Source organism: Juglans regia, chromosome 14 (genome assembly GCF_001411555.2).
Source record: "Juglans regia cultivar Chandler chromosome 14, Walnut 2.0, whole genome shotgun sequence".
Classification (NCBI taxonomy): Eukaryota; Viridiplantae; Streptophyta; class Magnoliopsida; order Fagales; family Juglandaceae; genus Juglans; species Juglans regia.
The window spans coordinates 5,317,540-5,452,290 of NC_049914.1; the positions used below are offsets into that span (position 1 = coordinate 5,317,540).

At 36.5% G+C, this 134,751-nt stretch overlaps 14 protein-coding genes across 22 annotated transcripts; 7 read left to right on the top strand and 7 right to left on the bottom strand.

Moving 5' to 3' along the window:
• Positions 1-2,554: 2,554 nt before the first annotated feature.
• Positions 2,555-5,095, bottom strand: LOC108989166 (cytochrome b561 and DOMON domain-containing protein At3g07570). The gene is made up of 4 exons (XM_018962684.2): positions 4,766-5,095; positions 4,239-4,650; positions 3,251-3,537; positions 2,555-2,943 (listed from the first exon to the last, which is right to left on the bottom strand). Exons 1-4 carry the CDS (start codon positions 4,949-4,951, stop codon positions 2,713-2,715), a joined length of 1,116 nt encoding a protein of 371 aa, XP_018818229.2. The 5' UTR covers positions 4,952-5,095; the 3' UTR covers positions 2,555-2,712.
• Positions 5,096-5,902: 807 nt separating this feature from the next.
• LOC108989167 lies at positions 5,903-8,357 on the top strand. 2 transcript variants are annotated; one of them, XM_018962687.2, is made up of 5 exons: positions 5,903-6,283; positions 7,418-7,493; positions 7,587-7,765; positions 7,880-7,952; positions 8,062-8,357. In XM_018962687.2, exons 1-5 carry the CDS (start codon positions 6,131-6,133, stop codon positions 8,214-8,216), a joined length of 636 nt encoding a protein of 211 aa, XP_018818232.1. In that variant the 5' UTR covers positions 5,903-6,130; the 3' UTR covers positions 8,217-8,357. The 2 variants fall into 2 exon arrangements, with proteins under 2 accessions (XP_018818232.1, XP_018818231.1); XM_018962686.2 differs by having other exon boundaries at positions 5,904-6,283; positions 7,578-7,765.
• A 317-nt stretch (positions 8,358-8,674) lies between these two features.
• LOC108989168 lies at positions 8,675-14,145 on the bottom strand. The gene is made up of 6 exons (XM_018962689.2): positions 13,991-14,145; positions 13,844-13,875; positions 11,608-11,799; positions 10,479-10,529; positions 9,086-9,153; positions 8,675-9,001 (listed from the first exon to the last, which is right to left on the bottom strand). Exons 1-6 carry the CDS (start codon positions 14,062-14,064, stop codon positions 8,912-8,914), a joined length of 507 nt encoding a protein of 168 aa, XP_018818234.1. The 5' UTR covers positions 14,065-14,145; the 3' UTR covers positions 8,675-8,911.
• Positions 14,146-14,936: 791 nt separating this feature from the next.
• On the bottom strand, positions 14,937-20,224 carry LOC108999411 (TLC domain-containing protein 4-like). Of its 6 annotated transcripts, XM_035684974.1 has the most exons (10): positions 20,084-20,205; positions 19,854-20,007; positions 19,384-19,536; positions 19,156-19,244; positions 18,910-19,048; positions 17,255-17,329; positions 16,818-16,939; positions 16,660-16,735; positions 15,905-15,964; positions 14,988-15,291 (listed from the first exon to the last, which is right to left on the bottom strand). In XM_035684974.1, the coding sequence occupies exons 3-10, from the start codon at positions 19,501-19,503 to the stop codon at positions 15,154-15,156; spliced, it is 819 nt and encodes a 272-aa protein (XP_035540867.1). In that variant the 5' UTR covers positions 19,504-19,536; positions 19,854-20,007; positions 20,084-20,205; the 3' UTR covers positions 14,988-15,153. The 6 variants fall into 6 exon arrangements, with proteins under 6 accessions (XP_035540866.1, XP_035540868.1, XP_035540869.1 ...); XM_035684973.1 differs by lacking the exon at positions 19,854-20,007 and having other exon boundaries at positions 14,937-15,291; XM_035684975.1 differs by lacking the exon at positions 19,854-20,007 and having other exon boundaries at positions 14,969-15,291; positions 19,384-19,525; positions 20,084-20,224.
• A 3,458-nt stretch (positions 20,225-23,682) lies between these two features.
• On the bottom strand, positions 23,683-26,486 carry LOC108999413 (CBS domain-containing protein CBSX3, mitochondrial-like). Its single transcript, XM_018976309.2, has 6 exons — positions 26,256-26,486; positions 25,236-25,498; positions 25,029-25,110; positions 24,369-24,442; positions 24,164-24,224; positions 23,683-24,038 (listed from the first exon to the last, which is right to left on the bottom strand). The coding sequence occupies exons 2-6, from the start codon at positions 25,491-25,493 to the stop codon at positions 23,896-23,898; spliced, it is 618 nt and encodes a 205-aa protein (XP_018831854.1). The 5' UTR covers positions 25,494-25,498; positions 26,256-26,486; the 3' UTR covers positions 23,683-23,895.
• Positions 26,487-28,587: 2,101 nt separating this feature from the next.
• Positions 28,588-51,859, top strand: LOC108989185 (ATP-dependent DNA helicase RecQ-like). The gene is made up of 20 exons (XM_035685003.1): positions 28,588-28,679; positions 28,808-28,920; positions 29,014-29,089; positions 29,160-29,302; positions 33,579-33,665; positions 34,219-34,302; positions 36,072-36,279; positions 37,711-37,796; positions 37,961-38,192; positions 38,410-38,533; positions 39,882-40,018; positions 41,040-41,148; positions 47,875-47,917; positions 48,124-48,295; positions 49,081-49,151; positions 49,244-49,337; positions 50,350-50,565; positions 50,728-50,937; positions 51,114-51,512; positions 51,642-51,859. Exons 1-20 carry the CDS (start codon positions 28,662-28,664, stop codon positions 51,765-51,767), a joined length of 2,748 nt encoding a protein of 915 aa, XP_035540896.1. The 5' UTR covers positions 28,588-28,661; the 3' UTR covers positions 51,768-51,859.
• Positions 51,860-53,689: 1,830 nt separating this feature from the next.
• LOC108989174 (calcium uniporter protein 5, mitochondrial-like) lies at positions 53,690-56,956 on the bottom strand. The gene is made up of 2 exons (XM_018962698.2): positions 55,961-56,956; positions 53,690-54,498 (listed from the first exon to the last, which is right to left on the bottom strand). Exons 1-2 carry the CDS (start codon positions 56,399-56,401, stop codon positions 54,001-54,003), a joined length of 939 nt encoding a protein of 312 aa, XP_018818243.1. The 5' UTR covers positions 56,402-56,956; the 3' UTR covers positions 53,690-54,000.
• A 463-nt stretch (positions 56,957-57,419) lies between these two features.
• On the bottom strand, positions 57,420-64,586 carry LOC108989181 (bifunctional bis(5'-adenosyl)-triphosphatase/adenylylsulfatase FHIT). The gene is made up of 5 exons (XM_018962708.2): positions 64,238-64,586; positions 64,011-64,121; positions 61,902-62,048; positions 57,822-57,920; positions 57,420-57,720 (listed from the first exon to the last, which is right to left on the bottom strand). Exons 1-5 carry the CDS (start codon positions 64,346-64,348, stop codon positions 57,607-57,609), a joined length of 582 nt encoding a protein of 193 aa, XP_018818253.1. The 5' UTR covers positions 64,349-64,586; the 3' UTR covers positions 57,420-57,606.
• Positions 64,587-69,324: 4,738 nt separating this feature from the next.
• Positions 69,325-72,918, top strand: LOC108989172 (50S ribosomal protein L17, chloroplastic). The gene is made up of 2 exons (XM_018962696.2): positions 69,325-69,712; positions 72,234-72,918. The coding sequence occupies exons 1-2, from the start codon at positions 69,472-69,474 to the stop codon at positions 72,641-72,643; spliced, it is 651 nt and encodes a 216-aa protein (XP_018818241.1). The 5' UTR covers positions 69,325-69,471; the 3' UTR covers positions 72,644-72,918.
• A 1,034-nt stretch (positions 72,919-73,952) lies between these two features.
• Positions 73,953-76,170, top strand: LOC108989178. Its single transcript, XM_018962703.2, has 3 exons — positions 73,953-74,350; positions 74,869-75,101; positions 75,702-76,170. The coding sequence occupies exons 1-3, from the start codon at positions 74,057-74,059 to the stop codon at positions 75,895-75,897; spliced, it is 723 nt and encodes a 240-aa protein (XP_018818248.1). The 5' UTR covers positions 73,953-74,056; the 3' UTR covers positions 75,898-76,170.
• Positions 76,171-78,262: 2,092 nt separating this feature from the next.
• Positions 78,263-80,515, bottom strand: LOC108989179 (cytochrome P450 714C2-like). Its single transcript, XM_018962704.2, has 5 exons — positions 80,175-80,515; positions 79,818-80,044; positions 79,478-79,725; positions 79,027-79,381; positions 78,263-78,935 (listed from the first exon to the last, which is right to left on the bottom strand). Exons 1-5 carry the CDS (start codon positions 80,464-80,466, stop codon positions 78,510-78,512), a joined length of 1,548 nt encoding a protein of 515 aa, XP_018818249.1. The 5' UTR covers positions 80,467-80,515; the 3' UTR covers positions 78,263-78,509.
• A 10,172-nt stretch (positions 80,516-90,687) lies between these two features.
• Positions 90,688-102,792, top strand: LOC108989169 (sister chromatid cohesion protein SCC4). 2 transcript variants are annotated; one of them, XM_018962691.2, is made up of 13 exons: positions 90,688-91,126; positions 91,420-91,561; positions 91,679-91,795; positions 92,189-92,690; positions 93,179-93,217; positions 93,305-93,426; positions 96,237-96,383; positions 96,475-96,564; positions 96,686-96,810; positions 97,141-97,346; positions 101,847-101,971; positions 102,080-102,281; positions 102,384-102,792. In XM_018962691.2, the coding sequence occupies exons 1-12, from the start codon at positions 90,753-90,755 to the stop codon at positions 102,266-102,268; spliced, it is 2,178 nt and encodes a 725-aa protein (XP_018818236.1). In that variant the 5' UTR covers positions 90,688-90,752; the 3' UTR covers positions 102,269-102,281; positions 102,384-102,792. The 2 variants fall into 2 exon arrangements, with proteins under 2 accessions (XP_018818236.1, XP_018818237.1); XM_018962692.2 differs by having other exon boundaries at positions 90,707-91,126; positions 102,391-102,770.
• A 4,468-nt stretch (positions 102,793-107,260) lies between these two features.
• On the top strand, positions 107,261-125,924 carry LOC108989171 (ABC transporter B family member 25, mitochondrial-like). Of its 2 annotated transcripts, XM_018962693.2 has the most exons (20): positions 107,261-107,988; positions 108,096-108,326; positions 108,440-108,626; positions 108,847-108,908; positions 109,604-109,647; positions 109,874-109,976; positions 110,250-110,357; positions 110,814-110,897; positions 111,023-111,083; positions 111,645-111,790; positions 111,891-112,007; positions 112,474-112,562; positions 113,847-113,935; positions 117,677-117,732; positions 123,466-123,546; positions 123,675-123,740; positions 123,849-123,941; positions 124,423-124,487; positions 125,202-125,337; positions 125,616-125,924. In XM_018962693.2, exons 1-20 carry the CDS (start codon positions 107,671-107,673, stop codon positions 125,757-125,759), a joined length of 2,280 nt encoding a protein of 759 aa, XP_018818238.1. In that variant the 5' UTR covers positions 107,261-107,670; the 3' UTR covers positions 125,760-125,924. The 2 variants fall into 2 exon arrangements, with proteins under 2 accessions (XP_018818238.1, XP_018818240.1); XM_018962695.2 differs by lacking the exon at positions 125,616-125,924 and having other exon boundaries at positions 124,423-124,499; positions 125,202-125,314.
• A 462-nt stretch (positions 125,925-126,386) lies between these two features.
• LOC108989160 lies at positions 126,387-133,418 on the top strand. Its single transcript, XM_018962679.1, has 12 exons — positions 126,387-126,495; positions 126,831-126,905; positions 127,921-128,310; positions 128,579-128,624; positions 128,761-128,839; positions 128,993-129,038; positions 129,134-129,232; positions 129,480-129,548; positions 129,646-129,901; positions 130,550-130,656; positions 131,512-132,821; positions 133,144-133,418. The coding sequence occupies exons 2-11, from the start codon at positions 126,855-126,857 to the stop codon at positions 132,769-132,771; spliced, it is 2,403 nt and encodes an 800-aa protein (XP_018818224.1). The 5' UTR covers positions 126,387-126,495; positions 126,831-126,854; the 3' UTR covers positions 132,772-132,821; positions 133,144-133,418.
• The last annotated feature ends 1,333 nt before the right edge of the window (positions 133,419-134,751 follow it).

A 134,751-nucleotide genomic window follows, 5' to 3' on the forward strand; every position in this document is an offset into this window, starting at 1 on the left:
AAATACACTTCATATATTAATTAATAATTTAATTTTAATTTCATAATTTAATTATTATTAATGAAATAGAATAATGTAGAAAATAACAGATTATTTATCAAAATTGAAATGGATAATATAGACTTTAAAATAATTAGATAATATAATGGTTGTTGGAAATGATTAAAATATTACTTTGGTGAGTGAATAGTGTCTAACCAAAGATGACTAGGGAGTTAATTTACTGTAACTTATATGTTGAGTTTTAATGGTTCGGCTAGTCCAATGTAGAGGATTTTAGAAAACTGAAGAAGATTCAAAGTCTAGAGTTGGTTGAAAAAAAATGGTAATGAAGCGATAACAAAAAAAAGTAAGGAGTCGGTTGGATTGAGAAATACTATCAAACTATTTCATATCATCATTATAATTTTTTTAAATTTTCACACAAAATATAATAAATAATTCAATTTTTTTAAATTTTAAAACAATAATAATATTAAAAAATAATATTATAATAATATTTTATTCAAATTTTAAATTTCATCTAAAAGACTAAAACTATCTCATCTCATCTTATCTTACTGTCCAAACGGGCTCCTAAGGCAACTAGGGGTGAGCTCCGACTTTGACTCTGATCGGATGATTGGAGTTCGGACCTCAAAGTCGAAGCTCAAAACTCCAATTGGAGTAGCAATTGGGCTTTTTCAGGCTCAGTTGCCCTACTCAAGCCTAGTTGCCCTATTAAGAATATGGGCTCCGAGTCTCCGATTGGCCCAATATTAACCCCTGTTTAATAGTGTAAAAAAAATAATTAAAAAAATCTAAAATATTGTAAAAAATAAGTTAAAAACAGAAGTTTAAATACAATAACTAAATCAAACTACAAATTGCAAACCATAAACTTAAATTTAAAACTAAAAATCGTAATACATTTAAATTTACAACACCAAAATATTGAATAATGTCATAAATTTCATTCAAACGTGAAATAGCCACAATGGCCAATGCCTCGCATTTGTCTTGGTTAGTCCATGCATTTGAGTCGATGACTTGATACTTGATAGTGATTTTCAATTTTCATGTATGAAGTTTTAACTTTTATTGATCATATATACTATATTTTATTTAGGCATTTAACTATAGACTTCTAAACCATCAGCCAAAACTCTAAGTGATATTATGAATTCACCTCCACCTCTAACTCTGACGAGTTTTGCATGATGGTAAATCATTCCATGGTGCGTCGGTCTTAGACTCTCAGTCATCTACAATTAGTATGGGGTTCACAGTTAGGTTTACAAAATCGTATAAATTATAAAATAAATAATGAAAATATTAAAATTATGTAAATAATAATTTAAAATCATAAAGTTACCTTATTTAAGTCTATAACTATCGGCATCAACGGTATCTACTCCAATGAGCGTTGAATTTAACCAGTTCTGTGTATAAACGATGGTCTCGACGGTAGTTAGAGACAATGAATTCCGATAAACATCCAAGACTCGACCTCCGGTACTAAACACCGATTTAGAGACAACCATAATGATAGAAATGACTAGCACATCTCGGACTATTCGGAAAAGAATAAAAAACTTGGTAAAATTAACATTCTACAAAGTTAATAAATGAAATGTATCACTAGGCGTATTGGCATCTTCCATCAAACAATGCTAACCTCATCTTATTTCAGAGCTTTGTGAAGCTCCAAACTTCGACTCCGACTCCGACTCCAACTGTCATTCTCGAAGTGGGCAGAGGGTTTGCACAGCCCTAAAGGCAGTCAATCCCAAAATGCTAAAATAGTGCAGGCATTGTACGTTGTTTGAAAAACAAATGATAGGCATGCATTTCTCTCTTGAGATAAACGGGAAAATTTTTTAATATAGTAAAAAAAATCGAAACAATTTAAAAAACACTTAAATGATCAATTAATCCATTGTAACTTGCCGACCTTAATGACTAAGTTTCATTTGGTTGTTAGATTCAATTGAGATCAACTCAGTTTAGTTTAATTTTAAACTAAGTCTAACATCCAAATACTCAAATTATTAAATTCATCTTAACTCAAAACTTTTTTATATGTGAGATCCACAATATTTTTCAATTCAACACTTAGTTACATGCGGGACTTACAACTTTTTTCAATTTTTCATAAATACATCTAAACTCATTTTAACATCCAAACACATTTAAACTAATATTAGATGGACTCCACAAATCTCACTCACCATCTCAACTCATTATTATTTATAAAGAACTAAATTCAACTTAACTCAACTCAACATCTAAACGCAGCCTAAATAAATTTAAAAAAATCCACCGTTATAAGACATTAAAAAAGATGTTATTACAAAAAACTATTTATTAAAAAATACTAACATTTGGTTACAATGTACGTTATTGCATATATTTTATTTTTGCAAAATGTATAACAAATTCTGATCTAGGATAACAAAGCGTTTGATTTAAAAAACTTAGGCATTTTTCATTTTTTTGATCAAGATGCAAATAATATTCGTGAAAATTTTTAAATTAATTCATTTAAATAAAATTTGTCTTTATGTTACTGTAATTTAGAGAAAATAATATCAAATAATATAGCAATAATAATAATAATAATAAACAATAAGAAGATTGGGACAATCATTGTTTTTTTTTTGGGGGGATGGTGGTGGTTAATAGTGTGATTACCCTTAATCTGCTATATATATATGTACCCAACAATGGATTTTACTTCCTAATCCAAAATCTTAACTCAAGAACAACAGTAGTGATGAACAAGACACAAAGAACAACTCCATAGCCAACACTCCATCCCCTTCCTTCTCCACCTAAATGGATCCCATAGAAGATGTTTGCAATTGTGAAAATAATTAGAATTCTCCCCACGTTCTGATGATACCAATTCCAGTACTTGCGTAGTTTTGACTCCTTGTTCGGTCGAGCCAAAAATGCCATTATCTGTGTAATCACGTCAACACAATGGTAATGTCACGACACTAATGTCACCTACTCCATCTACCAAAACCATTATAAAAGTATTATTAACAGAGTCATATTTTACAAACTTTTTATATAACTATGCTTTAAATGATGAGTATTTTTATAAAATAATTTATAAAAATAATATCACTTTATATAAATATTCTCATTTTAAAACATGATTATCTAAAGAGTCGTAAAAATAGTTGTGCGTATATCATTTATTTATTAATCCCTCTAAATTTAAAAGAAAAAATAGAATTGCTGAAGTGAAGAGACAGATCACCTGGAGGCAGCCAAGAACAAGAATGAAGATCCCAATACCCGTATGGGTACTGACATGGGCATTAAGACGATTTTTCAAGATGAATCCACACACTATTCCTATAATTCCAAGCACGAATCCGAGTAATTGAATTGAGGTATGAAGATAGAACCAAGTTGGGTCTTTTTGCTTAAAGTAACGAGCAACTATTGCTCCAATTATCATCAGAATGCCCCATCCTATCATATTCAGTACTCCATGGCTCCTCCTCAGCTTTACATATGGGCCTCGCGATGAACTACTTTGACCTGTTACGTTTATGACAACGGAAACATGAATTAACTTTATGCAATCTTTTGTCCATTATAAACTCTACTTAATTATTAAGTTTTTGAAAGATAAATAAAACTCTGAATTATGAGAAACGTTAGATATAAATTTCGGGATGTGTAAATTTCGTACAAACTCTTTTAAAAAATACGGAGTCTATCATAAAAAAAAGTATACGTTTTTGAACTAGAAATACTTTTATTTTCAAATGACTTATACGAGACTTGCACATTCAGATGATCTTATTAGAATAAATAGCCCATTTGAATAAGAGTTAAAAGGTCTAAGAATTCAGTATATACAAATATAAAACTTTCAAAAACTGATAAAAATGAAAATTACTGATTATTCTCTTCAACCCCTAGAGCACCCAACGCATTAATATTCTTTCCACAATTTCAAAAATAAAATCTTTAGCATTTATTTTTAAAAAACCCCCCACGCACCTAAAGGAATTTGAGCTCTGGCTAGCGATCCTTCACCAACCCAATGAACTCCTGTTTATGGGCTTGGAGATGATAAACAATGGTGTTCAAATCTTGTTTCTGTGATGTAACTCACGACAAATTAAACTACCTACCTACCTGGTTTTTGTTCTTGGAATCGTATGCTTATCATCAAATTGTTCAACAGTTCAAGTATTCAAAAGGCTGATCAGTGATCACCATGTTCTGCTTACCTGTTACATAGTTTATGGACGTAGAGACCTTCACTTGGTGCTCGGACAAGACATAGTTTGGCGCCGAGGGAAACGCTCCTGTCGGTCCGACCGAGTACAGCAGCCGAGTCTGCGGCTGCTGATCGTCATCGGTTTCCAACTGGAAGGCCATGTACAGACGCGAGGATTGGGAGATGATAGCTGTTGAGTTGCTGACAACCTTTAAGCTGCCCTGATCAGGCACCACAAGCCTCGGCGAAGGTCCACCCAGATGATACTGCTTAACCACTCCGGCACCGTCCGACGAGACCCAACCCACGATTGCACTGGATCCAACCATGGCGCCGGTAGTCGAGAATCCCATGGCTATGTAAGAGGTTGTGTCTGGAGCCGAAAGAACGAAACTCCATAGGTTGGATGCTGTCTGCGAAAACTGTACAGTTTTGTCCGTCCATGCAGAGATGAATTGTTTTCATTAATTAGAATTATGCTAGCAGCAGCTGAAATGGGTAATATTGATGAAATTAAGATGTAGTACTAGTACTTACTCTGAGGATGAAACCTTGAGAATCCCAAACAGAGAGACAATGGAGGGAAGTAGTGTTGAAAGACACCGAACCATTGAGATTTATGTTTGAGCTGCAGGATTCTGTTTGTGAATTCACAAGGGATGATGATAAACCATAGATATCTATGGCGAGCATGAAGATGATGAAAAGCAAAGATGCCTTCATTCTCTGATCTCTCTCTCTCTCTCGATCTTGACAGACATATACAAAGAAATTTTCGTACAAACAGTTCAGAACGAGCAAAGTAGTGGTTGATCATCATCATCAAAGAAGTTGATTATCTGGTAGAAGTTGAAAATACTGCCTTAATGACGAATGATTGACGTGGGAAGTGCTAACTAACATGGCACGTTCGGCATAAACCTGCTTACAATATTGCACCAATTTTACTAGTAAAAGGAGTAGGTGAGTTCCTACCTGGCTAAACACTTTTGTAATTGGATAGCTCTGTGCATGCTGATGCCTGCAGGTGTCAGCAATCCAACATCAAACCTCAATTTAATGGATAAAAATCGCCCTGGACTTCAGTTGCCAAACATCCCCAAACCTCCTGCTATATAAAATTTAAAGAAATGATAATACGAATAAGGTAAATGTCGCGTAATTATTTTAAAAAAAATGAATAAATATAAAATATATAAAAAAATTAATTTTTTAATAATAACTCTCATATTTTTTAAACGATTATACGATACTTATATATTTTATGATTGTATATAATATTACATTCTTCACGTGTAGAAAGGTTCAAACGAAATGTACCATCTCTATCCCGAGATCTCACAACAATGGGCCTTGGGCCCTTGGAACCAGTTACATCACCAAAAGGCTGAAGCCTGAAATGTTCTTTTGTCCACAGAAAGAACCACACAAATAATTCAGTAGAAAAAAGCCATGAATTCAATAGATAAAGACAAAACCTGTGACTCACGAGTTTGATTGGTGGCATGGCATTTATATATATGGTTGAAAGTCCCCTGCAAGATACATACACAGACAAAGAAATTATTACTGTATTTCTGGACGCTATGTATTCGATATTTATTTACTCAACAAAAGAAAGAAAGAAAGAAAAAAAAAAAATCAGTGGCACATATTGCCCCAAACACCATGTGGATCACAAGCATCGATCCTTTCCTCCTATGACCCTCTTTCATTGCACTCTCTTCTATTGTATGTTCAGCATTACAACAGTTTTCTTCTCCTTTCAGATGAAGACACTTACAAAGCAAGGGAAAAGATTGATTGGTTACTAGATAGAGAAAAAAAGTAAAGGAGAAGGGAAAAAAAGAAAAGGAGTGAGGATATATAGCATCATCTCTCTGTCTCTCTCTCTCCAAGAAAATGCAAATGACAATGATGCTGGGAAGATCAGGAGGAGGAGGAGCAATTGGAGTTTCAAGCTTTCCATCTTCGTCTTCATGTTCTTCTTCTTCTTCCTCCTCCTCATGTTTCATGCAAAATGCCAAGCTTACCTCGTTATCCACCCTCCCTTTGGTATGTATCTCTCCTATAACACCCTTTTTTCAGAATTGTAATAAATCCAACTCATCACCCAATAGATTTAAAGCTAAACATCTAAAATCTCTTGGAGGAAGGTTCTGTAATTTGTGCTATACTTCCAACCGGAAACTCCAAATACTCGATACAATCTCCTCATCGATATACATAGTTTTTCACTGATGGATATCAGAACTATAGGGGTTAGAGGAAGGGGACAAAGAATGGCCTAAACGACATAAGGAGTAGAAGTAGCTACTCACCATCAATTGATCATCTTCATATATCTCAAGTGTTACTTATGTCGTTCAAGGCTGCAACTGCCTTCAAGAGTTAGCTATAGGCCTGCTGATTGTCATTCAGGGTGCAGAATACTGCACAGCCTCCATTGTAGGCACATCTCTCGTGGTTACATTTGAAGACACAACACTACAGAGCTTCACGGCAACTCTAGAATTGGTACACACGATTCTGATGGATGCTAAAATGTTATCTAGGCTCTGATTCTCTCTCAAAAAGTACAGGGGAGACTGAAAAGTTCAAACGTGGGGTCTTATAATATAATAGTTTCATTAACTTGGTCTGGTATGTAAGACTCTCAATCTGTAGGGGTTGAGTCAAGCAAAGCTTTCTGTAAAGCTCAGATGAAATCCTTGTCCAAACTTAGTCTGTTGCAAGGGAAGGATTTTCCATGCTAGCCTGAACTCTGACTGCTACCCGCTAGCCTCAACCTCAACTTGTCTAGAATTTAGGCACATTTAGCTTGCTAATCTCACTATAATGGTTGAAAGTCTAAATATTTTTACCCTAAAACAGGGATCCAGGTTCATCTTCCTTTCCAATACCTTCTTCTACTTAAAAACATGAGGAATGATACTTGCAATCATGAGTGCGTAAGCGGCGCACAATCACTTTGAAAAAAGTAAATAAATACGGAACCTATATGAAAAATAATAATTTTTTAATAATAGACTATACTCTTTTCAAAGCGATTACAAGGCGTTTGCATATTTCACGACTATATGTAGCATTACTCTAAAAACATATATATATATATATATTTGTGGTTGGCTAGATGCATGGAGGTTAGTTTAAGTTTTTAAACTCAACTTTTTTTTTTTGTTGGAGCAGAAGGTATGTAAATTTGTAACCCATCACAGATACATCATCGCCTGCTCTACTCTGCAAGAATCATCGACTTCTACAGGTAAATTGTTACAGCGTTTTGGATCAACGGTTTAAGCCTAAGTTACATATACGGGCTAATAAAACTACATATTTATTGTGCTAGTGACTGCAGAAACAAAGGAAGTGAAGACAGCCCAAAAAAAAGCTCCAGCAAAGGCCAAACCTCCAGCAAAAGCTCCGGTCAAGCCACTTCCTCAGATGATGGAGGAAGATGTCATCCCTTCACTGAAAGCCATATTCGAAGCTCAAGATGATATTTCTGAACTTGAACTATCTTTCCATGATAACAGGGTAAGATTTGTACCTTTGTACTTTGCCAAAAAAAAAAAAGACTTAATTCCCATGTTTAAACCCTAGCCAAGAGTGTCCAACTTCATGTTTGTTGGGTTTGCTTAAAACTGACAGTTGGAAGGTTCCTTTCTAAAGGAAGGCAATCCTTATTTCTTTTGGGCATTCTTCCCCAATGGAGTCCTCACAGGTACTTCTTCTCCATGAAAAACTAAAGGAATGCTGAGTGTTATCCAATTTTACATTCCAATACCCACCATCAAGTTATCAACTACCCTCTGCTTTGGGAAAATATGCAGGTCCAAAAGGGTTTTCTCTGTCCTCCTATGGCTCAGAAGCAAGCACTGTTGAGCCCTTTCTCATTGATGAGAAGAAAATCACAGCGAACCACGTTGTCTTTTGGGTTGAAAAACGTTTGGCAGCCCAAGGAATCATTCCTGTGTGGAAAGATTAATAAATTGCTTCCAATTTTCATATATTCATTGCAAAAAGATGTAAGCTAATCACCCTTTGTAATTGCACTTTAAGGTACACACAATTTGTTCATACATATCAAATCACATAATTGATACTTGTGATCTGCTTCTTTTGGGTTCCTGGTGGCTCAAAGGCTTTAGTGTTTTTAGGTTCCTGGTGGCTTTAATTAATGGCTTTTATCAGACTCACGTTGTAAGGAAGTATATCCTGAAGAAGGGGATTTTCGTGTCTGAGCGATTCGTGGTCACATTCATTCGTCGCTTAGGTAATAATCTCCGGTCCACACTTCCCAAGTCAGCTTTCATCGTACAAACATGTTCCATAAACACCCATAGGTAATCTCTAGGTTATCCGGTCTGTGTGTCTACACACACAAACACACGTGTGTGTATATATATATATATAGAGAGAGAGAGAGAGCAGGCTCTTTTTGTATGCATACAAAAACATAACTTATATGGCCTATATGAGTAGCATATGCTTAATTGTGTGATGGTGAACATGCTTTTTCCCATAATCACGTACAGGCCGACAAAGTTTCTTACATAGTTTTGATGAACACAAACAAGAGGATAAGAGGGTGGTACTGATTTTTGTTTTTTGGCCATAAAGTAATACTGAAATTGAGTTACGAAAGTAATCTACAAATGCAGATCCATGTACTCCGGAGTGCTAATTGCCAAAATTGGCATTTGCATTGCGCATAGCACGGCGAAGTTCACCCAAGAAGTCCATCTGTGAACCGGAAGGTGGAGCCATTATCTGGAGATAAGCAATGCAAAATATGAGAGAGAGAGAGAGAGAGGGGAGGGGGGGGAGATGATCAGAGCGGACTTTCATATTCACCTGATGTGGAAGTTTAAATTGACCACCCCATGGGGATGCAGCACTTCCCGAGTACATAACTGGTCTCTCTGACAGATGAAAACTTAAAAAACGTAAATAAACCCTCCAGTATATTCACAAAAAAGCAATGCAGTCATAGTTAGATTAAACCACTCTTAATTTTTTATATGTGAATTCTTTTAATGAGAATATGGCCTTATCACAACTTGTTAACCCCATTTTTTTTTATAGGTATTATAAAAGTATGTGTAACAAGGATATCGGAAGGAATGGATAACTGTACAAACAACAAACAAGTCAGTACCATGCATCTATCATTTAGCCAGTACCAATGTAGGCAACTTTTTCAAGCTTCTTTTTCAAATCCGCTAAAAGTTACAATAAAAGGCCTTTAAACCAGCTTGAAAATGAGGTGGGGAATATCAGTTCAAGTCCCCGAGAGTTTGAAATTGAAAGCATACATTTGGTGAGGAGGTTTGCATCAGTTGAGCTGAAAAAACATTCGGTGAGGGAGGCAACAAAATGCAAGCCTCCTTAATAGCTTGCAATTAGGCCTAATTTCTGCAGCTTGTGTAAGCTTCAAGCAACCAAAGATCTCTTCATCCTTGGCCATATTCAATTATTTATCTCAATTCGTTCTAGAGTTTGCCTTACAGTCCATTTTACCTAAAATTTAAAAGTTACTTATAGAATTCCATCTTGAGCAGTCCCCACTCAACCTTCATTTGTCCAATGGTTTCACAGCCCCAACACCCAAATGTCACAACATGGTAAGAGATTAAACATCATTAGGTTTTGGAACTATGCTAAATTAACTGGACTTCGCCAAAATCCATTAGTCTATATTAAAATTGAATTTAAGCTCATAGCCTTTTTTTTTTTTTTAAATGACGGGGGAACCACCCCACGGCAGAGCCCTTAGAACTCACCCATGGAACCCAAACCCCGGGGGAGACTAGCACAGCAACCCAACACCATGGCCTCCCACTTAAATCATAGTTTGATCCCAAGGGGGATCGAACCTGTTACGTGGGGCACATGCACACAAGTTCGCCCTTACCACTTGGGCTAACCACGGGTGGGTTAGCTCATAGGCCAATCATCATAGCTCGATTACACTTCTAACCCTTTTCTTGAAAGGTGGGTGGACAATAAGAAATGTAAAGCAAACCTAAGAAATTCTGTGTAGATATTGATGATATAAAACATTTTTTATATGTAAAAAACAGTGATTGAAAACTGCCAATCAGTTCTCTTAAATATATATAATTGTGTGTTACATTAAACTCTATGCAATGATGAACTAATTCTAGCAACTCAAATTTTCTCAAGTTAAATCTAGGTTCCATCAAAATGGAGTGCACAAGAAAATTGTAGAAGCTGGTCCACTCACCAGATAAATCTGTTGATGGATTATTATAGTGATGTAACGCAGCTGCCCAACCTGCATTTAAAGATACATGAATAATGGATATACAAGATATCAGACGACATCAAAACGGTCTCACACAGACCACTGAAGAAAATAGTTTAAGCTTCTCTCTCGCACCAAGTGTTAATTGGGCAAAATTTCCATGCCAATTTTTACATCTAACACCCAAGAGATTTTATCATAATGTAAATATGTATCTCTTAAAGAAGCGAAGAATACACCACAGGTTTATGCTAAGGAAGAGTGAAATGAACTCATCAAACACAAAAATTACAAAAAAAAACAAAGGCCTGATTAAGGCTAGAATAAACAAGCCAAGATTGAAAAAGCTCAGCTGGCTTAGGCTCACAATCGTGGATTCCCTATCCTTAGATGAGAGGCCAACAATAATAGTGGATTCCCTATGCTTTTGTGCCATAGGCAAGTCATTATTGCAAGACCTTTTATTCATTAAGTGGATATCGCCAAAAAATTTTGAAAAAATTGGTGGGCTTGCTAAGCTGCCTTTGAGCTCAACAAATTTATGTCAAGCAAATTCAAGTGGTTTTATAGCTCAAAAGAAACTTGATTTAAGCTCAAGCTCATATAATCCTAATAGGCGAAGCTTGAGCAAGACAATCCCAACATGCCTCTGCTTGTTTGCAACCCTACAATGCATCATATTGGTGACTGGGAGTTTATTACGGGAACACTTCGATTTCTTGCTTGGAAATTAACTCACATCTAACAGGATTTCATCTTATCCTATGACTCACCAACCAGCCCATACAAATAGGATCTGGAGCATTTTGTAAAACATTGGAATGATTTTCATTGTTTTTCCAAAGGATTAGGTTGCCATGTGAAATGACCGAAACAACCCACATTATGCACCAAAATGGATCATCTGCATTTCAAGTGAATGAAAAAAATTCTTATCCACACTTATGGGAGGTAAAATGTCGTAGGCCCAAAGGCCAACAACATCATCTTAGGGTAGACTACAGGGACTGTACAGTCATAAAGATCTTTTAGGTAGGAAATGAGAAATCACATACAAGTAATCAATTAACACAAATAATCCTTTTAAGAGACTGTTGTAATGACATACGTTCATTCAAGAGTCGAGAAGCTTCACTGCTACAGCACCCTTCTAAAGCTATTAATCCCGAACGAGGGGTTTCATTCAGAAGATTGCTGCTCACCGAATCCCCATGATCAATGGGGGAGAGATTTCTTGAAACGGCAACTTGATTCTTCTCTAAATCATTTCCATGAAGATTGCTTGGTCTTTCAAACCGATCTAAAAAGTTTTAATACAATCGAATCAAATACAAAAGTTTGTATCAGCAGATGTGCAAATTGAGCTTCCAAACAAAATGCAGAAATAGATGTCCCATCTCGTAAGCCACCCTCTAACATACAAATATATTAACAATGCATACAGAATTTCATTGAGATCACAGCTTCATTTATAACACCCCAATGGAAGACCCAAACCACATGACCTATACTCCAAAAAAACTAGTCAACGATACAATTGGAGCCCCATTGGAACCTTATAAAGGGCAAGAACTTCTCATTCCCAAGCAATGTGAGATCTCATACACCACCTACCCTTATCTTTATCACATGGGTTATCACAATCTTCCCCCCTTAAATTCCCGACGTCCTTGTCGGGCTAGTCCGTCGTAGGTGGCATAGCTCAAGTCTCACATTTCTGGTTGTGATAAACTCCGATACCATTTGTAACGCCCCAACGGAAGACCCAAACCACATGGCTTATACTTCAAAATGAATAGTCAATGATACAATTGGAGACCCATTAGAACCTTATAAAGAGCAAGAACTTCTCTTTCCCAAGCAATATGGGATCTCATACACAACCTACCTTTATCATTATCATATGGTGTATCACGTCACTACTTCACACATAAATTTCCCAACTTCTTGGTGAAGAAAAGAGAGTTGAACGAAAAACACACTAATAGAGCATTGTACCAATTCCAAATATCTAAAGTTAGTTTCCTTATTGAATATTATACCAAAATAATTTTTCAATAACCTGAATTAACTAATCAGAATAAGATTTAACAAAAAAAATAATAAGAGATAAGGCCGTGTTTACTGTCTCATAAAGTCTCATTTTGAATGAAGATGACAATATTTGTTTATTAAAAACTTGAAATGGTGCATTTTGCCAAATCATGCAAACAGTCTGTGCTATTTGCTTCTGTGGTGGCTCTTATTAAGTATTAAAAAAAACAACAAAGAAGAAGAATAAATAGTGCCACCCTTGTTAATTGTTTCCAAGGGCTTAAGTCAGGTTGATAGGTTTGTACCTTCAGATTGGGATGAATCTATTCAATTTCCATGTGGAGACCAAGCCAGCCATTAATTAAGTTTTGGAATAATTGTCAAATTAAAATAATGTACCACTACCAGATCTATGTAGAACACTGCCAAAATTGGATGGCAAAAATGTATTCAATTTCATGGAAGGAATTGTGTGGAGAAACTCCTAATTACCCTATAAGGCTAAATCCTCGAAAAGGTTAAGAAGAATATGATACCTAAAGGGGCACCAAAGGCAACTTGTCAGATAGCATAGAAGGGGATGATATAACATGCAAAAATAACTATAACCGAAGATCCTAATAATCTTTATCATCGCCATCAAACCATACGCAGAGACTGGACATCACAACCCAATGCCAACAGATCCACAAAGAAGGAGGTGAAGATAATAATTGTTCCCTTATTCTCATGATCGATTAAATTTTGTTTGCCGATCAAAAAAATGATAATAATTGAGCTAAATATAAAGTCTGTAGAATGCCTACACTGATAATAGTAATACACTATATCCAAGCACTAGATCAGATCCGCAGGTCATTCATTGCATAAAATATTTAGAAAGAAAAGGCATTGAAATAAATGTAATTCTTCTAAAGCATGCATATTATCATTACAAAGCAGGACGCATGGAGGTTTCCCAAATACAAAATGCGAACTGTAACTCGTAGACCAAGCAGATAAATTCATAAATAAAAGGAAACTAGAGACATGCAGATAGGAAAAACAAAAGCATGATATGCACATTACTACACAAAGTAGGAATTGTTAATGATGGTTGAATTTTATTTACAAATCTAAGAAATGGGCATTCTATGATCATTAGGTTGCATAATATGCTGCTTCCTAACCCCGATGAATGAGCCATCATAAAAGTTATCACCATATGCCATAAAAATTAAAAGAAAAAAAGAAGAATAAGCGATAAGAATTTTTTGAGTAAAGAAGCGACAAAATTGGGAATACGAAAAAGAGGAAGAGAAAAGGATGACCTGCCGTCTTGCGCCTGTTCAGAGTACGATTCCTGCAATCGGAGTATTTTTCACATAAATAAATGTAGAAACAAAAACTAATCAATTTAAGAGAAAGATCTTAAATTTAAAAATCAATTTCATGCTAATAATTAAAATCGTAGGAACCTTTGATTAGGAGGAGCATAGCGCTTGATGGTTGTATCTGCTGCTTGTAGAGTTGGTGTAGGGTTTTCCAGCATCTCTCTCTCTCTCTACGATCAGTGCGAACTCGGAAAGGTCAGGCCGAAGAGACGGAGAGAGAGATACACGCGCACAGGTCATCGCGTCGGCCTTTTTTTTCTATTTCACAGACGGGTCGGGTCACGGGTGGATCGTCTACCCAAAATATATATATATATTTTTTTTTTACATGAGAAAGGTTGAATGGGCCAATATCGAGTCGGGTCGGATCAATGTTGTTTAGAGCCCATCAATGGGTCGGATCGAGATAATTACTTAATTAATTATCAATTAGAGCTGTTGATGCATTTTAATATTAAAATGGATAATTATTTTATTTAATGGAAATTTTATTGTCTTAAGATAAACTGTTCCATTAATCGAACGTACGTGAATTTCATAGATTTATCAAGCGATAGTGAAAATTTATTTTTTAATAAAAAGGTTATATGTAAATATATATAAATAAATATTTTAAGCATAAAAGAATTACAAAAAAGTAAACTCACAGAGTGACGCACCTTGATATAATACGTTAGATTATAAAATTACTTTTATCCTAAAATATATCTAACAGATTATATGAAATCACGTCACTTTATAGATTTACTTTTTGTATTAATTTCTGTATATGTATCATTTCTCATATATACATATGCATATATATATATATAATATTTCCAATACAAAGGTGAGAAACATCATTCCACATAGCATTTCAAGCAACACCATTTCAAGGGTTTGCTTAACCCAAATTAATTTAGTGGATAGGATTCAAGTGTCAATACGTCTATAGAAAACCTAGTTTGGAAAGGTAGGTTTCAACTCTTTTTTATTCAAAAATTTTCATATGCCCCAATTAAAAAAAACAAGAAAACTGAGACTCCTACAATTTTGTGCACTGAAGGATATTATAAAATGTCATAAACAAACATTCATCTTTGAATTCGCTTCCTTTCTTTCTTTTAACTAATTCAATTCACATCTAAATTTGGATATATATATATATATATATAGAGAGAGAGAGAGAGAGAGCACATCTAATTCCAATCATTGGACACAGCAAAAAAGTAGACATTCATGTAGGCACATTAAGGCAAATCGCCTGCTCATTGACTGTGTCTTGCCTTGGAAAGAGTTCTAATCAAACCCTTGGAGATCTTCCAAAACCAATACAAGTTCATCGTTGCCAACACTGGAGGCACCACAAGCAAGCTGTAGAAGCCCAAGGGAAAAACTTTCTTGACCTGGAACAAAAGAAAAGAACTTCAACTGAAACACCATACCTGATAGATAGGGAAAGGGAGTAACGAGTCAAACATCCAAAACAGAGTTCTTATTGTTCAAGCTTGGCAATCGAAAACACACTTGCAATTTTGTTCATGCCAACTATAAATTTGATACAGCTCACTCTTCTCGCTTTTGGAAGAAAAAAGGATGCTAGATCATAGGGGGAGGTCATGGAAACAAAACAACAGAAATATATGGTCATCTTTTTTGGTTGAGTGTGTAATGGGGTGGTCAACCATTTGCAATTTTATTTTTGGCGACAGCCAATCAAGAGAGCGGAATGCTTGAACGGCGGATTTTGCTTATTATGATCAAAAGATATGGAAAATCCTTGTTTAGGCATATTTTGTGTTATTCATGCCTATCCTGTGCAACATAGTTTACACTTCTTGGAATGAATAATATGCACTGACCATCTAGATCTGTGCAATCTCTGCCGTACTTGGCAGGGGAAACCAAAGAACCCAAAAAGATCCACATTATGCTTCAGTAATGTAAATGAAAGCTTGTATATGAGAGCTCTCATTACCAAGGCTCATTTATGGGGAAAACCATAAAGCATCCACTAACCTGATCAAAATGGATGAACATGTGCGAAAAAAAGAAGATGAACAAAAGAATCCTTGCAACCTGAAGGCAACAAAAGGACAAGTAATAAGTATTACACACTAAATAGAAGGAAATCGTTTTTGGGCTCAATTACTTAATAACTTGTAAAATATAAGTGGTCCAATCCCCCCTTCCCCTTCTATCTCTCAGCATACAGGTGAGTTGATGATGTGTTCATACATGCACGTATACCGGCACTAAATATGCCAAAGATCTAAAAGATCACTGCTCTTGCATTAATAAGTAGCTTGAAACGTTCTATCTGGATTACATAGGCGAGCTTATCCGCTTCATAGCACATTATATAAGATGATACAACAATTTACCATAAGATGGTACCTTTTTTTTTAAATAAGCTTATGGAAACAAGAGAACAGCTGAGGAACACAAAAAGAATTCTGTGCTCCAACAAGATCAGCCATCAACATTTATTATGTGCGCTACCACAGAAGCCTTGCAACAGTTAAAAGCTTCCCTAACAATTCAATGTAAATGACACCATAAATGAAAAAAAAGGGTTCCATGAAGTTTGTATCTGCGCGTCATTTTTTTCCAAATTATTTTGAGAAGCAACTGCCTTTGAGTTATGCAGTTTTGCCTGAATTAAATCCAACCAGAACATTCATCATAGCCAATGAACACTGCTTTAATCCATCATCACAACACTTTGGTCCACAACTGAAAAGAGCAAAGACCATGACCATCAAGAATCATACCAACCACCCCAGGAACAATGCAACGCCATTATAAATGTAAAGATTGGAGTCCTTTTGACAAGCAATATCCAAATACCTGAAAGTACGTATAAATAGAAATAAGCCAAAGTTGACAACCAACAACCTGAAAATTACGGAAACTCTAATGCTAACTTTACCATCTCAGATTTACGAAAGGAGTAGTGCTCTCGGAGAAGAGAACCATTAGTATGTAAAACTGCGCTTGACCACTTATGAGGGCAAGAATGATTGAAAACATGGATAACCCATGGTGTAAAACCTGATAGGAATAAATGAAATCAATGCATTGGTAAACTAGTACACATGAACTTTTAAACTCAGTCTCAGCTGATTTATTTCAACTTGACCTGAAACGAAAAGAGTACCAAGTTTAACAAACTGGTTGAAACAACCATACCTATATCCTGTTGATGCATAAAACAAAATTTTCACTTTTCTATGTTGAATGGACAGATTAAATTTGGAAACCAAGTAAGCTTATTCAAAGTTGAAAATCCAGTTCTTAAAAGATAAACTCACACAAGACATTATACTATTATTTAATAGTCTTGAGCAAATCTTTTTCAGCACTTACATACTCCAGACCACCCAGAGCTGGAAAGTGCCATAGAATCATTCCCAAGTCTGATAGAAAATAGCCAATGGAGAACTGTATAAAGTATAAACAAAAAGGGGCAAGAATAAGTGAACTGCATTCAAGGAAAATTCAGAAGAATATTATAATGATGTTACTCTATCACTTTGCCCAACAACAATGTCAAGTTAATTGCTCTAGACATGATCCTATCCTTATTCTTCTAAACTTTTATAGAGACATTTAACTGCTGCAAAAATAAAGCCAGCGTAAAAGGTATCCAAATCAAAAGAGTCATTATTCCCTTGCCAACAGGATACATCTGAAATCCCCAACAAAAAACATGGGAGCCACATCGTCTTTACCATTGAAGTCTCAAGTTTTCACCAATTTGCACTCCCCAAGAGGGAACCCTAGTAAGCTCCCTAAAACAAAGACTGGTCTCTTCTGCCTCAGACCTACGAACTAAAATCTAAAATGGCATGCCACTATCAATCCACCTGAATAAATGATAACTTAGAAGCAGAATCATCCCAAAGCCTATAATTGTTTATGGTATCGGAATTTTTACATTTCAACTTCCATTTAGTTTAACAAACTCCATTGTGTTAATGAATATGGATCCACTGCCATCCTTCACTTTATATCCTTGACTTGTTATGGCATCAAAACATCTCTGACATGTCTACAAGTGATTATTCATCTTCTTGTTCTTCTCCCCTTTATTGCTAGCTTAAAAGAACTGAAAGTACATCCTAGGAATGGGCACCTAAAACACACAAAATCTTAAATCCATTACTTCGAATTGTGCCTGTCCATAATTCCTTTTCAATGGTTGAAAATATAAATCTCTATTGCAACTCTTTTCATCCATTTTCTGAGTGAGAGTTGTGTTTTTGGCTTAGCATGTAGACAGGCTTTGAACATAGACCACCACTTTTATATACTTTTCCTGAACACGAACTTTAAAACTTCAAATTCCGATTTTTAAAATAATTTGGACTAAGAAAATTGATTTGGGGAGAGAGAGAAAAGTAGAGTCATACTTCTATTTTCTTTTATAAGTAAAGCCATACTTTTAATTAAACCATCTCTATTTTTTTTCTAAGGCTATTGACTAATCTTTACAAGCACGAGCAACCCAGTTTAAAGAAGTTTATGAGATGAGATGAGTTGAGAATAAAGTTAAAAGTTGAATAAAATATTGTTAGAATATTATTTTTTAATATTATTATTGCTTTGGGATTTAAAAAAATTGAATTGTTTATTATATTTGACGTGGAAATTTGGAAAAGTTGCAATGATTAGATGAGATAAGTTGAGATGAGATGAAACACTTTTTGTATCCAGAAGGGTTTTAATTTGATTGCATAACTCCACATTATTTCAGCTCACAATTCTTTTGATGTGATCTTTCAACTTTTCTTATGTTGATAAATGTTAAAAAAAAGTGGAAAAAGTACAGCTAAAATACAATGTTTTTGACATCCCATCCAATTAGAATTAGATAGAAGTATTGGTAGAAAGATGAAGCACCATCATATTGATAAGTTCCCATTTATTTTAGCTGGACATGAAATAAGTTGAATTATTACTTCAAAGGTGAAAAATCAAGCCAAGAAAACCAAACAGTGTTTCTTTCAGTGCCATCTTACCCCCAATAACGTATCTGATAAGGTAGATGTCCTAGTAACTATTAAGTCACCACGAGAGTTCTCATCGAAAGTATCTGATAACAACAGGAGGTAGAGAGAAACAAACGCCACTACAAGAGCATGGAATGTCGAGAATCCCCTGCATAACAAAAGCTGTAATATTTATGCCCACGAAGAAACCGAAAATCTGTTGTGGACAAAAATTGTGAATGCCAAAACAGGATTTAATATGTAGAATAATTTCACCGGTTATTCCATTCAACTTTTTGCGCATTGCTTAGTTTTCCATATCCCTTGAAGCATAGGAGGCTAATAATACCTGTTAATTTGTAAACCTTCAACAAGGAAAAGAGACCAATTAAATAAGCCTACAGGGCTACAGATTTTCACTGATGTCTACAGAAATACATATTCTCGTATACAAGATGCCTCGAGATATAACTTGGTGGTACTAATTTTTACATGCACACTTACAGTTATGCAGACTACGACGCCAGAAACGACGGACGCCACCCAGTGATATCCTTTGGTCTGACTAACATGGCCGGCACTGGACAGAAAATCATGGGGCAGAGTAAAAGGAAATTCGACCATATTGCTTCGTTGAAACGGCTACCTGATACGAAACTGCGCCAGACACGTGAATATGTTGAATGTAAAACGGAATAACAATGTTCAAAGATAACTAAGAGAATCCCATTGTAATGTAATATTCAGAAAGAAGATATAAATTGAAAAAAAAAAAATAAGAAGAAGAAGAAAAGGAAAGGCCAATATAAAGACAATTCTGGGAATTCAATAAGAATCAAAGGACTTCATCCATGAGGAACAAAATGAAACAAAATAATAGTAGGGTGGGGGGGAAGAACAGACGTAGAGAAGAATCAGTAATCCATTAGAAAACAGCCAAACTAATAGAAAGGTGAAAGACGCGCGAATTTAACTCCAGCCCACGTGAATGTTGCCACCCAGTTCAATAATGGACGCGCGCAGCAGGCAGAAAATACTTCCTTCTTCTGTCGGTCTTCTCTCTCCTCGACGATCAGGGGTTCTTAGGAAGCAGGCAGTCAAACGAAGAGCATGGCCACAAAAACAAAACTGTCCCAAAATTATCACTTGGGATTATCATAGCAGGAGGGTAAGGGAGCTGAAGCAATTGACTGGGGTTCTTTACCTCGATAATCAGATATGCTGCAGACTGCAGAGTCGTTGGATAGGATCGAAGGAGAATGGAAATGTAAGAAGAATAGCGATATGCGTTTGCCAGAATACTAGAAGAGACGGGAAATGGACAGAAGAAAAATATGATGCAAATAATTATTTATTGGGCTGTGAAAAGGAATAAATGGCTCTGAAAGAGAGAGAGAGAGAGAGAGATTTTAGGAATTTTTACCATTCCATATTTTATTTTACAAAAAATAAAAATAAAGATATCATAAACACCAATGCTTGGAAGTCTTTTTTTTTCTCAAAAAACTAATTACTTCTTGAAATGGAGAGAAAACCATTCATTTTATGATACAATATTAAATTTTACAAATTCATATCGCTTATTATAAATGATGTGAAATTAATTAATAAAAAATGTAATTGATTAACAACATCGTATTAATATAATGTAGAGCCACCGTTGGGGCTCTCCTAGTGTATTTTGAATGTTTTTTTATATGTATTTTTTTAATATTTTTTAATATTTTAAAAAATATTTCTTTAATCACTGAATAAAAAAATAAAATAACAACAAAATTCCAATGGAGAAGAGCAACATTTTCCTAATATAATGTAAAATAAAATAAGAATGTAATATATATATATATATATATATATATATATTACAAATTTGATCTATGCAAGAGTGGTGCGTTGATATAAATAAAAATTATATTCATCATTCCTACTATCAAACACTACATTTTTTCCCTTTTTTTTTTTTCTCTTACTAAATGTATGGTATATGGATGATGAGTAGAAAAATTCAATAAATTTAAGAAAAATAAAACTAACAACAAATATTTCAAAATTAAAAAAAAAATATGATGTGTAGAGGTGATGAGTAGTAAAACTATGATATAAATGAGAGCGGGGAATGTGTACCCATGGCAGCTGGCCCACCGCCTCCTCCATGGCACGTTGAAACCTTCTAAAGTATATAAATAGAAAAATTTATAAAGAGTAGTCTTGTGTAAGTATCGTGTATTTCTTTTTTAAAAAAAGTAAAATTTATTATTAAAAAATTAAATTTTTCTGTAAATCTTGTATTTACTCAATTTTTTTTTTAAATGGATGCATAGCACTTATGTACTTCATAAATGCATATATCATTTTCCATTATAAATAAATAAGGTTTATATCATCACAAAAATAAATTTATAAACTTACGTAGTTTTATAAGATGCGTTATATTTATTTTTTTAATTTTTTCTTAATGATTAAAAATGTTAAACAAATATTTTTAAAAAATAAATAAAAATTATAAATAGACTATAGAGTAGTAAAAGAGTGGTAGGAGGGTAGTAAGTCTATCATTATCTTAACGCTCAGTGCACTATCATTGGATAACGATAGGCTTACTACTTCCTACCACCAATTTATTACTTTTTTTTTTACTTAATAATTAAAGAAGTGATTATTGGTGAAATTGTATATTTTTTTAATTTTTTTTAGTGATTAAGGATGTTAAAAAAATACTTAAAAAAATAATAAAAAATCAAATAAACTAAGAGTAGTAAAAGAATGGTATGAGAATAGTAAGCCTATCATTATCTTAACGCTAAGAGCACTGCTATCGATCTCTATAAAATGGAAGAATCTTCAAATTTTGAATGGTATGTGGTTTAAAACGTTGTATTGGATTAGGTAAACAATCAAGACTCTAATTTTGGGCTATAGTGTATTTACTTTTATTTTCATATTTGAAGACACGTTGTTTATGGTCTATTTCTATTATTTTATTACAAAATCACTTATTCCAACTTTCATATTAATGTTGCTACTGTTTAAGAATTAATCAAGATTAATTAGGTTGAGGAAATAAATTAGTTAAAAAATAATAATAATTTAAGTATCAAATTAAATTATTAATTAATATATTATTATTGTAATTATAAAATATGAAAAAAATAAATTATAAATATTATTAATTAAAAAATAATATTATATTATCATTTTGACTAATTTAATAGTTAATAGAATGTGGGATTATGATTATGAAAGTTTTAGATTTATAAAAAATATTTTTTTTTTATCGAATTTTGGATGAATTAAATGCTCTAAGCCAATCATACTTTTGGTTATTTTGGATCTACAAATAGGAATATAAACTAGGACGACGCTCTACACATTATCAACATAATTGCCTGCATCTAATCAAAGCGCAACTGTACTTGTCCTTTGAACAGAGTACGCAACCAATCTCAAGTCTACACGTCTTCCTCTCTGTTTAAAGCATTTAGAGCAGTCACATAATCACATTCATGTCAAAATTAAGAGCACTGGCCCAATGCCTAGCCAAAATTTGAAGAAGTTCGTATACATTAATTAGAGTAGTTATAATTTCAAGATTCTACGGTACTAAATTAGATTTGGACAGTGATTTAGATGAATTGAAATAAAAATTAAAAATTAAATAAAATATTATTAAGATATTATATTTTAATATTATTATTATTTTAAATTTAAAAAAAATTAAATTATTTATTATATTTTATATAGAAATTTGTAAAAATTATAATGATAAAATAAGATAAGATAAAATAAATTGAACATGTTTTTCAATTCAAATTGAGCTTAAGTATTGGTATTGGCCTAGCCAAATACTAGTGTATAGCTAAATTTTGGTTAAGTAGCTCAAAAATAGTATGTATTGAAGTAGTCAAAACTATAATACTCCACTTTTGAACTACAGTAAATTCATCTATTTCTTTAAATTTGATCAGCTATTATTTATCTCTACAATAATATTTTATTCTAAAAATATTTTTAATGACTACTATTGAATAATTAGGTCAAAGAAAAAAATAATTAAAAAATAATAATTTTAATTAAAAATTAAATTATTAATTAATATATATAATATATTTAAAAATTATTATTAAAATATTTAATATTATATTATTATTTTAACTTTTAGATGAATAGGTCATTGTGGATTAATCTTTCCAATAGCTTTAACTTTACCCAAACCTCAATTTTTAGACTTGACAATAACTAGAACCTCGTATCCATCCGAAAAAAATACGAGTTAAAAATGTCTGTCTGTCATGCACTTGATCATGTATGAAAAAAATGTTTTATTATTTATTTTCTTTTATCTACCTTTCTCTAATTAACACTTACATATTTATAAAAACGTGAAAAAGTCATAAATATTTTAGAATACTGTAAGTTAATAAAGTACTCGTGAAAAAAAAAAAAAAACTTAAAAGTTCACAAAACAGAATTAAGGTTTTTTATTTGGGCCATTTTTTCATTTTGACAGCGAAAATACATTGTTAAAATAAGCGAGTTTTAAGTTTATTTTAAATAAAGATTTCGATACGTCATTGAAATTTGAAAATGCTCTCAGCTATCCAATCCATGCTCTTATTTTCTAGAATAGCATATAATTTCAAAGATCATATGGGGAATTGTAGAACTCCATATAAGAATTTTAATTCTTGTAATTTATAAAAACTTGTGTTCTTCAATTAAAGTGGAAATTGATATGCATGCATCAGATAAAAATACTCACCAAGTCAATAACATGTACCGGTCACTTGCGCCATGCTACCAACGTACGAAAACAGAAATTTCAGGCAACATTCCCTTGCTTATTATTAGCTTGTCGACCTTATGCAGGTATTTTGTCTTCTGAAACACCAAGAACCATAAAACAGAAATTGCACGCAGCACACCATATTTACAAGAACTTGAAGCTTATTAGTGCTCAAGGAGCAGGCAATATTTGACATTATGTTCCGAGAGCATTATCACCATTGTCGTCATCATCTAGTAACCTCCTTGTATAAAAGCATTCAAGCGGTTTAGCTCCTCTCGATGCTCACTCACCACAGCACGGACCACATCTCCTATGGACACCATACCTACCATCCCATTTCCTTCAATGACTGGAATGTGCCTGATTCGGTTATCTGCCACCCAAACAGGAGTTCCAGGCTTAAATTATCTTGGCTTATGCATGCGTGCGTGAGAGAGAAAGAGGGATACAAAGGGAGAGTACGGATAAGCATAAATAAAGAGAAGCAGCATATACTACCTGTCATCAGTTGCATAGCCCGCAGAACTTTTGTATCAGGTGTTACTGTGATAAGCTTGTTCTGTGGACAGTGGACGCCAGGTTATAGTATATGACATCACAAATTATTCAATATGACAGAGGAAAATATAAACAGCCTTTGTTAGACAATGGGGGAAAAACCCAAGAACCATGTTTGTCCTACCAATTGGGAGAAAACTTATACCTCTTCGGTCATAATATCCCCAACCTTGGTCGACTTGGATGATCTTCCCTGTACAATGATTTTCCTTAAATAATCTGCAAATGTATCATTGAATAGAAGACATGATCATGATTACGTGCACGATAGAACTTATAGTTAGTGGAATGAATAACAAACCACGCTGGAGAAAACCATCAATGAAATTTTGTGGAATATCAAGATTGCAGTTCAAAAAAGGTTTAATCCTAGTTTGGGTACAGAGAATACATGTATTCTCATAATACCTCACTACTATTCATTATTTTATTATTATTTTTCACATACTTTTTACTACTATTCACTATTTTTTACTACTATTACTACTATTTTTCACCTATTATTCACTACTATTCAATATTCTATCATTACTTTTTTACTACTATTCACAGAATACCTGAGAATACCTCACTATTCAAACGCAACCGCGAAAAAAGTTATAATACAAGCCATAATATTTCAAGCTCTTTTTACCTCATCAATTAAATTTCATGCACCAACAGAATGATATGATATATCTTGGTATGCCAATGCCAAATAAGACCGCAACTTCCAAATACAACCCCTCGTATAAGGATTTATGACAAGCTAATTGTTCTCCATAATCAACTAAATGAGCTAAAGAATCCTATAAGAATGATACACCTCTCTCTGTTATGATTCCTGCAATTGATTTCTGCTCTCCAGGTTTAACCACCACTAAGGCTCCAACGTTGTGCTGGGTCATCTGCAAAGGAAATGGTTTACTTGGTTCAAAATCAATTCTCTAGACCGAAGCCCATCCAAATCATCTAAATACTTGTCATACTCAGAAGTGAACAAGGCTTATCATAAAAGCTCAAAGATGCATACCGACTGAACAGCATCATAAACAGTGTCATCCATGGTGCACCAAAGCCAAGAGCCATCAGCACTTTTACCTTTTGCTTTCAAAACGTCTGCAATTGTAGTGCTTTCAAAACCATGCTCTTCTATGCGAGCAGATGTTACTGAGTGAGAGCGGGAAAATATGACAGGTTGGATCAGGGGATTTGCGAGCCGGAAGTGCTGAATAACTGCATTTTTTATGATGCTTCCACGTGATAGAAATGAATGAAGAGCTCCTTGCATTTTACCTAATTAACAAGGAAGGTGATGCGTAATAAATGATAAATGATGCTGCACTGAGCATGCATGAAGTTAAGGAAGTAATCGATAAGCCATTGATACACATGCCCAAAAGCCAATCAAGTGCAGAGTTCATTGCTGAGGCTGGTCGACCAGGTCACAATTCGAATCGACTCTAGATACACAAACGGAAAAATTCAACCGATGTTCTCGAGTACTATGTCGATCAATAACCTCCAAAACATAATTCATTTCGAATAAGACCAGTTATGTAAATAGTATTACATTCCTAAATCCGAAAAAACTTGGTCCGAGCTACCCATCGATTAGAACTCAAAAACCGATTATACATGTCATAACTGGCTAGATATATTGGAAAAGAAAATGGTCCGATCGGATAACCACGAGCACGTGCTATAAGATCTATGATAAGAAAAGAAATTAATGAGCATCCTGTTTTACCAAACAGAATTTATCAACTCAGAATAAATCCTACGTGATAGAATACCATGAGAATTCAAGAGAATCTTGACCCCGATATAAATATGTCGAATTAACCTTGATTTCGTTTATACAGATGGATGCGGATCTGCTAAAGAGGAAAAATAATCATACTGAATCTAAGCATGAACAAAACCAAGCACCCACAAATCTCTCAAAGAACAGAACGATGGAATCCATTTGAGAAGATTGGCGGGTCATAAAATCGAAGCGATGACGACGAAACAACTCTTAAGAAATCACGGCAATGGAAATAAAGCGTACCGGATAAGGCGATAGCAATCGGAACAACGGAGTCCCACTTTCCAAAAGTGCAGTGGCGGCGAGTTCGGTTATGGATAATGAGAGAGATTGAGCCCTAAAGGAAAGGGTATGGTCCACCTCAAGACGTCAACTTGACCTTAACCTTCGAGATAAGTTCCAACTTCACGCGTGCAACACTCTGTGAAAAGGACCTTTGGCTGAGCATTCCTTCCTCAAATCACTCAATTATTTTATTTGTCAAGACTAATGGCACTAGCAACGTCACTTGTGCGAGGGGATATGTTTTTTTAATTAGTAATGTTAGATACGGTTTACGTGTTCGTAAATTTTATTTATAAAAAATATTTTTATTATTAAAAAAATAATTATTTTATATTTAATTTTTTTAAAATAAATGTGCAGAACTTCCACACCTTAACACTATAAATATCATTACTCAATTCTAAAAACAATTCATCTTCAGACCGATGACACTTATAAGCAGCTGTTATCGAAGACAAATAGAGAGCTGCTGTGTAGGTGTTCCTCAATAAACCATGTAACACGAGTAGCAGGTGATCACGTCGCTCTCTCCTCTTCCCACTTGAGCTCCAGACCGAATCTCTCTCCTTCCCGAGTCTCTCTCTCTGTGTATTCGATCTCTCTCATTCCCTCTCCCTCACGAACACCATAACCGATTTTCAAAAAATCTCTCTCTCTCTCTCTCTCTCCCTAAACTGAAAGAGATATTAAGCACATATTGATCAACAACAGGAAGTAATGAACGTATAGTGGAGTACAAAGTATTGATCTTCTTGCGACGATCACGCTCTCTAGCATTGTGGTCAAGCTTCTTAACGGTGGTGATGGTGGATATGAGCTCGCTGCTCATCAGGGTGGATGGAGTGGAGCAATTGAGCTTGACTCCCACTTTTGTCGACCCAGATGGATGAGGGCAGTGAACCAAAGATTCAAATGCTGTAATATTAATGTCCGAGTTAATCATGTAGCTTTTACAATCATGGCTTTTGGGGTCCTGATGATCAAGAGGCTCAGCCATTATTGAAAAGGGAGTTGGCGGCGGTGATGCAAACATGATAGCTAGGTTATTACTGATCACCCAATCGACTTTGTTTGATGGCCGCATTAGCACTTTAATCTTTAATTTGTTATTCTAGGAAATTATGGAGATAATCATCAAAGGTTTATATAGAGAAACAACCATAATATTTTTGTAGTTAAATTAATACAAGTACTAATATTTGATTACTTCATCTCCCACACAAGGGAAGGAGGGAGTTGATGTTGACAAGTAAACCTAGAGAGAGAGAGAGAGAGAGCATATGGTAACCTTCAAAATCAGAGATTATGAGAGAGTGAGGTTCTGTTGAGACAGGGAGGAGGTTCCATGGAGAGAGAGAGGGTTTTCGCCTTTTGGGATTGAGAGAGAGAGAGGGAGTGTTTTACTTTTCGCTTCATAACGGGTTGGAGAGGTCTCGTTTACGCGCAGATTCCCTGTTTGCGCACTTCTATCGTTCCTTCATGTACCGCACACATGGCTCGTTGCCATTGGCTTTCGATATATGCAGGTTGTAGGATATACATGCACGAAGGTTTTCTCTTCTAAAAAAATATGACATTTTAGGTTGACATTTGATACAATATTATTTTTATTTATGAGTCGGTGTAGAGAATGTACTATTTATATGATTAATGTAATGTGATATAATTTGTAAAAAAAATTAAATTAAATATTTATTTGTAAATCAAATTTTGTTAAATAATTCAGAAAAAATTTCGCTTAATTTAAAAGAATTATAGGGATGAACATTGATTTTCCACTTCATTTAAATGAATTAAAATAGTCAAGAAAATCTTACTAAGACAAGATAATAGGAGTACGTGTACCATAGAATATTAACGATGTAGACGGTACGCTGTAATTTTTATAAAGACTTATATTTTGCCAAAGTCGTGAAGCTGGGCCTAGACTTGGACTAGACGATAGGCCGAGTGACACATATTTCACTGTCATGTCCGAAGTTTGGAACTTTTAGGTGACGTTTGGATTCGCAGGACATTTCAACTCATCTTATTACTATTCAGCAACTTTAATTCATAAATCTCACTATTATTCATAATTCATCTCATTATTATTTACAATCCATCTCAATTCATCTCAAGTCATCTTCGAATCCAAACGTCTGTTAGAATATTGAGTCGTGAACCAAACTGGGCCTAGTTATGGGCCCCGAGGTGTTCTCGTCGACAAGGGCCCTCCAAACAAAAGGCGGGAAAACTGCTCTGCTCTATAACAGAACTTTATTTTATTTTGCTTGATTCAGCAAATTTATAGTCTTTTCGTATATCTTCCTCTTCGATCATCGTCTCGGTAGAAAAGCTGACGCAAAAGGAGAAGCATCGACAATGGAGTCTGTTCTCAAGGTATAATGCATACCCTCCCCTCTCTCTCTCCCCCTCTTTTTATCGTAGTTTTTTCTTTCTAAGTCTCGATTCGTCGATTTGTACCATTGCTGAACTCAATAGCACGAATCTTTTTTTTTTTTCTTCAGAAATATTTTGGGTATTCTGAGTTCCGGGAGTATCAGAAGGAGGTCATTGAGGAAATTCTGCAGAAAAGGGACTGCTTGGCGGTGATGGCCACCGGTAGCGGAAAGTCCTTATGGCAAGCCTGCCCTCACTTCTCTTTTCTACAAGTTTCCCTTTCCAATACATTCTGTTAAACGTTATTCTCTGAGCTTCTTTTTTATAATTATAGCTATCAGGTACCGCCGTTGGTCGTTAAAAAAACTGGTATTGTGATCAGTCCTCTCATATCGTTGATGCAAGATCAGGTAATCATGTATTGGAGATTTTTTATTTTTTAACCTGCCTATTTGTTTCCTAAATATAATTATTGAACAGGTAATGGCTTTGAAACAACGGGGTATCAGAGCTGAGTATCTCGGAAGTGCACAGACGAATTCCACAGTCCAGTCCAGAGCTGAGAGTGGTCAATTTGATGTTTTGTTCATGACCCCTGAGAAGGCATGCTTGATTCCAACCAGGTACCGTTATTTTCCGTGCGAATCAATTGGATATCATTATCTTATGTAAATTACTTCCACCTTACGGCAGTAGATACTAGTTAGGCTTTTGTGCGGGGTCGAAGTATTTTTGATAACATTTCCATTGCTCAGGAAGTGGTTCACGCTCTAAATCAAAAAGTAAGAGGTGGCAAGGTGATAATTAAAATTGATATGGCTAAAGCCTATGATCGAGTGAATTGGAGGTTTTTGATGGAGGTTTTGAAGCGTTTGGGTTTTTATGAGAAGTGGCATTCTATTACTTATAATCGTATTTCATCGTATGTTATTCTTTAATGTTAAATGACTGTTTGAAAGGTTTTTTCAGATCCGCTATCTCCTTATCTTTTTATTTTGACTGAGGAGATTTTATCCCGTTTGCTTCATCGGGAATTTGGTTTGGGACGCATAAAGCCATTTGAGTCGGCTGGGGGAAGATTGGTTTCACACTTAGGTTGCGTTTGGATGTTGAACTGAGTTGAGTTGAGATGATAAAATATTGTTAGAATATTATTTTTTAATATTATTATTATTTTAGGATTTGAAAAAGTTCAATTGTTTATTATATTTTGTGTTGAGATTTGAAAAAGTTATAATGATGAGTTGAGAGAGGTTTAGTAACCAAATGAAACCTTAATGTATGCTGATGATCTACTTTTATTTTCGAATGGAGGTAAGGAGTCCATCCGATTGATCATGCGGGTATTAGATGGGTATGGGAGAATGTCTGGTCAGGAGGTAAATCTGAGCAAGTCTTCAATTTTCTTCTCGTCAAATTTTACGTTGGCTCGAAAGGATGATTTGAAAAATTTAACTGGGTTTATGGAAGGCTTATAGCCTTGTACTTATTTGGATGTTCCGTTGTATGTGGGGAGATTGAGGTTACGTATGTTTGAGCCATTGCTTTTAAAGGTTAAAAAAAACTAGCGGGATGGAAAGGAAAGCTGCTATCGTTTGGGGGCAAAATTGTGCTTTTGAAGCATGTTTTAAATAGCTTGTTGTTACACATGCTATCTGTCATGAACTTGCTGAAATGAGTTATGAAGGGTCTGAAGACAAAGTTTTCTAATTTCTTATGGGGTTTGAGTGTGGAATCTAAGAAGAGAAAATGGGTGTCATGGAAGAAAACTTGTTTGCCAATGGAGGAAGGGGGTTTGGGTGTTCAAGATCTTTCGGATGTTCAAACTTCGCTATTAATGAAGTTTGCATGGAAGCTATTGAAAGGAGACTCGATGTGGGCAGAATTTTTCTTAACCAAATATGTTGGTAACTCTCATTTGACTTCGTTGGTACCTTCTAGTAGGGGCTTGAGATTTTGGCAAGGTGTTTTAAGGGTCCTTCCGATGGTGATATTGAATTCTAAATGTCTGGCGTGAAGGGGGGAATCAAGCTTCTGGTTTGATAACTGGTTAGGTGATGGGCCAGTTGCTGAATCTGTGGTGGTGTGCGGTGATCCGAATCTGCGCATATGTGATCTCCTTGTGAATACTTGTTGGGACTTCGCTCAAGTTTGGCAACTAGTTGGGGATGAAATGGTAGAGAAAATTGTAAGTGTTGAAGTGAGGTTGAGGGATTCAAATGATTTTTATGTATGGAAGCTTGCAGAGGATGGTGAGTTCTCGACAAAATATGCTTGGGAGTTGATTTGGCATAGGGGTCCTATTTGTTTATGGAAGAAATGGTTATGGCAGAATAAGGTTCCAAAGCAAATGTCATTTGTATGTTGGAGAGCTTGGTAACAAGCTTTACCGGTGGATGAGGCCATTAAGCATCTTTGTGTACCTGTGGTTTCCAAATGCAACTGCTGTGATTTACCTAAAAGGGAGTCCTTAGATCATGTGTTATGTGATGGGGAAGGGGCGAGAAAAGTTTGAGAATTTTTTGTTGGTATATTTGGAATTAGATTGCCGGAAAACCGAATGTGGAAAGGTGTTGTGAATGTTTGGTGGCTACGGGCGTCGACGGCGTCGCAAGTGGGATGGCTTTGTGGGTTTCCTCCTATTATTATTACATGGTCTATTTGAAGGGCGAGATGCGCAACATGTATGGAGGGGATGATCTTTGATTGGAGAAGTATTGTTCGTGCGGCCAAAGGATTCTTTGTTGAGCTTTCTTCTTCTTTGAGGAAATTGACCAGATTCAATGAGAGGGAGGCGTTGGTCCTGCAGGAGTTGAGATGTCCGGAAGTGCCGAAGAGATTTAACCTAGTAAGGTTGATTGCGTGGTCTAAACCGATAGTGGGAGAGGTGAAATTAAATGTAGTTGGAGGATCATGTGGTAACCCGGGTTTGTCTAGAGGTGGGGTTGTGATTCGAGACTCTTATGGTAAAGTTATTGTGGGTTTTTCTCATTTCTATGGCCATGCCACCAACACGGTTGCGGAGTGTAGAGCCTTTCTTGATGGTTTAAAGTTGTGCCATCAACTTGGGTTGAGGGATCTTTTGCTAGAATTAGATTCATTGGTGATAGTTGGATGGTTTTGATCTAGAACGTGTAAGTTTTGATATTTATGGGATTTATGGGAAGAGGCTCTCTATTTATTTCACTTGTTAAATGTCCGAGTTTGTCATATTTATAGAGAAGCTAACATGGTGGCTGATTTTTTGGCGAAGGAAGGGGCTAAGGGTATGAGTATAGATTTTCAGGATGATGATTTTGGAGGGAGACGTATTCGTGGCCTTGTACGTACGGATAAATGGGGTCTTCCCTATATTAGGCGCTAGTATCTTTTTGTTTGTATTGATGGTTTTCCTCCGCCTTAGTGAGATTATTCAATAAAATTTGGGGCTTCTTTTGCCTCTTTTATTTATTAAAAAAAAAAAAAAAAAAAACTCCACCGTTGATTCACTTGATTTCCATTCTCCACTCTATAGCGGTTCCAATACTTTGCCTTATTCTACGGTATTCTCACAAACTAACTCGTTCGTGATTTCACTGATTTGGAACTCCAATAGCACTAATGAACTCATCATGACAGTGGTGGTTTTGTAATCTGTAATATTAGGCGTGAACAATCAAGGCTTTAAGCCTTAAGACGCACATTTAATTCTCTCTCTGTTGTGTGTGTGTGGGCACAATACACGGTTCTGGAGTTTAATCGGATTAAAGACATGTTACGATTGCACTTGATCTCTAAGGTTTTTCACCTTGAAAAAGCTCTCTTGCTCTTGCGGGAAATTCCTTGTCGAGGGGCCTGTGCACCCCCCGGACTAGTCGAGACTTTCTTTTCAAACGCCTGATGTGCCAATCAAAAAACAAAAAAAAAAAAAGCTCCCTCTCTCACTAACAAGGATTTCTCATGAAAAGTCGTGTAAGACAAGGCTTATATAGGTAAGGCTAAAGTATTTGAGAAATTGAATTTTATTTTCAATCAAAATTCCAATTATTGCAATTTGGCTCAAGGTAAGGCCATTCACACCTTACACGAATTCATGTTTGCTCGAGCAAGAGTGGATCGTGTCATGTGAACACTCCAGAATAGGTTATCTTGAGCAGAGGTCAAGCAAGGATCAAGCTAACATTGTGTGTTGCAAATATTCGAACCAACTTCAAACCCTAACTCAACTACAATCAATTACAACCCAAATAAGCCACATTTTGACACTAGGTTTGCAAACACAAATTTAAAACCGGACACATTTGACATCTTGGAATGATTAGTGAGTGACAGATGGTTGAGGTTGTATGTTATTTGATATGATGAAACCTGCCATATCATACTTGTTGCACACTTAACATTTTATACGTGGGATTTTTATAGAGCTTTTCTTGGTTTTGGTGGCCAAGATTGCCATGACTTATGTTTTTTTCTTTTTGCTTCTGAAGAGCAAGCAAATTACTGTTAAAATCTGAACCAAACAGTACATTAGTATATTGAATGATTTTCTCAAGAATGTGATTCGTCCTTGAAGTACCTGAGTAGGAGTATGTTCTTTGATCTTTTAGTTGGTATGTTCTTTGATCTTTTAGTTGGTTCTGGCCTTTCTTAGAGAGGGAAACATTATTGTATAGCTGGTTTGTTATGGCAATCGCTTGGAGTTTGGAATCTGTTTGAGTATTTTTCCTCTCACGTATTTCTTGCCCTGGTTTATTTTTTTTAAATTCTCCTTTTAACTTTTTGCTGTAAGTTTATTTATTTGGCTGGTCTTTATTCTAACCTGTCCAAGTATTTCTAGTTCTTGATAGATGGATATGGGTTTTTCTAAGTTTCTAATATATTCTATACATTCTAAGTTTCTAATTCATCTCATGTTTACAGTTTCTGGTCAAAATTGCTGAAGGTGGGAATTTCTTTGTTTGCTGTTGATGAAGCACACTGCATATCAGAGTGGGGCCATGATTTCAGGTGGTCGTTAATGTTTTGCTATTATTTTTGTTGTTTTGAACTTGGTTCTTATAATTGTACTTTCCGAAATTGGCGAGCCTATAGCCTGTAGGAATTGCTCTAATGTAACCTGCATAATTAAAGGTGAACAAGGGGTATGCAAGGTATAGAATCATGGTCATGCTTGTGCTTTAAGATAGTTTAGGACTCATTTGTCTGTTGCTCATCATACTATTTTTTTCTGTTTTCTTTTTGAATGGCACATGCATACTTCCTATGTACTTAGGCTATGGCTATCTGCCTGTTCTAATAAAATTTCTTTCTTTTATAAAAAAATGAATGGCACATTGAGGGAGGGGTACTAATGGTATAAGATAGTTTGGGGATGTATTTGACTAATATTATGGCACTAGTGTTCAGTGGTATCCATTAAAAGTGCAAGGAGCTACAACAATATAAGTTTTTGCCAAGCAATGTCTTCCTGTCTCTCATCTTTATAATTTTTATTAATTTATTTTTTCTCTATTTCTTTGTTACTACCATTTCTTCTGAATTCTCCTTTGTGGCTTATCAGGGTGGAATACAAGCAGTTAGGCAAGTTACGTGATGTTCTCTTTAATGTTCCATTTGTTGGACTGACTGCAACTGCTACTGAAAAGTAAGTGTCTTATTGTTTGTGTAAATTGTAATTTACGCTATCGGAATTATCACTTTCTTTTTTGTTGATTAGGTACTCTTAGAAGCTACTGCTCATCTGTTACTTTAGTTTGCTTGTAACATTGTGCTCAAATGATAGGTTTTACACGTTCTATAATCATATCCAATTTCTATCCACCATGCTAGGCGCTTCTATTGAATTCAAAATTTCGCTCTCTTTCCATTTCCATATATCCCATGCACGTTGTAACTGCACTCAGATTTTGTTTTTTCCCCTTCCAAAATATGTATCATAAGTTTATAATAGTGTTTTCAAAAGTGACAATGTAAAGTGTGGCACTCGCAGCATATCTTTTATCCATCAATTTGATGATGATGTTTCCACTCATTATTCTGTCAATAGTTCTTTCTATGATGTTTTGCTATTGGGGGGTTGGGAGTGTGTAACTTGAGAACTTTTAATAGAGCTCTATTGGGGAAATGACTTTGGAGATATCACTTGAAGGGGGGTTCATTGTGGAAGGAAATTATTGACGCAAGATATGGTGTCGCTTGGGGTGGTTGGTGCTCCAACGAAGTGAGAGAGGGGGATATGGTGTGGGTTTATGGAAGTTTATAAGGAAGGGGTGGCCATGCTTTGCAAATCAAATTCGTTTTGTAGTTGGGGAGGGCAATCGAATCAGTTTTTGGAGGGACGTGTGGTGTGGAGATCATGCATTGGAAAGGGCTTTTCTAGCCCTATATCGCATTGCAGTTAATAGGGAGGCTTCAGTGGTGGATATGTGGTTATTTTCTCATGGCTCGCATCAATGGAATATTCTTTTTAATATGAATTTTTATGACTGGGAATTATCTATTGTTTCAGACTTTTTCAGCTTACTATATTATAAGGGGACTCCTATAGCACAACGAGATAGATTGAAGTGGAGGTCTAATAATCACAAGATATGCACATTTAAGGCATATTATAACATCTTGACAACACAAGTTCATACTTCATTCCCTTGGAAGAAGATTTGGAGGTCTCGCGTGCCTTTCAAAGTAGTTTTTTTTGTTTGGAATGCTGCTCTTAGGAAGATCTTGACCACGGACAACTTGAGGAAGAGAGGATGTGTAGTGATGGATTGGAGTTACTTGTGTAAAAAGAATGGAGAATCTGTGGACCATCTCTTACTTCACTGTGAGGTAACAAGGGTGTTGTGGGATGAGATCTTCCAAAGGGTTGATGTTGCTTGGGTTATACCCATGAGGGTTGTGGATTTGTTGGGTTGTTGGAGAAAGATACATGGAAGTTATCAAGTGGTAGCGGTATGGAAGATGTTTTCATTGTGCATCATGTGGTGTATTTGGACGGAAAGGAATGCGTGCTACTTTGAAGATAAGGAACGCACATTGGCCGAGTTGAAGACTTTTGTGTTACACATCTTAATGTGTTGGTTTTCTGCTATTGTATTGCATGGGGTAATGTTCATGATTTATTGTCTTTAATTTATCGCTCTTAGAATGTATTTAGGTGTCTTTCTGTATACTTTCTGTGTACATGGGCTAAGCCCATTTCATTCATATATATAATATTTATCTCTTACTTATAAAAAAAAAAAAAATGTTTTGCTATATTTATTGTTTGTGAAGGAAGGCTTTTAACTTTCCTCATCATATTTAATTTTTCGCATTCTTATAGGGTTCATATTAACTTCATCAGTTACCTGAAGCTGAAAGATCCCTATGATTCGTTAGCTCATTTAGATTTAATTTTTTGCATTGTTATAGGGTTCGGATTGACATCATTAGTTCCCTGAAGCTTAAAGATCCCCATGTTGCCATTGGCTCATTTGATCGAAGAAATCTTTTCTACGGTGTCAAGTCTTTTAATCGCGGCCAATTATTTATCAATGAGCTTGTGGGAGAAATTTCTAAGTTTGTAGCTCTCTCTGGTTCAACTATCGTTTACTGCACAACAATTAAAGATGTTGAACAGGTATTTTTTTTACCCAACTCTTGTTATAATTACTGTGGTTAAAGTTGTCAAATGTGTATCTCGTAGCAGTAATTTAGTTCTCAAGGAAACTAATAACTTAATTAGTTTTCATGAATGAAATCAATTTGGTTACGATTTAAGGATCTTTGAATACTAAGTTAAAATGAATGATGCCCATACCTCTGTTGGAGGACTTGATTTGTATGAGACCCATGTTACAATTCCCCGTTCTCTAACAATAAGGTAAGCATAAAAACCCAGCAAACCACCTTGTGAATGACTTATATTTGAAACACTGTATGGATATGTGTGCGGTATGGGCTATGTGTTGACATGTACCCCACAGGGCCAAAAGGCAAGGTCAATGCAAGTAGAATATCAAGCCACTATAGAGTATAATTTTCTTCGTATGTTCTTGTTCTGCATGTTTATATAAAAGGAGTTGTGTCAATGTAGCATAAACATCGTACCATCTTGTTTCTGACTTAACATGCGGAATGGTTTTTCATCTCTCTATGCATGACTCTTCTTTCTAGTTGGGGTCTTGGTAGAAGTTTTTTATTTTTTGATAAGTAAGAGATAAATTTGATTGATATGAATGAAATAGGCAAAGCCCGTGCATACAAGAAGTATATAAGAGAACACCTAATTACATTCTAAGAGCCAGAAATTAAAACCAGAAAGTCGTGAACATTGTTTTCATTAAGCACAATAGCTGAAAACCAAAGCAATAAAGCGTGTAAAAAAAAGTTCTGAAGCTCAGCCGTTGTAGGTTCTTTATCTTCGAAGCACCGTGCATTCCTTTCCAACCAAGTACACCACATAATGCACAACAAAATCATCTTCCACACCACCACCACTTGGGGACAGCCTTGAATCCCTTTTTAACAAGCTAGTAAATCCACCACCCTCAATGGCGTTACCCAAGCTAAACCAACTCTTCTAAGTATCTCATCCCATGGCACTCTTGTCACTTCACAATGCAATAATAAATGATCCACTGATTTGCCATGCTTTTTACACAAATAGCACCGAATGCATCACAATGAGCCCTCTCTTCCTCAAATTGTCCGTGGTCAAAATATGCCCAAGAGAAGCAGTCCATATGAAAAAAACTACTTTGGAAGGCATGCGTGACCTCCAAATATTCTTCCATGGAAAAGGTAAATTACCTTGTGGTGCCAATAATTTGTAATATGACCTCACTATAAATTTCTTGCTACCATTAGGCCTCCACTGCATCCTGTCCCCCTGTGTCGTTATACCTCCCATTGAGTATATCAAGCTGAAGAATTCTGAAACAGTATTCAATTCCCAATCATGAATATCCTTCTTGGTAGAAGTTGTCAGACTCTTGTCTTGTGAATTGATATGTTTGCTAATGTATCTGGCCAAAGGCTTCTAATGTTTTCATGATGTTGTTTTCCTTAGATATTCACATCACTTAAGGAGGAAGGAATTAAGGTTGGAATTTATCATGGTCAAATGGATAAGAAAGCGCGTGAGGAATCCCACAGGTTCTCAGCTCTATTCCGTGTATATGCAAAGTAGCACTTTTAGTTGTCTCGTGTGATCAATATGGTCGTTCAGTATTGCACCCTCGCCTCTTTTCCTTGCATTATCATGGTTTGACATGATAGATTATGCCTTCATTTTATCCTTTTAATATATTTTTTTTCAGATTATTTATACAAGATGAACTGAATGTCATGGTTGCAACTATTGCTTTTGGCATGGGTATTGATAAGCCAAACATAAGACAAGTGATGCACTATGGTTGCCCCAAGAGTCTAGAATCCTATTACCAGGAAAGCGGGCGATGTGGTAGAGATGGTATAGCTTCTGTCTGCTGGCTTTATTATACAAGAAGTGACTTTGCAAAGGCTGATTTCTACTGTGCAGAATCCAAAACAGTATGTAAATTTTGTTTACTAATTTGCCAAGCCAATGTGTTTGAAGTTTTGTTTTGTAGATAACCAATCTTATTTTGCTAATATACTGGTCACTAGATATGTTTCAGGTTTTTTTTTTTTTTTTTTTTGAATTTTGTTTGCTAGGCTTGGATGTTCTTCCACACAAACCATTGTGAATTCTTTGTCTTATGCGTATTTTTGAATTGCTATTCACCAGGAAAATCAAAGAAGAGCTGTTATGGAGTCATTGATGGCTGCACAACAGTATTGCTTGGTTACAACTTGCAGAAGGAAGTTTCTGCTCAATCACTTTGGAGAAAATTCTTCAACTGATAGATGTGGTCTGACTTTTACTTGAAGATAATAGTTTCATTAACATGCTATCTAACTTAAAGCAATATGCTTCTTCTAGTAGGTTGAAGTTTTTTTTATGATTATTTTTATGTGTTACAACTTCATGTTTTTTATACAACAAGACCTACATAGTGTCAATTTAGTTTTTATTGTTAAGTTCATAGCCGAATATAAGTGCTGCTTCATGTGAAAGCTATGGACAAAAGGTCAGATACTTTTGCAACATGTAATTGTCTAGAAAATGGAATTATTCATGTGTTGGGTAGTTGTGAGTTCCCCTAGTTCAGGGCTAAGGGAGTAACAATATCTCTCCCTTGTAAATTTTCTGAGGTCTGAAGCTGCTGCTTCCCACTCCATGTAAAAGAGTGACCGGCACAAACTTCATTTGAGACAAGCCAAATAGATGTTGATTGAGGTTGTGTGGAAGTAAGTTGATGGAAAAGGGCAGAAGCCGTCATTTCCAGGATACTGTTGAACAGTCTTCCTTCTAAGGACATGAGTTAGGCTGTCTAATGTCAATTTATGGCTCATTTTTGCTTTTTTTTTTTCCTCTTTTGTTTTCAATCTATTATAAACATAATAGAAAAGCTGCTCAGGTTGCTCCACATTGTTGAAAGGACACGCCCTTTTTGCATTAATGTATATGTTTATCACCAAGTTAGTCCATATTTTTTCCCAAATGCGTGTATGAATACTTTTAAGTGAGTAGTGATACATCCATGGGCAATACACAGACTTTTGCACACGGACCCCTTTTAAAAAAAACACTGTTCATATATCACTGATTTTTTTAGCCTTGCCCATGCACAAATCCTGTGCATTTTCCCTTTCACAAATTATTACTCCTAAATTTGGGTCTGATATAGATGGCAAAGTTTCTGTCAGGTCTATTAATAAGGAAGCCCCTCAGCTACTGTTGTTTTTCTTAAAGGGGGTTTTCAGGTTTTGTCCCTCCCAAGTTAGATTCCTCTTTGGTAGCTATGGCATTAGTCACCATGTTCAGTAAGAATTGAAGTGACAGCTATCTTTACAATAATAACATAGGAAATGATGGTTAAGATGGTGCTGGTGGTGCCAAGTGTTGTTGCAGTAGTGGCAGTATTTTGTATTTGTGTAACATCTATCAAACTTGTGGATTGTTCCAACGGTATTATTGTCATCAAGATGTTTGATTTTTGTTTTCCATTTTTTTCTAAAATAATGCAATTCGGAGAGAATAATCATATATAATTGGTTTACGGCCTAGCATCTTATCTCATGAATAGATTGTCAGTAATTCTCATTACTTAAAACCTCCATAACTCATTCTTTGGTTGATTTTTATTTTGGTTGCAGGAAATTGTGATAACTGCATTGTCTTAAAGAAGGAACGCGATATGTCTAGAGAAGCATTTCTTATAATGGCTTGCATTCAATCCTGTAGGGGTAAATGGGGCCTGAATATGCCCATAGATGTTCTTCGTGGTTCTCGAGTAAGTTCTTTTGCTTCGAGAGTAATCAGTATGCTTTGGAAATTCTTCATCGCACTCTTTTTTTCTTGCTTTCTTAATCTTGATCATCGCCTTGAGGACTCTGTTCGTGAGCAAAATGTTAAATTCTGCACTTGTCACAGACACTAAAGTAAATTATTGGTTCCTTTTGTCACTTGTGTGCAAATGTCTTTTAGGTCTTTTGATTTTGGAAAACTTCCTTGAGCTTGTATTTTTGTTTCTGCCCAATCAAACAATAAAAATAGAATATAGCTCTTGGTCATTAAAGTACAATTCTTCCCCCCACCAGCCAATTTTTCTGCATAATACAAAGTGGAACTGCCCCCAAATCTCACTACTCTTATGATGGTTGAATCTCCCTTTCCTACTTACAAACACTTCTAGGGCAGTTGAGGAATCACCCAAGTTAGTCATCTTGTGTATTTATTACTTGGAAATAAATTCAAATGATCAACTCAGCTCCATAATCCAAAAAAAGGTGGCTCACCTGTCTTGCTAACATTTAAGGGGTGGGGTGTTGAGGAAGCAATGGAGATTAAAGTTGTGACCTAATGATTAGGCAGCGTATGATGATTAGAGCAGAAATTCATAAATTAATCTAAAGCATAGACTATTGAAATTCACATGTACAGTGATTCACTGAATTTGGCTGAATATTCAGAAGTTTTGAACTGTGTGTTTTGTTTGAAAGATAGATCGTGATATAGTCTTTTAAGTCTTCCGCCAGACCTGCCAAAATCATTTAATAGGATGATAAGATACTATACTTGGTCTTGCCAAAGTCCAACTTTTTTTAAAGTTAATCTACCGTTTGCATCCTTATTTTGATCAAGAAATGTTAAAACACTGCAAAAGAAGGTTTTCGCTCCTGTGGGTTTCTCTATCAAAAAGTATTATATTATCAATTCTTATTCAAGTTTTTGTTAATTGTCAGTTTGTCTCTATCTTTACATGGCTCTATTTGTATTACTGATTTTTCTTGCCTTTCCATTGTTGTTTCCAGTCAAAAAAAATTCTTGATGCTCAGTTCGACAAGCTTCCACTTCATGGACTTGGGAAAGGTTACTCATCGAATTGGTGGAAAGCACTAGCTTGCCAATTAATTTCTCATGGTATTTCAACTTTTCAAGGATAAAATTTAATTAATTACTGGGTGTATATTTGAGATTCTTGAGTTATGCCTCCTCCTGTTGTTCATGCAACCTATGTGCGCATCCCAAAACCACCTATTCATACTCTATATGAATTAATTTAGCCTTGTTCTCAATCAAATTGCTGCCAGCTTTATGGATCTTAATTAATCAATCTTGTTCAACAAATGTATCTTTTAAAACCTTTATCTTACTAATTCGTGATGGATTGAGTGGCCATGAGTTTCTTGTATCAAAAAAAGTCTTTGTTAGAGAGTTAGAGGGAGAAAATCCTCTGCATACACATTTTTCCTCAGAATTCTTTTTCAAGTGAAATTAGTTTAGGATGGTGTTCATGATTGGTTGAAGGTTTGAATGTGATTGGTTGGAAGGTGAAATGGTGCATGGGAAAACCATTGTCATTGAACTTAAATCTTTTGAGATTTCTAGGGAGGGTCGATGGCTGATCCTTACAAAGAGAGGGTGGAAGTTTGTGAAAAGCATGAAGATGGAGTTAGCCACGGCACGGTGGCTCTGTAGAGTCCTGGAGGATGGCATGAATGCAAGGAGAAAGGGTTTTTATGCTAGTCATCGTGAAGAGGACAGGGGCTTCACTGTGCAGAGGTGCTCAAATGTTCAAGGTGCATTCATGGCACTGGAAGAGTATCAAGGGGGTGGGTGTCGCAACTGTATTTTTGTCCCAGATGGTAGAGATGGGAGGGGATGGAGGAATCTTGCTGGGGTTTTAAGGGAGAGCACTTGTTTCGGTGGGCAGGCACCACCAATTTGGAAAACTCCTTAGTTGTATAAGGAGGCTCTATCAAGGACTGTGGACATATCTCATCAGTTGGACAGGAGGGTGGCTAGTGGGGATGACAACAGCACTGTTGTGGTAGGTACTTAGGGACGTGAGCAGGTTGGCAGGAGATTTGTTGGCCTTCAAAAGGAAAATATCATGCAGATTTTGTCTGGCATGCAAATGCAGATGGGGGTACTACAATGTAATATTACTTGGCTGAAACGATGCGTTGAGGATCAGGGGTGGGATTTGAGTCATGGGTTGGGTAATGGGCCTGTTTTTGGGCAGTTAAAGGGCCAGGAGCCCAAGAGTTAGCCAAAGGGTAAGGAGATCAAGACAATCCCGTATGGGCCTGAAGTTGGTTCCTTTTTTGGGACTGTTAGGGGGAAGGGCCCATCCAATGGGCCCAGGTCTTCCAAGGTAGATCTTAGACCCACGGGGCCTGTGTGGAGGAGGCGCGGAGCCTCACTTCCACCCGCAGTTGTGGCTTGCGTCGAGGGTGGCGGGGGCCCTGCTCTGGTGTCGGCAAAGGTAGTGGCACCTCCGTCGAAGCATGTTCAAAGTGGTGGCTCAGTTGAGGCAACTGGCGGAAATGTTCAAAGTGTTGGCTCACGTGACATGGAGGCACTGGGTTTGGCACAGACAAGATCGACTGAGGTTGGTGGGTCTCTGACGACTGTCCCCCCCCTAGGTTCAGTTGCCGGTGACCGTATTAGCACCGATGGTTAGAAATACTGAAGCTGGTATGAAATTTTGCACCATCGTGAGTGGTTGTGCCGAGCTGGGTCATACACAAAGAGGGTCGACTAAGGCTACTGGGCTTTCTACGGCAGTCGTGGCACCCTTTCCACCGCAGGCGACTATTATTTCTCCTCTGGAGGCGCCGTGTGAAGCAGTCTCTTTGTTTTTTCCTCAATAGAACAGGTCGAGGGAGTTAGGTGAGTCATCAAGGGCAGTAGTAGTCTCATCTCCTTCGCAGGTGGATATCTTTCTTTCGGAAGGGGTGCTGAAGGACATGATAACTCATTTTCAGCCTCAGTCGTGGGATCAAGATGCGGCTTTGGTAGTGACCAGTCTAGACAATGGGCCTTCTGTTGAGGGGATGGAGGAACCAGCTCCTCTATGCACAATTTCCCCTAACCTGGATCTATCTGCATTTGATTGGGTCTTTAAGCAGGTGGAGGAGATGTATTCTGCTTTTGGTATTTCTTGTGTAGGCTATGAGGATCAATTTAGAGCCCTTCTCATTGCTATTGAAAATAGTCGTTCGAAGTCGACCACGAAGCGAGACAGGGAACTTTAAAGGCTTTCTTGCACTATCAACTATGAAGCTAAAGAAGGGGGGTTGGTAGAGATAGACCGAAAGGGAGGGGCACTCTTTGTAACTATGAAGCCTAAGATATTAGCATGGAATGTGAGGGGGCTAAATGACTGCAATAAACGTTTGCGTATAAGATCTTTCCTGAGGTCATGGAAAGTGGATGTAGTGTGCTTTCAAGAAACTAAGTTGAGGGTAGTCGATAGAAGAATAATCCGTAGCTTTTAGGGGTGTCCATATGTAGGGTGGTCTTATTTGGTGTCGTTGGGGGTGTCTGGGGGGCTTCTTTTAATGTGGGACAAAAGAGTGGTGGAGTCGGTTGAGGAATGTGTTGGGAATTTTTTGGTTGCTAGTTGTTTTAAAAATACGATTGATGGATGGGAATGAGCCTTTGCAGGTACCTATGGTCCAAATTTGAATAATGAGAGGAGGCGACTATGGGAGGAGTTGGTGGGTCTTATTTATTTATGGGAGGTGCCGTGGTGCATGGGGGGAGATTTTAATATTGTTCGCTTTTCCAGCGAGCGTTTGGTCACCACCACTCGGTAGCTATGGAGGAGTTTTCGGAATTTGTATTTGATTTAGATCTTATGGATCTCCCACTTTTCGGGGGAGAGTTCACATGGTCTAATGGTCGGAGATGGTCGAGATTGGATAGGTTCATTGTCTCCCCGTCGTGGGAGGCGTACTTTCTTGATTTTTCTCAGAAACAGTTGCCCCCTGTGTGCTCTAACCATTTTCCTATTGTCTTGGATTGTTGAGGTATTATTGTTAGACGCAAACCATTTAAATTTGAAAATATGTGGTTAACGGCGGAGAGTTTTGTAGAGAAGGTGCGTTCTTGGTGGTCCTCTTATATGTTTACAGGCAACCCCAGTTTCATTCTAGCTTGTACGCTCAAAGCTTTGAAGCAAGATCTAAAGAAGTAGAATTTGGAGGTGTTTGGTAGCATTGACAATCAAAAGAATACTCTTATGGAGGAACTACAAGATTTGGAGAACAGGGAATTGACAGGAGACCTCTCGGAGGAGGCCATTGTTAGAAAAAGAGCGATTGTAACTGATCTGGAGAAGGTGCTATTGATGGAAGAGATTTCGTAGCGACAAAAATCTAGGGCCCTTTGGTTAAAAGAGGGATAAATGTACGAAATTCTACCATAAAGTGGCGAATTCACATCGACGCAGTAACACCATTGAGTCACTCCACTCAGGTACCCAAGTGCTTTCATCCTCTGTTGATTTGGAAAATCATATTGTGCAGCATTTTGAGAACCTCCTTTCGGAACCAGTATGCCTGAGGGCAAAACTTGATGGCTTGCCATTCGAGTCTATTGATGCACAAAGTGCTAATAGGTTTGAAAGGGCATTTGAGGAAGATGAGGTGTGTAAGGTAATTAGTAACATGGCGAAGGACAAGGTACCTGGCCCAGATGGTTTCTCAATGGGTTTCCTCTAGGCTTGTTGGGATGTAGTAAAATGTGATATTATGCAGGTCTTTGCAGAATTCCATTCTTTCCATAAATTTGAGAAAAGCCTAAATGCAACGTTCATTGCTCTTATTCCAAAGAAACATGGGGCTAAGGTAGTTGAAGATTTTTGCCCCATAAGCTTGGTGAGTGGAGTTTATAAAATTATCTCCAAGGTCTTGGCTAATAGGCTTAGCTCAGTGATGGAACATATTATTTCTAAGTCTCAAAATGCCTTCATTAGGGGGAGACAGATCCTGGATTCGGTGCTTATTGCCAATGAGTGCTTGGATCATAGGTTGTGGGAAGGCGTCCCAGGTATTCTTTGCAAGCTTGACATGGAAAAGGCTTATGACCATGTGAATTGGAATTTCCTTCTTTACTGGCTTGGTAGGTGTGGTTTTGGTGATAGGTGGATTTCTTGGATTCGTTGTTGTATATCTACCGTCCGCTTTTCAGTATTAGTTAATGGTACTTATGTTGGGTTCTTTAACAATTCACGTGGTTTGAGGCAGGGGGATTCCTTGTCTCCTCTTTTGTTCGTCATTGTTATGGAGGCACTGGGGTGGTTGGTGAGAGCTGCTGTTGGTGGAGGTTTCTTATCCAGTTTTTCGGTGGGTAATGACACAAATGGTACTACTTCACTCTCTCATCTTTTATTTGTAGATGATACACTGTTATTTTGTGATGAGGATCCTGGTCAGATTCAATCTCTGCGAGCTCTTTTGTTATGCTTTGAAGCAGTGTCGGGGCTTAAGGTTAATCTTAGTAAATCCGAGATGGTTGCGGTGGGTGTGGTGCCTAATATTAACAACTTGGCACGGTTGTTGGATTGCAAGGTGTCATCTTTGCCTATGAACTATCTGGGTCTTCCGTTGGGGACCAATTTTAAGATTCGAGCTATTTGGGATGGGGTGGTAGAGAAAGTAGAGAGGAAGCTTGCAGGGTGGAAACATATGTATCTATCGAAAGGGGGTCGACTTACTTTAATTAAGAGTTCATTAACCAATCTCCCCACTTTTTTCCTTTCACTCTTTCCTTTGCCTGCAGGAGTGGCGACTAGAATTGAAAGATTATTCCGGTCTTTTTTGTGGGGGGGAATGGGGGTGGAAACCAAATTCCATTTAGTTAACCGGAACAAGGTTTGTTCTCCTATTCCGAATGGAGGTTTGGGGATTTGCAATTTGCGAACGTTCAATAAAGCTTTATTGGGCAAATGGTTATGGAGGTACCACTTAGAGGGGAACACACTTTGGAAGGAGATTATTGATTCTAGACATGGAAAGGGGTGGGGAGGATGGTGCTCTAAGGAAGTGAGAGGGAGATATGGTGTGGGCTTATGGAAATTTATTAGGAAAGGTTGGCAGGGTTTCGAAAGTCACATACGATTCGTGGTGGGAGATGGTTCCAGAATCAGATTTTGGCATGATGTTTGGTGTGGAGAGTGCGCTTTATACAGGAGATTTCCAGCACTCTATAGTATTGCAGCTAACAGAGAAGCCTCTGTTGCAGATATGAGGGTATTCTCCCATGGATCTTACCAGTGGAATATTCTTTTTAATAGAAATATTCATGATTGGGAGCTGCAGGCTGTCTCTGATTTCTTCAAGTTGCTCTATTCTATGGGAAATATTACGGCTCAAGAGGATAGGTTGCAATGGAGGGCTAATGGTAGTAAAAAACGTACAGTCAGGAATTACTACAAGAGGTTGTCAACCCAAGGCCATGTATAATTTCCATGGAAGAGGATTTGGAGATCACGGGTGCCTAATAAGGTAGCTTTCTTCGTATGGACTGCCGCTCTTGGGAAGATCTTGACTACGGAAAATTTAAGAAAGAGGGGAATCATAGTGATTGATTGGTGCTACTTGTACAAAAAACAGGGATAATCTGTTAATCACTTACTTTTGCATTGTGAGGTCACGAGAGGGTTATGGAACGAGATCTTTCGAAGAATGGATATTACTTGGGTAATGCCTCTGCGGGTGGTGGATTTATTGGCTTGTTGGAAGGAGCTTCAAGGCTGTCCCCAAGTGGCAGCAGTGTGGAAGATGATCCCGTTGTGTATCATGTGGTGCACATGGTCCGAGAGGAATGAGAGATGTTTTGAGGATAGGGAACGCACAATGGAGGAGTTTCAGAATTTTTTTATGCGCACTTTAATGCTATGGTTTGCAGCCATTGTACTTGATGGCAACAATGTCCATGACTTTCTTTCCTTAGCTAGAATGTAATTAGGTTTTTCTTTTGTATATTTCCTGTGTACACAGGCGATGCCTATTTCATTCGTATGAATAAAATCTTTATTACTTATCAAAAAAAGAAGTTTCTTGTATCAAATGTAAATCGTAGGCAGGTGTTTCTCTGCACTTGGGCTTTGCCTATTGTTATATTAAAAATCCATGAAAAACTGTTGTTATATAATGTAACAAAAGGTTTTGTTATATAATGGTCTTAAGACAAGTGAAAGACCTCTTTCACTTTCATCTTGCCGTTTCCATTTCCATCCAACCAAATGAGGAAAATACTATTTCATTCCCAACTTCATCGAATTAAAATATAATAATGGATAATTTACTGTTGTAACTGAAAAATATCTGGAATCTCCATGTGATGATGGTTGACGATGGTCCCATAGTTCAATGTCGTGTGACTCTGCTTACAATGAGGTAAAGTGCCACCCCTAACGGTAAGAATGGTGCTGTCGATGATATTGTTTACTTGGAAATGCTGCAACCTGGCACTTTCCATATATATTGCTGGTCAGAATTTGATTTGCCATACAGATTTTATTTTTCTCAGATAAATTAGCTCCATTAGACAACTCTACTAAATGTCGAGAAGGAAATACAATGATCTTGAAGCATAGCTTAAATGGAAAAGGGTATACTAAAAAGATGATTGTAAATTGAAGGGGTTTGTATATCATATCCTGCTTACTTGATTATTACATATTGATCTCTTAGTGATACACTTTGTAAAGGGTTTTTTCCTTCTTCTTTTCCCCCCTCAGATTAGTTCCGGCATGTTATGTTTGTCCAAAAGACAAAAACTAGACTTTTTTCAGTATTCAAAGGTTATTTCTATAATTGAGCAGTCTATAACTAAAGTTGCAACTCTTTACAGGTTACTTGATGCAGACTGTACATGACTTATATGTAACTGTAAGGTAGATTGCTCTCCTATATTCAGTTACAGTGCAACTTACAAGATTAGGTCTTTACTTTTTCCATCATTACGTATCATCCGTATCATATCCTCGCTATATGCCATCAGTTTAAAGCCTTCTTTATTTTTCTACCTTACTAGTCAAGACTTATTTTTTTAAATCGAAGCTACGAGAAGAATGATAAAACCTATTCCTTCATGTATCAGTGTCAGCTCAAAAGGAGAGAAATTTCTTAGTTCTGCGAGACCTGATTATCAACCACCCCTAGTTTTGCCCTTGAGCAGTGAAATGGTTGATGATGACAAACATAAAAGCAAGTCCGGTGAAGCTGAAGAGTTCAAAAGTTTGGCTACTTTTGATTGTGAGGGATTTTCAGAGGTTGGTAACTGTTGCCCATCACCTCAGTTGCATCATTTTTTTTATCCTCTTGCAATCTTTTTAATTATGGTTGAACCAATCACCAACAAGTATAGGTGGCAAAAAATTTGGGCTCAAGTCAGCTGAATTAAGGGATACCAGTTATTTGACATGCAACCTGATTGCTTATATATCTGACTTAACACTAAAAAATATTATGTGGCCTGGATGCCTTTTATGAGTCATACTGTGTCAAGAAACAGCTTCTTTTGGAAGTGGCTTCTTGTGTGCATTTGTAGGCATTCCCTTATATGTGCCAGAGCATTTCAACTGCTCAGGACCTGAAGTAGTTAACCTCTGCTTACACCTAGCGAGAATCTTTCAGGACAGCAAATCAAAGGGCTTGTTTGGGAACACATCTCAGTTTTTCTGTGGGTTTTGTTTTCATTTGTCTTAAAATTTTGAGAATGTAAACCAAAAAAGTGGCACATTCTAAATTATGGTTTTGTATTGTAGGTCACGCACTTTTGGTCTAATCTAAACTTCTTTCAGTTGATTTAAAATACTATGCTTTTCTGACTTTTTGGATGCTTCCTATTGTAAGTTTACATGTTAGAGATAGTTGATTTAAACTGGTCTGGCCTGAAAGTATTTAAACTTGTTCTGGACATGTTAATAACCTAAAAGTTGTTTGACCATTCTGTGGTCTGAAATCCTAAGTACCTTTTTTTTTCTTTTTTTTTTTTGGCATTCATGGAAATTGACTGTTTTATCTCTACTTTATGAATGTAATTTGTTCGGTTCAGGTTGAGGCACAACTCTATCAATTGCTTTTAGAAGAGAGACTAAAGCTCGCAAGGGGCATTGGAACTGCACCGTAGGTTTTGTTGTATTGTCTAGGCTTCCATATTTCTTTGATTTATAATTTACAGAATCTTATGCCTCTGTCATGCATACTCATCTTTCCAGATATGCTATATGTGGTGATCAAACAATTAAAAATATTGCACTGACAAGGCCATCTACCAAAGCAAGGCTTGCGAACATTGATGGTGTCAACCAGGTAGCTTTTAACAATGAGGACAATAACATATGTTTCCCACATATCGGTTTATTTATTTTCAGAAAATGGTGAAGGTTGTGACAATTTCCAGTTCTCCACTTGTACCCCCCCTCCACAGGACCAACACTCGGATATAATTTTTTTGCATTTATGTGCAAGGTTTTAGATTGTCGAAATTCTAGCTTATGCCTTCATTTTTTTTTTTTTTTTTTTTGATAAGTAAGAAGTAAGTTTCATGGATGAAAAATAGGCATAGCCCATTTACACAGGGAGTATACAAAAGAAAATGCCTAAATACATTCTAAAAGCACTTCATTAGTTTATGCCTTCATTGTAGACACTTTATCTTAGTAATGGCACAAAGTCATACAAAATTTCAGGGATACATTAATGATCAAATAGTTCACACTCCCGATGCAGGCTGAGCATATCTTGATTGTAGCTCGAATGTCCTGCTACCCTAACTGGTGGCTACTGTCATGATTAGATGCCAAATCTAGTTACAGTGCTGTGCCAATGCAAAAGTTATGCAACAGTAAGGGCACAAGACAATCATGTGCCCATAGTTCTTTTTCCCTCATATTGTATAGCACATCTCTTGTTTATGTTGTTTCTGTGAGTTCTTTGGGTAGGTTTATTTGAAATTGGGAGTAACATGGGGTTTCAATGCATGGTATAAATTCATGATTGGAACAGAAGTATTCCTGGCTAGAGTTTTTGACTTTATGAGTGATTGTCTGTCTTTTCATGCACCAAATGGATTAAGAATCCATGGGGGAGTGCAACCAATAGACTATTTTATCTGCTCTACCTAGAGGTGGTTTTTGAGAATATCACGTATATGCTTTCTTCTGCGGAGTAACAAACAATTGTCAAAAGCCTGATTTCAATTCACTGGCAATCATATCTTAGTTCAGCCTGCAAGTTTGCATGTATTTGATGAGTTCAAGGGATTCTTTTATTTTCCCATTTTGACGTGGAAGACTAAGTTTGAACTTCAATAATGTTGCAGCACCTGCTAGTGACACATGGAGATCATTTTCTTCAGATTATTAGAAATCTATCACAAGGACTAAACCTTTCATTGGATGGGGAAGCAAGCTTACGGACTGCTATGACAAGAAAAGTGTATTCGTTACCCAATCAACAAATGAACAACTTAACTCCAGCAAAGTTTGAAGCTTGGAAAATGTGGCATGAAGATGGTCTCTCCATTCAGAAAATTGCTGTATGTCTTATTTGGTACTCAAAAAGTATAGCTTATCTACTTACATAAAAAAAATAGCTATCTTCCTTATACTTGTATTTTGATCTGTTTTGTTGTATGGCTTGAATTTGAGGAGAGCATGGACTACACAATTTTTATTATGACCTATTTGTTCAATCACAGAACTTCCCTGGTAGATCGGCTCCCATCAAAGAACAAACTGTTTCACAATACCTCCTAGATGCTGCCCAAGAAGATCTTCCAATTGATTGGACCAGATACTGTGATGAAGTTGGACTGACACGCGAAATATTCTCAGCCATTCTGGGTGCCATTACTAAGGTTGGTTCTACAGAGAGGTTGAAGCCCATAAAAGATGAACTACCTGAAGACGTGAGTTTGATGTCCTTGAACTTGTGCATTTTTATGATTTCTCAGCCATGTTAAGGATCAACATGAATATATGTATGAAATTTATTCGAATGGTCTAGCTTATACCATATCTGCTTGACCTATTAATAGTTACTTCATTCGGTTTTAAATTGAAGAAATTTACTTCATAATTCCAGGTAAGTTATGCACAGATCAGGACTAGTCTGGTAATGCAAAACCGTGGGATCTCTTCAGAAGTGATAACGGCCAGTTGCCAGAATACATGGAATGCTGATCAACTTCCGAATACGGTGCCAGAATGCTCGCTGATTCCCACCAGTATATGCAGCATGGAAGGACCCTGTGAAGCTGAAGCGTCACTCAAGAATTCAGTTGCTCATTGCTGCTTTGAAAAAAATGAAGAAACAGCTCCTGTTGCCATCACCGGTGGCCGAGGATTAAAGCTATCCCTAGTGCATGATGAGGATCCACTCTTAAAAAAACGCCAAAAGGTCAGCACAGTTGAGGAAGGGAGTTCCATCTCATTGAAGGCAACGGAGAGTTCCATAATAGAGTGGCTTAAGAACTATGATGGAGTGAGTAAAATAGAAGACCTAAATCTTTGCTGTGGTTGATATAAAGCTTTCTTCTTGCGCCTTTCTATTTTTCTTTTCTTTGTTACATTGCGAGTCAACAAAAATATGCTGATGCTGGATGCACTGCAGGTTACACTGTCTGATATACTGGAGCACTTCGACAGATCCGAAGAAGAATCTGTGGTGGATCTGCTGAGTTGCCTTGAAGGTAACTTTTTTATATATAAAAAGAATGACGTTTACAGGGTTATGTAACCAAACAACGGATCAGATTACTGAGGCAAACCTTGTACATTAAACATTGTTGATAATTCTGTGGTTTGAATGCAAAGAAAGCTTGGGAGAGAGGGTAGCTATTGTTTTATCTTCCAGGCCCTAACAGACTTGAGCAGTGCATCTGTGACACCAGTTCCAACTTTCAACGTACCCAAATTCACACTTGGACAATTGCAAGTTAGTCTCCCCCATCATATTCTGAGATCTTGACGTTATATTGCAATATTTGCATGTCGTGCTTCAAGTAAACGGGTTTTTCATTATGCTTTTCATCTTAGAAGAAGGATGGTACACTTCGATTCACAGATGAGCCCTGCTAACACTTTGCAAACTCATTGTTTTGGACTGGAGACAAGCATAGGAGGGGACCCTTTGCATCAAGCACTAGTAGTGAGCTAGGCATAGTTAAAATTTAGTTAAGATTTAGCTAGTTTGCTAAAAATACATCCACATCAGACTAGCTGAATCTACAGTAATTTTATCCACCATGTTAAATTTCTAGCGAAATTATTTTTTGGCCATAAAATAATCTATTCTATGTGACAACCACTAATGCTTTTAGAACCAGCACATGATCATCTCCTGCACCTTTGAATCTTCCATCCATTAAATACTCTATATTGGCAACTTTTGTTTTGGTAATCTTTGAAGCTTCTGGATCAATCATTATATATTGTATTGCCAGTTAGATGGTTTGTGAATTGTTCTAATGGTTGCTTTTGTGTATTTGAATAGCAAGTTTTATTGAAAAGTCTCAAGCTGAGTAGTGTTGGAGACCACATAAATAAATATTTTCCCTTCAAATGTTTGCATTTTGTCCTGGCTTCCTTTTCAATTTCTTTCTTCCGAAATTATATTCATGTTTTTGGGTATGCATCTTATGACTGTTAGAAAATATATCCGTTGGAAGAATATGACTATTGTAAAAAGAGATCGTTAAAAAATTATATCCGTTGGAATAATATGAACGTTAGAAAATTAATGTGTATTTTTTTAATAAAGAATAAATATTTCAATTACCATTAGAATTAAAATAAATTAAATATCAAAATTAATATTTTAATAAAATAATGATAGATTTAGAGAGTTTGTTATTTAGGTTCCGTTTACTTACTCAACCGAGCTCAGTGCAGTTCACTTTGAGTTGCATCCAAACAACTCAAAGATTGAGTTGCATCCAAACAACTTGAGTTGCATCCAAGATTGAGTCAAGTGAGTTTACATTGTAGATTAATTTAATGCTTCTACCAAATGCTAGAGTTGCCGCCCAAATTGTCAAAGTGATGGTTGCAATAAGAAAGCAAGATTTTGTCCATTTTACCCATCCGATTGGCTACAAGTGGACTCCACAAGAAAGTATTTCTGCCCTTTTGAGCAGTTGATACTGACTAACTTTTTAATATGTCAGATGACTAATAAAAATTAACGTTGAGACCTATTTATTTTATAATTTCTCATAAATATATTTAAACTCATCTTAACATTCAAACATACAAACTCATCTAAAGTGAGTCTACGAAACTTATGCAATCATTTCAACTTGTTACTATTTATAAAGAGCTTAGATCAATTTAGCTCAATATCTAAATGTAACCTTAGTACTGTTAAAAAGTGATTAACTAAATTTAAAAAAATGAATTTCTTAATAAAAAAATTAATGGTTATGCCACTACAAGTGCTCTCAATCTGCCAAAAATGGATAGGGTACTCTTCAACTTCGAAAAAACTTGCATTTTACAGTCTCTTTCAAAATCAATTGTTAAAATTGATGAAAATAGATGATGAAAACATTTGTATAATATTTGAAGGTATGTTAATTTAATTATATAAAATATTTTAATAAATTTTACAATTCTTGCACGTTGCAAACTTGCAACTACTTGATATATAGGCCAGCCAGATGATATTGGAATAGCTGGGCTAAGATTTTATTTTACTTTTTTGTCAGAGGATTGACAGTGTTAATCAGTAATTCAGCGTACAAATAGAATGCAAAATATGCAACCCCTACCACCCACCGTTTAGAAGAGAAAACTATAAAACCTTCAATAGTACACATCTGCCTTAATTCTCTTTTGTGTGTGCGTTGAAGCTGCAAAAATGAGAGTGCCCAATACTGAAAGAAGCCAGAAAATGTTAGTCTGTGTAAAGCAAGTCGTTTCCGGTGGATTAACTCCAGTTAAAAAAAGGTCAATAAATCCACCAGAAAGTGCTAGTCCCTGTGTAAAGCATCCTCTAGTTCCAGTTCCAGTTCCAGTTCCGGTGCCGTCTGATTTTTAATAAAGGCAGTGGCATCAATATGTGTTTTGCACTTTTTTTGTAACTCTTTGAATCTCTCACCATCAAAATTGTGCTTCTTAACCAGCTTCCTCTGCCTTGAGAGAAAGAGCCTCTGCATCAGGTCTTGGTAACTGGGGTCTCTTGAAGTGAGCAGGAAGTAAGTATAACCTATGACTATGCCAGTGGCGGTTGTAAAAAATGCAATTGGTTCCATTACATCCCATGAAAAGTCCCAGAATGTAAGCCGAAAGAAGAGACCAACCTGTACCACAGCAAACCCCAACCCAGACCAGAGGATGCGCCTGACCTGCTTATGTGCTAGCTTGTCAATTTCTTCCTTCTTCTCCTGCAGCATCTTTAGCTCATCCCTCGCGGGATCGTCTTCAGAAGTCAGAGCAAAGGGCACCGCTCTTCTGACCAGATCCACCACCTGAACATTTAAGATTGGAGAGGAGCAATACCAGTTCGTATTATATGGAGAGTTGAGAATCCAAGGCACCTAAATAATATGGACAGCAAAATGTATTTTGACAAAACCCTTATCACTTGCCCAAACTCTGAATTCATTTATTTTCCAAAACTCACACCCACAACGAGGACCTGCTGATAAGAAAATGGGGCAAACACTTGGAAATTAGGAATTCAAGCTGCTCCTGGCTGACACAAGTTACAGTTGATCAGCAACCCGGATATGCATACTCGATTTGGCCAACAATTTTCACCCCGTTTAATAGGAGCCTAATCATAGTTTGCAGCTCAGAAACTCAAGGCACAGAGAGCACTCAGCATGGAATTTCATTCCATGTATTCCACCAATACATCAAGACCGACTCCAGATTGATGACAATCATGAAGAAATCGTAAGGTGGCACAGGAAAATATACTGGACTAGACATAAGCCGTAGGCCTACTGTCTGCAGGGAATAAAGCTGGTGGGTGTCAAACACTGCTGAGAAGTTCAGCAATAACTAAAAAAGATCTTCCACATATGCATGTATGCATGTAAGCATTATATATGAAGCCTCTAATCCCAAGTAATATGCTACTAAGAAAGATAAAGAAAATTTGCCGCTTGATGCATAGCGATGGACTCGTGAAAACAGAGGAAGAAGCTGCAAGGTCTTGTTCACTGATTTCTACCACACTAAGCCAAATGTCCAACTGCGTTGCTTCCAATATCCAGCCCAAGGAAAAGGAACAACTACTCACCATATCTAAAGTCTAATCACCATCCAATTGAGCCCACCCTTAATGCACACATTAAGGTATCAGAACATCCACATGCAGATATTTCTGAATACCACATAATAAAATAAAACAACTTGCTGGAAGCAATTCACAAAAAGAGAAGCCTACACAGTCGTAGCATAATGCAAACTAATGAAGAAAAATGATAGATCAAACAGCACCAGCTTGGGAGGTTATAAGTCAATGTAGAATGAAGCGAAGGTTCAGTTTGAGGTCGGTTAAGAAAAACACAAGAAAGCTAAAGCAGCCAATTGGGTGAACTTAGAAATCCACTTCACCCCTGAAAACAATATGGGTTTTGAGTATTCCTTCTGTTAACATTGGGGAGTAGCAGTGATTCAACATGAAGTAATGAAATGGTGGGTGTGCTTCTAGAATGCTCCCAGTCCAATAGGATAGAGAAGGGAAATATATATCGAAGTGGAAGAAAAGATGGATCGGAATATTCAACAACTTATTCCGACCACTCTTTTCCTTAAAAAATGGATCTTGATGTTCACTGTTATGGAAAGCAGAAAGCAGAAAAAGAAAATAAAGAAACATAATTTAAGGGTTCCTTGCTATACATATTGTCATATCAGCACAGGAGCAGCCCCCACAAGAGCACAATCAGAACCATAACGGGACAAAAGAAAAGAGCTTACTTTGTGGGGATGGAGGTAGACCTTGTCGCGGAACAGAAGGACGACACCGGCCTCGTCAAGGACTCGGGCGAAAGCAGCAGCCTCCTCGAGGGATCTGGCGACACCCATGCTCTCGCAGGCTTGCAGAAGCTCCGAGTACCCGATAACTTCCTTCCCTTCCATACCCAGCTTCCTCTTTAACGCCTCCACAGTCACCAATCTCATTAGCTTCTTCGTCTCCGCGAACGATATGTCATTTCTATTACTATCGCCAGAGTTTGAGTCAGCACCCGGTGATGATGACGAGGGCCTCGAGCGTAATGATGTTGCAGGAACAATAGCCATCAATCCCAGAGTATGAGAAGGATGTGGAGGCCTCGTCTTCCTCCCATAAACTTGGCTGAAAAGAGCCGACACGCTCTGCTTCACTGCACCACCAGTACTCCGCCATCGCCTCCACATTCTTTACTTCTCTTTTTAATTTGATCCTTAGATAGATATGCTCTTTCTTATTACAAAAATCTTCTTTTTCAGGGCAATAGCTCTGGCACACAAACACCGGATATACACTCACCTAACCACAAATACACGTGAAACTGAAGAGGAGGGAACGCAATACAAACAAATCCCACCAACCTATAACTTCCAGACAATCACTAAACTTAACCCAGATTTCGTCTTCTCAAACAAAACATAACCCCCAAGCTACTTTACCAACATCAATAAATTCGAATGCTTCTCAAGCTGGGTCGGCGCCTCACAATTCGTCAATAACTAATCAGACAAGCAAAAGCGCGTTCTCTTTATTTGCCATTCCTAACCGAACTAATTGATCTAGTGCCGAAAGGGTAGGTGAGCCGCCGTCGGACAAGATAAAGAGCAGGAGAGGCAGAAAGCGAAGGAAGGACGGAGGGACCGAGGCCGCTTCCGTTTCTTCAGTTTTTAACTGTCCCTGGACAGTTAAGACTGTTTATTTTCTTTTTTTTCCGGCCTTATCCACCGTCTTATTAGTCAATTCTGAGGAATTCTTGGACTTCCCTTCTTTCCATTTTGAAAGATGGAACAATATTTATAAGTTAAAAATTGTAAAAAAATAAAAGACAATACTCTCATTAACCGTCTCTCTCTTTTCTTTTCTTTTCTTTTTTTTGAATTGTGGAATATAATATCGTATCCATCCCTTGTAAAGTTAACGCGTGTCTATCTCTCTGTCAAAGAATCAAATATATTAGCCATTAGGTGCGTTTACGAGGGAGCCCCAAAAGTCAACGAAAGAACGTATCCAAAATTGTCACGAGTCTTTTTTTTATTTTTTTTTATTGATCTTAGTAGTTGTATCTAAATCTAAATCTAAATCTAAATCTAAATCAGTAGTGTAATTAATTAGGGTTGAAATTGAAAAAGAAAATTGTAGTTATTTAGGAATCCAAGATATCATAAATTTATAAATAATCCATGCATGCACTACTCACCACATGGCTATGACAAACATTGACAAGGGTATATGATTATCATCTTAATATGACAAGCTAGGCATCTCAATCTTCACCTTTCATCAGAGAGAAAATCACACAATATATGCTGTAAAATCTTTTCCCTGACCATTCAAATAGGTTTTTTATTATTATTATTATTTAACTAAGAAATATTTCATGCAAAAATAACAATTACAAGAGCTTTCTGTATTCATCTGCCTCTTGGGACATCTCCTCAAGGCTTCTGTCCTTTCTTTCTTTATCCAAGTCAAGCTTTTGCTTTAAATCTTTCTCCTTTTCGTCAATCTAGACCACAAGTAAAAAGCAGGTAAGGAGGTAAGTATCCACGTCAAAGGTTGAAAAGAAGATGAGCGAGAGAAAGTAATAAAGCAAGTTTTCCCTCTTACTGCGTCATAGATCTCATCATTCTTCTCAAAGTCACCGCCTTTCCGTGGCAGGATATGGATGTGCACATGGGGTACTGTCTGTCCTGCCTGGGGCCCATCCTAAGGTTTAAACAAAGATAATATCTTTATTAAAAAAAAAAAAAAAAAAGTTTAAATAAAGATCATGCACTTAGGTTTCCAAAGACAAAAACACCATTATGCAGCAGTGGAAATTACAGCCAGGTGCGGAAAAATGAATTCATATGAAAAGCTCTGTCAACGGCATCACCCTTTTAAAGTGTCCCCCACAAACACATATAGATCTAGCTACGTCTGCTGTCATGCAAAATGACTTTAACCCAAAGCTCTACTGAATGCTAGAAAACTGGAAAAAAGTTAGAACATGCAAGGCACCATCGGAGTTTAACTAAGAGTAACGATCACATGAAGCTGTATCCTAGAAACAACCTTAGATGTTGGAGAAGAAAAAAACATAACCACGATGGTTCCAATTTTCCAACATTTATGTGCATTATTGAGTAACAAACAAGACCTAACTTGTGCATGTAAGAAGCCAAGTGATCATGCGGTCAACCAATGCTTCCAATTTAGAATCTCCAGGGTACTAAAGAACGACTTGATCTAAGAGATAGAGTGTGACATCGGTAACAAAAGACTTTACTGTCCTTAATCATCACACAACAGTCTCATGAAAGCACCACAACACTTGTATGATTTTTTTTTATAGGTAAGCAAGAACTTTTATTTATAGCTGTAAGGGGGTTTTCCCCTCCTATTGGCTTGTATAGCAAGCCCAGGAGGGATCTCTGGGAGAGTAAGTCAGAGAGTCCGGTCAAGCCCAACAACCTTCCTCTAAAAGGAGTCAGTGGGCCTCTACAGAGTACTCGGCCCATGAGCAAAAACCGTCCATGAAGCACCCACGTGTGGGAAAAGCGAACGGTAGGGGCAAATGGAACTTGCTGCCCTGACACTCCCCGATGACACCTAACCCTCAGGAACCTACGCAGGCAGGTGGGCGAGAGATACGGGGAACTCTCGATCTCCTGATAGCGCATGAAGGGGCTTAACAAGGAACGTCTGCAGGGCAAAGTGAGTTTGTTTGAGAACCACGCCGCATTAATGGTGCCACCATAGAAGCCATGTTGCATTAAAGGATTCTAACTAAGTGAATAGTTAAAGTGACATGAACTTCCTGAGGCCAGATATGAGTTGTCCCCACCTAGAAACCTAGTATAAAAAATGTCCCCCAAGTACGAAGAACGCTCTTTGATTCCTCTAAGCTCACGCACAAACTACTAAGCAGATATACTGACTCAACCATCGAAGACTCCCCGGCCTCTACCAAGGCCCCCCACTCTCTACGTTTTCTTAAGTGTGGAGGTGAAAGACACAAGACCCAAGACCCAAGTTGCTAGAACCCGGTCCAAAGGTGTACGGAACACGACGTTAACAATAGCAATAGGGCATAGCCCATGTACACAGGTTGCATTCAAGAGAAACACCTAAGCACCACAACACTTGTATGATAAAAATTAGGAAGCGGAAACAAGAGAACAATGGGAAAGATAAACAACTAAAGGGGAATAAAATGTGATAAAACAAGAGCAAAAAAATAAAAGAAAAAATCAATAGGTTTCTTTTCTTTGATAGGTGGAAAAAAATCTAGAGGTTACAGCTGTATGATTATATTCTAGCTGCATTTGGAGGAAAAACATAAGGGTAAGCACGAGTATACAGATTTCAAAATATTGGAAAGGAGAAAAATGTGGGCCAAACACCCTATTATTCCGAAGAAGGCAGGGGCTGTGGAGATAAGAGACTTTAGGCCAAGTAGTCTGGTGAATGGCATTTATAAAATTATCTCTAAGGTGCTGGCAAATCGTTTGAGTAGGGTGATGGAGAGGATTATTTCACCAACTCAAAATGCTTTTGTGAGAGGAAGGCAGATTTTAGATTCTGTTTTAATTGCTAATGAATGTTTGGAGATTAGGTTGAAGGTGGGGAAAGCTGGTATTCTTATTAAATTGGATATAAAGGCTTATGATCATGTAAGCTGAGATTTTCTTGTTTATTTACTGAGGAGATTTGGTTTTGGTGCTAAATGGAGCTCGTGTATTAAGCATTGTGTTTCGACTTCAAAATTTGCTATTTTGGTGAATGGTGAACCGGCTGGTTTCTTTTGTAGTTCGATCCCATTTCCCCCTTTCTTTTTGTTATGGTTATGGAAGCTTTGAGTAGAATGATTTAGAGGGCTGTGGAGGGTAATCTTGCTGTCCAGTTTTGTGGTGGGTGATGAGACTAGGAACTGTTTAAAGATCTCTCATTTGTTATTTGCTGATGATACCTTGATTTTTAGTGAGCCTGATTCGGATAATTTTCATGTTTTAAGAGCACTTTTGCTGTGTTTCGAAGCTGCTTCGGGGTTAAGAGCTAATTTGTCGAAATCTGAAATTGTTCCTGTGGGTGATGTTCAGAATTTATCAAACTTGGCTAATTTACTGGGGTGCAGAATCTCTTCTTTGCCTTTGAGGTATCTTGGGCTTCCTTTGGGAGCCTCTTTTAAAGCTGTCAATATATGGGATGGGGTGATTGAAAAAATTGAAATGAGGTTAGCAGGTTGGAAGAGGATCTACTTGTCTAAGGGGGGAAGACTAACTCTAGTACTTTGTCCAACCTTCCCACCTATTTCCTTTCTCTTTTTCCTCTTCTGGCAAGAGTCGAAAAGAGGATTGGGAGTTTATTTTGAAATTTCTTATGGCGTGGCAATGGTGAGGAAAAGAAGTTTCACTTGGTTAGTTGGAAGAAGGTTTGTCAACCACTGGATCGTGGTGGTTTGGGGATAAAAGATTTAAGGGTTTTTAATAGGGCTTTACTTGGGAACTGGCCTTGGAGATATCATTTGGAGAGTAAAGCCCTGTGGGAAAATGTAATAGAAGTGAAATATGGAAGTTTGTGAGGCGGTTGGTGTTCTAAAGCTGCTAGTGGTGCTTATGGGGTTAGTTTGTGGAAATTTATTAGAAAAGGATGGGATTCCTTCTCCAATAATTTCAGATTGATGGTGGGAGATGGTAAGAGGATTCTCTTTTGGCATGATCTGTGGTGTGTGGATACTGCTCTCAAGCTGGTTTTTCCTTCCATTTTCAGAATTGCCAAGGATCATAATGCATCTATTTATGATTCTTACTGCAGTAATAACAATAAGGTTGAATGGAATATCATTTTTAAAAGGGACGTCAGTGATGGGGAGGTGGATGAAGTTAAGGCTCTGCTGGTTAAACTCTACAGTTCAAAGTTGGTGCTTGAAAGAGAGGATAGCATGGTGCGGATTCATGCTGGAAATGCTAAGTTTTCAGTCTCAACTTATTACAGAATTTTGTTAAGTCATAGTAGTTGTGTTTTTCCTTGGAAAAGTATATGGAAAGTGAAAGTTCCCAATAAGGTTGCTTTTTTCTGTTGGGTGGCATCTTTGGGCAAATTATTGACTACTGATAATCTTAGAAGGAGAGGTCTGTTTATAGCTGATTGGTGTGTCATGTGTAAAAGGGCAGGAGAATCTGTAAATCACCTTTTTCTTCACTGCGAAGTGACAAGATTCTTGTGGAATGAGGTTTTGAGTTGGACAGGGTTACATTGGGTAATGCCTAGAGAAGTGGTGGATTTATTGGAAGGGTGGAAGGGTTTGAAGGGCTGTAAGAAGGCGGTGAGAGTTTGGAAGATGATACCTCTTTGTCTAATGTGGTGCATATGAATTGAAAGAAATGGGAGATGCTTCAAAGATAAAGAATGCTCATTGGGAGATCTAAGGGATTTTTTCTTGAGTACTTCGAGTTCTTGGGCTAAAGTGTTTGTAATGGAGGATAATTTTCTGGACTTGTTTTAGTTTTCTGGCGTTCAGTTTCTTTTCGTTTGTGGAAGTTGTAGGTGTTTCCTTTGTACATCCTGTGTACTTGGGCTTATGCCTATTTCTTTGAATAAATTATTACTTATAAAAAAAAACTAGTCAGAGATATGGAAAAATAAAAAATAAATAACTGATATTCTATAAAAATAAATGATTTGATCCACCAACATCGGTCTTACTTGGATTGAAAATGTGAGAGATGATGCTTTGTGGTAGCTCTCAAGCTGACTGCCGATCTTCTGTGCAGTGAGCCATAAATCACTAGTCTCATCAACGGTGAGATCAACAAAGCGCTTAACTTCACGCCTTGGACAGACAAGCACATGTATATAATGTCAAGTCAACATTGAATATTGAACCACAGATCCACAAAATATATCCAAATATGAAAATTGTAAAATAAAAATAAAAAAAATCTCAATTTTTTTATTTTTATTTTTGGGGCACAGCAGCATGCCACAAATATAAGCATGCATAATAGTTGATGTGCAGTTCCGCCAGCACCGTAGCTATGATAGATACATGCACATTTGTGCCACAATTACTCGTGTGATGTATGAAAAAGCTTTTGTGAACAGTAACCGTGGTAGTGTTTGCAAGTGGTGCACGTGAAGTCTACTGAGAATAGTATTTTTATATCTGTGATATTTTGCAAACTTCAGAAATAAGTGATTTAGGATTATGAAGGTACTAAATATTACTTTAACAGTGAACATCATGCATGAAATACGGCAGAGCTTGGCAGTCATTGAATGTTTCAGAAAGTTGCTGCATCTCAAGGCAACCCCTATATGTATATAAATGTGTTTCATATGCAAACTCACTTTAGGAGAATAAAGCTTTGCATATCCTATCTACAAATGAATGTATTGCAGGATGTATATGACAACATATTGCATCAACTCCCACACGGTTGTGCCTTATTTTCCACACAAGCCAAACGCACTGCTATGAATTTACCTAATTTAAATCTAGTCATGAACATTAAACAATTGTTGAATCAATTTCAACATAACATCCTAATATTCCGAAGCAAAGGATATGACCTGCAAAGGAAAAGAGAAACAATCAGAATAATAAAGGAGTATTCGAGTATTGAAACATAAGAGCAGTACGACAAGCAATTCACAACAAACAATTCATGTTAAGACAACAAGGACAAGAGCATTATATACTTTGAAGTTTCAACTTAAGCAATAGGAAAAAGGGAGCAAAGACCACTTCAACCTGTTATAAGCAATAAATATTCTTGGTTATAAATAATGATATAATTTTTTCTGGGATCGAGGGTTTTGAATGAAAGTAGAATGTTGGAACCTCTCTTACATTTCCTACTTTTACATACTAAAACCTCGTTTCCTCATATCATTGCACATTATCAAGCAAGTTTTGGGTTATGTCATCATTTCACTAGCAGCCCCCCATAAGCACCACTAACTATTAACCTAATTTTAGTCAATACACGGTAGCACGCATGTAAGTATGCGAGAGCATCTGCAGGAAGTAAAAAGGCCAAAATTTTGGAGGAAGCAAAAGATATTGTATAACACACTCTATATGTGTAGAGATAAAACCAATAAATCCTCATGAGTAATTGGCTGCCCAAAGATAGACTAAAAGATAGCTTGTTGCACACACAAACATATATATATGCATGCACATGTGCACACTCACACACACTCAGAGAGAGAGAGAGAGAGAGAGAGAGAGAGAGAGAGAGAGAGAAACAAGTTAATTCCAGGTGAATTCAAAAGCTTAGAAAATTCTGACAAACATCCTACCAAAGGTTGTTCCTATGAGAAATTACACAATATTGTTGCTAGCATTTTCTAGACAGCATTGTCAGATAAAAACCTTACCAAGGATCGAACCAATTGCAAAAGGATGCCCTTACACAACATTGTATGATGCATCATGCACCTCTTGCTGATATATGATATATATATCAATTTGGTTGATTCAATATAATGGCCTTGTGTTTGGCTCTTGATAGAAGTTTGGTGGGTATTTCCAACGTCTATGTATTATAGTAATTTCCTAGGTAGTATTATTTAAACTTAAGGCTCTTATGGAAGTTAAGCTCTGAATGCCACCTAGTTGTCATACCCATTGAGTATATAGAACATACATGTGATTTTACATGACAATGGATGAGTGATCGACATTATCAACTTTTATGGGTATGAAGATCAAGTTTTTCTTTTCCTGTTTTCTCATTGTCATAAAGGGTGACGCATTTTCTTATTTGTTTATCAAAATGCCAAAAGAAGAGGCGGGGAAAGGCATATACCGGGAACGACGGGACGCAGATTAACCATGGCATAGGAAAGCTGGGAGGAGTAGAACACTTCCTCGTGGGGTATCTTGTAAGGCCCGAACGTGTAGGATTCCGACGACATCTGGGTCCATTTTTCAGATTAGATAACTTCATAGACTGAATTCAACGTTGAGAAAACAGAAAAAATAAATAATTTAAGGAAATAAAACTGATTGTTTCGTTGATTATAGCACTTGCCTTGATGGAGGAGAATGGTCGGAGCGCCCTTGGCCTTGATGTGCGCGTGATGAAGCAGCCTTGTCGGGAAGCGAGAGGTGGCAACAGCTGCAGCAGCATCTGCTTTACCATTTTGTACCAGAGAGTATATGGAATTTCCTTTTTCTTTTCCCCCTTATTTTGGTTAATTGCATTATCCGCATCTGAACTTTTATCCTTTTAACAAAAGCTCCCCAAGTTTTCTGTTTTCATACGGTCATACCATACATATTATATTTCATGGAGTTTTAAAAAACCTACATTTTTATTTTTTAGTGCCTCCGTCCATCTGCCAATAGAGACTCTCTCTCTCTCTCGCGCGCACACACATAAAAACTAAGGGCTTCATATCTGATTTTTGTCGAAGAGGAAAGAGGCCTCACGCGCGGCACAAGAAGATTCACAAGTCTAAAATATGTCTAAAGAAAGTGTTGGTTTTGCGAAAATCACTATGCGTGGTTCTCATATGCCGCCCACATCTATGTGTGGTCCTTATGTAACACCCGACTTATTTTAGAGTTTATATGTACGAAAAGCTCATTTGAGATTTCGAGTAAATTTTTTAGACAAGTTGGAATATTGTAGAGTTTGAATCGAGGCTCAAATTTAGGGGAAAAAAAATCCATTTTTATTAATCTTATATAATACCCAAAACGTGAGACCAAATACTTGAAATGGGCTCTACCCGATCACCCCAGGGCCCACGCCTGTTTGCTGTAAACTGGGAGACCCAACGTGTAGTTTGTTTTAAAAACTCTCCACCTTGCACATCTCTTTCCATTAGTCACAACATGCATGTCTCTACATGTATTTATACACTTCATACACAACCTCTTGCACATATTGCCATTCATGCATCCTCGCCTTTTCAGAGCCACAGTAGCCCCCATAGCCTCCATGGAATCCCATGCAAGGTAACTCAGCCAATCCCACCTCTAGGCCAAGCACTACAAAACAGCCTCTCCACGTGTAGCAGATCACGACCAGTAAGCCCCCTCCGTTTCCTCAGCTGTAAATCACAACTCCCTAGCTATTCATTGTGTCAGCACGCTAGCCCAACCTTAACCCGCAGTGGAGCCACCGTAAGCCATTTTTGCCACACATACTCTCTGCAACCAAGCACCACAACAAGCTTCACGCAGCAACGATCACGGCAAATCCGCCATCGACACAGCCATGGCTCTAGCCTCCATGGTCGCACAATCGCAAAGAACCCACCTTTCACGTTGCCAACCCCTTGAACGACCAAGCACGATAGCTCCACCACAATCCACCTCTCTCATATTACCTCTCGGGTTCCTTGTTGCCATAAGTCACGAAAGTTCCTCCTCAAGCTACTAGCCTTTGTCGCACAGAACCTGCCTCGAAGTAAACCACACATCGAGCAAGCCTTCCACCACCCTTTGTGTAAAATCGGGCCAATATATAACCATAAACCACGATGCCAACCAACCCATACCTCCCTCGACAAAGCATTACCACACGACCACCAACCACACAACAAATAACAAACCACACTGACAGAAACCCCTTCTCGTGCCCCACCACCTTCACCCAATGCAACCTCTGATCTTGCCCCACGCGAGACCAAGAACCACCAAGCTTTGCACTGTCCACGACTCAACCCTCTTCCCCCATACAAAATCGACACAACACATGCATGAAGGCCCCCTGTTTTTATACAACAAAAACAAAGCAAGTTTTCTTGCTCAACATTCCACTGTGCACTGATGTAGCACCACCATTGGAAGGTTCCCATGTTGCTAAGTGTTTCAAGGATACACACAAACGAACCATCGTAACCCCTTACATCCACGCTTCACACTCGATAGCCACATGGACTGGTTGACATCAAGCTCTCTCCCTCTCTCTCACATTATTTCTCTCCCCCTCTCATCACTCATCTCTCTCAGTGCTCAGCCGCCCAGCTCGCCGGCGTATTCGTCTCACCACCTAGATTCGCCGTGTCTCCCTTCCCTCTCGATAAGCCTCAGTCATACCACCTTTGCTAGTGGCTGCTTTGTTTACAAAATAGAAAGTGTTTTATTTAGTTCCCGTAAAACTTGTCAAGCATAAACCTGATATTACATTTATACCTTTCGAGTTATCAGCCTAAGCAAATGGGTCTTGAACTAGTATTTCTTTTTGTTGGGCTTGATTTTACAATGGACTTTAAGTGGGTTAGTCTCACTCTATGTTAGCCTAAAAAGTGTTGTTTGTCTTTCTAACAACAATAATTTAGAGTTTAATGTATTAGTAGAAAATATTAACTAGGTATAGATTAATGTGGGAAGTGATGATATTTTAGGGTCACGAGAATTTTAAAATTTTAGGAAAATAGGTTAATTTTATGAAGGTTACGTGACTATTTTATAGATGATGATTAATATTTGTTCGGTATTGTTGTGAAAAATTCTGAAGAAGCTAAAAAGTCTAGGTAAGAGGGGTTCATATACTAGACTTTGAATAAAATAAAATAAACTAAGGTCGATTTTAGGAAAAATATACATGTTTTGTTATGAAAATAAATTTTAAACACCCTCAATTACTTGTTTTGAATTACTCGTGAAACTTTGTATAAGAAGAAAATATTTTCTGTCATGACTGGTGAAGACATGAGCTATTTTAACATTTTGTTTCTGAACTGTACACAAGAGAGCGTATATGAAAAATTGTGCATATATTTTATTTTTATGATCTAATTTTGTTATGTTCTGAAGGTGTTCTGTACTCTGATATGATATGATGTGATTTCTGAAACCTCTGGCATGAAATTTTATTTTTGTTCCGTTCTAACCTTACCACGGATGTAAAACTGTGGCCTCTGTTCGGGTTGGAACCAAATTTTATGTTTCTGGTGCACCCACTTTGGAAGCTTAAGAGGTTTTCTGCGTGGTTTTTCATGTGTGCACATTCAGGAATCTGAGAATAATAAGAAGAAGAATTCACATTTTGTTTCTGCTCAGTTGACCGCCAGGGTTTGCACAACCCTACCACGTGAGTTAAATATAGAATTATGTTCTGATGTGATGTCTCAATTTATACTATGCCAAAGGAATTTTGAATAAGAATAATTTTAAACTTTCGCGTTGATATTTTTGATAAAATATTATGATTCTGTATTCTGAAAATAAAATATTTTGTTCTACATTTTGAACTCTGTAAATGCTCATATTTACATGTTAGTATATATTTTTTGTTTACTGAGTTGTTGATAACTTACCCATTATCTCCACAATATTTTTCAAATGATTTTGATAGCTCAGCTGGAAGTCAAGAGTATGAAGTGTTAGCAAGGTTTAATAGTCGTAGAGAGATAGATGCCAAAGGGAACAGATAATTACTGGAGAATTTTATTTAGTAGATTTATTTTTTATGTTATATGGTATTCTGAGTCATGGATATTCCTGAGTTTTTGTGGAGATTTTTAATTTATTTTATTGAGGCATTGCCTTGGTGTCCATGTGGAGGAATATAGAATTTGTGTTGAATAATAAGTTAATATTTTTATGGAATCTTTTGAGTATATATAATTGTGTCATTGGAGATGATTTTAGGTAACATGAGCTAACTCTCTGGATCTCCGAAATTTGGGCGTTACACCTTACGAGCCACCCCTTCTAACAACTCTTATTGACACACAACCCAGATCACCGAACTCGCTACCACTAGACCATTTAGATCTGACATTTGTGGCTAAAAAGAGAAATGTATTGCCCTCACTAGCCGTCACAGATTTCAAAGTCTACCAGAGTTAGTGCAAACTGTAATCCGTTCTTTTTCGTTTCTATCTTACTATTTTCCCTTTTGGTTTTCTCATTATTAATTAAAATAAATAAGAGTTCGTCTATCGAATATTTGTCTGTAGAGGTTGAGTCTTCTATTTTTATGAAGGGTGATGTTGAGTCTCTGTTTAGTAGAGAGTGTTGTCTCTTTGATGTTTGTCTATAGAGAGTATCATCAATAGTGAAGACTAGATTAATCACTGAAGAAAATAGTGTACTGGTGGAATACCAAATACATTATTTTAGTTTATGATGTTGTGTTTGATATGAGAACATCACATAATACATCCGATCATATATATAAGTTTCTCTGATTAATGAGTGATGACAGTTTTCCTTTAAAAAATAGAGATATATACAAGTTTTAAATTTATAAATATCAAGCAGTTTGTTATAAAATTTGAATCCCATTATAAAAAAAAAAAAAATGTAAAAATTTTAGTTTTCTTAATGTATCTCACATTTTTATAAAAACTTTTGTACAAACTTATGCATTTAAAGTTTATCTCTATCATTACTCCTATCACAAAACCCTACGAAGTGGTCATTTAAGTTATCCATTATCACATTGAAAAAATATAAAAATATTTTTTAAACAAACTATCAAACCCTAAGATTTTTTAAGATTAATTATAACAGAAATTGGAAAAGAAAAATATTTATAAATAATTATATATATAATTGTGAATTGTACAACTATCGCATAATTAGTTTGAAAAATAGTGAGGTTTAATATTAAAAAATTTATTTTTTTCATGTATATTTTAAGATATACAAATCTTACACCCTTTATTTGAAAGAAAGAAAAAAATCCATATAAAAAATTAGATCTTAATAATAAAAATTTATTTTTAAAAAAAGAATAGACCAAATTTGCATATATCTTAATATATGATTTTACTCTTAAATTACATTATTTGAAAAATTAAGACAAATCACATGTAAGAAAGAGAAATGATTTGTATAAGTCCTAAATAGACAAACTTTACGTATACTTTAATAAAAAATAAATAAATTTCACCTTAAAAAATATAAAAACTTAATTTTTATTAATATGATATATTTTTTATAAAAAATTTACATAAAATTTATCTATTTAGAGTTGAAAGCCTTTATTCTTATAGATGAGATGAGTTAAAAGTTGAAAGTTAAATAAAATATTGTTAAAATATTATTTTATTTTGAGATTTAAAAAAATAAATTATTTATTTTATTTAATATGAAAATTTTAAAAAAATTATAATAATTAAACGAATGAAAAATTTTCTGAAATTGAACGAGGCCTGCCTTACCTCATGTAAGAATTCCGAAACATCTTATCCAACTCAGAACTACGAAGAATTTAGGGGCACTACAATTCCCCCATCCCCTCATCAGTTATCCCTTGTTTGTTTGTCCGGTGGAACAAGGAACATCATTGTCCACGCAGGAATGGCATCCTTCTCGTCGGGCTTCTGCTGTGCAATTACTGGCACTAGTAATGGCAGCAACAGTAGGTGGAGTATGGCATCTCTGAGATCAGCCCTCCCGCCTTCGGTTCCTCTTCGTCCACCTCCTTCATCGCGCTTCCCGAGGATGGCCGTGGCGTTTCAGCCCAAGCACAAATTGGCTTTACGGTCTTACACCGGACTCGCTCCTCTTCAATCACTTCCATTCCCAATTGCTTCTCCAGGTGCTTTTCTAAATCTCATCGAGTTTAGCTCTTTAATCATTTTGCTGCTGGACGAAGCCTTCAAAGAAGGATGATTAAAATTAATTGCCTCCATTTCTTCATCCCTGTTTTGAACACTGCTCACCTCATGAGTCGTTATTTAGCACATTCTTCACCACTTTTTATGGTTGTGATTTATCTGTCTTTGCTTAGATATTTCAAATGTGACATTCGAGCATTTTTTTTACATTCACATAACCACTGAACTAGTCTTACCGGACTCTTTATATTCCAAAGTTGTAGTGAATTCTGTATTGTTTTTGATAGGAAATTCTGTACTGTTCATATCGAACACAATTCTTGTTTCCTTTATTTGGCCAAAATGCTTACTTCCGAGTGGAATCCTTCAACTTAGCTCGAGCAATTTCCATCTTCGTACAAGAAGATGTCCTTAAAAGTTATAATTGCAGTGAATGGTGAGATCTAATAGTCATAAAATACAGTAGACTATAATGGAACTAATAGGAAGAAGAATGTAAAGAAGAAAAAGGAGTAGGAGAGAGAAAAGATACAAAATGGTGTTCTATATCGCTGAAAATAAGAACACGAAGGTTCTCTTTATCAGTGAGAATTATAGCGAAACAATCGTAAAAAAAATAATCAGGTAGAAAAGGAGTTCTATTACTGAAAATAATTAAATAACATAGAGCTATAATACAGCCAACATAGAGGCTAACAATTGAATGTAAATATTGATTTAGTATCTTCGACAGTTGATTTCAGTGCACTTCCAAACCATAAACAAAATGATTCCTTTTAAAAGAAGAAAAAAACTTCTTCATATACATGCCTTTTACAAAAACATCTGGAAAAAGAAATGCTTTATTCTAGCTCCACTTTAACTACCCATGCAAATAGAGAACGAGGAGCATAATAGAAAGGAAGTATGGGCACTAACCTTAGATTCTTGAGAAGAGCAAAGGTGGCTTCTTGCCTTATAGAGTTCTACTTGACTGTCCTAGGTTTGACCTGATTGTGGAACTTTCTATGTACCTCGGTTAAGCAATCATCCAAGTGAAGAATCTTGCCTCACCATAGTCATTGTGGGAAACCAGTACAATGGTGTATCATCAAGTGATGATAAAAGCATTGTTGACAATTTTTGTTATAGTTTCCCTTATCTGAAATGTATACCTCACCCCCTTACCTGAAAATTCATGGGCTGTTTTTTCATTTCACCCCCTTGGTCACTCCTAGTTCCCTCCTCTCTATCCCTCTCAGATCACAACAGTCCCTCCTCCCCTCCCTCCCTTTCTCTCTCTCGTATCACAACATTGGCTCCACATGGCACTACCTACTTCACCATTTTATTGAAAGGTGGCAGGGAAGGTTTTCTGACCCGATAGGGTTGGTGCCCAAGCCTATTTGATGTAGCACAAGTCATGTGATACCATCGAAGAGAGCTAAATAGGAGTGCATGTACATAGTGAATGGATGCTTTAGGAATATGATTTCATTCCCCCTATGTTGGGCTTGTTTGTGTGGAGCCTGGTTTTGTTTGTGTGCAGCTCGATTTGATGGCCCAACCCGCTGAGTAGGGTTTACTATATATTGTATTAAACCATTGTACGGCCACCGCACTATATTTTTTATTTTCATCTGAATAAAATCCTTTGCAGCTTCGTGGGCATAGGCACATTGCTGAACCACGTAAATCTTGTGTCATGTATGATTGATTCCTCTTTTTTGTTTACTTATCCTCTTATCATTCCTGACACCCTACACTGCCACTAGCACCACAATATCCCTTTTCCTTCTAACTTATCCAAAAAAAAAAATGTCCTTTTCCTTCTAGTGTCTTGGCTGATTTGTTGCTCTTGGGTTTCTCAGTCTTGAACCATCCGATATGTTCTTCCCTTATTCTGTTTTGGAAAGAAAAAATCTGGGGTGTACATGTTACATTGATTTGCATAAATCATTATTATGTAAGAAAAATATGATGTGAGGTATTCTTTAGATGCATATTTTTTTTTTAACAAAGAACATACTTAACTCTTTATGTCTGGATATCTGCTCATAATTGTTCTCGTTTTCTTCTTATTGATTTTATGGCTATCTATTTTCCTCCACCTCCCTAATCAGGTGCTCCTCTTGTGTACTACCTCTGTATTGGGTAGTGCTGCTGTGTGCGATTAATAAAAATGAACTTGCTTGGCGCCTGACTTTGTTGATTAGTTTTCAAGAACTACAAGTCCTACTGCTGTCTTAGATTTATCTTCAGTCTTATTCTGCTTTCAGCAGCATCTCACAGTGCTGATTTCTTCCCTTTCTGGGGCAATTGTTACTATTGCCCTGCTAAATAACTTGTGGTATACCTTAAGCCCTTTGAGTAACATTTTTATGAGAAGCTTATGTTGCATTCCTTTTCTTAATTTTAGTTCTTACTGTTGACTTAGAAGAACTTTTAAGCAATCATTTGTCTTTTGATAGTATGAATAAAATCTCTTTTTACTTGGCAAAATAAATTTCCTTCTGTGTGCAGAATTTAGCAGCTTTAGCCATTGTTTTAAAATCATTGACAATGGGGGTCGAGTCTTTGCCATGAGACATGGGAGACGAGTACCCAAACTCAATAGGCCCCCTGATCAACGTAGGGCACTACTTCGTAGCCTCACAACTCAACTCCTCAAACATGGCCGCATCAAAACGACTAGAGCAAGGGCAAGCGCAATGAGGAAGTATGTTGATAAGATGATCACATTGGCAAAGGATGGATCTCTTCATAAGAGGAGACAAGCTCTTGGCTTCATTTATGAGAAGCAGATTGTACATGCCTTGTTTGCAGAGGTTCCGGACAGGTATGGGGAGAGGAATGGAGGATATACGAGAATTATAAGAACTCTGCCAAGGCGAGGGGATAATGCACCTATGGCCTACATTGAGCTTGTCTAGATGCAACCATATATGCGTGCAAACTAGTACTCAGACTAGCACTGTCCCGGGCATGAATCGGCTGGGTGATGTATTTTGCAATTAAAGATGATCTAATGAATGGTTAACCAATTCTTGATGTTTTTGAAGTTACAATTTAGTTTTAGGTAATGTCCTGTGTTATCAGGAATGCTCTAGCGAACTGATTATCTGAATCCAGATGTTTTTGAAGTTGCAGTGTAGTCTCGGCATCATTTTTCTTCAGCTTAGTATGGTGTTTCTGTGTTTCTTCGGCATTTCTTGGTTCCTCAGTTCTAGTTCTTACAGATGTAGTTTCCTATATATTTTCCTATCTAAAGGAACCGAACTTGCTTTAAAAATCGAGGCAGTACGTATTTTACGACGAGAGAAATTAAAAAAAAAAAAAAAAGGGGAGTGAGCATGAAATTCAAAAAACAAGGAAAAAAAAGAAAAGAATGGTATTTCCCATTCAACATTTCCTTCAATTTTAAACAAATTTCTTGTTTTTTTCTTTCAGAGCAGTGAGGTCACGATAGATTGGCACATTACTACTATGGTTGAAGACTTGAAACATACCAACTTCTTCAATGAGCTGCATCCACTTTCTAAAATACGGTCTTAAAATTAAAAACTGACAATACTTATTGAAATGAGTCCAAGCATGCGGGTTATAAATTTCTCAAAAGAAAATTGAAAGAATAGAGGCCATTTGGATGTAAGAAATGTTTATCTCATCTTATCTCAACTTAACTCATTTTAACTCACTATTTAAACGATACTTAAAATTAAAGAACAGTATTTAGAAAACGAGAGTTATGTTTTTTTTATGAATTTTATAAAAGAGTTGAGACCCGTAAAAAAAATGTGTCGGAATTACTATTCACCCCACACCTGATATCTTTTTTTTTTTTTTTTTTTATAAGATGTGAGTAGTGAATAGTAATTAATGAAAAGATTAATTCAAAAGTATCTGTATGTATCAAGATTTCTTTAAGATGTATTTTTATTGAAATTTATAAAAATAGTAGAATTCATTATAAATGTATTTGGGAATAAAATTTTTAGAACGCAAGATTTTCAATTTTTTTTTTTGGGTGAAAGTTGTTTTTGTGTGATTGAAATGAGTATAGGATTTGATGAAAATTTTGTTGAAAATTATTTCGGTGTTTAAACGATTTTATTATAGAAGTTAAAAGCATTTTGTCTAAAAAATGAATTTTTATTATTTTTTTAAACCAATTAATGAAAACGTAGAGAACTCGCCAGCGAAAAAAATTAAAATAAAAAAGAGGAAGCAGATAAACTGGATAAGATAGATTTCTGTGTTATCCTATTCATGTCTTTGCCTTGTGCCGGTGCTCTTCCTCCAATATACATACACAGAGGGAACCGTAAAGAAGAAAGAGGATAAATATGTTGGGCGTGGCGACTCCCTCTCTGGGGTCTTCTTGGGCTTCCATGGTGATCCGGATGCCCACTCCAACTCAAACCCAATACGCTGGCAGTGGCGGTGCCTCTGCTGCCATTATCAAAGGCACTGGAGGCAGGCGCGGCAGCCATTATCATCATCATTCTTCACGACCGCGATTGGTGTCTTTTGGTAATTCCGATGATCACCGTGGGCGCTTGTTCTTCTCCTCCTCCGTTAAGACAGCTGTCGCCGCCGTAGATTCCGACAATCTCAGTCCCTCCAATACCGTCGTCAAGGTTTCTTCTTGTACCCCATTTTGCCTCTGTATATGTATGTAATTTGGTGCGTATGGATTGCTAAATTGATTACCGTCTTAGCTTTCAGTTAGCTTGCTAGTTTGTGGTTTTTGCATATATTTGTATACAACGTACATGTGCAGACCGTAATGCTCGAACCGACCATAATTTTCCACCATGACCAACTGCAACTTACATTTGCTCTTCCGAGCATTTGCTAGAAGGTCGCTTCCATTGCCAGTCTTGGCTATAATGCTACTTTGTCATCAACTAAAAAAGAACGTTCTTTCGATGTTCTTATCTAGTTTAAGAAATGATTATTCAGCATAGCAAAAATGCTATTCAGCAAATTCACATCAGATCACTGAGTTTTACTCACCAATCCCAGATCCAATTCAGTCTGCTTATTCATTTGGACCCAAACCATCTCACCTAACACTCGATTCCTTTCGTCGCCTGCAGATTTTGGGATTGAATTGTACAAATACTCTAATCTCATTTCTTATCTATCCCTACAGCAACAAGCCAACAAATATTATTTCGTTGTTGCAAACGCAAAATTCATGCTAGATGAAGAGGAGCATTTCCAGGAGCTCTTGTCTGAGCGGCTTCGTCTCTATGGAGAGCGTGATAAAGAGCAGGATTTTTGGCTCGTCATCGAGCCCAAATTCTTGGATAAATTCCCCAACATTACTAAGAGGTTACGAAGACCTGCTGTCGCTCTGGTTTCAACCAATGGTCCCTGGATCACGTAAGAATATCACTGCTAAAATGGCGACTGATTATGAGTTCTATTTTCTGTTGTTTGTGTGCTTTTATATAACGCTCACATTGATAGTTGACAATGCCGAATTTCTAGAATCACATAACTATCTTGCTGTTGAACCAAAACTTAACAAACTTTAAACAGCAGGCTCTGAGTTTGTTTCACCTGCAGAAGACCCTGGGCTCTATAATTTTGATGTTCTATGCTATTGGAGTATGAATACTTAGTTATAATTTCCACCCAGTATACCTATTCCTTTTTCCTACTTGTATGGGTAATTTCCATCCAGTATACCTATTCCTTTTTCCTACTTGTATGGGTAACAATTGACAGGTACAGCTTGACTGCCTGGGTGTGTGATCCATATTCTCTTCGTTTCAGTTGTTTTGCTGATGAAAGTTGGAGACTCCATTGGTTCAAATAATATTATGTAATGATAATTGCATGGCGTTCTTGAATATATATATATATAGATACATTTGGTGCATTGGAAAACCCCACACCCTTTAATGAAATAAAAGTAATATTTTTTGTTTACCCTGTATCTAGCTCTTATCTGACCAATATAATCTTGTGGTTCGGCAGGTTCATGAAGTTAAGACTGGACCGAGTTTTATCAGAAAGCTTTGAGGCTGATAGTATTGGAGAGGCATTAGCCTCTAATCCTGCCAATATAGAGTTTGAGAAACCAAAAAACTGGGTAGCACCTTACCCAAAGTATGAATCTGGATGGTGGGAGCGCTTCTTGCCCCCTGGATCGAAAGAGGAGGTTAAAGTATAAAGCATTTTCCTTCTCTGCCAAGCCAACTGCATTTCCTTATCAGTTTGGATTTTTCTTCATGTAATAGTAAGTAGAACTGTAGAAGTTGAGTTTGGTGAAGTTTGCATACAACTTTGTAAGATAGTGCAGGCAGTTCATAATTTAATTTTTGAAGGTTAACTCATCAGGAGGTTGATTTAGGAGTTGCATTTTGAAACCGTGAAGAGTGTTGATATAAGAAATATCATCAAATTGGTATTTTCTATGTTAAGTCAATATTAATCTGCAAGTGAATGAAGTGGTGCATCTTGGGAATTGATCTGAGACGCTATCAGATTTTAGGGCTAAGATTTCACATCCTGTTCCAGGATGAGGGGCTTTGTGATCATATAAGTACTTTAGGATAGCGCCTCCCCATCTGTTTGAAATACTCCCATTTCCACCAGTTTTAGTCTGGATACAAAACAAGTGTCGAAAACGAACCTAGACCCATATTTTGCCTCATCACCGCTTCTCTAACCCATGTTAATTCTCACATGGCCAGAAATAATTAAGTTATATTTTGTCTTGTTTCTAGATTCAGATTGTCGGAAATGGGAAGTTTTTAGATCCAAGGGAAGCCTTTATCCTAGAATGAAACGGCCTCATGTCGTAATTGGATTATGCTTAGCTGCCATCACAAATTCACAAGGGCAAATTAAGTTTCCCTTCAAAGTTGAAGGGCGTCTAGTTCAACTACAGATACAGTCGAAAAACTCGGAAGTGTGTGTGTGAGAGAGAGAGATTAATAGTTTATGAATAATAATGAACTGTTTGTAAATAGTAATAAAGTAGTCTAAGTGAAGATTTAGACAGTGAGTTGAGTTGAGTTGAGATGAGATGAAAATTAAATAAAATATTATTTTTATTTTAAGATTTAAAAAAATTAAATTATTTATTATATTTTATATAAAAATTTATAAAAATTATAACGATTAAATAAGACAGTCGAATTTTGAATCCAATCCTCCAGCGAGATTGCTTTACTTATCAAACACAGCCTATACGCTTTTGGAAGTTTGGAGAAGCTAATTAGAAAAATGCTCTGAACAGTCATGAAGCTGCCAAGGCATGCGGGATTACCGTGGGACATCACTTTGTATAGCATTCTCATTGGTTTGATTAGAATTGAAAGATGATTAAAATGTAGATAATTTATATTAAAAATACTTCATATTAGATTGGACATTTTTAAAATAATTTAGATTTCTGTTATAATGATTGGTTAAATATAGAGAATAGATTGAATTTAAATAGAATAAAAAAATATAAAAAAATATGATATTAACTAAATTTTAAAGATATATTTAATCAAGTCAATGATAATGCTCTTAAACTGTTTCTCTTCTCCGAAACCCACAACTCTACAAAGGGTCCACCAAACGTCCGAATTACCGTAGCAAACCCTTCCTTTACGAAATGAAAAAGTAAAACGTGGAATGTTGCCGAAGGACTCGGTGGAGGACCATCCCCATCCCCATCAGAACATACCCACGATTTATTGCGGTCTATCAAAGACAAAAGACATCCAGTTGGCAGCTATAGGAGACTACTTAAGTCCACCAAAGTGACAATCTTGCTAGATGAGCTGCAATCACTAATATTATTGGAAGCTTTCCCAGAGAGAACATTCCACCCCATATCTTCAACCAACACTTCCTTTTCTAACTCCCCCTTCGCCTTCGCTGTAATTTCTGTCATTCTTTACCTATTCTCTACCTTGACCACTTTTTTTGAAAAAATAAAATAATAAAAAAAAGACCTAAACAGTGAAACAAAGAAAAAAAAAAAAAACCAAAACAAATTCCAACGGCCGTTGCCCATAGATGCTCCATTTTCATATAAATCAATGCGTGCTTCACCAAAAAGATAAGTAAATTTCCGGGATGATGCAAAGTCCCTGACTCCCTGTTTTTGTGATGTCATGGTCAAGTTTATATTTGATTATTTTCACAATTCTTATCAATTTATCTCATCTTATCTAATCATTATAATTTTCTTAAATTTTTACATAAAATAAAATAAACAATTCAATTTTTTAAAATTTTAAAATAAGAATAATATTAAAAAAAATTTATTCTAATAATATTTTATTTAACTTTTATACGTAATTCTAAAGAGATGAGATATTTTATTAAAAGTTGAATAAAATATTATTATAATATTATTTTTATTTTAAAATTTAAAAAAATTAAATTATTTATTATATTTTGTATGAGAGTTAAAAAAATTATAATAATTATATGAGATAATATGATTTGATTTTATATAACCAAACAATACCTTAATCTCAATTCCCATATGTAAAAACAAACGAGCCAGTCGTCCAATAGTTCATCCCAACCTCTCGGAACAAAGGATATTCAAATCTTATTCAGTACAGGGGTATAAACAAGGAGTACAAACAAACATAGGAACAAGAAATGGAAAGGATATTAAATGCAGAAGAGTGAACAACTCTGCACTTCATCGTTTACCTGCGATCACAGCAGGAAATCCTAGTTACCTAGAGAAGTTTACCATTACGAAAAAAAATTTTATTTTCTATATTCTTGTCGTATCGAGCAAGAGCAAGCCCAATCAAGGGAAAAAGCCTACAACTTCCTCACCAAGAGATCTACTCCATGTTCAGGCTCAATAACTAACCTAAGAGCAGGTGCATGGCAGTACTTGGGGGAGAGGGAGAGGGAGAAGTTGGACAGAATGAGAGCTATAAGTATCTTGAGTTCAACCATGGCCAAGTTCTGTCCAAGACACACGCGGGGCCCAACTCCAAATGGCATGTACAAGTGTGGAAGCTTGCAAGCACCCGTTATTCCGTTTGCAAATCTATCTGGGTTGAATCTGTAGGCATCCTGTCCCCAGTTTTCTGGATCAGTATGCAAGGTCAGAACCATAGTCCAGAGGTTGACACCCTTGGGAACATTAATGTCCCCGAATTTCATGTCCTTGAAGGCCTCCCTAGACACCACCGCTACTGGGGGATAAAGCCGCAATGATTCATGAATCACCATCGTGAGCTGCAGGAACAAGAGACCATGTTAATGAGTATTAAACAATTTAAAAGTTTATTCATCTTCTGTTCTCTGTTATTATAGTCGGCAGGAGGACCTGTTTCATCTTCCGAATCATATCCGCATCAGGGGTAGCGCCTCCACAGATGTCAAGAACCTCAGCACGGACACGGTCTTGCCATTCTTGATTTGAAGCCAACAGCATAAGGCACCATGTTGCAGAAACTGCGGTGGTCTCAAACCCAGCCAAGTATATGTTCTTGCAGTTGTCGACAATGAAGCGGTCGGTTGCCTCTTGGCTCAGGTCACTGTTCTGGGCGCCCTCAAGAACCATCTGCAGCAAATCTTTCTCATAGGAGGCTTTCTGTCTCTCCTTCACCACCTGCAGTATCAAATTTCGAACCTCTTTTTCTAATCCCCATGCTTCCCTGTTGCTCCTCGTGGGAAGGTACCTGTAAACATATTCGTGTGCAGAAATCAGTCAAGTCTCCCTATATCTTGAAATTAAGGACATATTGGTTACGAATTTCATGGAAAAATGGTGGCACCTCAAGCCAGGGACTCCAGTGGATAAAACTTTCTTTGACATGGCCTCCTGCAGAGCTCGTAGTTTTACGAAAATCTCCTCCCCTTTGGAATAGTTGCTGCCAAAACATGCTCTTGAGATCACATCGCCTGAGAAACTTCTCATATACTCGTCGATTTTTATGTCTGCGGTTCCACCCTCTGTCTCAATCCTACTCTTCCATGTGTTCAGCAGATTGATTGTAGATTCCGTGATCAAGTTCATCATTCCCTACAGAACGTCCACATATCAATCCATTATTTCTACTGTTAAAAATTAATTTAGGAGCAAAAGAAGAAATCTGTTCTTTGAATTAATCATACCTTAACCTTCTCCATGTATAATTCAGGAGCAAGGATTTTCCTCTGGTGAGCCCAAACAGCGCCATTTGAGGTGAGAATTCCCTGACCAAGCAAAGGACCACGCTCTTTGTGCTGATACGATGGCTTTCCCAAGTCCAAGGATGTGCATGTGGTTATCTCTCTCACGACATCAGGTTCGTTTATGAACAGTATTTGTGTGTTGCCGAGAGAAAACACAAACACATGACCTGTTCAGTGCAGATGCAAGAAACAAAGTGAGAGGCTGCCTAACAGATCATCATCAAACTTAGAAAATGAGTTCAAAACTGAGATGGAAGAAGGGAAAGAGATGATGTTGATGACTTAAGCATAATATACCATATTGCTTCCTCCATTGCTCGAAGAAGGGAAAAAGAATTGTGGCACAGTTGTGGGTGACGGGGTTTTCACCGGTGGGAGCATTAATTGTGGTGGTGGATCTTGCCTTCTTTATCTCCCTAATGTTTCCGAGCAGTAAAGTTGGCGGCGGTCCGGTGATGCCTTGGTTCCTGAGCGCAGATCGGAGCCTCTTGGGCTTCACCACCAGAGCATTATACAACCGTATCAGCAATCCAATGAAACCAAGCAGTGCAAAGGACATGAATATCTTTGCAACCAGTTGGAGCTCCATGATTCAAAGTCTCTCTATTAGACCCCACCTGCAACTCTTTCTTTCTCTTCAGTGGAAGAGATGCATATATATATATATATAGTGAGCTTTGTGGGACAATTTGGTCATAACGAAAACTCAATCTAAGGTTGGGTTCTTTTCACGAAGTATCTCATTTTATTTTATTATTATAATTTTATTAAAATTTTAAATAAAATATAAAAAATAATTTAATTTTTTAAAATTTTAAAATAAATAATATTAAAAAATTATATTCTAATAATATTTTATTTAATTTTCGTGTTATATATATATAAACAAAGGATATCTTAATTTTTCTTTATATGAGCGAGATTGGTATATGTATGCATGGATCAATCCCACTATCTATCTCCTCGACTCGAAATTCTAAAAGGTTCAAACGTTAGTGGGAAAGAGGTCTAGGAAATTTGGCAGAAACGGGACCAACCAACCAAGTTTTGGATGCATTAATTGTTTGGCTTTTGTGGACTTCAATAGGAGAATTTAGACAAACTAATGGTCATTTAACACGTGGATCTGGCCTGCATGTCAATTAATTTGAATAAATGCTACCTGAAAAAACTAATTATATATTAAATTTATTTTATAATAAAATAATTTTATAATCTAATATATCATTTTAATTATCTCAATTTTTAAATTTATTTTTATGGAATAAGGTAAAACGTTTCTCTTAATTCTTTACAAAAGTAATGCTAGGTTGTTACTCAATAGTGAACGTTGGACGTGCCACTTAGGTAAAACTTAATTTTTTAAATTTTTTTTCACTTTTTTTAACATTTTTTTAATATTTTTAAAAAATAAAAAAATCAATATATTAATAATCAATTTCTTAATCAGTAATTAAAAAAAATTAAATATATAAACAATCAAAATAAGAGAATAAGAGGACATACTAACATTATTTTCTTTATAATTCTCTTTTTGATTTTGTCGACAAAGACATTTAAAAGAAAAAATTTATGTGGACTTTGATGTTGTGATTAATATGTATGTCCCGAATGGACAGCAATGGCGGGCAGGTTTTGTAGTCGGAAGAGATGAATTATTGCCTCGTGTGTGGTTAAATTTCAACCCTCGACTCACTTTCAATCAATATAGTCTGCTGAGATGACAACGGTTAACTCAAGGTTTGGGACATTCACACACTCTTTCAGTTCCGCTCACATTCCTTTCTCTATTAGTTTTGAGATCGTCATGTGCAACACAAATAATTTTGTTCATACCAAATCCCAATCTGTCCACATTCCTAGGTTTGTTTCCCAAGTAAAATGTGTGATTTTCTGATGAAATGATTGTCTGTGTCCTGTGGTTGCTTTTGAATGGGCATGCTGCCCGTGCTGTTCCCTGTTGCCTACTTGATTTTCTGATCCAAATACATGAATTATTGCTTAGACATTTTAGCATACCTGCCATTTCATGCTTAAAAAAGTCTTTGCAAGCTCTCTCTGTATGCCGTTACATTGAATGTCCCTAACCTATAATTTTGGCTCCTCTGGCAACAAGATGATAGTTGACTCTAAAGTTGGGACTCTCTCTCTTCTTCATTTGTCATAAAATTATAAATTCTTCCAATCATTTAAAATAGAAAAATTCTATTTATAATTTCTACGAGATTATATGTATTAGAGTTGTACACCAATGGGTTCGGCATCGGTTTCGGTGCAAAATCGAGACACCACCGACGTCTATCATGGGTCTGTTGAACCGGTCGAAACCAAAGATTTGGAAAGAGAAAATCGATCATATCGGTCTCGACGTGTGTCGGCACGGTCTTTGGTCCACCGTCGACGTCTTCTGTGAAGGAGGAGGAACTGAGAAAGAGTGAAGAAGTGTCTCGCCATCTCTGCTATGAAAAAAGAAGAGAGTTGCAGAGATTAGAGAGGAAGAAGACGACGCGAGGAAGAAGAAGAGGGGCGTGGGGGGTTATTAATTCATCTTAAAACGGCACCGTTTGGCTTAAACGGTGACAATTTTTTTTTTTTAACTTTCAGGCTCTAAAACGACGCCGTGTCACTCATTATAAGTGAAACGACATCGTTTTATATACATATATTAAAAATATATATAAATAGACTGGATCGGCCGGTTCAGCGATTTTTTAAGGATTCAAACTGGCGCTGAATCGTCGATATCGATTTTCCTTCAATTCCTCTCGACCGCTGATCGGTTCTTTGCCGGTTCCAAATTCTGATGGTCGGTTTGATCGGTTCACGATCAGTTTTGGCAGTTTCTGTACAGCTCTAGTATGTACATACTTTTTATTAAATAAAAAAAATATCATTTTAATAAAAATATTTTTATACTTTTAAAAAATTTTAAAAATAAAATTATTTAGACTTATATTAGAGTTTAAAATATACCGACATAATTTGCTGACTCTATTTATATTTATTATACTGTGGTATCTACCCACGGTATTTATCTTTAAGGAATATCTTATAACCGGTCCGACCGGCCTCCATTAAAAAGTAGCCTTCCAATAAATTGATGCCACATAGGCTTTTCATGTAAACTACAATGGATCTGCACCCCAGGACACTACACTACGCTCTCCTGTCACACTCAGATCTCCCCCTCTCACCCTCAGATCTCATCGTCCCCCCTACAGCTCCCAACAAAGCAGTAAGCCCAAACTGAACTTGAAGTTGCCTCCTCCAAAAGTTGCACAGCGTAAAGGTTCGATTCCATCTCTATCCTTGTGAATGTAATGAAAAAACTATGGCCGCTCAAAGAAGAAGGCTACGAGGAAGAAGATAGTGAAGAAACAAGGGAAGACCGTGACAATGTTGAGGATGGTTGGAGATATGCGGAAAACAACGACGAAGATGATGAAGAAACGGATTTTGACGACTAGTAGATGTTAATCATCACGACACTCTGAATGTAACCTACCCTATTCCTCTCTCTCTCACTCTCTCAACTTTCTCTTTAATTATTATTTTTTTTTTTTATTGGCCACCGGCTAGCTGTGCAGTTTTACCCATTTGTTGGCTGTTTTAGTTAGTGAAATTACTGCAATGGAGAGAACAGATGAACACATTTATTACTTTGAACCACCGTCTATGAATTAAATAGCCATGGCAAGATCCTACCTTGGACGATTCACAAGCTTTTTTATACAACGTATTTTTTTCTTTTTTTTTTTCTGGGTTTTTATATCAGAAGTGTGAAACATTACACGTGCTCACGTATAAATATTTCAAGAAAATGATAGACACGGTGTTTTTTTTTTTAATAACTATATTTTAAATGATGTATATTTTTGTAAAATAACTTATAAGAGTAATATTACATATAATCATGGAGTACGTAAATATCGTGTATTCGTTTTGAAAAAGAATAAGGTCTATTATTAAAAAATTAATTTTTTTTTATATAAATTTTATATTTATTCATTTTTTTAAAACGACTGCACGATATTTACACATTACGATTATAAGTATAGTTTCTCAATTTATAAATGTAACGCCACTTTATATAAATTAATACTCTCATTCTGATAAAAAAAAAAAAATTATTTTTTATATTGTATCGTTAGTTTTGAGAAGTTCGTTGGATTCTGGTCTCCTACCAATACACTTCCGATTTTTATTAATATAATTTTCTCATAAAAAGAGAAAAAAATAAATTAGGTGAACGGTTCAAATGAAACAGGGAGAGAAGTTCACAGATTAATTGGATGGTCAAAGTTGGCGGACCCTCCGTTACGACCCGTCGTTTTCTGGGAGTTTGCTGGTTTGTGTTGCTGTTCAACCGAGACAGAAGATTCCAACAGCGGCAGCGGACCACCCAGCCTACCGCAGCGACACACGACAATCAATTCATGTGAATTTGTCCAATGTTTGAATTTGAAAACCCTTTGCATATATGATTTGATTGGTTGCAGCCAGCATGACCAAACTCTCTTCACATGCAGCATGCTTCGCTTCCAACATCAGAGGAAATTAACAGAATTTAACGGAATATATAATACGTAAAGGAGTAATGTTATACACTATATTATCATTCTATTATATAAAATGTGACATATTTTTTATTATTTAATAAATGAAACTGCTTCAACCCCTGCTTCAAACAGTTTACAAATTGCCAACAGGTTTACCCCTCTTGGTAAAGTAATCCAACCACCCACTTTTGTTTCAACACTTGTCAGTAGTTTTAACCCCTATGTCAAGACAATTGCGTCTAAAACTACTTCTACTTCTGCTACCCAGTATTTCCTTCCAAAAGGAAAAACTGTGTACATTAAAAAGACCCACCCCACTCACTTATTTTACATTGAACCGAATAGATCTGTCCAAACAGATCCATTCAAAATTGATTCTTCTTATTTTCCTCCAGGATTTTACTGGATTCCTGAAGATTCCACCAAGAATCTCTAATATTATTACAACATTCTAATCCACACTGATTCAATTATCATAAAGCCAATTTATGATAAAACTTATTAAATAATAATAAATATGTCACATTTTACATAATAGAATGATAATGTAATGTATAGAATATTTCATATCGAAAAATTCCATAATTCTAATTATTTCTTAGAGAAAAATTCCTCTTTTTTTTTTAGATCTACAGCTACGTGATTTTGTAGCATATGCAGCATGTGCTTTTGTCTTTTTGATTTTTTGAATGGTTGACTATGTTTTTTGCCACGTATTAATAAATAATGTTATATACAATCTTATGGTAGACAAATTTCGTATAATCTTTTAAAAATAGTGAGGCCAATTTTTATATTTAGAAATCGATTTTTAAAAATTTAGTATCCCATATATATATATATATTTAAAAAATATTGTATTGACCAATTTATGATTAGGACAAACTCAGTGATTCATGCAGAAAAAATTCCTTAATAATTTAATTCCTAAGACTCAATTGGAGTCAATGGAATCTATGCTTCACATGTTTTTTCATGGAAAGAGTTGATAGTTGATACAACTTTTAGATTCGTAATTATTTAACTTATTTTAGTGCAATTTATTTATTTATTTATTGAAGCGATGGAAAATGGATCCCATTTTGGCATGTCCAAAGTAAAATAATCAGTAAGAAATTAGTGTAAAGTGATAATAAATAAAGGATTATATATTGCAGTAAGACCAGACACATATGGACTTTGGATGAAATGATGAACATCTAGAAGACTCATCCTGACCGCAACTGAAGTTAAACACGTCATGATTTATCTGAAGAAAAAAATGTCAACTTTTTGGGTCAATAATGTCTCCTCCAAACACCTTTCGCCTTTAGAAACTCGCCAACATAAGTGCGCCATTTTTCATTTAACAAAAAAATAAAAAATTTTAAACATAAGCCATCGTGTACATTCATTTAAAAATATATTATTATCTTTTTATTGATATAATAAAAATAATTTCAGACATATTTGTAAGTACAATAGGATAAAAAAATAAAATGACATGTTTTTAAATGAGTATACATAGTGTGAGTCTTATGAGTAGCACTGTTCTTTGAGTGAACTTCCATCTAAAACAAAACATATTAGTACATTTCAAACTTATAATGACTTATTTAGATAATGAGATGAGATGATATGAGATATTTTAGATGAGTTAAATAAAATATTATTAGAATATTATTTTTTAATATTAATATTATTTTGATATTTGAAAACATTGAATTCTTTATTATATTTTGTATGAAATTTTAAAAAAATTGTAATAATGAGATAAGATAGATTGAGATTGTTTTTGTATCTAAACGGAGATTGAATCTCAAGTTCTTTTACAAAAAAATAGTCGAATATTCGAATCTGAATCTGAACACCCCTAGCATTTGAGTCATGGTGCAAAGATAATGGATGAGAACCCTATCATCAATCAAAAGTTATCCTATCATGCCAAAGTAAATGACAATGACATGAATTCGAGACTTCATTCGCAGTTTTGGCTGATTTTTATTGGGCATGAATTATGTTACGTGTCCTAATGTTGAAATCCAACTCTATTGTGGTACCGGATAAAAATGAAACCCGTCATTCTTGCGCACTGACAAACAATATTATTGTATTCAAACTTAAAATAAAAGTTTTATTTTATTTTTTTTTAAATATATTTACAATCGTGAATTGTATAACTGTCGCGTAATCATTTTTAAAAAAATAAATAAAACATAAGACCTAAGTGAAAAAAAAATAATTTAATAATAGATCTCACTCTTTTTCAAAATAATTACACGACGTTTACTCACTTCACGATTATATATAAAATTATTCTTTTATTCGATGATGGATGGTAGAAATTAGAATAGTATTTTCGTCATCATTTTCTTCAGGTCAATAATTCTATAGTGATTTCAAATACACGACTTCGAGGAAAAAATAGATTTATTATGAAGTGGGAGTCCTTCGTCAATCAAAAGCTACTCTATCATCCCATGACTTCTCCCATTCAACATGTAATGAATTCAAATATGGCTCAAAATAAGATAATCTCTCTAATAGGATGGCATAATCCAATTAACTTCAATCAAGCAATCAGACGCATTATTTATTCTTATATTCTAGCGTGGTTGACAAGGAAATCAATTTCCATATGGAAAGATTAATATTAACATATCAAGCAAAAGTCTATTGATGTAAAGAGTTTTACTATGTAAGGGCTCTAATGCCACATGTACATGTTACTCTATCATGTCATAGTACCTCCCACTAAGAGAAACATCACCATATTCAATTCAATTCATCAAGAACTCAAGACTAAACAAAATAACATGATTACAAGATGATCATTGATCATAACGTATGCGTGCATGCTTGGATCGCACTCGATTCAATACTTTTTTTTAATCGAGATTGGTTATAATTTTGCTCACAATCGAGTTGGGTGTGTAAGTACCTAGAGTGAATTAGATCATACAATCACTATAGTTGTTCTAAATACGAGTTTTTGTACCCTAGAATGTTTCGTCACAAATGCTATATATATATATATATATAATATAAATTTGTGATAAGGAGTTTAGGACTAGTATAGATTTTGCAATAAGAAGTTAAGTAAATATATAGTAACTGATATTGACTGACTAGGTGGTTAAATACAAATTAAATTATTAGATTAAGCTTTTTCCAATGATTTAATGTTTTAGGAAAATTTTTAATCTATCATAATATCGGAGTAAAATTCTTAAGTTCAAATCTTGACTTCATATTTCATTGTCAGGTTTGTTTTTAAAAAAAAAAAAAAACAAAATGATTTAGTACAATAATTTTTTCTATTCGACTTTCATGGCAATATTCTTGGTCCGGCTAAGGAAAATCATTTTTTATTTTTTTAGAAGGAGATAGTAAATGAATTTGTTAAGATGTTTTTAGTGGGTGCAGTAGGAAGAAAAACAAATATTTTATATATAATAAGTGCCTATAAGCAGGTCTTCGTCCATTATTTTTTTCAATTTTGCCCCTGCATTTCAATTCATTTTGCCCATGTCTGACGTCCTGTGTTCCTTTTATTTTTTTCATTTTTGCCCTTCCATTTCTATTTGTTTTCCCCTTCCATCTTTGGCTTCTGCAGTCGTCTACTTGCATTTTTCATTTTTGCCCTTCCTTTTTTATTTGTTTTCTGTTCGTATCCTTAGCTTGCTGCCTTCGTCCATTATTTTTTTTTCGATTTTACACCTGCGAAGTGGCGTCTGTTCTAGAATTTATTTTAATCTTATTTCATTTTCCACTTCTTACAGACTTCTCATAAGTTCTACTATTTTCTCTAATTAATTTTTTCATCTCGGTAGTGTAAAATCTATTTTCTTTACTTTCTGACATTCGGATAACTTTTGTTCTCCCCCTGTCTTGCACCGCTTCTACTGTTTGTCGTTTGTTGTTCTCGGATTTGTAGAAATTGGATAAACTTTTTTTTTTAATCCTCGTCTGGCACCGCTTCGTCCGTTTGCAGTTTGGTATTATCAGATTTGCAGAAATCGGATAATTTTTAATTTTTTCTTTTCCTTCTCTTCTGCCGCTCCGCTTGGCGTTTCATATAAGAGCAATTCTCCTCATCTTTCATTTCTACTCCATTTGCATTAAATAATCTACGATGTCACCAGATGTCAGATTATAGATGGTATCAAGATGTTTTTATTTCTCGTGTGATGCTTCGTGACGACAGTCAAAAGCCTTACTGAAAAGAAAAATTTATTGATGGACTACCTCGATTGTTTGCTTATAAGGTAAAGGAAGAACTTATTGATGCCTCTGGGTTCCTCAATTACGAAAATTACACCTATGGTGATATTTTTCAATGTAATTAAGAATCTTGGTATTAGTATGTGCAATGATCAAAGAATGCTTCGAGAACAAATGAGAAATAGTAAGAAAGCCAAATATGAAATGAGAACTTTTTGTGAACAATTTAGCCTTCCTAGTATTGCTCCATCTAAAAGAAAGTATAAAATTTCTAAACCTCATGGTGGCTTTAGGAGAAAATCCCGTGATGAATTTTATAAGAAAACTTATAAAAAAACTTTTTTCTAAACTATTTTTCAAGAAAAAGAATTTCAAAGAATCTTCTCAAGGAAAATGTTTTAATTGCGGCAAGACTGGATATTTTGCAGATAAATGTCTCAAGAAAGCTAAAAAATTAAAAAAGAAACTTAATCAGTTGGACATTGGTAATCATGATAAAGAAGAACTATTTTGACTCCTAGAAATAGCCTCGTCTTCATCATCAGATACCCTTGAGTTCAGCTCTAATGATTCAGAATATCACTCTGAAACTAAAACTCCTGGTCCTTCTGATCCAAAGCTAGGTTGTAACTGTAACTCTACTTGTTGTAAGCCTCCCAGTAAGACAATTAATGTCTTAACTAAGGCTGAAGAACATGAGAATCTTTTACTAACCTTGATTTCACAAATTACAAATCCTAAAACCTTGCTCTCCACTCGATTGGACAACAGTTGGATAGGATCGAAGAAAAGGTTGAAAAGCCTATTTTCTCTTCTAATCCTGTTTTCAAAAATGAAAATCCTTTGGTTTTCCCTAAAGATCAGCCAAAGAAAAAGATTGAAAAACCACTGATCATTTTACTAGAAGAAAGGCCAAAAATTGATTTTAAAACCTCTCAGGCCAAGACTTTGGAAAAAATAAATCAAATGATAGCTGATCTCAAAAAAGAACAACATTCTACCAGTGCTTTAAATAGCAATGATAAGGAAGTTGTTCTTATTGAAACCACAGAAGAATCATCCAACGATGAATCATTTGAAAAAAAGGATATTGATTTAATTGAAAATAATTTTCAAGATGTTGATTTTAAACCTGAAATAGCCAGATTCTCTTCAAAATGACCCAAACCAATGAGTCTAACGAAGAACTGATATTCAAAGATTCTGCCTAAAATGGTTATAAGCTCGCCCAAGCCTTCCATCTTGGAACACCTTAAGACAATTGACCAAACTATCACAGAGATACTCAACAATATAGATAATTTCATACGTCGTCACAATCGAGATAAAGATTGGAAATAAAGAAAATAGTGAAGCCTAAAATTTAAGAGATTTTGTCGTACTTACTTTTTGAAGAACAATATTGTGATAAATCTCGTGTTTGTGTTTTAGATTTTAGACTGCGCATATATTTAAATTTTATTACATCAATTATTTTATTACATGTCATATAAAAATTGCAACAAAACAACTGAATATAAAAAAAATGAGAACGTTTTATGTTATAGTTGCAAAAAAATAGAGGCTTCACAATCAAAGTAAATATTTTTTCTCATATTGTTGGAGTTAAAAATTTTTACATTATAATTAGCTGTAAATGTGTTTGTGGAAATTTCTATGTTATAGTCATGGATATTCTGTAGATAATATATGTAATATTTTTTATGATTAATAAGAAAATCTTAAAATATAGACAAAATTATTACATTTCATAATTATATATATTAATCTATTTTTTATTATTACATATTTTTATAGGAAATTCTTATTTTTAAAAATATTTTCATATTTTTGCAACTGGCACACGTGCAATGCACGCGTTTGCCCTTTAATAGTATATATATTGTAGTAGGTATTGGACTCTAGCACTTGAAAACCCAATGACCCATGCCATGTTGGAGGCTGGTGAGGCCCATGGTTTACTTGCATGTTGCCCTTGCCCTTGCCATGGCCTGCCAAGCTCAACTGGATCAGCGACTTCGTTCCAACAAGAAGAAATCGAAAAGCCCACTTGATTTTTCTCATCACTGCAGAGAGAGAGAGAGAGAGAGAAGAGTGAGAGAGGGAGAGGGAGATGGAAGCAGTGGCGGAGGGACTTTGGGGTTTGGCAGACTACCACGAGAGTAAAGGGGAGATAGGGAAGGCCGTGAAATGCCTCGAAGCCATTTGTCAGAGCCAGGTGTCGTTCTTCCCCATCGTGGAGGTCAAGACTCGGCTTCGCATAGCCACCCTCCTCCTGAAGCATTCTCACAACGTCACTCACGCCAAATCCCATCTCGAGCGTTCGCAGCTACTTCTGAAGTCGATTCCGTCTTGCTTCGACCTGAAATTCCGAGCCTATAGCTTACTCAGCCAGTGTTACCATCTCGTTGGCGCTATTCCTCCCCTGAAACACATTCTCAACAAGGCTCTTGACCTCACGACTTCTGCCGGTGCTGCCCACGATCAGTTTAGTACTATACGCCCCCGCGGCTCCTCCTTTGCGAAATTCTGTTTTTCTTCCTTCTCGTTTCAAATTTTGATTTTCCCTTTTCACTTTTCAAACTTCTAATTTTGTAAAATAGAGGCTAATTTTCAAATGGGTCTCTTCACTTTCTCATCTCGAGAACTATATCACGCCCTGTCTAACTTCGCAGTCCCTCTAAGAAGACTTCCTTAGTTATTTTGCTCACATTAATGCCATTATTACAGTTATGATTGCTTAATCATTGTTTTCAGTTAATTGTCTTCATTTTTTGAAGGATCTCAGTGAAGTTGTGGTCTTGCAACTTCAATGCACAGCTTGCAAATGCCTTGACTATAGAAGGAGACTATCAGAGTTCAATATCTGCCTTAGAGTGTGGTTATGTCTGTGCAACCCAAATTTCCTATCCCGAGTTACAGGTTTTTGTCTTCTGCTACAAGTATTCATATATTCTGTCATTGTTATTCCGCTACTCTTCCATTTTGTATGCTTTTTATTAGTAATCTCTCATACCTTATACTTTGGCCGTGTACCAGATGTTCTTTGCAACTTCTGTTCTGCATGTGCACCTCATGCAGTGGGAGGATGAGAATTTGGTTGAGCAAGCCGTTAATAGATGCGACCATGTCTGGGAATCAATTGACCCGAACAAAGTAAGTGCCATCTCCTATATTGTTGTATGTTAGCTCTTCCAAGTTTCCATATGCTATAACACAATGAGAAAGATTTGGGTCCCATTTGGTTGTGTTCTCTAATAGTTTTTACAAAACAATTCTCGCTTTCTCTCTGAACAAAGAGAAACGGGAGCATACCTTTTTCAGTGGTTTTGTTTTTCTTAACCAGAGAACGACCTCGGGAACTTCTCTTAAAAGGCATCTCCAAAGCTATTTTCACATTGTTTTTTTAATGAGAGGTGAAAACAGAAATAAGTATACCCATAATTCTTTTTCACGTCTCTTCAGATTATATAAATATCTTATGTTCAGTGACTTCCTTGCTAATTCTTGTCTGTATCACTACACTCCTGTGTCATCACGCCCATAAAGAGACAGAAGTGCCTTGGTTTACTCTTCTACAATGAGCTGCTGCATCTATTCTACCGATTTCGTATCTGTGACTACAAGAATGCTGCACAACATGTAGACAAATTGGATGCTGCTGTGAAGGCTGATATGCTGCAAACACGGCATATACTGGAGCTGACAAAGGAACTAAATTCCTTAGGTCAAAGTCTATCCCGATCTGATCTACACTACAGGGATAGGTCTGCATTGTCTGAAAAGCAAACTCAGCTTCAAGAGCGTCTTAGAAGTATGACTAATTTAAGTTCAATGGGCAAGCATTATTTGGAGCCCACATATTTTGGAAATGTGAGAGGGACATCAGAAGATAAGCTTGAGATGGCACCACCTCCTATTGATGGTGAGTGGCTACCGAAAAGTGCTGTCTATGCACTAGTTGATCTGATGGTGGTCATTTTTGGACGTCCAAAGGGACTTTTTAAGGAGTGTGGAAAGCGAATACAGTCTGGAATGCATACTATCCAAGGTTTGGTTCTTTAGATTCAGAAAAAGATCACAATTTTTTCCTTTTGTCTTTTATGATTAAATTTTTACACCATATATGTATGTTTATTTTTGTAAGTACACCATATATGGATGTTAAGACTGAATTCTTCACCCTACAAGAACATTCAACCCTGATTGAGGCTCTTATTGCAATTTGATTTCACTATTAGAGCATCTTTTGTTAGTTACAACTACTCTCTCCCAATAGCAACTGTTACAAGAAACGTCATCTTTTTCATTTACCTATTAAAAAAATGAGAAACATCAACTTTTTCACGAGGTTCATGGAATATAGCATTGGGTGGTCAAACTTTTTAAAACAGAATTCCCAGGCTTTATCTTTTGAAAAATTAGTTCTTTGACACTTAGTTGATGAGGTGATAGGCTCTTTGTATTCAGCTACAATTACAAATTCCACGATTAGTTGCAAACAGTGCCTAGAACCCTGAATAAGTATGTTTCTTGTAGAGGAGCTGGGGAAGCTTGGAATCACTGAAGGCGTGAGAGGTGAGCTTTACATTTTCATGATGGCTACAACAGCATGCCTTTAGTGCCTCTTTATATTTTTAATTATTATAAATGGTTTTTATGCAGAAGTGGATTTGCAACACTCTGCCATTTGGATGGCTGGAGTGTATTTAATGCTCCTTATGCAGTTCCTTGAAAATAAAGTAGCTATAGAGCTCACACGGTCTGAATTTGTTGAAGCACAAGAGGTAGGCCTCTTTCCTCCATGATTAATTGGTTCAATCTTTTTTTCTTTTGAATTTTTTTTAGTTGTAATTATTTTGGAGTGTAATGACATTTCAATTTTTATTTGATCTTTCTCTCTCCCGATGATTGGGTTCGTATTCAAATTAGGGGAGCTACATGCCCCCCCGGGGCGTGGGGGTTTGCCCCCTAGAATTTGGCCCCGCACCCTGTGGGCTGGGCCCCCTATCTGGCTGTCGGGGGGCAGATTGGCCCCCTGGTCCATTCGGCGCCCACCCACAACAAAAATGTCCACATATCCAAAACAAAAACCAGAAAAGCAACAAAAAAAAAATCCACAAATCCATCCCTAAAATCTACAAATTCATCATCCAACAATTACAAACACAAATAAAAAAAATAAACTTAAAAAAAAATTGCAAACGCTCCGGCAAGACCACGGCGTTGTTGTGGGTCTGAGCAAAGAATCACGACCACGGATGGCTATGGGTCTCTTCGCAAAACCGACAACCATTTGTGGCCTTTGACCCACGGCCAGGCCGTGGCCCGTTGCTCGTGGGTGTTTGAGGGTGTCACGGTCATGACCATAGTTTTAAATTTTGTTCCGTTCTGGTGTAGTATCCAGTACACTACCTCCTCGTTCCATTTTGCTCCAAATTCCAGTCCGTTTCGGCCATTTCGGTCAAATTTTGGCTAGAATTGGCATTCCGGGCCTTATTCCATTTCGGACTGTTTTTGTAATTTTCTTGTGCTTGGATGACATTTTTGTAAAATTTAAATCTAGATAGTATTTAATTAATTCTATAATACAAAATATATTTATATAATTTACTTTTTTTGTAACTTTAAATATGTCCCCTCATTCTCTCTTTTTTTAAATATCATTATTTTTAATAATATCTCTATTCTTTTATTTTTTTCTCTTTGTTTTTGTGTCTCAACTCAAGTTTGTGATTTTTTCAATGTAGATTCATTTTATAAATCTTCAATTCTTTCATATATATACACATATACATGATACACACATATATATGTATTTATTCTATTAGTTGATAGTTTATATATACATATAAAAAAAATATATACATATAAATATTTATATATAATATATAATTAATCCTAAAACGGTACACTGGAATGCACCGGTACTGAAATATTCCGTTCCAGTACTTTAACCGGAATGATCACCGGAACGGAATTTATAACATTGGTCACGACTCACAAGCTTCAGCCATCAAGAAGAAAAAGTGGAGAAGAAGAGGAGGAGGAGAAGGAAAAGAGGAGAGGAGACTCAGAGAGAACAATGGAGGGAGAGAGAGGAGAGGAGACAGAGGTAGAATTTTAGGGTTTCAGTTTCATAACTTTCATTATATAGTACTTAGCTCGTATTCAAAACGTCGTCGTTTTATTAATGAAAATAGTTTTTTTAATTATATATATAACTGCGAACGAACGGGGCCTAATGCTGGAGGGCTTGGGCACCATCCTCTCATGTGTGCTCTGGTGCATGCTGGGGCCCGCACCTCGGCATCTAACAGCCTGGGATGCCTGGCCGCCCAAATGGGTCGCAGACACTGTTTTAAATACCGTACCGTACCGGATGGTACGACCGATATATGCTGTATCGGCCATTGGTCCGGTACAGGTATTATATATATATCGTACCGGTCGGTACCAACCGTACCGGCCTATATTTCGGCCTTTATTATTATTATTATTTTTTTTTTCATTTTTTTAAATTATAAGCTCATTTTTTAACCCTCAATTCAGACTAGACTATTTATAATTTATATATATATGTATTTATATTTAATTTATTCATATATAGACTATTATTTTGGAATATAATTTATATATAATTTATATATAATTTATTCATATATCGACTATCCCAAAACGGTATACGAAACGGTACCGGTACTGAAATATTTCGTTCCAGTGCCTTGACCGGTACAGTGTCTGGTACGGTATTCAAAACTTTGGTTGTGGGCGGACCTCAGCAGGGCCCTGCTGCCCACCCCTGGTTCAAATGCAGACATGCCTTCTGGCTGGCATGCTTTGAATTTGAGATTAACATTCTTTATAGCAATATATGAAACTCTATAATCACATCATTTGGTTGACTTACTTAATGTACTTTAGTAGCACAAAGTTTCTGCTCTAGTACTTAATGCTATCTTCAATAAGCCTAGTTATTGCTAGTTATATATATACTTCCATGTGTACTTGGGCTATGCATATTTACTTGTTTCAATAAAATTTTATTTTACTTATAAAAAAAAATTACGGCTAGTTTTGTTTAACACTATAGCCATGGTTTATGCCACACACAATGGGGAAATCCCCATTGAATTTCACTGTGCAATTCCCATTACTATGTCATGTCCTTAAAGAATATTTTATTGCTTACCCTTTTTAAACCTTCGAAATATTTTAAGGTTTGCCATTCGAAAAGGAGTGCTCATTATTGATCTGTGTCACAAATTTGAATTGATTTCTTTTGTCTCATACTGTAGTCTTTGTCCCACCAACTTTGTGGAGTCCCCAAACACTTCTTAGATCTATAATCGCTGGTGGGAAATTGTTTGGATTGACATTGTATATTTAACTGTTATCTAGATTGTTGTACTTGAGCTACGCCTTATTACTTGATTTAATAAATTTTTTATTACTTATGTAAAAAAAAAAACTGTTATCTGGAGTTGTTTATTTTACTGGTAAATTTAGAAATTTGGGTTGCTACCAATCTAATCTAGTGTGAACTTTTTTTCAGTTCTGAAACACAACCACTATGACATGTTCTTTCTGCTTGCAGGCTTTGGTGCAAATGAAAAATTGGTACATACGCTTTCCAACTATCTTACAAGCTTGTGAAAGCATCATTCAGATGCTGAGGGGGCAATATTCTCATTATGTGGGCTGCTATAGTGAAGCAGCTTTTCATTATTTTGAAGCAGCAAAGGTAAACTTTAAATGAAGTTATATGGTTTTATTAAGGTTTATGCTTATTTTAAGTAGAAACCCAAACTAAATATTTTGTGTTGTTTATTCAGCTTACAGAGAGCAAATCGATGCAAGCTATGTGCCAAATATATGCAGCTGTCTCTTGCATCTGCATTGGCGATGCTGAATCATCTTCCCAGGTAAAATATTTCCTGTGCTTGCAGTGATGTTAGTTTGATCGGTAACTGGAAGTTTAATTGTTGCATAAATATTTGTGGTGGATCACCTTTTAGCACTGAATGGTATGACTTGTATGAGCAGGCACTTGATTTGATAGGACCGGTTTATAGAATGATGGATTCTTTTGTTGGAGTTAGAGAGAAAACTGGTGTGCTTTTTGCTTATGGCCTTTTACTGATGAAACAGCAGGATCTACAGGAAGCAAGGTAGATGTTTTTACCATTAATTAACATTTTCCAGCATAGAGTGGTTACTATATGCTTTAAATTTAGAACACCTTTTGGCTTTCATACAGAAATAATTCAATGTATTTTGTTTTCCATGGTATTTGAAATGAGTCAAATTCATTTCCTTACGATCTTATCATGTGCTTCTTACCTGACATCTATTTAATGTATGCACAAATTTGACTTGGTCCCAAATTTTAATCTCACATTTGTAGCTCTTTACATCAATCAATGCAGTAATTAACTCTGCCAACCACAATCTCTCTCTCTCTCTCTCTCTCTACAATAAGATCAACAACTGTGATGCAGAAATCGACTGGCCAAAGGACTGCAGATGACACATAATCATTTGGGGAATCTTCAACTTGTATCTCAGTATTTGACAATCCTAGGGAGTTTGGCACTTGTCCTGCATGACACTGTACAGTCTAGAGAGATATTGAGATCATCCCTTACATTGGCAAAGAAGCTTTATGATATCCCAACTCAGATTTGGGTGCTTTCTGTTTTGACAGGTACATCCCATTCCTGACAATCTCTCACATTATTTAAAACCTGAAAGCTAGTTATTTTCAAAGTGTTACAAGATTCGGCCATCTTGGAATATGCAGAGGTTGGGACTGGTCATTGATGGCCTTATGGCTGGTATCTCTATTATATGATGTTTTTCTATGTTTTCCACCTGTAGCGAACTACCTGGTAGATCACCACAATTCTGCATGCTTGTGAGTATTTTAAAAAAGGCAATTTTATTCTTTCTTTGACTTGTCAAAAAAATACTTTAAAAATTGTGGTCCCATTTCCTCTCCATCTTCCTTAGTGATATGCCACTGTGATTGGTACAGTTATACGGTGGAATGGGCAAAAAATGTGTACACTAACTAGAGTTATATCATCACTCTAACTCATCACTCTGCATCTGAAAGGATTTTGCATATTTTTAGCCTGTTACCCTATTGCGTTGATTAGGGGTGGGCTCTGACTCCGACGGAGTTGGAATGCCCACCTCCGACTTCGACTAGGGTCGGAGGTAAAAATCATCTCCGACTCCGACTCCGATTGGAGTTCGGAGCTCCGATTGGAGTGCATGTGGGCTTACCCTGCTCAGGTTGAGCCTGGGCCCATGACTCAATATCCAAGGCCCAATTATTGGCCCATCCCTGTTTAAAAATATTTAAAAAAAGAAGACGATAAAATAATGTAAAAAAATAATTAAAAAATCTAAAATATTGTAAAAAATAAGTTAAAAAGCTAAAAATTAAGTACAATGATTAAATCATGTACAATACAAAAATAGGTGATTTAATGTGTGCAAACAATAAATTTAAATTTAAAACTACAAATTCGCAAAAAATTTAAACTTACAACTCCAAAATATAAATGTCACGGATCTAATTCAAATAGCCATAGTCCCCCGCATCAGTCTTGACAATCCATGCATTTGAGTCGACTCGATACTCAAATGGTGATTTCTTGCATGAAGTTTTTTTTATTAGATGTTATTTATAAAAAAAATAAAAAATTTTACTGATCAGATGCACAATCTTTTCTTTAGTCATTTAACTATAGATTTCTAGAATGATAGAATCTAAACCATCAGCCAAGTGATACATGACATAAAATAGGACACATTATGAACTCACCTCCACCTCTAACTATGACGAGTTTTTGCATGATGGTAATTATGGTATTGAGTTTCTCATCAATAAAGGGGCCTAGGGGTTCTCCATCCCACGGTGTGTCCGTCTCAGTCCTCCACAATTAGTCTGAGGTTCATAGTTAGGTCTACAAAATCATATAAATTATAAATTAAATAATGAAAACATTAAAATTATGTAAATAATCATTTAAAATCATAAAGTTATCCGATTCAAGCCTATAGCTCTCGACATCAACAATATCTACTCCAATGGGTATTGAACTTAACCAGTTCTATGTGCAAATGAGGGTCTCGACGGTAGTCGGAAACAATGAACTCTGATAAGTATCCAAGACACGGCCTCCAGTGCTAAACGCCGACTCAGAGACAACTGTAGTTATAGGAATGACTAGTACATTCCTGGCTATTCGGGAAAGGATTTGAAACTTGCTAGAATTCACTTTCCACCAAGTTAATATCTAGAATGTTTCACTAGGTGCCTCGACATCTTTCATAAAGTAACGCTCAAGCTCAGACTTACACTGCATAATATTCCTCGATGCATGGTTTTGATTATACCGTTTGTAGTCACAATAAATTTGAACTCTGTGCATGTGTGTCATCTAAGGAAGATGTTGAGTTGGTTGGGCGTGAGAAGCTATCACCTTCAGTTGAAGATGGACCACTGATATTGTAATGACTATATAAATCATTAAGATCACATTTAAGCTTGGTAATAAACTGATCAACGTCCTCATCATCGAGGACATCCCTAATCCAAGATTCTGGAATCGCCAACTTATATTGGAGATTAAGGATTGCAGCCACAAATAATAATCTATTTATCTTATTAACATCCCCCAATATTTATTATATTTGTATTTCATCCTCATAGTCATAGCATGCAACAAACCCATATTGTCAACACAACTCTATTGCAAGTGGTCAAAAAGTCCCGAGAGTTCCTCGAAGTACATGTTCGTAGTAGGATATTTTTTCCTAGATATCCACATAGTTATGTCATAAAATAACTTAAAAAATTGAATAAAATACCTAACATTGGCCCAATCAATTGTGTCCGGCGCACCGAGCCACCAGCTCCCTTCAACTGACTCCAGCAAAGCATACCTCATTCCCCCATCCTCAACCTCTATCCGCTCGATTGATGGTTGGTACTTCTGTGCTATATTCAACATACCCCATCCTCAACCTCCATCCGCTCGATTGATGGTTGGTACTTCTGTGCTATATTCAACATTATGTATGTAGAGTTTCATCGAGTCTGAACGTCCAGTTGCAACATACTGGAAGATGAGATCTCAAGTTGTTCGGCTATTGCCTTAAATTGGCGGAGCCACGGGGGGGAAGGAAGTTCTCACATATCTCACAAGGTTCCGGACTTTAGTAATGGAATCATCAACCTCCTTTAACCCCTTAAAAACTATGAGGTTGATGATATGAGCACAACATCGAGCATGGATAAACTAGTGCTCATGAATGATATCCTCATTTATCGTCGTATTCCACCTGAACCAATCAATGACAGTGTCATTCGCACTGGCATTGTCAACCATGATACATAGTACTTTTCTGATCCCCCAATCCTTTATACAGTCATCCATCTCCTTGCCAATGGACGAATCCTTGTAATCAACAATTTCTTTGAATTCGATAATCCGCTTCTGCAACGTCCACTCACTGTCAATAAAGTGGGCTGTGATACACATGTAGCCCACATTCTATATGGAGGTCCACGTATCAGTTATAAATGACACTCTCTAGCCAATGGCAAGAAATATTTCCTTCATCACTGCCTTCTCCTTGGTATGTTTCTTCAAACAATCACGCATCACCGTATACCGTGAAGGTATGAGAAATCGTGGCTCTAAAGTGTGCACAAATTTGCGAAAGGTTGCTTTGTCAACTGTTGTAAAAGGCATCTCATCAGTGGTGATCTTCTCTGCAAGAACATCCCTCAATACCTTCTCATTGTATTGAGGGATTGAAAGCTTCTTAATCTGCGTGTCATCAGTGGCTGTAGTAGTCTCGTAACTCAGTTTCATCTGATCAGTTGGCACCAACCCTTTGTGTATCTTATATCGCCGACAGCCTGTAAGATGTGCTATTAGTACTAACGTGCCTTGCTTCTTCGAATAACAACTACATAATTGCCCACAATAGTGGCATCAAGCCTGCGAGTTCTCACGATAACTGGGAACTTTGGTGAAATGTTCTCATGTCCACGACATTTTTTTACTAGGTCGTGCTGGTCGATCGGCCTCAACATTCATCAACTCCTCCTCATTAAGCATATCAACATCTTCTAGATCTATTGAGACTCGACTACTTGCACATGGAGGTAGTTGCTCTAGATGGGGGTCTACGGCCTGAAGTACCTATCGGTGATGCTAATGGTTGTAGGTCATCCTCTTATGGAGAATCGTAGCGAAATGGTGTAGCATTTATAATTTGCTATGAAAATAATCTGAAACAATTTACAAATAACTGTCATTTAACACGTTCTGAAAATTATCTACACATTGGAAACACATTGAAAAGGAAAAACATATGTGTCTAGTCTTGTTTGTTGTTTTAAAAATAAATAAAACACAAAAACTGAACGTCCGCTCAAGCCACACTCGAGCGAACAATCTGGTGATGTTTGCTCGAGTCACACTCGAGCGAAGGTTCGAGCAAACAATCTATATGATATTTGCTCGAGCCACACTCGAGCGGACGTTGTCTGAAGGGCACCATTCAATTTGTTTCATACAAAATCCCACAAATCTCATGACTAAAACCCTAAAAATAGGAATCCCCCCATTCAAACAATAAATCAACAACAAAAATGTCAAAAACCACAAAAGCAACAAATTTCACAAACAACTTCAACAATTTTTAAACCCTAAATCATTCAATTAACAAACAATTAAAACCCTTATAACAAAATATAAGATGTAAGTCTTACAAGAAAGAACAACGGATGGAGTTTCCTCGCGGTGGTGCAGGCGACGGGGAGAGAAGAGAGACGGAGAGAGAAGAGTTGGAGAAGGAGAACTAGAGAGGAGAGAGTTCTTGTGCGAGAAGAGGTGAGAACGAAACAAAGGGGGTCCTGCGTTTTGGACCCCCTTGCGAATAAAACAATGCCATTCCATTTAAACGGAACGATGTCGTTTTAGTTAGACCAATTCTTTTTTTTCAAATAGGGTCAAAGTTCAGAGTCAGAACATGGGCTCCAAACTCGGAGTCGGAGCTCGGACGGAGACGGAGTGGTCGGAGCTTTTGCCCACCCTTAGTGTTGATCATAAATCTTTGGATTGAAACTTTTACTTCATTTGATTATCCATTCTCATGTTTCTGTATACTATTCTTGCAGCCTTATATCAGGAGTTAGATGAGAGGGGAAATGAAATGGAAAATGTTGAATATCACAGGAAAAAGGTAGATGAGCTACAAAAGAGACTTGCTGATGCACATTCATCCATTCATCACATTGAACTAGTAAGGGCAATTGTCTTACTTTTGTGCTTTTGATCTTCTAAGTATTGCTTACATGTGTAATGAATGCTGGCATGCACTTCTTATATTTCTTATATGTTTAATGAGCAGATTGACAAAGACAGACTCGGAGTTCAGCAATTTCATGAACTTGACATCAAGCGTGCGAGCGCTGGCCCTTCCATGAGTGTCAATCTTGACATTCCAGAGTCTGTTGGTCTCTCTGCACCTACTCCTGCTCCATCATCATCGCGGCTGGTGGATTTAGACACTGGGAGACGTGGCAAGAGGAAAATCTAGCTGACTTGCAAAGGTGATTTTTTTCCCTAAAGTCTTTTAATTTATTTATTAGTTTCCAAAGCAAAAGAATAACTGGTGGATTAGATTAAAGGATATTGACCTTCTCACTTTCTAGGTTGTAGGGTAGACGGGCCAAACACGTGCCAGCGGCAACTGTCTATACTATCTGAAGTTAACGGGATTTCAAGAACCTTTCAGGAAAGGGTCAGAAGTGTCTGTATATAATCTGTCTATACTACTCCAGGAGATCATCTTGTGTGTTAGGGAGAAAATTATACCATGTACATTCTCAAAGTAACTTGAGAAAATAGGTGGCTTTATAGATTTTAGTGTATCTCAAGAGAGATCGTTAGGCCTGTTTAAAGCTCTAGGGTTGCCTTTAAAATCTGGTTGGTGAGGTGACTTTTCATGACTTCCCTTCCAATTGGGGGTCTTAGGCTGGACGTGTTCATTTATCCTATTCCGTATATTATGTTTCATGAGTTGAATCTGTTCATCATCACATAATTTATCCTATTCCCGTATATTATGTTTCGTGAGTTGAATCTATTCATCATCACATAATTGGGGCTTTGATTGCGTGGTCAAAATGTGTCATGGACTCATGAGGGTGAAACTACTAGTTGATTCATCTTGGATTGAAATATATTCTTTACTTTATGCTACGTCAGTTCAAGAAGAACATAGTACTTGCTTGGTTAATGATTTGCAAGGGCTCTGGCTTGTTTCCTGTTCTTCACTAAAATCTTCTTGACCTTTTGTCCCACCTGCCGTGCATTATAGATGCCTTAAGCTGAGAGGACGATCAGAGCAAAGCCGGACACAGAATATGTGCTGACGTTCTCTGTGTAGGTCTTTGTGTTGTCATACTTCCTTAATCTCAGTTAGTCCCGCAATCTCTTTTGAGTGGCTTCCACGTAAACTTTCTCCTGTGCATAGATTGGGCTTTTAAGTGCAGTAGGAGGACGTAACAAAAAAAGAACAGACAGAAAAGGCACTTCTGTACATGCAAAAACAGAGTGACTTTTGGATAATCTTACCAGTTACCGCATTCAGCAATGACCCTGACTTTGGGCCGCAGCGAGGGAAGCAGAGCGAGAAACTGCAATTCCGATTTGGAAAGAACCTTTGCAAAGGTATAGAAAAAACTGTAAGAAATGATGGTAGGCTTCGTCGGGTTTTCTTTAATCAATCATATGCGTTAATAGATCAAGAGGAGTGGTTTGAGACTGCCAAGAGTATGAGGGCACATAGTTAACAACTCACAGGGCAAACAGCGTGAATCTTGGTGAGGGTGGTCTCAGAGTCTCCAAGGCCCCTAGCAGTGAGGTCGAAGAAATAGTATCCCTGGTATCGGAGTCATGTAAAGTATCGACCTTCGTAGCCTCCCTCATGCGGGGTGTAAAATGGCGAGGGCTTTGTGCTCTGCCACATCCGACAACCATTGACCCAGATCAAATTTCGGCAAATCCCTTCCTATAAAGCCCCCTATTCCTATCCCACTGCACCTCACCGTCCCTACCCTTTTGTTTGCCTTACAATGTCTCCCTCTCAGCCCCATCATCATGATGCTTCTTTTTCCCACCATCGTTATGTCAAACATGCAGTTGTTTCCTGTTTTGAGCTGCTGCTGATGCAACTTGAGTGAGGTTGGTGTACCATAATTCAAGCAGGCTGCAGTTGCCATTTTTCGTGCTTCTGAGCTCGAGTTTCAGATCCACAGAAGAATACTGAGAATAGGATGTAAAAATATACGAAAATACATGCTAGAAATCAGAATCTAAGATAGCAATATTGAAAACGAAAATTGTGAAAATATACCTGTGGAAGCCATGTTTGTAGAATGCATATAGACAGATCTTCTCCTCCTTGCTTCTCACAAATAATCAGCTATCAATGGGGCAAGCCAATGGACATATGGAGAGGAGGAGGGACCTAGCCTCTTATAAATGAAAATTAATGGAGTCCACCCATTAAGGACTCAAATTAATATGGGTCTATAAAAATTTCATAATCAAGACCCTTGGTTTTCCAGGCCTACATACGTAATTATGCCACAATATAAATAAGATATAATCCTATATTACTAAGGTGCAACAAACCCCAAATGATCACTCAACTTAGTGAGTTAAAACAAAATATCATTGTGAGCTATATATATATGTCTAACCCGTTTTATAAAATGTGCAATCAAATGAAGCCCATATTTAAAATATTCTAACATAGGATACAGAAAGTCAGCCATAACCTGAAACGAAATGAGAACCGGATAAAGGCAGTTGTTTGCATGGCTATGCATTTCGAGTTGTACAATGGATAAATGAGATACAAAAACACTCACTCTTTCATGAGTAATGCTATATACTACATTACCATCTTATTTTTATCATACTAAGTAGTATGTGGCACATTCATTATCATTAGATGATAAAAAAATATGTAATAAATGATCATTTAATGGTAATAAATGTGCTATATTTTATTTAATGTGATGAAAGTGAGATGATAGTATGGTGTATAGAATTTGTTCTCTTTCATATAATTTGTGGCGTCCAACTTCTGAGTTTGTTGTAGGACACAATTGACTTCCATTTTTTACTATGTATTGTCGTGACCGCTCATTTACATGATAGTCCAACTGTTGAAGTCATGCAAGGTCCTTTAGATGGCATAAGGCCTGATCTTCAAATAGGAAAACAAAATTTGAACTCCCAACCCCTGTATAAAAAAAAAACTATCGAAATCATGACCTACATTTAACAAAACAATATTTAGTCCCAGCGGTAATTTTTACTGTTGGAGTTTTCTATAATCCACTAATATTTGGTACCCAATACAATCATTCTGAATTTAACCATCTAATATGACATGATACAACGTGGGGGATATCATGCATGAGACGTGATTTTTAAGAATTATTTGGGTTATTAAAAAAATGAAAAATGACATTCATAAACTTTTATGTGTCATTAAATAATTTAAAAAACTAATTTAGTTTAGTTTGTTCTTAAAAAAAAAATAGAAATGATATTAGAGATTGCAACTCTTTATTAGTTAATTCTATCAACGGTCAAGACATTTGTTTAGAGGGTCCATGACCGTTATTATGATTCATAAAATAGTTGCACAAAATAACTGTATTTTTATCATTGCTCATTTCCTCAACATGTTATTTTTTATTAAAAACCTCAACATGTTTTTTTTATTAAAAAAAAAAAAAACGCTTGTTAATGATATACATATAATCTTTTTTGCAACAATGTTTTAAATTGCGGGTATTTCTATATTATTTTTTATAAATTATTTTATAAAATACATCTTATTTTAAAATAGATCGGTATAAAATGTTGTGAAAATGATTGTGTATCATTTTCCTTGTATGATCCATTATCATGCTGATAGTATGCAAAGAAAAGTGTTACAGCTACAAAGAGATTTATAAAAATAAACTCACAAATTAACATGGCTTCATATGATACATTTAATCTAATTTATAATAAAAATATCTTTATAATTTAATGTACCACATCAAACTAAATTAGTTTATAGATTTAGGGCTTGTTTGGGAAGTGAGATGATCTCATCTTATCTCAAAACTTCTCATAATTTCCTTTCCAAACATTAGTCAAACACAAACACTTTTCAATCTTAAATATTCGATTTTTTTATCTAATCATTACCTAATCATAAAACTTTTTCAAACTTCTAAACGAAAAACAATATAACTTTTTCAAATTTCAAAATAAAAATAATTTAAAAATAATATTCTAACAACAGTTTAACTTTATAATACTTTTATTTATTTATTTTTCTTTTATTTTCTAAAATTTAATAAAATATTTTAACTCAAAATATTTTTTATTATTAATAAATTATTTTATTACTATTCATGAAATTCTCACATCGATAATGCGAGCTCTTGCTTGGGGGTGTAATCAGTCTGATCCGATCCAATTTTAAACATATTTTAGAATTGAGTCGATATATACCGGTTTTGAGATTTGAAGAACTGATACTGTACCAATTACACCCATAAACCGGTACTTCTGATTTTATCGATTTCAGTCCAATTTTTCTGAATTATTATATAGTATATATAATATTATAACATATAATAATATATTGATATATATATAATATATAGTGATATAGTATTAGTATAACTACTAATACAATAGACTATAGTGATAATATATAGTTATTTATATATGATTTTTAAATTTAATATTATATTAATTAATAATTTATCATATAATACAAAATTATTTTATATATAATTATATATAATATAAAAAATTTTTATACAATATAAAAAATATATATATGAACCGATCCGATCTGGACCATCCGGTGTTAAACAAAAGAAAATCAGAACCGAACAAATTTTGAGAAAAATAGAACTAATACCGAACCAAATTCACTGGTTCGGTTCAATTCGATGTTGTCCGATTTACCGATTTTTTTTTTTTTTTGCCCATACTCTTACTCTTGTGGAACTTCTATTTCACAAAGTCTTGCTGTACGCCTTTGTCTCAAATGTAGTTGTCCTAGTTTTGTAGTTCAACCTAAGAACGTTATAACATCTAGAATTAGGCTGCATTTAAATATTAAAGTGATATTAAATGATTTGAATTAATAGGTAAATAATATATTTTATAAATTCTATTGAAATATAAATAAATTGGTTTACATATTTAAATATACGAAATATGTTTAAATAGGTTTAATTTTTGTTACAAGAAGTTGAAAAAGAAGTTAAGAGTTATAAATAATTAGTTTAAGGCTTCGTTTGGAAGTTGAGCTCATCTTAACTCATCATTATAATTTTTTTAAATCTTAATATAAAATATAATAAATAATTTAACTTTTTTTAAATTTTAAAATAATAATAATAATAAATAATAATATTTTATCATCTCAATTCAACTCTAAACCCATCCAAAAATAAATTAAAGTCAGTTTGTGTACCAAATGTAATGTCAAATGTTTTGTGATGATTGCGCAGAGATTTGGTTGGCCTGCCTCCCCGCCGGCCATCGCAACGTCATACAACTCCATTGCTACTTTTTTTTTTTGAACACCATTGCTACTTCTGCTTCCGACTCCCATCTTCACGGATTTTTTAATATCTTTTTTCATCGTGTTTTATAGCCATTGTTCGATTTATATACCGAGCTCTATATTCTTCTAGCCTGAGGAGGCTACTCTACAGCACAGCGTGCGAATCGCTGTACGAATAGATACTTCAACTTCTCAGGTTTCTCCCTCTCTCCCACTCTCTCCTGTCTCTGCTTTGATTCGATTCGTCCTGGGTGTTCGATTCCATTTCTTGGTATTCAGAATCGGGGCGTTGAATAAAGATCGTAAAAAACAAGAGCAGCGGTGTTGTACAGAGAAAGAGAATGTTTGCTTCCGCTACAACGGCGAGGGGCCGCCTTAGTGCTCCTGGGCTTGTCCTCGAGTGCAAGATTCCGTCTCCGAGTGTTGGCGCTGGCGATGCCACTCTCCTACGTTCTTACCATCCTCGTCCTATTATGCTTTCTCTTCGCAATTCAACAAACATTAATCCGACTGTCTCTATCAATGGTGGTGGTGGTGATCGATGTCTTCCCAACAGCAACGGAAACCGGGATGTCAGAAGAACTCGTCTCAAGGCCTTCCTTTTCGATTCACCCTCTTCTTCCCCCGGCAGAGCTGCTAGACCTTACCCTCTACATCGTGTTAGTGATCATATCTATCTTTTTGTTCTTTCATCTCAATATGCAATTTATCCTTGCTTATTTGATTAATGACCGAATTGGGTATTTAATTTATTTTTCCAAAACAGAGTTCCATGCTGAATGGGCGCCTTTTGTTCTCAACCTCAATTTCCAACTCTGATACCAATCAAAATGATGCAACTGTAGCCCCAAAGCTTGAAAAAACTAAGGTACCTCCCCAGAACGAAGTCACCGATACGAAAATCCTCCGGACTCTTGCTAGTTTCTTATGGATGAGAGAGAACCCCGAATTCCGTCTCAGGGTCCTCGCTGCCTTGGCTTTTCTCGTTGGCGCCAAGGTCTGTCAGTCAGTCATCACTCACGACTATTCACTGCTGCTCTACCCCCGTTCCCTTCCCTTTTTCACTGGGTATTCTTTTCTTCTTCTTTTTTTTTTTCCTTTTTTTTTCAGATTTTGAACGTTCAGGTGCCCTTCCTCTTCAAGCTTGCTGTCGATTGGCTTACAACCGCAACCGGCAATGCTACTGCTCTCGCTTCCTTTACTACCGCCAATTCAAAGGCTTTAGCCCTTTTTGCCACCCCAGCTGCTGTTTTGATTGGATATGGGATTGCGCGCTCGGGTGCTTCTGCTTTCAACGGTACTACCACATGATGTAATTTCTTATTCTTCGGTCTACATGTCAATCTTCTATTTTCACATTTTCCTTTAGCCATTCATGCGCGCATATTCCCTATACATATACAGATATACATATATGTATATATCTATAAGAATCATTTTTCTTCTATCATTTTCTTGGTTCTTTCTCGTTATCCACTGATTTATTCTTGTAACCGGATTCAACTCTCTTGCACCAGAGTTGCGGACTGCTGTGTTTTCTAAGGTGGCTTTGCGAACAATTCGATCTGTATCTAGGAAGGTGAAAGCCAATCCCAAGTTTCTGTTTTTGACTTTATTTCATTAGCATATGAAATATCTTTGCATTATGCTTGTCAAGTATATTATCTTCCAATTTGTAAGAAAACTGGCAAGACCGTCGATCATCTCTTGATGCATTGTGAGCTTGCTAGAGTGGTATGGGATGAAGTTTTTCGCAGATTAGACTTAGCTTGAGTTATGCCCGCCTCAGTGACAGCACTCCTGGCCAGCTGGACAGCGCTGGGAGGTATCCCACAAATCAAAGCTGTGTGGAAGATGGTTCCTATTTGTATTCTGTGGTGTTTGTGGTAGGAGCGAAATGATCGAACGTTCGAAGACAAGGAGTGCACAATAGAGGAACTTAGATCTCTTTTTATTAGAACTCTATTTCTATGGGCCCTAGCTGTAGATTTTAATGGTTGTGATGTTCATGACTTTCTTGTATCCTTTGTTTCCTCCTAGATAGGTGCTATCTCTTGTATACCATCTTGTATACTTGGGCTATACCTATTATTATTAACACAATCGTTTACTTATAAAAAAAAAAGTATATTATCTTCCAATATAGCTTTCATATTCATACATCCAACCCATTTTTCTTTTCCATGATTTCTTATTTCATACAACTGAGATCCTTATATACCCCTCAGCCAATTTCTCAGCACAGTTTACGTAATCATATCAATCTTTGTGCAGGTGTTTTCACATTTGCTTGACCTCGACCTTCAATATCATCTTAGGTACTGCATTAACATATAAGAAATTTGTCCCTTTTTTTTTTTCTTTTTATAATACTTTATTTAACTTTTAAAGTGAACAATTGCCCTTCTGCATAATTAATGCCTATGGTGTTCTCAGTTTTTATTTCATCCGCAATGAACTAAGTCATTTGCCAATTACATTAAATCCTTTTTGAGCATTTAAGTTACATATGCTTCTTTTCTCACTTGGTTTATGTATTTCCAGTCGAGAAACAGGTGCATTAAATAGAATAATTGATCGTGGGAGCCGCGCAATAAATTTCATTATCTCATCTATGCTGTTCAATATTGTACCCACCATCTTAGAGGTAAGCACATGTAGACTTGACTGTTATTTAGCGACGTAACTTTTATGATGACACTCGATTTTGTACCCTTGAATGATGCTGTATTAATTTTTTTGATAAGAATTAATCAAATAGTGATACATGGATTTTTTATATTAGGACTACACGGATTTTTTATATTTGGACTACACTATGGTCATTTCCCTTTGTTGCATCTTCTTATTAAATGGTTATGCATGCACATGCCTTTTGCTCCCTGAATCACTTATACAGATTTAACATATATCTTTCCAGATATCTATGGTATCAGGTATACTGGCGTACAAGTTTGGAGCACCTTTTGCGTGGATTACTTCTCTATCAGTTGCTGCATATGTCATTTTCACGTTTACCGTGACACAGGTGTAACTTCTCCTGCCAGGTCTTTGTCAATAACCTGCCTTTATGGTTTCTAGAATTGGATTTGTACACTTTGTTTCCTTTGTTTTTGTTGATGATGTCAAAAAACAGCCTTCATCACATTGCATTCTCATAGATTCTAGGCATTACAAAAATATCTTAAGCCATACCACAATGTTTAAAAGCACATGTGCTATTTTCTCTTGCTAGTCCTATGGGCTTGCATTTTGAGGTTTTTTTTTTTTATTATTATTATTATTATTATTATTTTTATTTTTATTTTTATTTTTATTTTTATTTTTATTTTTATTTTTATTTTTTTTATTTTTATTTTTATTTTTATTTTTATTTTACTGGGGGGTGTGGGGGGGAGTTGGAGGTTGAAATTTGGTTACATCTCTCTCAAGAAGGTGATTTTGGGTTACCATTCTCAGTAAGTGGTTTCCTTGCCTTTCCCAGTGGAGGACTAAGTTTAGAAAGGCCATGAATAAAGCTGACAATGATGCAAGCACAAGAGCAATTGATTCACTTATTAATTATGAGGTAAGGCTCTGATGTGCCTTATTTGCCTGCTTTTCTACTTATGTATTATTTTATGCCTTATCTTCTTCCATTCTGGCCATTGTTTCTTCTATCTTGACATGATGCTGTGTTATTTTTTTTTCCAGACCGTGAAATATTTTAACAATGAAGCATTTGATGTTGATAAATATGATGAGTACTTAAAGAGTAAGTTGTCTCGCTGTCATTGTTGTTTTTACCTTGATACTTAATTTTTTTATGAGTAAAAACAACTTTATTAATGTGAATGAAGTAGACGTATCAATACCTTGATGCTTATTTATTACGGGAGTGGTATTAAGTTTAAAGGGTTGACGCCCACGCAGGTCTGGGATAGTTAAGGGTATGTAGGCCCTGCACTGACTAACAAATTTAGGCACTAACAAGCTCACTCCTATCCTAATTTGGACTTGGGAAATTTCTCCTGCTTCGTGCCTTTTAAGAGTTTAAAGTGATGAACTAATACACCTCAAGTACCTTTTTAATCTCTTCTATGCTGTTTTTTATCTCCCTGATAGTTTCAACAGAAATGGAAGTTTATTTATTTTTTCAATTTTGAACTAATACACCACAAGTACCTTTTTAACATCGTCTATACTGTTGTTTTTCTTCCTGATAGTTCAGCAAAAATGGAAGTTTATTTATTACATTTAAATTTTTTTCATGGGAAATTTACTATAATCGAATCTTAATGCTGTTTCTATTGCAATTGGTGGTTGTATTGCTCAGGGTATGAAGATGCTGCTTTAAAAACACAACGTAGCCTTGCATTTTTGAACTTCGGCCAAAACTTTATATTTAGCATGGCTCTGTCAACAGCCATGGTATTATGTTCGCATGGAATTATGAATGGCGAGATAACAGTTGGTGATTTGGTAAAATATATTCTTATACGCTCACTTGTAATGAAGTTTGTATTATTCAAAGTGATTGAGTGTTGGTCACACAAAATTTTTTATTAATGCCATTGTACAGGTCATGGTGAATGGGCTTCTCTTCCAATTATCGCTTCCACTGAATTTCCTGGGTGGTGTTTATCGAGAGACCATACAGAGTCTCATTGACATGAAGTCCATGTTTCAGTTACTGGAGGTATTTCTCATGGAACGTCCCGCAATTTTCTTGTAGTTTTTTCTGATGAATGTAGTAGTTTGTTTTTGTTCCTTAATTTTTCTTTTACACTGGATCTTGTTTCATCTCTGTGGGTTTATGCCTTGAGCATTTTTTTATTGGAGATCAAGATCCTTTCTGAATTGCTTTGATGATGATGAATGCTGAGAAAAAGATCTCTGATTACCTTGGCTACATATTTTTTTTCTTTATTCATTGCACTTTCACAAAGTTTTTGCTCATCCATTCTAACACAAAAACACAACTATATATTTCATGAGCCCTTCTAGTGTAGACAGGAAAAGGAAATACAAGATTGAGACTTTTCCTTTGCATATACAAGTTTTTCTGTTTCTTGTTCTTCCTAGTAATCTAAATTCTGAGACAACTTTGTTTCTTATTGCCTCTTTCATTGAATCAATAGCATTTCGTTCAATGATTAATGCAGGAGAGGCCTGACATTAGAGATAAAGATGATGCAAAGCCTCTTAAGTTGGATGGAGGAGGGAGCATTCAGTTTGACAATGCACACTTTAGGTAGCTGGTTTTTCCTTTTCATTTTTTGTTATCTGTTATATAGTTACTTTATATATATGTATATCTAAATACATATATATAAAGCTATTTATACGATGCATTGGTTTCTAAGCATAATGATTTAGATAGTTGCGGAATTTATGGTGTAACAAGAAGTGGAAAGTGGTCATCAGTTGGGATTTATCTTATCTGAAAAACTACTACACCATGTTATTGAAGCATTCTCTTTTGAAAAAAAAAATATATATATATATGTATATATATTAAATGGATGCTTCAAAGCTACACCTATTCAGACCATCTATCCCAAATGTTTGAGCTGGACAGGAAGTAGGCCAACAATATATATCAAGCACATATCTTATAAAGATGAGCATGCTCACCTAATAACCGTTAACAAATATGGGCCTCACATGTCCCCATACCAAATCTTGAACCGGAGATCTCATAGTCCAACAAGTTCTGTTATTCTGTTGGTGAGCCATCAGACCCGAAAAGTTTGTTGGAGCTGTGTTAAGAATGGACATCAAGCACACCCTGATGCCATCAAATGTTGGGTTTGGATCTTGTACTTGCGAGCACTTACGAGATATGAGTAAACTTGAAGATTTTCTTCTGTGTCATGTTGTATATTCAGCCTTTAGCACCTCTTTTTCTATTTTCTTTTTTCTTTTTGAGAAGATAGAAGACTTTATTAATAAAAGATAAAGGGCATTGCCCAAGCTACACTCTTTTATTTGTTACAAGTAAGATGTCATAACAGTGGATAGCCTCTACCATTTACCCATTCAATATCTGCAATGTCTTTGGACTGGATTGCATAACTAGAATGTCCTTTTTCTTTGTGTAATTGGTCACAATGCTTCTGTATAATTTCTTCCATTTTGGTATCTTTATTTTATTATTTAAATTTTGCAAGTACTGCTATGGATTCTAAACTCCCCTTCAACTCTTGGTTTCATAATTGATGTAACTGATATTTGCATCAACTTACCATGTTCTGCCCATTCCTTGTAACTCTGATAAGTTTAAGTTTCCATCTCTCTCTCTCTCTGATTCTGCCTCTTATTAAATGTATGGTATTGTATGATTGTCAACTATAATGTGTGCATGTTTAAAGTCTCTCCAAACTAGAAATTCTCATTCATGCTTACCATGGAATTTGATTGGAGATTTCAATTATGGTATCAATCTTGTTAATAAGTGTGCTTCATTTCTAATTTTATTTTATTTTTTATTATATGATTTGCCGATGCATCTTCATTGATTTACTTAAAACTTCAGCTACTTGACGGAAAGAAAGATTCTTGATGGGGTATCTTTTGTTGTACCAGCTGGGAAAAGTGTGGCTATTGTTGGAACTAGTGGCAGTGGTAAGGATTTATTGTGTTTCTTTCTTCTCATATATTAACGGCTATAATTTGAAATTACTTTTAAAGTAGGGATATATTATAGTGAGACCTCATCCTACAAATTGAAAATAGATAGACCCTTGCCTTTCAGTTTTTAAATGAAACCCCACTGCAGCATACTGATAGAATAGGTTTGGTTCCACCAGCCTGTGGAAGTCGTGACAGCTCAACTTCACACTAGCAAGGTAACAGAAGGAGATAGCCATTGTTTGGTTGAATATTTGACCTTGCATGTCCTCAGGGAGGGAGGTGAAAGGAAACATGGTCAGTACTTAGGTTGGCTTAGTGCAAGGCTTGGTAGAGGATGCTTTGTAACCGAGACTGAACAACCTCTTTTTATAATGGCAAAGTCCATGTGGATGTTTAGGAAAGACGAAGAGATGCTGTAGGTGTCTGTTCAAGCACCATATGATTTTGTAGCTGCTTAAGGGTTTTGATGACAACAAACAAGTTCAAATATAAAAGAGTCTCAAGTTGATCACATCATGAAGCATTAAAGATAAAAAATAATCAACAAACCAAGCATTAGCAAGAAATTAACAAGACTAAGAACGAAGCTCTGAGAATATCTTTTTGTACATCTCTTACTAATTTGAAAAAGTTTTTAAGGCTCAAAAATATTTTTTATGAACCCATGAAAATCAATTTTCATTTTTTTACATGTGCCTGACGTTTGAAAATTTGAAAGATGATTAATTGCCCTTTTCACATGTGAGTGATATGATTGAAAATTTGAAATTTGAAAATGATTGATTGTCTTTTTCTACATGTGCATGATAGGTTTGAAAGTTTGAAGTTTGAGAAATGATTTATTGTTTTTTCCACATGTGCATGATATGTTTGAAAGTTCGAAAATTTGAGTCATTTTCGCATGTGTATGATACATTTGAACGTAGATTGGCAGGTTGGAAGAGATTATATATGTCGAAAAGTGGTAGGATCACCCTAATCAAAGGCACGTTGTCCAATTTACGAACTTATTTATTATCTTTGTTCCCAATCCCAGCGAGTTTGGCGATCCGTATTGAGAAACTTCATTGTGACTTCCTTTGGAGTGGACTGGGGGATGAATTCAAATTCCATTTGGTCAAGTGGGACAAGGTATGTTCCCCAATCTCTTCTGGTGGATGGGAATTAGAAACATGATGGTATTCAATCGGGCTCTAATTGGAAAGTGGTTGTGGCGGTATAATATGGAACGAGAAGCTTTATGGAAGTTGATGATTGACCTCAAGGGGGGGGGGGGGGCACTAGGGAGATACATGGGGTTTGTGGGAGTGGGAGTATGGAAGCACATTAGACGAGGGTGGAGGGTGTTTTCTTGCCACACTAGAATTGTAAGGGGAGACGTCTCTAGAATAATGCACAAATACACCACATAATGCACAAATGAATCATCATTTCCATCCAAATACACCATATAATGCACAAAGGAATCATCCTCTAAACTGCAACAACTTGGAGACAACCTTGAATATCCTTCCAGCAAGCTATTAAATCCACCACCCTCAAAGGCATAACCCAAGCCACACCATTTCTTCTAAAGATCTCATCCCACAACACTCTTGTCATCACAATGCACTAATAAATGATCCACTGATTCTCCATTCTTCTTCCACAAATAACATCAATCCATAACAATGGGACCCGACTTCCTCAAATTGTTCATGGTCAAAATAGTCCCAAGAAAGGTGGTCCATATGAAGAAAGCTACTTTGGAAGGCACATGAGACCTTCAAATATTCTTCCACGAGAAAGGAACATTACCATGTGATGCCAACAGCTAGTAATAAGATCTCACTGTATATCGTTTGCTCTCATTAGGCCTCCACTGCATCCTATCCCCATGTACAATTAGGCCTCAAGTAGAATATATAAGACTAAAAAAATCGTAAACAATATCCATTTCCCAATCACGAACATCTCTATTAAGTTGAACATCCCACTAGTGAGAACCATGGGAAAATGCCAACAAATCTAACACAGAAGCATCCTGATTAACAACAATGCGATATAGAGCTGGGAAAGCCCTATAGAGTGCGTGATCTCCACACGAAGTGTCACACCAAAATCTAATTCTAGAGCCCTTACCAGCTACGAAACAAATATGAGTGGCAAAACTCTTCCAACCCTCCTAATAAATTTCCATAAGCCCACACCATACACCCCCTCACTTCATTAGAACTCCAACCCCCCAAGCACTTCCGTATCTATGATCAATGACCTCCTTCCAAAGCAATTCCCCCTCCAATTGGTACCTCCATAACCATTTCCCCAATAGGGTTTTATTGAATGTCCTCAAGTTGTGAACTCCAAGCCTTCATTTGAAATTGGAGAACAAACTTTATTCCAATTAACAAGATGGAACTCAGTTTCCTCCCCCACTCCACCCCACAAGAAAGCCCAAAATAACTTCTCAATCTTATTAGACACCCTGCAAGAAAAGAGAATTAGGATAAAAAATAAGTGGGGAGTGTACTCTACCTACCCACTATAAACTTTTGTTTAATTGTAAAAGAGTATGTATAACACTTGTAAGTGTAGTAGGAGTTCTACACAGGGAAATGGTTGAATCACCACTCATAAGATGATTGCAAGTGTAGAATGTGTTCTACATGAATTCTTTGAAGCATTATTGCTCAAATGTGTAATAGCCTTCTACCTCCACCCGAAGGATGTTAAATAGTGGATTTGAGAATCCTCAAGGGATAGAGCTTGAGGCGAGAACATAGGTAGTATGGTCAAATCTCATTAAAATACTGAGTTTGCATCTCTCTTACCCTTACTCCTTACATGTACTACTCATTATTATTTTGTGTTAAACAACAAACTCAATTCACCCCCTCTTGGGTTAGTCATCTGGGTAACAATGTCATTAAGGATAGTTGGAGGAGCAAGACAATGCTTTCATTCCCAAGGACCAACCGCCCTAAGATTTGAATATTGGCACTTGACCTTTCAACCCCCTTTGTTAATTACATGCCACGATGAGAACAAAATGTCATTATATAACCCATCATTGTCCATTGGATATATCCAAGTAATAATTTTTGTTCCATGGGCTACGTGTCCAGCAGAGATTAGACTTGTGAACCAAACCGTCACTCAACTGAAGATGGCTCATAACTGCATTGATGATATTCTCTCTCCCCTTCTCTCTGTGTCTTGGTGTGGGTGCACATGTGCGACTAATGCATGGTTCATTGCACAAGAGAAAACAATGTATAAAAATTGGTGTGTGATTGTGGACGGGCTCTTCTTGGTTGTAGAGAAACTTATGAATTGGATGCAAAAACTATTTTAATTTCTTCTCATTTGGAAACTTTGTATGTGGAGGAAACATAAGTGTTTCCAAAATGAGGGTGTAATTGTGTTTCTTATTAAACACTTTGTTAAATAAGTAGGCCATTTATAGCTTTGCTTCTATGAACTTTTTCAATTTCTTTCAAGTTGTTCTCGTCAGTCCACGCGTATAGAGTTTTTTGCACATGTATTAATCTGTCATAAAGGATGCTCATTTACTCAAATTTTTTACTTGAACAAGTGAGTACTTTATATCTATTTATAAATACAGATAATTTATTCTAAATCCTTACAGCCGGTGCGTGTTAAATTATAGCCTTATCATTGCATCCTTGGATGGTTTTCTACTCAATCTCCTTGCAGCATCATTAATGTTTTGAACTTGGTATATGCTTGCAGGCAAGACAACGATTCTTAGATTGCTCTTCAGGCTTTTTGACACCCATTCTGGAAGTGTAAGAAATAATGTTGTTCTTCTCTGTAATTTGTTTGCTATTGGTATAATACGGCCTGATAATTTGTTTCTAATGCCTGGAGTACAACCCTTGAACTATTGTCTCTTTTGCTATTTGACCTTTGAACTATGCAATGTCGGCTATGCCTATTTACTTGTTTGAGTAAAATTTTATTTTACTCATCAAGAAAATAAACAAAACTACACAATGTCGGCACATGTCACCCCAATATGAAACTCAAGTTGTGATATGCACTCTCCATACTATTTTAAGGCCTCAAGTGTCAATTTTGTCTAAATGACCTTCACGTCTTGAGATCTTTCATATATATAGAAACTATACAGCAATTACAACCAAGATTCACTGCCTATTAACAACCCCCCTCAAATTGATGCGGGTGGATCAAGAAGCATCAATTTGTCAATCATGAACTGATGTCGGTGCCAGGTAAGAGCCTTGGTGAATACATCATCTGTCTGAAGAATAGTGGAAATATGAGGAAGAGTAATCACACCCCTATCAAAAGCTTCATGTATGGAATGACAATCCACTTCGATGTGCTTGGTCCGCTCATGAAAGACCGGGTTAGCAACAATCTGAATAGCACTCGTGTTGTCAGCATGAAGCGGAGTAGGCTGGAGTTGAGGAAAACCAAGTTCTGCCAACAACCCACGAAGCCACACAATCTCAGAACAAGCAGAAGACATAGCACGATACTCAGACTCCGTAAAGGATTTTGAAACGCGAGCCTGCTTCTTACTCTTCCAAGAGATAAGAGCATTTCCGAGAAACATACACCACCTATGACAGAACGATGAGTGTCCGCACATCCTGCCCAATCTACATCACTGTAACCAGCTAGTAGAACAGAAGATCCAACTGGAAAGAACAACCCACGTCGAGAAGTCCCCTTGAGATAACAAATGATACGTCGAACAACTACAAGATGAAGGTGGCGAGGTGCCTGCATAAACTGACTAACCTGTTGGACAGCAAAGGAAATATCGGGTCTTGTAATCGTTAAATAGTTTAAGCTCCCAACCAATTGCCGGTAGAATGAGGGATCATAACAAAGCTCCATTTCCCCTTGTTGCAGTTTCAAATTCACCTCCAAAGGTGTAAGAACCGAATTTCCTTCCTAAAGACCAGCCAAAGTAATCACCTCCTGTGTATACTTGTGCTGATGCAAATATGTACCTTCTAGTGTGGTTTGAACCTCAAGACCGAGAAAATACTATAGACGGCCTCTATCTTTCATATGAAAGGAAGCCTTGAGGTGCTGTTGTAACCGCTCAATCAACTGGGATTTCGTTCCAGTAATCACGATATCATCCATGTAGACAAGAAGCAAGACAATCCCGGTAGTAGTCTTTCGGAGAAAGAGAGATGAATCAAAATTGCTTTGAACAAAATTGAAATAAAAAAGAGTGGAATGAAACTTATCGAACCAAGCTTGCGGTGCCTGCTTTAAGCCATACAAAGACCGTTTCAGGCAACAAACATCTGAAGATGGTGTAGAAAACAAACCTTGGGGAGGAGTCATATAGATTTCCTCCTTAAGGTCCCCATGTAGAAAGGCGTTCTTGACATTCATCTGCTAGGGGGCCCAGCCTTTTGAGGCAGCAATGGCCAAGACGGTTTGCACCGTAGTCTTTGCGACAAGCGCAAACGTTTCCTCATAATCAATGCCATACTCCTGGCGATTTCCAAGGGCCACTAGGCGAGCCTTATACCTCTCTAAGGAGCCATTAGATCAAAACTTAACTAGACCCATTTACACCTAATAGGTTTCACATTAGGAGGACAAGACACAATATCCCAAGTGTGATTTTCTTGTAGTGCCAGAAACTCTTCTTGCATAGCTCGCTGCCAACAAGCTTGCAGAGATGCCTGAGAATAAGAACGAGGCACTGCAATAGTATCCAAAGTCGCAGTGAGTGACGTATGAGAAAAACCATACCTGTCTTGGGGTCGAGTGACTCTGCTAGATCATCGAGGTTCAATGTCCACTGGATCAGGTGGGGAGTGGTGTCGGGGAAGGGGCATTGCTGGGCGTGGACGACGTTTGTTTCTGGTACATCACACCTGACTTAAAGCGTTCAACAACATGTGACACATCGGCAAAATTAGGAAGCATGGCAAGATTAGATTTTGAAAGAAGGTGAGACTGAAATAAATATTGATTCTTAAAGAAAATCACATTTTTGGATACACGAAGTTTATTAGCAGTAGCATCATAACAAACAAAAACCTTTATGAGCATTACTATACCCCATAAAGGCACATCGTGCAGATTGAGCAGAAAGTTTGTGGCGTTCAGTGGGCAGAAGATGGACAAAACAAACACACCCAAAAGTATGAAGGGACTGATTAGTAGATGGTAGTAGACAAGGCTTCAACCCAAAAATTAGATGGAACAAAAGATTCAATTAACAAAGTACGAACAACATCCAAGAGATGCCGATTATTGTGCTCAACCACCCCATTTTGTTGTGGGGTGTAAGGGCAAGAGCGCTGAAAAAGGATACCCTTCTGCTGTAAGTAGTTCTGAAAATTGTGAGACATATATTTTCTCCCCCCCCCCCCCCCCCCAGCGAATTAATACAAGACTTAATACAAGTGGAAAATTGTGTTTCAATAAGAGCAACAAAGGTCTGAAACACAGAGAACACATCTGCCGTAGATTGAAGAAAATAGACCCAGGTGAAACGACTATAATCATCGATGAAAGTCACAAAGTACTTCTATTGAGAATGTGAAATGATTGGACTAACACCCCAAACATCAGAATGAATGATCTCAAAGCATTTTGTAGCACAGCTGCCATGGATAGGAAAATGTAAAGTCTTGCTTTTGCCAAGTTTACAGGTAGCACAATCGAAACACAAACTAAGAGATGAAAACTGATCTTTATTCCCCAAATGACCATGTTTCATTAGATGTGTCAATACTACAAAATTTGGATGGCCCAATCTTTTATGCTATACCTCACTTTTATTCGCTACTGTAGTACAAGCCAAAGACATTAAACTAGGAATAGAAAAATGTAGAGGAAATAAACGTCCCACTTTAGACTCCTTTGCGATCACAATTCCGGACCTCTGATCCTGAACAATACAGCCACCACGAGAAAAATGAACATCACAGTTAGTATCCACCAATTGGTTGACAGAAATCAAGCTTGTAGACAAACCCGATGACACAAAAAGATAACTGAAACCATGTCCAACAGTGCCAACAGCAGTAATAGGAAGCGTACTGTCATTAGCAATCTGAATGTGCTGGGCATCTTCATACTTGCGAATACCATGTAACGTATTTGCGCTTCCAGCCATATGATTTTAGGCTCCCGAATCCACAAATCAAGAAGGTGTGAGTTGGAGACCCTTACTTTGAAGTCCGAAAGCAGAGAAAGCTAACATAATCATTTCTTGCACCATCTCTGGCGTGAGTCCAGGCTGATTAACACCAACTGGTCTAGAGGAGGTGGCTGCAACATTCTGTGAAAGATCTGAAGCCACTGGTGGGGTTTGAAGAGCCGCATGAAATGCCTTTGCCTGTCTGTTTTGGGTTCGTATTGGACATTCCTTAATGATATGGTCATCCTTCTTGCAATAGTTGCAGAATTCCTTGCTGCAATTCCTTACAATATGCCCATATTCCTTGCACAGCTGTAGCATTGAATTTGTGACTGGTTTCATCCTCTTCCCTGAGCGGCATAGGCCACATTAACCATCTCGGAATGAATCCTATCTTGTGTCATTCCAAGTTGAGTGGACAGCCGCTGCTCCTCTCTTAACAATTCACCAAGACAGACATCCAACGAGGGGACAGGATCACTATTTAGCAAACCTGCTCGTGTAGTCTCAAATTCTGATCTCAACTTCATCAGAAATTGATCTCTCTGACTCTCTGCATGAACCTCCTGAAGTGCACCTAGTGCTTCTTGAGGAACCTTGGCATGAATAATGCCCGAATACTCGCATTATAAATTAAGAAACCCACCATAGAATTGTTCAATGGACAGATTACCTTGGCTGTAGTTAGTGATCTCCAACTCCAACCGAAACCTTCTCGCATTGTTGTCTTGATTGTAGATACGCCTCAGATACTCCCACATCTTCTTAGCAATTGTGAAGGAACGAAGATTATTCACCATGTGAGGCTCAATAGATCCCAATAGCCAAGACACAGTTCTTGCATCCTTGCTTTCCCATTGAACAAGATCTGTTCCATTGTCAGGAGCTTTACTCTTGCCATCTATATGGTTCCACAACTCCTTCCCTTTCACAAACATCCTAAATTGGAACTCCCAGGCCAAGTAATTTTTTCCATTAAAACGCACAATAGTTTTTTCTCCTGACATCATAAAACAATATTGACTTCCAATACCCGCAACTGATACCTTGATAAGACCAGACAGAAACCAAGCAACGCCAGAAAACCTCCAAGAAAACACACCACCAAGAAATGCAGAATTGGCTAGAAAATCAAAGATCCCGAAGGGCTAAACCAAGAGACTACGCGAGATTTAGACAACAAAGACTTCTGGTTCAGAAAATAGCTCTGATACCATGTCAATTTTGTCTGAATGACTTTCACGTCTTGAGACCTTTCATATATATAAAAACTATACAGCAATTACAACCGAGATTTTCTCTCAATCCCCTAGCTGTACACGCTATCCCTATTTTGGAAAGCCTAACCGTACAAAATAAAGATAATAAAGACATGCCATATAAATACATAAAGACATGCCATATAAAGATAATAAAGACATAGCTGCGGCAAACCTAACTAATAGGTTGCCGCACAGCCTATTAACATCAAGTAACCAAATTTTCCTTGCCTGCATTGTTGTTTTTGTTTTTGTTTCTTTGACCAGTGCAATTTGGTAATTTTAGGCCTTAGAAAACCATAGAGGATGTACACTGAAACAACCAAAGTTGAAAATTGGAAGTGTCGAAATTGGTAAATTGGAGATCTGTTACAAAGTGGCAGTTCTTGGGGTTAATTATAATTTTCCTTATGATTAAGATAAAACAAGACACTTGTTATTACTTAATATATTGTTTGTAGCACAGTACATATAGTGAGGAGCAAAACTTCACAGTTGATTATCACCTTCATATAGAATTTTAATGACACCTGTTGCTCGGTGCCAATTATTGCAGCTATTGGTCTGCTTCTTTTCCTCATCAGAACTGCTTGTGGTCTTTGGAATGAGAATTAAATGACTAAATTCACCTCTTCCCATCAGCTTAAACTTTTGGACAAATGATAATTTGACATGCAATCAAAGCAGAGGTTCTGAGTTCAAACCTTAACTCCATACTTCACCCAATTTCAAATAAATATTTCACGGGTTGGAACCACTTATTAAGGAGGAGATTGACCTTAGGGGCAGTGTTAAAACATAAATTAAATGATCAAATTAATCTATTCCCATCAACTGAAATTTTTTGAAGAAGTGGTGATTTAACTCTCATATTTTAGAGGGTTTTTATTTCTTCTAGCTTTATCTCTGGCATTGTAATTATATTTTCACATCTATTTGTTCATTCTTGGAACATACTTTGGTGGATATAGACACAATAAGCGTCTCCAATTTAATGTGATGAATGATATATTCTTTCTCAGTTACATTTAAAATGGAACTCATCTTTTTAATCTGTTATGGCTTTGTAATCGATGGTTTGCTTCCCTAATGACTAATGAATTTGTCCTTGGCAGATAAGGATAGATGGTCAAGATATTCGTGAGGTAACTCTTGAGAGTCTACGGAAATCTATAGGTGTTGTGCCACAAGATACGGTTAGTTCAATTAAGTGATTTTGTATTTGTTTGTGTACTTATATCCTTCTTTATATGCCAAGATAACCTTTATTAGCTCTTGCATTTTGTTATATTTAAAAGGCAAGCAACTTGTGCTTGATGAACAGGTACTTTTCAATGACACAATATTTCATAACATTCATTATGGTCGTCTTTCAGCAACCAAAGAAGAAGTATGTAATGAACATATGTTACTCCTGTATTTGTTTATTTCCTCTGCATATTATGCACTGTTGAATATTCTAGGTTATTTTGTTGTCTAATACATTTTTCCTGGAAAGGTGTATGATGCTGCTCAACGTGCAGCAATTCATGAGGCTATCATGAGCTTCCCTGATAAATATTCTACTGTTGTGGGGGAACGAGGGCTGAAGGTGAGAGGACTACTGCAGTAATAAATTTTCCTAGTTATGGTGGTAAAACATCCCTCTTTCCATGCTGGGATGCTGGAGAAGTAGGGGGCTCGACTTCCCAACACCCCCTTTATTGAATACAATCGTCAGCTCTCCATAAGATATATGTCTCTGTGATGTTGATAATAAGATTATCATTCTGTGAAAACTTTAAGCTGTATGGAAGTATCTTTATAATTGGCTGAAAGATCCCTGGAGTACACTGCGCATGATTTTGAGAATTATTGTAAACTCATTCTTATAATGTTCTAGGTGAGACACCGCTTTAGTAAATACATGAATCTTATGGAGTTTTTCATCATCTGCTAAAGAAAATGCTCAATGCAGACCCTTAAGATTTCAGGAAAATTGCTGACCAAATATCTGTAATGCCTGAAAAAGGTTTGTGGAGCTCGCTGGTAAACCCTTGATTTTTCATTGATTTGGTGGCTTTTCTATACAGTTAAGTGGCGGTGAGAAGCAGCGTGTGGCACTAGCTCGTGCATTTTTGAAAGCCCCTGCAATTCTGTGAGCAATTCTGTATATATTTTATCTTTTACTGGAGTTTCTTTGGATTCATGTATCTCATCTGTGCGCATTTAAATAAGAACTTAAGGTCAATAACATAAAGTCGTACTCTAAAAATAATTTAAGGAGCTACCCGTTTAAACTTGAATGGTGAGATCACTAGTTTGAGAACCATACTTTTTATGTGCTACCTGGAGAACATCTTTTTGGAGTTGTTTTCTTTTGTCACTCTTTAGAGACTGTTTCAAAACAAATTCTGTGCTATAATCAAGATATCATGTCCTGATTCCTTTCACATTATCATTCAGTTATGCTTGAGTCTTATATTGCCTGTGCCTATGCCAATAGCAATTTGAAAGCTCTCTCGTGTTTCTACTTTGGTGGTTTTTTGACCTTTTGTTCTTCGCTTCCACTGAATCTATAGGCTGTGAAATCTAGTGCACTCAGTTTTAATCTTTTGAGCAAACTCATGTTCAAATTTTTCCCTCACAAATGACTAATTGTGGGTAAACATTCAAGCCATCAATAATTAACTTGTGAGGTCTGATTTTTCATTGCCCTTTTTTTAACCCTAATGAGAGACAATGATTTCATTTGATGGGTGTATGACTTAAAATCTTGGTCAACATACTGCTCTTGGTACCGAATGGAGAGATACGAGTTACAATATTTTTTGGTTTGTTATTGATACAATGGATTTCATGATATCTTCAGGTTGTGTGATGAAGCTACAAGTGCTCTGGACAGCACAACAGAAGCAGAGATTTTAAGCGCATTGAAGTCTCTAGCAAATAATCGAACTTCAGTCTTCATTGCTCATAGGCTTACCACTGCAATGCAGTGTGAAGAGGTAAGCATTCTTGGTAACAACCATGAGTACATCTAACAGTGTTTAGTTCTCAAGGTTGAGTTTGAAATCTGGATTCTTTTTGTGGATTAACAAAAGATGTTTTAGTAGTTTATACATGCCAAAACTTTAGGGCAGCTGCACTGTTGGTCAGCACACCTCAATTGAGAGAAAATGGCAATTTCAATATGCTATGAAGTTTACTATGCACCTACTGTTACTCTCTACCAATATTTTGTTCCTATATGTTACTTATCCATAGTTAAAAATATAATGTTCAGATCGTAGTTCTGGAGAATGGGAAGGTTATTGAACAAGGATCCCATGAAGTTCTCTTGTCAAAGGCGGGAAGATATGCACAGCTGTGGGGACAGCAAAATAACACTGTGGATGCACTTAATTCAACCATCAAATTGGAGGCATGAATGTCCTCCCTTCTTCACCTTTAGTTTTCTCAGAGAAAAATTATAGGAAACGTTGTAATAGGAAATGGAACTTATATAATCTCTCTTTTTTGTTTATTTGACTTCATTCTGCATAAACAATGTTCAGAATCGATATATATTGAAGAAAATTCCTACTTGAGTCTTGCCTATGAAGTGTACTTCGGTGCTTTAATCTTACAATCGATGCAATTTGAGGTAACAAAATGTTGACACGATATGCACGTGCAAGCAGGATTAGTGTGGTCTTAGTCGAAATGTTGCCTGTGGTATAATTTTGCTACTGTATATGTGTGCATTTGTTCTTCATTGCTATTGTTGAATACATTTAAGCTTTATTGCAGCTTACCGTAGTAATTTTGTCATATTAGTAATGACACCACCAAATGCATTGGCATTATACCAAATATGGCGTAATAATTTCACGCCGAGCCAAATTGGAAGTTACATGCATTTCCAGAGAAGAAGCTTTATTACCGTACATTTGGCACATTGAGCGTTCCACGTAACGGCTAACCCTACCACCGAAAGCACCCGGCGTTGCTATTTAAGACCATGCCAAGGAGCGGAGCTAATCCAAGTCTCCTCTGAGTGGTAATGTTAGGCTTAATGGAGGTCCTTAGAGTGGAGGAGCACTGAGAGGTTTGTTTGCCAATCTTGGGAGAGATTCTGGCTTGCCAAAGAGTGAGGCTGGTTTCACTTTCTTCTAGTTGATTTGGTAATTTTTGTATCCCTAATGGCTTGTTCCTTCTGTTCACTGCAAACTTTGATCCTCCTTTGCTATTATTACAGACCTTGCATCCTATTACATTTACATGTTTTACTGTAATTTCCCATCTTTTTTCATGATCAAAACATTCAGCATGGTGCCCTGTTTTAACCAAGATGATCAGTATAAATCTCAAAGCACACACACCACATCCTTAGAGAAGATTCAAAAGTCCTGACTTTGAAAGCTCTTATTTCAAATCAACTTGTTTTGAACCTTATATATGTGTGAATCAAAATGGGGATTTCCTCTCTAATTCATAGTTCACAATGCTATCAATTTAGAACTGTGCATCGGAGCTCGTTGTGATGAAGTTTCAATTGGGGGATTTCATTGACTGGAACGAAGATATGAAAGAGGTATCTTAGAAAGACAAAAGATTGCATGCAAGTTTTTCATCCTCTAAGCATGGTACATATGAACGATATCATGACCCTCTTTATTTTTTTCCCTTTCTTAGTTTTTTCATTTGATCGCAGGAGATAATTAGTATATATGACTCATCAATTGAGCGTTCTACTTCATCAATTAACCAAGTCAAGATCTGCCTAAATAATGCCATAACTCATCTACAAAATTGTATTATTTGCCCCCCAAATAATAAAAATACAAAGAAGACCTGTCAGTTAAAAAAAAAAAAAAACCCCATTGCTAAAGAAAAAGAGGAAGTTTTTACCAAAATTTATTTGCATGTCACAATTTTGAGAAAAATCGACTGAAATAATAAGAGGGAACTTGTTTTTGATCATTTTACAAAGGATGAAGACGACTTTGTTGAGTTAGATATTGACTGCGGTACGACGGCATGGCGTGACGCGGTTTTGGCCTTGCAATATATATATATATATATATATATATATATAAATATATATATAAGAGGGCATAAAACAAAATAGAAGACTATTTATTTGGAAGATAAGGCTGTATCTAATTTTATTATTGGACAACTAATGAAGGGCTGACATGTCAACCTCTGGTTGGGTATTGGATTGGAAGATTATTCCAACATTTATATAGTGAAGCTGTACTTTCCTGGTGTAGACCGAAAGAGTAAATGGTGTGCAGCCGTTACAACTGAGTTGTGCATGTCCCTAATTATTTATTAATTCTTTTGTCGTTTTATAAAGAGTACTATCTCTTCTCTCAAGGTTTCTAGCGCGACATATACATACATGCATATATATATATATATATCACAACACAATGATATTATAACATGTATGTATGAAATCGGATGCAATGTTTTTTGTTCATTTTTTGTAAATTGGCCAAATCAAAAGAGTAGTACACATGCATGGGGCGTTGAAGCTTCGAAACTGGTTATGAAATCGTGTACGTACGTGTTTCTTCGTGTTACATACATAATATATGTAGGGAGGGAGTAAAATGGCGGACGAGGGAGGAGATATGCTAGAAACGAGGAGGAGGAGCGTCAGAATATGGGCATTGGAGGAGGAAAAGAAGAAGAAGACGACGACAACGACGACGACGACGACGGTAGGGGATAAACAGCAGAAGGCAAGCGTCACCAATTCCAACCCTCTCTTGACTGCAGGGAACGAGACTGTGTCCGTTGCTGCATTCAAAACCAACTCCATAGCTGGAGTCCCGCATTTTCAGCATACTCAAGTGCAAGAAGATCAGCACAAGGAGCAGCAGCATGCTCGTCCCCCCACTTTCAAGCAGTACGACCGCAGGAGGGTGAAGCGCAAAAGACTTGAAGACGTAGTTGTTAGTTCTCCCGCTTACTTTTCTCCAGCACAGGTCTCGCTCATTCTCGTACAACTTTCTCTTCTGCCTTTGTCTGCATTTTTACTTCTCTATTGATTGCTGTTTTGCCGAGTTTGATGTCGTATGCACAATATCATTCTACCGTTAAGGATGAAAAGTTCGCATCACCTTCTGCGGCTTTTACCATAACAAGAAGTCCCTTGTCGCCTTTTTTTGTAGCAGGGCTGACGAACGTACATTCCTAATTCCGATTTCCTTTATGTAGTTTATTTCCTTTTTCTCACGTTCCCATTGCATGCAGGAAGGAGAAAATGATCCAAAACATGGAAGTACTTCAATTCGAAATGGTGAGTCTCCCATTGATCTATACATATGTACCTATGTTCTACTCTTCTAACATCCTGGTGATCATTATGATCTCTAAGAAGTGATTCACTTGTTCATATACCTTTTTATTGGATAACTATGATTGTATTGAATTAGATCATCGAGCAAGTTCTTCATCTCTACAACGATTGCCAGAAAAACGGGTACTTGAGTTTGTCATCGATATACTGCAAAGGTAAGCACTCCGCATTTATCATAGATCTGGTGCAGCTGGAAAATGAGTCAATTCCACTGCTTGATCAATGACTTCAAACAATACAAACATCATGGGAATTCTTCTCTTGAAGCATGATTTTCTTGTCTTAACCGTATATTCTTCCCTATGTAGGAGAGATACATATGAAATATTTGCCCAGCCAGTTGACCCTGAAGAGGTTCGTGGCTGTTTTGGGTGTCAACATGTTCTGCTCATTAGAATGTCCGGTTCCTTTCCAGCCCACAATAATAATGGATTTCTTGCTTTTTGAAGGTGGAAGGATACTACAGAATCATTAAAGAACCAATGGATTTTGGCACAATGAGGGCCAAACTTCAGGAAGGAATGTATACAAGCTTAGAGCAATTTGAGGTTTTTCGCCTAAAGTTTATTTTTGAAATAATTCCCATGCCTTTTGCTATCATTATATGAACATTGCTATCTAGTTTGAATTTCTAAATTGGTTATCGATCGCGCGCTAAGCATTCTTGTCCAAGTATGTAAGCAGGTTGGATGCTGGCCTCTGCATCTTTTGGGAAAGAAAGCTTATCTGCTTCTGAAATTATCCAATTCATTAAAGAATTACTAACTGATTATCCTTTCTTGGAGTTGTGTACAGCATGATGTGTTTCTGATTAGCAACAATGCAATGCATTTCAATTCGTCGACCACCGTATTTTATAGAGAGGTACACTGGAAATATAGTTCTTGTAGTATAAAGTATATGAATGGCATCCAGGTGAACTCAACTTTCTCCATCAATCTCCATATAATTTGGTATCCAGGCTCGTAGTATACAAGAACTGGCCCAGAGGGTTTTTCATGCTCTGAAAACTGATCCAGAAAATTTTGTGCTTGAGTTTTCTCTGACAAAAAAACGCCCCGGGAGGAAACCCCAAGGTGAAGCCGCAGGTCCAAGCACTAAGCGCGCTAGATATGGCAAGGTGAACATTGGTGCTGCGCCAAGGAGGAACACCAAAACAGAACGACTGTTTGATTTGAACTCTCATTTTGAGCAAAGACAGAACAAAATTCCTTCTGGTAAGAAACAAAGGCTAATCTACATCTTAGTTCTTTCGCATTTTGTTACAAAGTCTATGTTGGGCACTCTTGTATGAGATCAGAAACTCAAAGCTCCCTTAGACTGGAAAATGCAATTGAGTCACTTGAGGTTAATTGGTACAAGTTCAGGGGTCCAGAATATATGTTCATCTATAGATGTCTTAGGCTGACTTCTGCATGAGACTAAAAGAAATCCAATCAATTCACAGACTTGAGGATTAACTGAGGCTGTTTGCCCCAGATGTTGGACGCTTGAAAGAAGAGCTCACCTTGACAATCACCTTATCTTTGAAAATTTCTCCCCTCACACTGAACACATAAAAGGGCTTTATAATTCCCTGGAGCTATCCATTGATTAAAAAATCTTATCTTTTGCTGTAAATCAAAGATTGCCTTAATCATGGTTACCATAGTTTCTGTTCTTGTTTTTGTTCTCTCTTTGCAGTAGTCTCTCATGTGGTATTGAATTATAGAAAAATCCTTGTGCGCATCTGTATTCATTGAACCTCTCTTTCTCGTTGCTTCTTTTCCAAAATATTAACAGCATTCCCTATTTCTCTGCATCAATACTCTTGTGGATGTTACTGCGGAAAAATCCTTGATAAAAATTCTCTTTGCTTTGAACAGGATCTGGAGCTGGGTTTGGAACAGAAAGGCGTCAAACATATAAGCCTCCCAGGGAGAATGAGTCGATATTTTCATCACAATACGATCTCCCGAAACCTCTCATTCATGTAAGTTTATCATACACCAACGCATGTTGGGTTTGGAAAAAGAAAAAAAGGCCTGCACTACACATGCACTCTCCCAAAAGAAAAGGTCCCTGCTGTCTGTCTAATCTAGTCTACAAAGTACATCAGAGATGTATCTATTTATCAAGAATATCAAACTCCAATCATCATGTTTAACCTTAACATAGTCTACAAAGGAAAAACCTTTAGGCTACCAAGACGGGTCCGCAGGTTGGAAACCAGCTCTTTAAGCAAAATGTTGAAGGGTGGGACCATATGCAAACCACTTCTCCCAGAAGGGCCAGGATCTTACTTAAGTTTGACCAGTACTAGAATATTAGTGTAAAAGGGGTCTTTTAGCTTACCGCTGTAAAGGTAATTCGAGGTTCCCTAACAATCTTTTCACAAGAAAAGGCAGAAATTGGGAGGAGTTAGACCTAGTTGTCACTTTGTTACATTCAGCTATCAGCCTTTTCTCTTTCTCCTCTCATTTCTCTCTGGGGCTGTATGATTGATTTCCATAAGATATGACTATAAATCTTAAGCTTCTAATTGTCAACCTATCGCCACCTTCCTTTTTCCAGAAGGGGGAGTCAGCAATGTAAAAAGATTTAAGGCATTAGGCACAACACATGCAGAATACGAATCCATCTTCTTTGTTATTATTAATCCTTTTCTTTCCCTTTTCCTTTTGTCATTAGAGCTTTTGGGCTTAACCTGAGAGATACAATTGATAATTATAACTGTTATGATTAGCATTACTTCGGTATGCTATATGCATAATAACGTTCTGGTACTTTTTATTTCTTAGACGTTTATCTCTTTGCCCGTGCTGATTGATATATGTCTGGTTTGTAGATTATTGATGGGGAACTTGGGTACAAGGAAAGTCTGATGGAGTTTGTTAAAGATTTGGGACCAACGGCTCAAATGGTTGCCAATAGGAAATTAGAAAAATATAGGCAGATTGAAGCTTCAAATAGTCAGTTCCAGGCTCAAGCCCCTTCTACAAGTAGTACTCCAAGTTGGCTAGTTCCTCCACCATCTCTCACTCTGGCACCTAATTATCTGGATGGTGTGAACAATGGTGAAATACCTCAGAGTATCCTCCATAACTTACCTGGGGATTATTTAGATGATGCCAACAAGCGATTGGATGGTCATGGTGATGTTTTCAAAGGAGAAAATGCCCAAACCAGTTGCGGCATTAATACCCATGATGCTGCCTACAAAGGAAAGATGGTCTGCACCGATAGCAGAATGGACATGGATAACACTTTCTTCAGAGGCATGGTTCCCTCCTCTGACATAATGGGAACTAGCGGTGATCTGCGAAGGGTAAACCCTCACTTCAGTACCATAAAGGCTGTCAAGATTGCTTCCCCGGAAGTAGCAGCTTCCAACACACGTGGAAATATCGACATTTTTGGTTCATCCAAAGGAAAACAAATCTGCACAGATGAAAGTATGAACCTTCTGCATGGCAATGATCGATATGATACTACACATCAAAATCAATATGGAGAGATGTGGTACGGTTCACATTTTCCCCTCTCTGGAATTGAAAATACGAACACTCCTGTTGGGGATGGGATCACAAACACGTGCGACAAGTACCAGACTATTGATATGATGGCAGAATTTAACCAACCACGTAACCAGATGCAGCCGGATGAATTGGCCAACGTGTTACATTCGAGGCTGCAGGAGCTGATGTCAGGAAACTCTTCTGTCTTGACTTCACAAGCCCCTAAAGTGTCGGTTCAGGACACTACTTTCTTGAATAGATTAGGCTCACAGGAAGAGGGTAGAGTTAACAGAGAACAGGCAGCGCAATCCCTGGAATGGCCCCGATCCACAACTCCGCAAACAAGCCGTGGTTTTCCAAGTGTGCAGATGCAGCTTAACAAGAACAGACTCGTCGGCCGAAGCACAATATTGCGTGAGCGAACACCACACCTGCGAGCATCACAACTTGTAGCAGCTCAGAAAATGGCCGTATTACATGCAATGAGTTTCTATGACAAGGCTACTCCCGAAAGCCACCAAGCGGAGGATAGTCAACGACAGTCCTCATCGGATAATAGCAAGCAGCTTGATTTGGCTCTTCAGCTGTGATCAGTCAATTAAGCACAGAGCTGGACTCCTATATATTCTGCAAACTTCAGGTGAGATGGATGATAAATATTTACTTTTTTCCCTGCATCTGTTAAAGTAAACTTCAGTTTCCCTTTGTTTCTATTCATATTTTATCTGCTTGCTTGCTGAGTGTGAATAAATTGAAAAGTTATTTATAATAATGAACTGTGCGATCGCGGACTGACATGTAATTGTTTTGAAAAAAATGAATAAAATATGATACTTAAATGAAAAAAATTAATTTTTTAATAGTAGACTTCACTCTTTTTTAAAACAATTATGCGACATTTACGTAATTTACAGTTGTATGTAAAATTACTCATAAATAAATTAGCTCAATAATCGGTGCAGATATCAGATGTTAGACACAAACTCTTCCAAAGCACATGAAAGAAACGGATCAAGCTCAATAATTCTCTAGCAGCTCGTGGTATTCCTATGACCATTTTATGATCATTCAGTTTGTAATCCAAATGACAAATTCTTAGTTTTTTTTTTTTGGCCAATCTGTAGTTGTACTGTCTGCACTTTGTTGCTTACCTTTTGTTCCTTAAGTAGTTTACCCGCAGCTGTCTGCAGCATGGCTGCTTGTGTTTTAATGGTACCTAACTGGTATTTTCTCTTGGTATGAATAAATGAATATATTCAGAAAAAACAAAATATTCATCAACACGTGGGAAAAAGGGAGTAGGTTTTTTGACAACTGCTACATACAGTCACTTTTGTGTACTCTTTGCACACTCCACTTATGTGATTGGCCAAAACATATTTTATATTAAAAAAATGATACAACCAATCACATTAGTAGAGTGCGCAAGAAATACACAAAAGTGATTGCGCATAAAATTTTTGAGATTTTTATATAGTTTGCAAAGAAAAAATAGCTATCAAGAGAAACAATCTATAGGTTTTTTAGCTTCTTATAAAACATAATCTTCTATATATGCTTGATAAACATATAATTTTTTTTTAAAAAAAAAAAAAGACGTGAGATGAAAAAATAATAGACCAACTCATGTTCTTCACTTGCATTTTAAGATATTATTAAGATAACTATGTATGAAAACCTTAAAGTTTCAAACATGTGAGTTGTGAAAAGAGGACTTTATAACTTCATCAGAGCATATTTGGTCCCCTAAATTTTATTTCCAAATTCTAGAGTACTCAGTATGAAAGAATTAGAAACATATATAAGTGAAATCATATAACATTTATTATTTCCAACTCGTTGGTTTTCACAATTTCTTTCGACTCATCTCATCATTACAACTTTCTTAAATTTTCACACAAAATAAAATAAACAATTCAACTGTTTTAAATTTCAAAACAAAAATAATATTAAAAACATATATTTTAGTAATATTTTATTCAACTTTTAACTTTAATCTTAAGTACTCATCTCATCTACGAAAACAAATAAAACCTAAATAATTGTTACATGTTGTATACACTTCGTATTTATCACTGATCTCCACCTCTAGCTAGGGTTTATAGTTTGGCGAAGAACTCTTAAGAAATCTTGATTTAATGAAAGTACAACTTCAATCCTTCAAGATTACATGCTTATATGCATGTGTGTAATTGGGCTACGAGAATTCAACTGTTGGAAGTTCTTGGATTGGTTAAAAAGGAGAGCAAATGTTAAAAATATGGAAGTAGAAAAGAGAGAGAAATGCTCCTTAATTGTGATATTAATTAATATAAATATTCTTTACTTATTTTATATTCTCAATTAATGACTTCTTTCTGATTATAATACACCAAAGATGGAAGGAACAAATAATATAAAGTGGGTTCGCTAGCTATCACTTTTGAGTTGTCTCGGCTGGCGTCTGATTTTCTTCTTTCTCAGTGGAGATCAGAGGAGAAAAGCTTTTCTTGATTTCTTTTTCTTTTCTTTTGTTTTAATTTTAATCAGACGCGAATCCTGATAATTCAGGATATTTGACGACTTTAGGT

Excerpts from the sequence above, each read along its gene's own strand:
- LOC108989160 (XM_018962679.1), top strand. The coding sequence starts at position 126,855 with ATGAAGTTTCAATTGGGGGATTTCATTGACTGGAACGAAGATATGAAA. Across the intron at positions 129,233-129,479 it reads CAAGCTTAGAGCAATTTGAG|CATGATGTGTTTCTGATTAG; the intron begins GTTTTTCGCCTA and ends AGTTGTGTACAG. Across the intron at positions 129,902-130,549 it reads ACAGAACAAAATTCCTTCTG|GATCTGGAGCTGGGTTTGGA; the intron begins GTAAGAAACAAA and ends TGCTTTGAACAG.
- LOC108989166 (XM_018962684.2), bottom strand. The coding sequence starts at position 4,951 with ATGAAGGCATCTTTGCTTTTCATCATCTTCATGCTCGCCATAGATATC. Across the intron at positions 3,538-4,238 it reads GTCCATAAACTATGTAACAG|GTCAAAGTAGTTCATCGCGA; the intron begins GTAAGCAGAACA and ends TAAACGTAACAG. Across the intron at positions 2,944-3,250 it reads TTGTTCTTGGCTGCCTCCAG|ATAATGGCATTTTTGGCTCG; the intron begins GTGATCTGTCTC and ends GTGATTACACAG.
- LOC108989168 (XM_018962689.2), bottom strand. The coding sequence starts at position 14,064 with ATGCTGGAAAACCCTACACCAACTCTACAAGCAGCAGATACAACCATC. Across the intron at positions 11,800-13,843 it reads GAACAGGCGCAAGACGGCAG|ATCGGTTTGAAAGACCAAGC; the intron begins GTCATCCTTTTC and ends AAAACTTTTTAG. Across the intron at positions 10,530-11,607 it reads TTCTCGACTCTTGAATGAAC|GTTGGGCAGCTGCGTTACAT; the intron begins GTATGTCATTAC and ends CTTTAAATGCAG.
- LOC108989169 (XM_018962691.2), top strand. The coding sequence starts at position 90,753 with ATGGAAGCAGTGGCGGAGGGACTTTGGGGTTTGGCAGACTACCACGAG. Across the intron at positions 96,811-97,140 it reads CAGGATCTACAGGAAGCAAG|AAATCGACTGGCCAAAGGAC; the intron begins GTAGATGTTTTT and ends ACTGTGATGCAG. Across the intron at positions 97,347-101,846 it reads GGTGCTTTCTGTTTTGACAG|CCTTATATCAGGAGTTAGAT; the intron begins GTACATCCCATT and ends CTATTCTTGCAG.
- LOC108999411 (XM_035684973.1), bottom strand. The coding sequence starts at position 19,503 with ATGGTCGAATTTCCTTTTACTCTGCCCCATGATTTTCTGTCCAGTGCC. Across the intron at positions 19,245-19,383 it reads GCGTCGTAGTCTGCATAACT|GTTTACAAATTAACAGGTAT; the intron begins GTAAGTGTGCAT and ends TCCTTGTTGAAG. Across the intron at positions 16,736-16,817 it reads CCTTTCGTAAATCTGAGATG|GTATTTGGATATTGCTTGTC; the intron begins GTAAAGTTAGCA and ends ACGTACTTTCAG.
- LOC108989174 (XM_018962698.2), bottom strand. The coding sequence starts at position 56,401 with ATGTGGAGGCGATGGCGGAGTACTGGTGGTGCAGTGAAGCAGAGCGTG. Across the intron at positions 54,499-55,960 it reads TCTACCTCCATCCCCACAAA|GTGGTGGATCTGGTCAGAAG; the intron begins GTAAGCTCTTTT and ends TTAAATGTTCAG.
- LOC108989167 (XM_018962686.2), top strand. The coding sequence starts at position 6,131 with ATGCAAATGACAATGATGCTGGGAAGATCAGGAGGAGGAGGAGCAATT. Across the intron at positions 6,284-7,417 it reads CGTTATCCACCCTCCCTTTG|AAGGTATGTAAATTTGTAAC; the intron begins GTATGTATCTCT and ends TTGTTGGAGCAG. Across the intron at positions 7,953-8,061 it reads CCCCAATGGAGTCCTCACAG|GTCCAAAAGGGTTTTCTCTG; the intron begins GTACTTCTTCTC and ends GAAAATATGCAG.
- LOC108999413 (XM_018976309.2), bottom strand. The coding sequence starts at position 25,493 with ATGCAAGGAGCTCTTCATTCATTTCTATCACGTGGAAGCATCATAAAA. Across the intron at positions 25,111-25,235 it reads TTTATGATGCTGTTCAGTCG|ATGACCCAGCACAACGTTGG; the intron begins GTATGCATCTTT and ends TTTCCTTTGCAG. Across the intron at positions 24,039-24,163 it reads GGCTATGCAACTGATGACAG|ATAACCGAATCAGGCACATT; the intron begins GTAGTATATGCT and ends TTTGGGTGGCAG.
- LOC108989185 (XM_035685003.1), top strand. Across the intron at positions 28,921-29,013 it reads GGTAGCGGAAAGTCCTTATG|CTATCAGGTACCGCCGTTGG; the intron begins GCAAGCCTGCCC and ends TTATAATTATAG. Across the intron at positions 50,566-50,727 it reads TCTCCATTCAGAAAATTGCT|AACTTCCCTGGTAGATCGGC; the intron begins GTATGTCTTATT and ends GTTCAATCACAG.
- LOC108989179 (XM_018962704.2), bottom strand. The coding sequence starts at position 80,466 with ATGGAGCTCCAACTGGTTGCAAAGATATTCATGTCCTTTGCACTGCTT. Across the intron at positions 79,726-79,817 it reads TATACATGGAGAAGGTTAAG|GGAATGATGAACTTGATCAC; the intron begins GTATGATTAATT and ends GACGTTCTGTAG. Across the intron at positions 79,382-79,477 it reads ACTGGAGTCCCTGGCTTGAG|GTACCTTCCCACGAGGAGCA; the intron begins GTGCCACCATTT and ends ATATGTTTACAG.
- LOC108989178 (XM_018962703.2), top strand. The coding sequence starts at position 74,057 with ATGTTGGGCGTGGCGACTCCCTCTCTGGGGTCTTCTTGGGCTTCCATG. Across the intron at positions 74,351-74,868 it reads CCTCCAATACCGTCGTCAAG|CAACAAGCCAACAAATATTA; the intron begins GTTTCTTCTTGT and ends CTATCCCTACAG. Across the intron at positions 75,102-75,701 it reads ACCAATGGTCCCTGGATCAC|GTTCATGAAGTTAAGACTGG; the intron begins GTAAGAATATCA and ends GTGGTTCGGCAG.
- LOC108989171 (XM_018962693.2), top strand. The coding sequence starts at position 107,671 with ATGTTTGCTTCCGCTACAACGGCGAGGGGCCGCCTTAGTGCTCCTGGG. Across the intron at positions 112,563-113,846 it reads TTTGACAATGCACACTTTAG|CTACTTGACGGAAAGAAAGA; the intron begins GTAGCTGGTTTT and ends TTAAAACTTCAG. Across the intron at positions 123,942-124,422 it reads TGGGGGAACGAGGGCTGAAG|TTAAGTGGCGGTGAGAAGCA; the intron begins GTGAGAGGACTA and ends TTTTCTATACAG.
- LOC108989181 (XM_018962708.2), bottom strand. The coding sequence starts at position 64,348 with ATGGTAAAGCAGATGCTGCTGCAGCTGTTGCCACCTCTCGCTTCCCGA. Across the intron at positions 57,921-61,901 it reads CTCTCACATTTTCAATCCAA|GATGGGCCCCAGGCAGGACA; the intron begins GTAAGACCGATG and ends TTTAAACCTTAG. Across the intron at positions 57,721-57,821 it reads ATGATGAGATCTATGACGCA|ATTGACGAAAAGGAGAAAGA; the intron begins GTAAGAGGGAAA and ends CTTGTGGTCTAG.
- LOC108989172 (XM_018962696.2), top strand. The coding sequence starts at position 69,472 with ATGGCATCCTTCTCGTCGGGCTTCTGCTGTGCAATTACTGGCACTAGT. Across the intron at positions 69,713-72,233 it reads ATTCCCAATTGCTTCTCCAG|AATTTAGCAGCTTTAGCCAT; the intron begins GTGCTTTTCTAA and ends TTCTGTGTGCAG.